Genomic DNA, 144,179 nt, shown 5'->3' on the forward strand with positions numbered 1-144,179 from the left:
AAGGATGACAACTTCCAAAAGTAACTTAGCCAAATTCAATTAAAAAGCTATAATTTGAACTAAAAATACTCAATAATTATGACTAAAACATCCTTTTGAAATATAATTCCCTTTTTTAGTGTAATAAGACAAAATATGACAAGGATGACAACATCCAAAAGCCACATATCAGTGTTGTTACTCTTTTTTTTATAAAATGAGTTTCTTTGACTTTTAGTTTTGGTTTCTAAGTGTCACACCCGCCCTCTCCCTTTTTAAAACTCCTTTATAATACTAATCCACTATTTTCATTGAACTTATGATTAAATTTAAGACCAGATAAACCTTCAAAACTTGACCTAATTTGACCAATGTAGACCTAAATGTAGAGTAACTATGCTCCTTTATAGGGGAAATTTCCCAGGGATATAAAGGGATAAGACAATGTCCAAAGTAATATACATCCTCAAATATTATAAACAAAATTACCCTTTCTGTAGATTTAATTATTTTACACTGCTAGTTCACATATCTTTTGAGCTAAAAAACTAGAGAACAGTTTCTATAACTTTGGGGACTAGTATAATTTATTTTCCTATGTCCCCTACCTCCCTGGGACTCCCCCCCCCCCCACCCCATCCCAGCACTTCCTGTTCTGATTACATGTTTTCAATAATTTTGAGGTGAAAAATTATACACAAATTAGATTTATTATGTAAAGGGATAAGACAATGGATGATAAATTGATATAAATCCCCAATAATGATACACAAAATTATTTCTTTTATGGGTTACAAATTAGTGGTTGAAACGTTTGGACATTCAACTAACCAATCAAATTTCAATAAATGTCCCCAAAGTTGTTAAGCCAACGAGTATGAAAATGTTATCATAAAAACTTTGGGGACTAGTGTAATAAACAGCCTAATGTCCAACAGCTTCCTGAGGTGAAAAATTATACACAAATTAGATATATTATGTAAAGGGACGCGAGCACGCTAAACTCATGGAGGAAGAGAGGGGACATCGGACTGGAAATTATACTGGCCCCAAAGTTGAGCTTATATACTTTAGTAACGTCTAATGATTTTAATCTACAGAAGAGGTAATTTTGTTAATCATTATTGGATGCTCACATCCATTTTGTCTTATCCCTTAAGATCCCTGGCTATACTAGCATACACTATCCTTATACTAAAGTAACAGGATGTTTGTGTGCTTATCTGTGTGTTTGTATGTTTGTACCGAACCGAAGGTCTCGCTAACCGCTGAACCGATCGGGTTCTCCTTAACAGAGTAGCTTCTCATAGGTCCCAGGAAGGTTTATAACTATTTTTGGGGAGGGTACCACCACCCTCCCAAGAGAAATCATAATAAATCGAAATTTTTTCTTCTCGAATAGAGACTTCTAGCGTATTATTTTTTTTTAAACACCAAACATTTTAAGTGTCACTAGAGGCCTCTAGGGGCGTGGCCACTAGTGGTATATAAAGACGTACTAAGTAAGTCGTTTCAGGAATCACCTAAAACACTAAAGGGATCCTAAACATTGAATTTGTTTATTTAATAGAAAATAAGATTTTAACGAAACATTAAAAGGTAGATATACAACATTCACTTTTATATTCATTAAAGATTTAAAGCTACATAGAAACATTGTCTAAACTTTTCCTCCAATAGTTTTAATTTACATAAAGAGTACTTTCCTCTTAATTTTGTAACTAAAGGGTGAGCAAAAAAAATGCGTAGATTTTTAAAATTCAAATTGCGCGGCTTGTGTTAATAGTAGAAAAATGTTACGCATACCACTAGAACCGCTATGAAGTCTATTTTTTGGAAATATAAGAACGATTCCTCTGCTACGTATAGTTAGGGAGCTACGTGTTAAAATGTCCCAACAGACTTAAAACTTGACTTGCGAGTATATTAGTAAATATTAGACAATAATTCTTGCAAAAAGACGTGCGTACATTTTTAAAATTCAAATTGCGCGGCTTGTGTTAATGGTAGAAAAATGTTACGCATACCGTAAGAACCGCTATGAACTGTATTTATTGGAAATATAAGAACGGTTCCTGTGCTACAAATAATCTAGGAGCTAGGTGGTAAAATGTCCCAAAATTTACTCGCAAGTCAATTTTTAAGTCAGTTGGGACATTTTAACATGTAGCTCCCTAACTATACGTAGCAGAGGAATTGTTCTTATATTTCCAAAAAATAGACCTCTAATCGGTTCTAATGGTATGCGTAACATTTTTCTGCTATTTTAGATCAATTTTCACTGAGGGAGGCCTGTAAATTTCACTGGTACCCAAAGTTTTATAATCCCGTATTGTAAATTGAATCCTCAAAAAACTTTTAATAAATTTTGATTGGTTGATTCCCAAGCACAATTCAATCTATAGAAGGGGTAATTTTGATTATAATCAATTGGGATGTACATTAATTTATCGTCCATTGTCTTATCCCTTAAGATCCCTGTTAATTTTACTAAATTTGTCCCCATTTCAACCCACTGTATTAATAAAGAGTAACAAGTGTAAAACAGGTAGCTTTAGCTTTTAGTCAAAAGGAGCAAACCAAAATTTATCACAGACGTTCCCACATCAATGTTACTATATAAATTTTAGCAATTTGATATTACAGGGATATGATAATTCAAGAGAAATTGCCCCCCCACCCCCCTTCTTCATTTTTTTTATGGGTTATCAAAAATGTTTATTTTTATTCCCATGGAATTGTATGAATACTTCTTATCTTTTTTTCTGTTGGGTTTGAACCCCCCCCCCCCCCCCTCGGCTAAAAATATTAGGGTGGGGTTACTTCGAACGACATATATTATGATCAGGACCTTAAGGGATAAGATAATGGATTATAAATTGATGTACATCCCAATTGATTATAAATAAAGTTACCCTTTAAAAGTATTATTCAAAAGTTTAGATTAAAGTACCCAAATTTTTAAGAAAGTTTTTTTGGGTACTAGTATAAATTACAGTCCAATGTCCCCTCCCTCCCTGTTAATTATGAATCTTCCAGATGGTTGTAAAGTTTGGGGTGGGGGGTGTATATGTTTGGGGGACATTTGACAATTATGGGAAAAAATAGGAAAAATTCGTTGGCTGATTACCGGAAACGATATGAACAATTATTCTTAACTAATATGTCAGGAGATAACATGTTTAAAAACTTTGGGTACCTGTATAATTTAGGGTCCAATGTCACCTCCCTCCCTGGGAAAAAGAGAAATTAGTAATAATAATTTTTTTTTTTGGGGGGGGGGATAATAAATAATATTCCTATAGATTTCTTGATTTAAAACAGAAACACACTCATTGTATGTAATCTGTGCAATAACAGGGAGGGGGAGGACAATGAAGATAAGAAATAATTAACAATCTTTCTATTCTCCTCTGATATATACATGCTGACAAAGGCAGGATTTTAAACAAACGTTTTTTTGGGCGTAATATTTATTTATTTTTCCTTGCCCTATCCCTTCATCCCTGTTATAATAGTCATGTTATTATATATATAGGTGTTCTGTTGAATCAGTGGTTTTGAAGATCTTAACATACAATTAAACAAATATAAATCTTAATAGGATATGGTGTAAAGTTTCAGATCTCTAGATTATATAGAAGCCGAGGAAATCTTATACTCTATTCCTAATATTATTGATATTACGGACGGAAAAAAAGTATTCATTTGTCAAGGAAATCTACATCAAAAATTTCAGTCGTTTAGCTCAATTAGCAGCCGAGAAATCAGGCAAATTTTTTACTATTTAAAAAAAAAAAATTTAGCGGTATGAATTGAACTATCATTAAACCAGATGTAGAATTTGAGAATGAATTAATATTTTCCCATAGATTTAAATCACCACTCATAATACGTATAATATGGGGTATAGCTCACAGGATGGCCTAAAACCTGCCTGTAAAGCATAGAAAATACACACATATAAACATACCAGGGATGGAGAGGACATTGGACTGTAAATTACAATGGCACCCAAAGCTTAAAAACTTTGGGTACATTTGTTATATTATGATTTGTTTATTCAACAAATCATATTAATCTACAGAAAGGGTAATTTGTTTATTATCATTATTGGGGATGTATATCAATTTATCGTCCATTATCTTATCCCTGAGGGGGAGGCAGGAAGTGAGATTTTTAATTTGTCTTGTGTAAATGACCAAGCAGGTATTTCAACAATTTTTAAGAAGTGCCTCCTCTTAAACTTCAAAGAGTCAGCGTGATATCAAAATTAAAATATATTTATATCAATTACAACATTTAAATAATTTGGCTTTACTATTTCATAGTTAAGACTAGCGACCACGCCCCTAGAAGCCTCTAGGGGAAGGTAAAATGTTTTCTTTAAAATCTATGTCAAAATCAGCTTTTTACAAAAAATATCCTCTGGGCGGCGCTTTATATTTTTATTTTATTTTATGGGATTCCTTTTAAAAGGGTGGTGTTAACCCTCGTCCCTAAATAGCTAAAACCTTCCTGGGACCTAAGATGAGAAGCTTCACTGTAAAGGAGAACCATATCGGTTTAGCGGTTAGAGAGATTCTTCGGTAAAGACAGACATAGATTCTTTTACTTTATTATAAAGATTAGCAAAGTTGTTTTTATAAGAATAGGAAACCTTAAATAATTCAACTACTATATGTGCTACAATTTTTTTTGTAAAAAGCATTCTTAAGGCAATTTTAAAGATAGCTGTCCCTTTAAAAGTCATTACAAGACGCTTAGCATCTTAAAGACAAAGAGACTTGTATATCAGGGAGGGAGGGGACATTGGACTGTAATTGATTATTATACTGGTACCCAAAGTTTTATTCTCTCATTTGTGGTTTTAAACTTTTGGCAGTAGTGTCCAAACTTTTCAACAGTATTTTTAATCTACAGAAGGGTAAATTTTGCCTCTTATCATTGGGTATATTCATCAATTCATCATCCATTGTCTTATCCCTTAATATCCCTGCGTATATACAGGAGACATTAGTATCAGTTTTAATTTTAAATATCACTTTGGGGATTTAAATTGACTTCCAAGATGCTTAATATAATTATGTACGCCTGTTTGTTGCGAAGCTACTCTATAATATATTTGTGTTTGTCTGTATATTACAATATACATCCTAAAATGATGAAACCAAATTATAAAGGAGTAAGGTTTTTTTTGTCTGAAGCTTAAGACGGCAATAATTTCTTATCTCCGTTTTAGGACGTTTTTAGGCTATTTTTCTGCCTTTTTCTTTGAATACAGAGCCCCCAGATGCTTGGGGCGTAGTCGCTAGTACACATATATCTTCTCTCTAATTAAGTTTTCCTTTGTTAAGATGCTTTAAATGTTGTCATCCTTGTTTTAAAATTTTTACCTAACTTAAGAAATTCTCACGCTTACATGCATGGGATAGAGCAGGGATCTTAAGGGATAAGACAATGGTGACGATAAATTGATGTATTGGTGGAATTATTTATACACGTGAAAATATTCCTTTGGTAACTGAGTTTTATTGAATTTTTATTGGTTGATTCATTTAGTTAAGTGTCTGAACGTTTTAACCACAAATTTTAATCTACAGGAGTAATTTTGTGCATCATCATTTGGGAATGTACATCAATTTATCGTCCATTTTCTTATTCCTCTAGATCTCTGGATACAAGATAAATTTAACTGCGAGTATCTTTTCCCTCACTGTAGTATGTTTTAATAGAATTGGGGTAAGGTAATTAAAAAGTAGTATAAGTGACTTTCAAAGATGTGCTTTAACAAGTATTAGATTATCGAAAGCGGAGCTTGATTATTCATTTAAATGGCAAAATATATAAGGTTTATTCCCTGTCCCCTTAACGTTCGTCATAATAGACTAAAACCATCCCGGGATATATCGCTAAGCTTCTTTAAAATGAAGAACCCAATCGGTCAAGGGGTTAGCGAGATCTTAACTCACAAACATAAAAACCCTACTACTTTAGATAATACTCTAGATATAAGTAAAACACAAAAATTAAAATATTTTGTTGGAACTTCTAAAGTCAAAAAGACTTATAATTGACTATTTTTTCTCTATTACAATTACACAAACCCTAGTTATAGAGAATATTTGCTTTAAAATCCCAATAACACATGTTTAAAAGTACCCAAGGTCGCCAAAAGCGTCAACCCATAGAGAATGGGGGACAATGATTTTAATAAAAAAGGGCATCTTAAGGAATAAGACAATGAACGATAAATTGATCTACATTCCCAATGATAATAAACAAAATTATCTCTTCTATAGATTAGAATTGTTGGTTGGAAAGTCTAGACACTTCATGATTGTTTCAAACAATAGATATCTGGGTACCCAAAGTTTTAAACTTTGGGTACCAGTATAATTTACTGAATAAAAACTAAGAATACAAGTCCTTTTCATGAAAATTTAAAATTGATTGAAATGTTTGACATTTTTAAGCCAATGAGTTTAAATACTAAAGAAAAGATAAGTATTAGATTGACAGATTGAAAGAAACTTTTGGCTAGTTACACCAAGTCCAATTTATATAGAATTATGGAGGACATTGGAATGTAATATATAGTAGTGGTACCCAAAGTTTTATTAAAGATGAAATTATCGTACAATCCCAGAATAGAAGATCCCAGAATAGTTCATCTATATTCGAAGGTATTTAATTATTTGAAATAATTTCATTTTTATACCATTTTAAAATAAAATATAAATACTATCATTGGTGTATGCGTCTTTCCATTTATTATATTATTCATTTATTTTTGCAGGTAAGAATTGCCAAGAATATTCGTAGAAAGCTTTCTAAAAAATGAGTTAGATTGTAGAAAGAGGACAAAGGGCTGTTTATTACACTAGTCCCCCAAAGTTTTATAATAACGTTTTCTTATTAATTTAATAACTTTGGGGACTTTTATTGAATTTTGATTGGTTGATTCATTAAGTTGAGTGTCCAAACGTTTCAACTCATAACTGTATTCTACAGAAGGGACAATTTCGTGTATCATCACTGGGGATGTACATTAATTTATTGGCCATTGTCTTATCCCTTTAGAACCCTGCCTCTCCTGTATGCAATTGAATAAGATATAAAGGCCAATAGTCTAAATAAAGTCGTTAATTTTTTGAGGTCTATTACACAAAATTAAAATAAGAGTTTCAACAAAACAGCAAAAAATTACGTATCCTAGTACATTAAGTAGTAATGTTTTTTGTATGTCTTCAAGATCTCGCAAACCACTGAACACATTGAGTTCTCTGCTTTATGGAAGCTTTACATGGGTCTTTGAAGTGTTTTGGGGATTACTCTGGTTCCCAAAGCTTTATAACCACGGTTTCTTATTCCTTGGATAAAAAATGGGGTGCTTTTATTGAATTTTGGTTGGTTTCAAACAAGTAGGTGTCAAACTTTTCAACCAATAAATTTAATCTACAGATGGGGTAATTTTGTTTATCCTTATTGGGGATGTACATCAATTTATCGTTCATTGTCTTATCCCCTAAGATTCTCAAATATTTTATAGAAACGTATTAACGTATTTTTTTTTTACAAAAGACACCCTTTCGTGATATAGTTTGAATAGGAGGAATTGAGAAAATGATATTAATAACGGAGCAATCTTCTACCCTTATCATAGGTCACCAAAAATAATCAGGGATCTAAAGGGATAAGACAATAGATGATAATTTGATGTACTTCCCAAATAACTTTAAACAAAATTAATCCTTCTGTACTTTTGTTTAAAAGTTAGGACACTACTAGTTTGAAATCAACCAATTAAAATTCAATAAGCCAACGAATAAGATAACGTGGTTATAAAACATTGTGTGTACCAGTGTATTACAGTCCAATGTACCCTCCCTGAAACCTGAAAAATAATACCATGATAAAATCAAACAGTAGGACAAACGAACTTGTATTGTGCCTAATCGTCATACAATTCACAACTCAAGAAAATGGGACTAATATATTTTTCATGGTGTCTAAATAGACAAACAATTATCATGAATTTGTTGTACCCGAAGCTTTATAATCATGATCTCTCCTTTGTTATGTGAAAAACTTTGGGTACTGTTACTTTATTGGTTGGTTCAAACTATCAGCGTCTATATTTTTTAACCAATAATCTGAAATCTATGGAATTGAATAGTTTTATTATCTTTGAAGATGTATAGTGAATTTTCCGTCCATTGTCTTATCCCTGTAAAGGTAGAAATCAAATCAAATCAAATATTAGAAAATTGAACATATTTTCCAAAATGAATGAAATTTTTAATGGATGTTTTTAAATTTGATGAGGGAAGGGGGGGGGGATTATTTTATTGAAATCAAACAGAAAAACATCAAAACACAGAGATTTATATTCTATAAAGTATTTTTGTCTTTCATTAAACTAGCTCTCTTGCTTAAAGGGATTAGACTCCTTCTGTAGATAAAAAATATTTCTTGAAAAGTTTAGACTCTAGTAATTTGATACTACTATACAATTCATTTAAATAAGAAAACATGGTTATAAAACTTTGGGTACCAGTGTAATTTACAGTCCAATGATCCACCTTCCCTGAGTTGATTCCAATACACTAAAATTCCAACTATTGAATACAACCAACTCTTTAATTGCACGACATTTGTCTTGAAGTCTTAACTGTACATGATGCTTTTTCCCTAGTCTATCTATTAATGTCATACAACTGACATAGCAGCAGAAGATAAAATTTTCTAATGAAAACTACTTCCCATCCTGGTTCAATATAATTTTCTAATATTAGATTAGAATATAAATTTGTGTTGCCCCAAGGGGTAGACACAAGACTGGTAATTTTGGTAAAATTATCCATCATATCTCACACACACACACACACACATACACACACACACACACACAAATACACATACACACACACACAAATACAGTAGCAATTTTAAAAGTGAAGATTTTCTTTAATCATGATCCATCCTTAAGAATGCTTAAGTAAGTTAATTTAAGTGTATTAGAATTGTCATATCGACTTCAAACTTAGCATGTATAATACAACAAGGTACAATATTAGAAGCAAAGCTTTATTTGGAGAGTTTAAACGATCCAACTTAAAAACAATAAATAAACTTAAGTTTAAACATTTTAGCAGGGATCTTAAGGGATAAGACAATGGTCAATTAATTGATGTACATCCCAAATGATGATAAATAAGTTTCGACCAACTAATCAAAACAGTCATAGAAAAACCCCATCTTATTTTCATAAATTATAAAGGGCGATGGGGTTCAGCGCTCGACAGGAACTTTATGGGAAAGCACCTTTTTATTGTATGACAGTTGCCTTGAAAATGCAATCACATAATAATGATACATTTATTGATGTGCATTCTCCATGATGAAAAACAAATTCACCCCTCCTGTACATTACATTATTAGTTTGGAAATTGTTAGTTTTAGCCAACTAATGAAAATAGGTATAGAAAAACCTTACCTTATTTTCAATTCATTTTACTAATGAAGAGGGGGTTTTGATGCTCCATAGGCATTTTGTGGGAAAGCATCTTTTTATTGTATGACAGTTGTCTGAAAGATGCAATCACATAATAATTATACCTTTCAAACCAAAAAAATTTCAAATTAAAAAATCACAAGAAAACTATCTTTTTTTAAATACATTTTGTACTGTCTTTATTATATTTTTGCAGAAATCATTAGTATTTTTAAGGTATTCATCTGATGAAAAAATAAATTATCTTGATTAACTAGAAATGTCCAAAGTTTTCTTTCCATGTATAAATTAAATGATTTCCATGAATCTTAAGGGGCGATAATTGACGATAAATTGATATACATTAATGATAAATCGTGTTTATTAAAACTTTGGGTACCAGAATAATTTACATTCTAATGTCTCCTTCCTCCCTGATAAGTTCCCATTGCAACTAAAAATAAAATAAAGATTACTAGAATTACAAATAGATAAAATAAAAATAAATAATTTTAGATAACAATTGGCGTTTACACATAAAGTACCTTGTTGATCAAGGAATCCCCCCCCCCTTTATTATTTTAAAAATTAATTGTAGATAAGGGATTGTTAGTTTTTGTTTGTCAGGTTAGGTTATGTTATATTTGATAATGGGTAGCCCCGCAAGTATAGGACTAAGGGGATAGACTATTTTCCATTTTTCCAAAATAGGGGGGGGGGGTTACATGCTCAACCTACACTTTGTGTAAAAGCATCTAGGTAATAATTTAGTTTGGGAAAGCTAGCTGTATCAAAATCATTTTTAAACATACACCAAATTTAAGATAATCGAAGAAAAATTATGAATTTTCAGTAACGTGTAGCTAAATAAATAATTTTAATAAAAATATTATAATAAGGATGATAACATCCACAAGTAGCGAAAGAAAATAATGGATGCTTAAATGAACAAATAGATGCTTATTCATAATTTAGATATTTCAGTTATAAATATTTAAATATTTAATAACATCTCATATGAAAGGAGGACGGGGGGGGGGTACAATTTTAGAAAAATTTCAAGAAAATTGCTATAGATTTTGTTCTTGTTTTTCGTACTCTTATATTTGAAACCTATGAAAAAAAACTTGAAAATAATATTGTTCATATGCATTCTTTTTATGCAAAAGTTTTAAAAGAGCCGAGAACAATATTGCACTTAACAAGCGAAACAACATTGTAAATAAATAGAGTCGTAGTGAGTTAGTACCTGGGATCTTACGGGATAAGACAATGGACGATAAATTAATATATATATACCCCCAATCATGATAAACAAAAATACTCCTTTTGTAGTTTGGACACTACTATAATCTACCTATCAAGATTTGATCAAGAGTACTCAAAGTCATAGAAAGAAGGAGATGATGTGCTTTTAAAAACTTTGGGTACCATTATCATTTACAGTCCTATGTCCACTTCCTCCCCACTACGGACCGACGGACTTACATATTCACACAAAACATAGAGTAGCTTCGCTTCCAAAAATATGCACTGCATGGGCAAAAAATAAATATACATATCTGAACAAACAAAAGTGCTTTTGGTATTTTACTTTAAAATAAAAAAATGCTAGTTTAGCAACTTATCCTCTAAAATTGCTTAAAATTCTCAATTTATAAATCTATTTGTGTATTCTTTATAGAAATCTTAATTGGCCCTACCATATAGGGTCTTTGATTTTAAAGGAGTGCATAAAAATAGCCTAAAACTGTCCAGAGATATATGTTAAAGCTACTATAAAGTGAAAAACCTAATCAGCTCAGTAGTTATTGATATCTTAACGAAGAAACATAAAAACCTAACTCTTATCAAAAGTTTTATTTTAATCTTTAATAAATTGTTTGTCTTTTCTGCTTACTATTTAGAATACCGGTTCCTTTTTTTCTATGCCTAACCCCTAACCTTGTGGGGCGTATACTTGCGGTGTCATTTCCCCTACGGGGCTACTCAGTACCCCATATGACCTGACCTAACTAACAAAATAACGAAACACTACAACCCTTTAAAAAAATAAGGGGGGTGGTGTCAATGCTCAACAGGGTACGTTAAGTAAAAGCTCCTATTATTTAGAATACTTGTCCTGCGTTTTTTTTTTAATTTTGCGAATAAAATCGTAGTGCATGAAAAAGGCCTTTTATTTGCCCCTTGGTTCCCACCAGGAAGGAAGGTAGGGGACATTGGGTACCCAAAGTTTTATAATCACGTTCTTTCATTTGTTTACTTATATTTTGATTTATTTGTCCTATTGGAACAATGGTCTTAATCTACAGTAGGTGTAATTTTGTTTATCATTAATGAGGATGTACATAAATTTATTGTCCATTGTCCTATCACTTAAAATCCCTGATTTCTACTCACTGCCTTTTAAAAGGTTCAATTTAGTAGAACAGCTACTATACAAGTTTTGTCTTTTGTCTTAAAGCATTTCTAGGGATCTTAAGGGATAAGACAATGGTCGATAGATTGATGTATTTGAAGTCCCCAAAGTTTTAAAGCCTACAAATTGGATGTTGTGTTTATATAACTTGGGGTACCAGAACAGTTTACATTTCTATGTCCCCACCCTTTCTGGGTAATTTAGTCAAGCCATTTCTAAGATCTTTAGCGACAAACTAATGTTTTAATAATTTTATTTGCTGTGATTGTTTCGATTTTATTGATGTTGTCATTCTTGTTTTTAATGCATTTATTTGACTTTAAGTTAAAATTAAGTAAATACAAAATAAATATTCAAAATAAAAAGGTTGTTTGCCTTTTGGTAAAATTAGGTTTATAATATTTTACATATGTAAGCGAATTTACTTTATAAATAGCCTAAAACCAGCCTAACACAGTCAGACAGATCTTTACACAGAGTCAAACTCATTAACACACACAAATACCAGAGATAGAGGGGGGGGGGGACAATGGGCTGCTTATTACACCAAAGTCCCCAAAGTTTTGTAATAACGATTTCTTATTCATTGGCTTTACAATTTTGGGATCATTTTACTGAATTTTGATTGGTTGGTTTATTTAGTTGTTGATACGTTTAATTTTAATCTACAGAAAGGGTAATTTAGTTTGTCATCATTGGGTATTTACATCAATTTATCGGCCATTGTCTTATCACTTTAGATCCCTGCACGCACACACACAAAAAATTTGATGAGATTCAAATAAATTTTGGGTGTGAATAATCGTAAACTCATACATACCATGTAAATATTCAGGGATTTTAAGGGATAAGACATTCCAGGATAAATTGACAACATCTCCCAATGATTATAATTAAGATTACCCCTTCTTTAGATTAAAACTATTGGTTGAAAAGTTTGGATCTCACCACAATAAAAGTTCCCAAAGTTTTGAGAACTTTGAGTACCAATATAATTTACAGTCCAATGTCCCCTCCCTTACTCCTTGAAAAAGTTTAAAAGTATTTTTAGAGTTCAAAAGGTCTAACACACTATTTTGCTAGGGCCCTCATTTTAAATGACCTCTAAAAATTTTAGAGGAAGTTTAAACTGACTTGAAGTACATTTAAAGGGATGTTTTTAATATACTAGGAATTTTTAGAACTTTTAATAAGCGAGCATTACCTTTTTCATCAATTAAAAAAATTTAATTAATGCTCGTTATTTATATATTTCCAAGAATGTTTTTTTTTCTTCTTTTAGTCCTACTTTTAAAAATTTGCATGTTTTAGACAATTTTCAGGGTAGTTGTTGAATGCAGGGATCTAAAAGGATAAAACAATGACCGAAAAATTGATGTGCATCCCCAATGATGATACACAAAACTACCCCTTCTGTTGGTTAAAATTAGCGGTGAAAACGTTTTAACACTCAACAAAATGAAGCAACAAATCAAAACTCATACAAAGTTGTTAAGCCAACAAATAAGAAAACGTTATTATAATAAACAGCCCATTGTCCCCTCTCTCTTTGTCTAACTGGGAATTTTTAGAATTTTATTTTGTTGGTATGTTTCAAATTTTGTGTATCTTTATTTAATAAATTATTAAATGAATGCATCTTTTCTATCATTTTAATCCTATTTCTAAATAAATAATCTGTATTTCTATTTTGTAGGTATGTAGTTCAAATATTCGCCTCTAGATCGTGCAAAAGCAAAGTTCAAGTACTAAAATACTTTATGCTCTGCTTAAATTTTTGTATATAATCAAAATAATTTGAATATATCTTATTTTTAAGCAGGACTTTTTCAGAAATTCTTAGGTTTTACTATTAAAAAGTCCGAAATTAAAAATGTTGAATCTTTAAGAAGTATATTTTATGTACTGTAAAACCAGTGTGTTATTTACAAAGCGTCTTTCTGTAGTGAAACATTTTTCTGATTTAAATTGATGTACATTTCTAATGATGAAAAATAAAATTACCTTATGTAGTTTACAATTGGTGGTTGAAGAAACGTTAGGACACTCAACTAAATGAACCAACTAATCAAAATTCAATAAAAGTCCACAAGGTTGTAAAACCAAGGAATTAGAAAACGTCATTATAAAACGTTGGGTACAAGTGTAATTTACAGTCTAATGCCCCCTCCCTCCCTTGGTATAATATCATCTAAAGAAAGTTTATAAAAGTAATTTTACTGTCAAACGACAATGAATAAAAATGACAAATTAATGGTGTAAGATAAAGCTGTTTAAATGGATATATGATACGTGGATATATTGACAGGTGAAATTTGTTGTCAATTTATGTTGTTAATATGGACCTCATTTATTGATCAGTTCGTTCATCCAGTAGGAGAGGAGAGAATGGGGTGAATTGTTATTTAGTCAGCTTCTAGTATCACTTATTTAGAGTTTATGAAAATGTGTTTGCAACATCCATGTAATAATACATCCATTGCTGTTTAATTATACATATTAAATATCCTTACATCACGATTAACATGATCAATTTTTAGAAAGTGGACATGAGCAAAGCTTCTCTTTAAGTCTCAATGTTTGACAATCTCTGGGATCTTAAGGGATAAGACAATGGTTGATAATTTGATATATATCCAAAATGATGAAATAATTGGTTAAAGAGTTTAGACACTACTAACCAATTACATTTCAATAAAAGTAACCAAAGTTATTTAGCCTACGAATAAGATAACGAGATAATAAAACTTTAATTGGGTACCAGTGTAATTTACAATTTCTACCAATAATTTTAATCTAAGAATGGTAATTTATAAATTTAAGAATTAAAAAATAACACATCAACAATTCTTTGCTAATATTGGATGTTATTATTCTTGATTGCTAAGATAATTCTTATTTTTGTCCTTCTACTTCATACTTTTAATTATAATGAATAGTCATAGAATAGCCATGGATCTTAAGGGATAAGACAATTTAAAATGAATACTGAATAGTCAAGAAATAGTCAGGGATCTTAAGGGATAAGACAATGGACGATATATTATGAAAGTTTCGCTGTCGAGAAACCAAATAACATCTTTTGTAGTTTAAATTATTGGTTGAAAAGTTTGAACATTGCTAGTTTGAAACCAACCAATCAAAATTGTATAAAAGTTTTTAAATCAACGAATAGAAGAAGGTGTTTATGAATCTATTTGGAACAACCTAAATATTTTTTGCTTGTTTTGGAAACGGCTTGAACGGAAGTTACGTCTTGGTTAGGCCATAAGGAATCTTAAGAGATAAGACAATGGAAGATAAGTTGATGTAAATCCCCAATGATGATAAATAAATTTACCCCTATTGTATTATAAAATTATTGGAACCAACCAATCAAAAGTCAATAATAGTTTCCAAAGTTTTAAATAAACAAATGAGTTCTTGTTTATTAAACTTTGGGAATCAGTTTCTTCCTTGTCTAAGATACTTTCCTTGTCTATTAAGATTTTGGAAACGGCTTTAACGGAAGTTCCGTTTTGGTCCAACCATGAGAATTCTAGTTTTATAATAAATAGAACACTAACAATTAAGTCCAAAGCATTGTTGCTGCAGTGTGGCCTGCAAAACCTCAAATTAGTTCAGAGAACCTCATAGTATTAGGAAGTGGCGTAATAGACGTAATAATTTAGATAACTAAGATTATTTCCTAGATTTTTAACAGTCTATTGCCCCATAAATGGGATCTAAAGGGATAAGATAATGGCTGATAAATTGATGTATATCCCAAATGATGATACACAAAATGACCCCTTAATTGGATTACAATTTGTGGGTGAAATGTTTGGATACACAACTTAATGAACCAACCAATCAAAGTTCCATAAAAGTCCTCAAAGGTTGTTAAGCCAACAAATAAGTAAACGTTATAATAAGACTTTGGGGACTATTGTAAAAAACAGCTCAATGTCCCCTCCCTAACTAATATTAACTACCATGGATGACATTTTTCATAAAACCAAAGCTCCTCAAAACACTTTTACATTAGACATTCGGACTTTCTTATGATTTAGTAGGGTTGCTACGCCTATAAAATTATACCTCATTGCTAAAGGAATCTCTAATCGATACCGATCACATGGGTTTAAGTGCCTTCCTAGGAAGCTAGTCATCTATTTTATTAAGTCAATTGTGTTGCGAAATAAAAAAAAGGGGGGCGACTAATTAATAAGGAAGGAAGAGGTAAAAATTTTAAGAAATTCAGGGGATTAATGGATAGGGCAATAGACAATAAAAAAGATACACTTAATGTCTTTGGGAACTTGAAAATATATGAGATAATAAAAGATTGTTAGTCTTGGAAGGAGGGTATGTTGGACTATAAATTATACTGGTACCCAAAGTTTTATACACAAGTTCTCTCATTAGTTAGCTTAAAAGCTATGGTGTAAGCTAGAATTTGTTCAATCTTTTTAACCAATGATTTTAATCTACATAAGGGGTAATTATGTTTATCTAATGGCAACGTACATCAAATTATCGTCCATTGTCTTATACATTTTATTTTTTTAAAACTTTCCCTTTCTCCCTGAATATATAAACCGTGAGAGAAACTTTAAACGACAAATAATTAAGAATTACTCTTAACATTAACAGCAAATACTGCAATTTTATGTTCCACCTGTTTGAAATTGTACTTACATCTGCTATATCAGATGTGTGTAGCTCAAAAGGGGAATGTCTTGGCTTGCATATATAGCACTTTAAGAAAGACTATTTATGTATTAACTTATCCGTCAGTCAATTATAGACTAGTGAGGAAGGGGACTGTAAATTGTAATGTTTTAAACACATTTTCTCGTATTCATTCGAATCCGGTGGATAGGAACCGGTTCTTATCCATACGAATCCTTAGCATCGTATTATATCCAGCTTCCTACGAATATAAAAATGTACAATCCTAAGATTAAAACCAGTTTTTTTTAGCCGGTGCCTTCGGCACCTCGGGGCTAAAAAACTAGTTTTAATCTCATAATTGTACATTCTATATCCATGGAAAGCCGTTTATAATACGGTGCGAGAAATAACTATTCTCGTTCGTTGGCTTAAGAAACTTCTGGACTTATTTTTATCTACATAAGAGGTAATTTAGTTTATCATCATTGGGGATATACATCAGTTGATTGTCAATTGTCTTATCCCTTAATATCCCTGCTGTCATACAGGACGAAAAACTTGTATATGTCTCGAATGATAACAAACAAAATTACCCTTCTTTGAATTCTTGAATAAAAAAGTTTGGACTCTACTAGTTTGTAATTAACCAATCACATTAATCAATAAAAGTACCCAATGTTTTGATCCAACAAATAAGATAGCCTGGTTATAAAAACTTTGGGTACTAATATCCCCTCACTCCCTGGCCGTCATCAGATTTGTAGACCGGATAAGGACGACTGAGTTCCGTGTGCCTGGGAAAAATAAATCACTGCATTTGTCGCAGGGATGTGGGGGTTGGTATTTTAGTTGAATTTACCACTCAAAAGTAAATTTTTAACTTATACAAGTGGCTGAGACACCATCGTCCAGGGGGATACATAAATTTGAAAGTGTAATAACCTAAATCATTCCAAAGAAAATAGACTAAAACTTTCCCGGGACTTATGTAAAGCTTACCTAAAATGAAGAACTCAATAATCGGTTCATTAATTAGTGAGGGACAAACTAAAAAACCTTACTACTTTATATAGTCGAAATTGTTTGGTTTGTAGGTATACGGGAAACTTCACATAGATCCCGAGTTGGTTTTAGCCATTTTATATTCAGAAGAAAAGTCTTTAGGTGGTTTTAGGCTATTTCTTGCCTTTCTCTACCTCTTTTATTACAAAGAAAATGTCAATTTTAACAATTACTAAACGGCCAAAAAATATTTTTTTGATGAAAACAAAACGGTTCAGTGGTTACCGAGATCACATACGGAGAGACATCAAGCTACTTTGTATTATAGATATATGGAGTAGCACTTCTACTTATCCCTAATGTCCCTGATTGATAAAGCTTGCTCATGCTCATGTAATGTTAATCCTGTTAAAAACCGTAAAATTTGTTTGGTGGTGTCATCACAAACCAGCTAATAGTTCTATATCCTACGATATATAGTAGTAAGGTTTTTTCATTTGTCCGTTAACCACTGAACCGAAATAGTTCTCCATTTTGGGGAAGCTTCACATAGGCTTTGGGATTGTTTTATGATATTTTAGTTTTAATTCTAGTCTTAGGGTGGTTTTAGGCTATTTTCTGCCCTCTCCTTATGAATACAGAGCCCATTAATACTAGAGTTGCTTGCGCAACAAATATGTTAGCTTGAAAACTTGAGGCACTTTGTAAATTTCGATTGGTTTGTACCAACTAATAATTGTAACCCACAAAGGGGGTAGTTTTGTTTATTATTTTTGGGGGTGCACTGTTCATTTATTTATTTTCCATTGTCTTATCCCTTAAGATCCCTGATCATTAAGCTAATAAGACTTAGACTACTTTAGCTAATATTCAAATTTTTACGTTATTATATGAAATAAAAAATGACTTGAATGTTGATTGATTTCTTATTTTGATAGATTTCTCCTAAAGGGACATTATTAGACATTCATTTTGTCAGATATAGGAAGAAACTCAACCAGTAGAGTTCTTCATTTTAGGGAAGCTTTAAATAGGTCCTGGGATTGTTTTATGAATTGAAATAGAAATTTAATAGATTACAAATTTAGAATAGATGTTTGACTTTGATAGGACCATTCTAACATGTTCGTTAACGATATTAATAAGAAAATGTCACAAATGAAGAAAAGCTTAGGGATCTAAAGGGATAAGACAAGGGAAGGTAAATTGATTTACTTCCCCAATGGTAAAAAACTAAATTACCCCCTCTATAGAGTGAAAATTTGAATCAACCAATCACAATTCAATAACAAACGCATTTTTTTTACCTAACGAATAAGATAGCGTGCATGGTAATAAAACTTTGGGTACCAGTGTAATTTTTTTCTTAAAAAAGGTGCATAGTATCCCTTTAATTAAGATTTTCAACGGATATGTTGTTCCTAGTCGAGGCAAACGGAAATAGTTATTTATCTCATCGAGTTATAGACAGCTTTCCGCGGAAAAATATAAGATTAAAACCAGTTTTTTAGTCCCGATGAGCCTAGGACCTTGCTAACAAAATTCTAAAAATTTTATGATTTTTATGTTAATATTTGTGGAAAATTGTCTGTAATACGATGCTCTACAGGTTTTTTTGCTATGGCTAAGAACCGGTTCTAATCCAGCGGATATTAATTGGTTTCCGGATATGATATTCGTAGTCGAGGGAAACGACTGGAAAGACATGTTTAGCTATTTGTCTAATATGTGCAAGGAGGGAGGGGACATTGGACTGTATATTATATATAAATATACTTTCCTGTTCATTGGCTAAAAAACTTTGGGTTTCTATTATTAAATCTTGATTGATTGGTTAAACTTTCCTTTAATTGTAATCCACAGAATGGGTAATTTTGTGTATCATCATTGGGGATGTACTTTAAAATCATCGTCCATTGTCTTATCCCTTATCATCCCTGAATATTTCTTAACAAAATCAATCTTATCATGTCATTAAGGATCTCGTAAACGGCTATCATAAGAGTTTTGCTCCTCATTGAAGATTAACATTGATAATGGTTGATTTAGAATCTGAAAAAGATGTTATATATTTTAGAGACAAATATAGCCTAAAACCAGCTATATGGACCTATATAAAGCTTCCCTGAAAATGGAGAACTTAATCGATCCAGATACCTTACCGGACTAACAAACAAAAACCTTTTCGTAGCGTGACAAGGTGTCTAAAAATTCAGCCATGTGACGTCATAAATAATGAGGGATTATCCATCTCTTTTTAGGGGTTTTCTTACCCACTTCTCCTTTAATCACCTTTATATTTTTTTATGACGTCATATGGCTAATTTTTAAGACACTCTGTCCCGCTATCCCTTAAAGAATAACTGCACTCTAATTCATGAGAGGGGTTGGGTATAAGACAGGAAACAACACCCCCCTTGGTGTTTTACAAACTTTTTTGTTGGGGGGGGGGGTGGATAATAATAATGATAATATAAAAGATTTTAGGTGGGGGGAGGGGTGGATAATGAGATAGTTTATTATGTTTTCAAGCCTTGTATTATCAAATTATTCATAACAAGTTGCTTCGCCCCTATCCTATAGGAGCTTTGATCATTTAGGGGGAGTTTCTAAAAAAAAATTTTAATTTCCAGAAGTTACGTCTATCTTATGTAAGAATCTAAAATATTTATCAATTAAGCTACTGATTAGGGGAAATATTTTTTAACATGCTATTGTCCTAGCAAACCAACAAATATTATCTTAGATACCTAAAATAAAAAGGGGTGAAAAGTTCAAACAGGAAGCTGTTTTGATTAAATGAGACTTTAAGCGGTTTCCTTTAATTACTTAACATCCTTTTGTTAACAGTACAGTTAATACCCTGAAGTAGCCTGTTAATTTATTGTCATACTATTGTCAAAGAATAACCGTAGATAAATATCAAGATTCTTCTCTTTTATACACTTCTTTAAGAGGCCAATACATAAAAAACTTAAAATTTTGGTTTGTTAACAAGACGAACAACCCCAATTATTAAGAACAAAATTAATCCTACTGTAGATTAAAAGGCCAATACCTGAAAAGCTTTATATCTATGGTTTGTTGAAAAGATGTACAGTACACCCCCAATTATAAATGACAAAATAACCTCTTCTGTAGATATTTGAGGCTGCTAATTTGTCTTAAACAGCCAAGATTTTATTAAAAAAAAACCTTATTTTTTAACCCAACGAATGATAGAAAGTGTTATTAAACTTTGGGTACCATAATTATTTACAGTCCAACTTTGTATGCCATTTAATTTTAAGGTCCAGACTGTTATTTGTTGTAAGTAACACAGAAGTATAAATTAAGGGTATTTATAATAGGCTACTACTATACTACCCTACAGCACTCGGAGATAGGGGGTGTTTCCTCCCAAACGCTTAGACGGGTGTTATAGAATATGGGATCCAAATTTAAGTTAATTTTTGCTTGGGGGAGAGGGGGGGTGTTGGTTAATATCTTTGCCTCTCTACAATCATTTTAACAAGAGGCTGAAGACATTGAACTATAAATTATAATGGTCCCTAAAGTTCTAGCATCCTTTAGCTAAAAATTATTAAGGACTTTGAATAAATCTTAATTGGTTTGTACAAACTTATATGCCAGTAATTTCATCTACAGATATGCATATTTTGTTTTTCATAATTGGGGTATACATTAATTTTTATTTCATTGTCTTATTTTATAAGATTCCTGGTGTTAAAGTTAAATTTGAATATCTGTTGATGGGACAAGGCATTCCCATTAGATCCTATACAAACAAAACACTAGTAGCTTTCAACATGGTATTTTTTTTTCTTGCAAAAATGTAAAAACTCAATCTAACAACAAACTTTTTTGAAGAAGGGTGGTAATAAAAAGGAGGGGTTTGTTAGTTTATTTTTATACCTACCCATTTGTCTTATCTACAATCCACACAGGGTTATAGGAATGGGCCAATGGAGAATAAATTAGTAGGGATCAAAAGGGATAAGATAATGGCCTAAAAATTGATTTTCATCCCCAATGGTGATACACAAAATTTCTCCTTCTGTAGATAACAATAAGTGGTTGAAACGTTTGGACTTTCGTCTTAATGAACGACCCAATAAAAATTTAAGTCCTCAAAGTTATTAAGACAACGAATAAGAAACTGTTTTTATAAAACTTGCGAGGGGTATCAAGGATTGTAGATTAATCTAATTTTTATTGTCCTCTCCCTCTCTGAGATATTATGAGAAGAAAAAAAAACGTTCAGTGATAAATCAATGGCATAGATAGATCAATAGTTATTTAAACTAGTTATCGGTTCTGGCCTTTTTTAATGAATGGCAGTTAGATATTCAGATGAAAGAATAATGATAGATAGATTGATATTTAGATATAGAGATAGACAGACAGATAGATAGACAGACGGATATATAGAAATATAGATAGACAGATAGAAATACAGACAGATTATATCTCTTACATAATTTCTTACAACTTTTCCTCTCTCTCTCTCTCTCTCTCTCTCTCTCTCTCTCTCTCTCTCTCTCTCTCTCTCTCTCTCTCTCTCTCTCTCTCTCTCTCCCTCTCTCTCCCTCTCTCTCTCTCTCTCTCTCTCTTTAATATAAACAAATGTAAAGACCTCATGGGGGCTATCCCCTCCCCCCAGAGGGGGGTATGGGGAATTAACTCCCCCAAATAAATACTCATCCTAAAAGGACACTTTTGCTAGGAAAAAAATGTAATGTATTTTCCAGAATGGTTTTGATACCGGCTCTCAGCCATAATTAAAAATCATGTACAGCATTATATTACAGACAATTTTCCACGAATATTGAAATAAAAATCGTAAAATTAATACCAGTTTAGTTAGCCCTGCCTTCGGCCCCTTCGAGCTAACGAAACTGAGGTGGATTCTTTAAAAAAAATTACCCCACTAATCGCTTAGTGGGGCAAAATTGTTTTCGTGAAAAATCCATCAAAATCTACAAAAAAAAAAAAAAAATCATATGTTAATAACACTTCTATGATTTTGTTTAATTTTTGTAGATTTTTAATGTGATTTTGGTGGATTTTTCACGCAAACAATTTTGCCCCACTAAGCGATTAGAAGGGCAATTTTTTTTTAAGAATCCACCTTTGGTCTTAATCTTAAAAATTGTATTTTAATATCCGAAGAAAGCTGTCTTTCCAGGGTGGGAGTGGACACTGGGCTGATTATTAAACTAGGCAACAATTTTTTATTATAACGTTGGCTTAACAACTTTGAGGACTTACATTGATTTTTGATTGATCGGTTCATAAAGTAGAGTGTCTAATCGTTTCAACCACCAATTTTAATCTACAAAAGGTGTAATTTTGTGTATCATTATTTTTCCTAAACTTATTATCAATTTCATAGATTTTTATAAACAGATAAGCAAAATTATTGAATAATCAAATAATATTAAAAAATTAACAAAATTTGAAATGTATGAAAGTATCTTCAGAAGATAAAAATGGGAAGTGGGTTATTAGATGTATGAAAAGGGGAAGGTAAACAGGGATGTAAAGGGATAAGACAATGACCGATAAATTGATAAACATCCCAAATTATGATACACAAATTTACCCCCTCTGTTGCGTAAGATTAGGGGTTGAAACGTTTGAACAGTCAACTTAATAAACCAACCAATCAAAATTCAATAAAAGTTCCAAAGGTTGTCAAACCAACAAATAGGAAAACGTTATTATAAAACTTTGGGGACTAGTGTAATAAACAGCACAATGTCCCCTCCCTCCCTGGGAGAGAGTTCTATTGAGGGAGGGAGAAACAGAGAGGGGGGGTGGGGAAGTCTCCGCGAGGCAAATAAAATGAACATCGGAGCTGTGTGGAATGAGACTCTTAGAGCGTGGGAAAATGCACCAAAAATTCAGGTGTTATCTCCCTTTCTCTCCCTAACCTCCCCCATAAAATAGTTTTTACTATCGTAGCTTCTCTGTAATTTACTTAATAACAGTAGAGTCAAGTAAAAATGTAGAATTTTATTTAATAGATAATAAATTGACGTATAACTTCCCAATGAAGATTACACTTATTGGTTGAAAAGTTTAGATACTGCTAGATTGAACCAACCAATCAAGATTTTATTTTGGAACCCAAAGTTTAAGGGTTAAAATTTGGGTACCAGTATGATTTACAGTCCAATGTCCTCTTCCTTTTTACTATTAATCTGAAATGATAAAACTAAACAAAGACAGGCACAGATTTGGAAAACTTTCGGAATATAAAAGTATTTCCTACCTGCGCTACATATCAGAAGGCAGGAGACAATAAGCTTTAAATTACACTAGTCCCCAAAGTTTTATAATAACTTTTTTTTATTCGTTGTCTTAACAACTTTGAGGACTTGAATTGAATTTTGATTGTTTGATTCATTAAGTTGAGTGTCCAAATTTTTCAACCACCAATTGTAATTTATATGTAGAAGTAGTAGTTTTGTGAATGTTCATCAATTTATCAGTCATTGTCTATTCTCATTAGATCACTGGCTATTTTTGGACTATTTCATCCTTGTTTATTGTTGGCTTCCTTCCCTAAATCTAATTCTAACAATTTTTGCCTTATTTTTAAAAATGTTTATTATGGTATTAAGATATTTTTTGTAGATTAAAAACATAAGACTTTGGTTACTTTTATTAAATCTTTATGAGCTTGTACAATCCTTTAAACCAATAGTTTTAATCTACAAAAAGGTTTAAACATTCTTACCTAAATCTAATTCTAACAATTTTCTTGTCTTATATTTAAAATTGTTTATTATTAGCATTAGATGATACACAAAATTACACCTTCTGTAGATTAAAATTAGTGGTTAAAACATATGGACACTCAACTTTATGATCTAACAAATCAAAATTGATGAAAGGTAAAGTCCCCAAAGTTGTTTAGTAAACCAATAAGAAACGTCATTATATAACTTCGGAGACTAACAGAAGTAGATTTTAAATTTTGACCAGGGAGGGAGGAGTTAAAGGACTGTAAATTTATACTGGTACCCAAAGTTTTGAACACATTATTGGACTGAAAAAAACATTGGTGTCTTTATTGGGTGGTACTAACTAGCAGTATCCAAACTTTTCACCAATAGTTTATTTTATAATTGTAGAGGAGCTTTATTTTTAAATAATTCCCATATTATGATATATAAAGAAATTCAGCTCTTATCAAAAATATTTTCTTATCCAAATTTTAGATATTCGGAAAACAAGGATGATAGCTGCCATAAGTAGGATTAAAAGAGAGAAAGGGACATTTGACTGTACATTATACTGGTCCCCAAAGTTTTATCAGTACGTTTTCTAATTCTTTGTCTTCGAAAGTTTGGGGACTTTTTACAAACCTTTAGTGTCCAAACTTTTCAACCACTTATTTAAATCTCCTATCAAAATTGGGTGTGTACATCAATTTATTGATCATTGTAATATCCCTAGATGACGATTTTTTCTTGTGCATTATGTCCCTTAAGATCTCGTAAACAGCTGTACCGATTGATCCACATATTTCAGGGAAATTTGGTATTGGTTTGGGTTCGTTTTCAGTGGCTATTTTATTTGGTACCAAAAATAGTAATAAACCTTCCCGTTTCAGCAGTTTGCGATATCCTTCGGTACAGACAGATAGACTCAAATACACCCTGTTGCTTTTATATAAGAATTATAGAGTAGCTTTATTTTTTTCTCTAAAGGGGAATTAAATTTCCTACTTTAATATGGAAGTAGTTAAGAAATTTAGAAGCCAATAAAATTGATAAAATTTTGCCCAATTTTAACTTTTAAATGTAAAAGTGTTATCAAAATTATATAAATTCTCACATGATGAAAGCGTTGGGGTGTTTGTCTGTCTGTATGTTGGCCAAAGAAAGGATTTGCGTTTGTATCATCCTTCCAATTTTAAACCTTACGCTTTGATTCCTGTAATACTTTCAATTAGGTATAATATGGAAAGCGTGTCATCTCTATGACAGCTACAAAATATTCATTACGTCCATTTCTAACATATCGGAGGATGCGGGGGAGGGGGATAAAATAGCCTAAAAGCATCCTGGGACCTGTGTGAAGCGTTTCTAGAATGGAGAATCGGTTAAATGGTAAGGAAGAACTTTACCGAAAAAATAATAGTTATTTATCGCATCGTGTTATATAGACAGCTTTCCAAAAATATTAAAATTAAAAATTAAAAGATTAAACTGTAAACATATTGTGTGAAATACAATTCTATACATGATATTTCATTATGGCTGAGAACTGATTCTAATCCAGCAGTTTCGAAGCCATACTGGATAAACCTTTTTACTTTATATATTACTAGCGGCTACTTCTATAGCGGCAAAGAGAAAGTAGCTAAAATCCATTCCAAGACTTAAATCTTAAAATATAATAGCCATAAACCATCACAGGACCTTATCTGAAATAGAGAACCCAATTGGTTTAGTAGTTAATGAGATCTTAAGCTTCAGACAAAAAACCTTATAAGATAAAATTTTTAAAACTTCACAACTGTATTATTTTAGGCACAGTTTGGTGGTGGACTGACGTACGGAACTGAAGATATATGGAATAGCGTTGCTTCGCCTATTTATACTTCAGCCTCTCCACATCTAGGTATGTAAATATATATTATTTTATCTATTTATTTTAATTTATATTATTTATCTATCTAATTTATTACAAATTAATCAATCGTTGAAACGTCCGTGTCTACTTTATTATTTACTATAGGGAATAAAAATAGCATAAAACCATCCCGGGACAAATGTGAAGCTTCCCTAAAAAGGAAAACTCCATCGGTTGATTATTGATTGAAATCTTAATAAAAACCTTAAAAAATCATAATTCTTAAATATAATTGGATATATCCCTATACAAAAGAAACAGGATGTGTGTCCATTGCTCTATCACTGTAACCTAAGCCTTAACAATTACTAATTGCATTCGTTGCAGGATCAGAAAGTGGTGACCACCTACGCGCTGTACAGTGTTCCACACCCCAGGGGACAACCAGCCATACGTCACATTCACAGGAATAAACAACATTTATAAATTGTATATGAGCTTCGCTACTCTTAAAAACTATTTTGTGTGTCGTGTAATTAAAACTTTTAATCGATAAGACAATGGACGATAAATTGATGTTCATCCCAAATATGATAAACAAAAATACCTTTTTTTGTAGAAATTAATTTTATTGCTTTAAAAGGTTAAACACAGCTTGAACCAAAAATGAAAATTTAGTTAAAGTTACAATGTTAAAAAATGTGTTTACAAAACTGTACAATTATAATTAAGTCCCCTCGTTCCCATTAAAAATTGAAATTGCATATCTAAACAAATCAATAATTTTTCACTTTAAAGTTGTTTGCATCAATATTCCTATTTTTTTAGCATTACTGACAGACTGACGGACAAAGTAAATTATGCACTGAAATCTCCACACAAAAAATCAATTGTCCATCTTCAATAATAGCTGAGGAAATCTGATTTCCCCCATAGCGTTACTGACGGACAGGCCGACAAGTGAATTTAACATAAACGTTGTTTTGTTATTTAGTCACAGGCCCTAGCGCACGGCTCAACCGCTGGAAGCAGTAACGCAGCCGCCGCCAGCCATAACAATAATTCATATTATCAACAGGTAAGCCGTTTTATTCGGGGAGGGATGGAAGGGACATTGGGCTGATAATTAAACTAGTCCCCAAAGTTCCTTTTTCTAAAACTTAGAGGGCCTTTGTTTAATTTTGGCTCATTCTATTGAGTGTCAAAACGTTACAACTATTAATTGTAATCTGCAGAAGGGGTAATTTTGTGTATCATCATTAGGGATGTACCTTACATCAATTAATCGGCCATTGTCTTATCCCTTTAGATCCCTGGGTTTTATTCGAGAATGAAGTGTAAAATGTAGCGTTAATGGGTTCGAATCTAAGCCTTAACTTTGTGACTAAGCTTAAAAGACGTTGAAAATTGAAACTGCAGATGCTATGTCAGATGCGGGACATTCATATTATTAAAGTCTAGGGAAATGCCTTGATCAAAAAAGTGCAACTATTTAGATAGTACTTACAGACAAAGAACGTCCCATTAAATGTTTGAGCACACTTCCTACTTAATCTTGGGGCGAAGCCACTTCATTTAAGATTCTATAGAATTACGAGGTCATCTCTTTAATAAAGGGTTGTTAAGTTTTTTCTCTAAAACAAAGAAATATGTATGTAAATACATATACATATATAAGGATTTGCTTACTTTTATTTTTATATTAGTGGTGTTTTTAAAACTGTTTTCAAAAAATTTTCTTGATATAAAAAGACAATTTAAATCTGTTTTTTTTTGTGTGCTTGTAGTACGCCGAAAAGACCTTTTTTTAAGCTTATTTGTCCAGAGATCTTAAGGGATAAGACAATGGACGATAAATCAATTTTCATCCCCATTGATATTAATACAAATTACCAGTGTAATTTACAGTCCAATTAACATTGACCAGCTAAGCATTTTTAGAATTAATCTTTAAATCACCCTTAACATGAGTTTGCAAAAATGCTCCTATTATTTTTGCTCAAAAAAAGGGGTGTAAATTGGGATTATTTACTATAACTGTAAGAAAATTAAGGGTTTCGATAACAAAGGACTTGGCAAATGTTATTTAACGCCTCGTATAATAGACATCTTCCCGAAGATATTAAAATGAAAAATTATAAGATTAAAACTGGAATTAGGTATATGATTTTAATTTTACTATTCGTGGAAAATTGTCTGTAAAACGATGCTATACATGATTTTTCAGTATTTCTGAGAACTGGTTCTAATCCAGCGGATATTAATCAGAATCATATTACTACATGCAGCGGTTTGCGAGATCCTTCGTTACACATATCTGCAAACATCCAGTTACTTATATATATGAGGATTAGTTGTTGTATTTCAAAAATATTATTTTGTATATCGGTTAAGTTTTGTTTGTTTCTCGACTTTTAGTATAGCCATTTTATTACATGTTTATTTCTTTATTTTAACAAAGCAGTATCATTCGGACAATCATGATATGTTAGGAATAATAGATGGGGGGGGGGGCACTATGTGCCCAGCCAATGCAAAAACTCCAAGATCCCCAAAAATGCATTTTTGAATATTGACCAATTTTAAAGTTTTAGGTTATTCTTTGTCATATTTGAGAAGGATTCCCAAAGCTAGAGGTGAAAATATCAATTACTTATAATTTTACAGCTTCGAGAAGTAGCCTACCTAGATATTTAGGATTTTGTAAAAAAGACTGACTATTGAAATTACATTTTATATGCAAACTTTAAATTATCGTCAAACTACCAAAAATTGAGCTACAGTAATATGTTATACCTTTTTTGAAAGCTTATTGAATATACTATACGATTTTAAATTAGTTTTTATACGTTTACTTATAAAACTTATGAAAAAATTGATGTCAAAGCATTCCCCCTTAAAGAATCAGGAATCATAATATTTTGTAATGATACTCTCAACTTCAAATAGTTTGATCTTTTTTCAGCTAACGATGCCGCATATCAGACCTTTACACATGTTTAACCAAGGCACTCAGTGAATGAATCCCGTTGGTTTCAATGGCGGCATCGTTAGCTGAAATTTTTTTCGCAGTTTTGTAGGAGCGGTCGGACCCATTTTATAGCAATTTTTACACAAAAAAGACAAATTAAAATATTTGTTTTTACAAATCTTTTTATCGTGATATTTATAGTTCTCGATGCAATTTTTTGATACAATCCCTTATTCTTATTGCATAAAGTCTTTAAAGGATATTCTCGCCCCCCCCCCACCCCCGGAGTATGGGGGGAGGACCCCCATGCACACGCCTAGGAATATTCATTTAAGTTATGTAATCGAACCTGTTGCTTCTAATCAATTACCATTCTTTTAAAATCAAATTAATAATATCTTAAATGTTTTAATTTGATAAAACTAAAACCTATTCCACTCCATATGCACGCCCTGAGAATTAAAAGAGTTCAGCAAACTTGTAAAGAAACTAAAAGATTTAAGCAAATTTATAATAAATGTATGAAGGCCTAGGGATCTAAAGGGATGAGAGAATGGCAGATAAATTGATGTACATTACCAATAATGATACACAAACTTACCCATCTGTAGATTACAATTATTGGTTGAAAAGTTATGACACTTAACTTAATAAACAAACAAGAAAATGTTATTATAAAACTTTGGGGACTAGAGTGATAAACAGCCCAATGTCCCCTTCCTTCCTGATAAAGGCCCTATTGCAGACAACAAATCCTTTGATTGCAAGGCCTTTGGATTGAAGTTTTTAGTGCTTTTGGGGTGATTTGTGATATATTTGCTTTTATTTTTATAACAAGGATTGTTTTGTCTACAAGTAGCGCAGCAATAATAACAGGTCAATTTTTTAATGAAAAAGTACAGTAAAATGGGTTATAGGAAAATAGAAAATTATTTTACAAAATGTTATTAACATGTTTCCTTGTTTATAGTTATTAATGTCAACAAATCCAGGAATCTAAAGGGATAAGTTAATGGCCGATAAATTGATGAACTTATCCAACAATGATACACAAAATTACCCCTTCAGTAGATTACAATTAGTGGTTTAAACGTTTGGACACTCGTGACTCAACATTTGAAAAAAAAACAATTAAAATTCAGTAAAAGCCCCTAAAGTTGCTAAACCAATGGATAATAAAACGTTATTATAAAGCTTTGGGGACTAGTGTAATAAACAGCCCAATGTCCCCTCCCTCCCTGAAACAAATCAATTGATATACCCACCTATAAGTATTTCATTGATAATTTATTTAAGGGGGGGAGGGTAACATTTGGTGACTTAAAACACGACATACCAGCAATTTTATTTTAGGCGCTACTCTCTTAGTTTTAAAGATAATTGGGTAAAATCTTTTGGGTTGTGTCACAAATCACCCCAAGTTTTAGTATCTTTAAAAAAAACTGCGGCGGAACCGCTGTTCACGGCCGTTTTCCGCCATTACCAAAATATTTTTTTTCCGCCACCACCTAAATTTTTTTTTATTGCATTTGTCGCCGAATTAGGCAATTTGGAATCATTTGAGACCGTGTTATTTTTTTCAAAAATTTTTCCCCTCATAACCAATCCTGTGGGTGACTTCATTTATCTCATTTATCAAGGTATATCTTAAATTCAGTGCTTCTTCTGTGCTTTTAAGATATTGGATCCAAATCGTTTTAGGGTTTCACTAATCACCCCAATTTTTTGTATCTTTAGAAAAAACGGCGGGGGGCACGCCGCTCCCGCCGTTTTAGCCGCCGCCGCCAATTTTTTTTTGCATTTCTCGCAAAATTAGGCAATTTGGAATCATTTAAGATAATGTTGTTTTTTTGGCGGCGGAAAATGGCGATTAACGGCGGGAGCGGCGATCCCGCCGCCGTTTTTATTAAAGATACCAAAAATTGGGGTAATTAGTGACCCAACCCAAAAGATTTTACCCAATTTGAAGCAAAATTAACAAAACTATGAGTTTTTGTTTTATATTGGAATTCTGGGCACATAGTGGGGGGGGAATACGTCTGAGAAATAGCCTAAAACCTTACATACTCGATTGGAACCATTTTAGGGCTTACATTTCAGCCATTATAGAGCCTTTGAATAGCCGGAAGGGAGAGGACATTGGACTGTAAATTATACTGGTGCTCAAAGTTTTATAACTATGTTATCTTATTCGTTAGCTCGAAAATTTGGGTAATTTTATTCAATTTTGTTTGGTTGGTTCCAAACAATTTAAACAATAATTTTAAGATGTTATGTTATTTATTATCATTGGGGATTTAAATAAATGTATCGACTATTGTCTTATCCCTTTAAATCCCTGTAAAAATAACCTGAACAATCCGAAACTATTTGCATTCATAATCGCAAACTTGCAAAATTAGGATAAAAAGTTTAGTCTTGATCCAATTTAAGATTTGAAAAGTTGAAATCAGTGATTTCTTTGATTTAATGTTAAATTTTCTGTAATCAAAATTATGAATCGATATATTGTTACTTGTTTTTGTTCTTGTAAAGTGATGCTAGCAGCTGGCTAAATATAACAATAAACCCCACCTACCACCTTTACATCATCCCCTCCCCTTCTTCTGGATGCACGAACTAACCAATATATAAATGAGGTCCATAGTAGGAAGCTAAATTAATGACAATTTTTAAATTGATTAAATTATAACATTCATTTAAGTTCAGAGTTGTATTATATATAAATTTGGATTCGACTTATTGAAATTGTATAAAATAAGGGTAGGGAACATTTAAGACACTTATAAGTAATATTTTAAATAAGTGATATTTTTAGTAAATAAAGCCCCATCTAATTGTGTTGGGTCCTTTTAAGGTCACTTTAATGTCAGGGATCTAAATGGATAAGACAATAAATTATATATTGATACACTACACATCTCCAATGATGATAAACAAAATTACCCCATCGGAAGATTAAGATTATTGATTGAAAAGTAAGGACACTAATAGTTTGGAATCAACCAATAAAATTTCAACAAAAGTATCCAAGGTTTTTTAGCAAAAGAACCTGACGAAGTGTTCATTAAACTTTAGGTACCAATGCCCTCCATCCCTGCTTCTAAGTTATAAGTTAGCTTTCCTTAGATAAAAAAAAAGTTGATGCAAAAAAAATTTCTAAAATGGAGACTGGACTTAGAAGAAACTGTTTGATTCTTAACTTACTCAAGTTTTGGAAAGTAAGTCAAGTCAACTTAAAAACTTTATACACGGTTAGAGATCGATTTTCTGGAACCTATTTGAACACATGAAGCATTTATTACACAGTTTGGTTGGCTATAATTTTCTTATTATTGAAGCTAGAAGAACATTTTTTGAATATGTTTATCTTTATGTAAATTTTATATATGAAATCTCTAAATTTTATTAAAAATTTTTTTTTGCTACTTTAATATCTGGTAATTTAGCCGGTTATCCGGCCGGATATCCGGTAATTTGGCCGGATAACCGGATATCCGGCCGGATACCGGCTATCCGGCATTTGAAACCAGCCGGATATCCGGTATCCGGCCAAAAAAGTATCCGGCCCAACCCTAATTTACAGCAATACAAATCTTCCTCCATGTAGCTGAACTAAAAAAGTTTGCTAAGCTGTTGAAAAGGGATTTTAAAGATTTAGGTTTTAGAATTCAATTCAAATTGCAATCACTTTAGTAAAGTTTCTTTGGTTTTTAGGATATATTCTAGATTTTCATTTAGATTTTTCTATTAATATGAAAATATGATTGTTCTCTATATGTATAGTAAAGTTTCTAATAGGTTCATATTTAATTTGACAGTGGTTACCTTGAACATCCCAAAAGAAATTGCCCCTGGTAAAAGTAAACCTATCACCTTACATTAATCGATATATTTTTTCTTTTATCTAAAAAGGTGTTGTTTTAAAGTTTCCTTGTTTTACTGCATTATAGTTTACCGTTCTGTTTTTTAAGAAGCTGTTCTACTCTGTGGTTTAGGCTACAAAGAGACAAGCAGCGCGCTGGTTGTCATGTCAGCACCCGCTTCATTTAGGCCCCAAAACCTTTTTCTATTTTGTGGAAGTGTACCTCAACCCTTCAAATATGAATCACCCTGGAAAAAAAACCTTAATTCCGCAAAGTGTATTTACAAAAAATATATAACAGTATGTTGTTCTTTTTTTTAGGAAGCTGGTCTCCTTGGTGGTTTAGGCTACACAGAGACAAGTAGTGCGCCGGTCGACTTATCAGCTCCCCGCCCTAGTCTACACACAGAGAGATACAATCTTGAAGGTAGGAGTTCAATTCATTTAATAGATTTATTACACTAGATATTCCATCAGACACAACTGTATGTACAACTTTAAAAGGAATTTCAGCATTAAATTATACCCAGGGATCTAAAGGGATAAGACAATTGCCAATAAATTGAGGTAAATCCCCAATGATGATAAACAAAATTACATCTTCTGTAAATTGATATTATATGGTTGAAACTTTTGAACAACAACTTAATTACCTAACCAATCAAAATTAAACTTTAGTCTCCAAATTTGTTAAGCAAACGAATAAGAAGATGTTATTATATAATATAACTTTTGGGACTATTGTAATAAACATCCCATTGTCTCCTTCATCCCATCATACGTGGAATAAAATTCTAGAAAATATAATTTTCATAATGAAAGCTTTACTCTAAGAAATTATAGTTGTTATGTGTAAAATATCTTTCTTTTCTTACCAGAATGTGTACATTGTCTAACCAATAAATTAATTGGACTGTCCCAATTGGGGGAAGGGAAGATCTTCTAGACTTTCAAATCTATTGCAGTACTTAAATATTACCCCTCTTTATCATATAACTCTATGGCAATATTTTAATTCCCATCTCTTAACTTTATTTCTCCATGATTGGTATTTACAATGTAAACAAAGTACCATCTGGTTTATACAAATACACCTCTTCTCAACTTACTCTATGTTATTGCAATACAACACAAATAGATTTAATTGTACTGGTACCCAAAGTTTAATATACACTTTCATTTATTCGTTGACTTTAAAACATTGGGTACTTTTATCAACCTTGCTAAGTTCATTCAAAATAGCAGACAATCTATTCAATCTACAGAAGAGGTAATTTTGTTTCTCATCATTGGAAGTGTAACTTTTTCTATTGTCCATTGTCTTATTCCATTAGATCCCTGGCTTTTAATCGGTTTTGATCATGTAATGTGAAAAATATGTTTTATATAAAAAGTTTAAAATCACTTAATTTGACCTAGAAGTTCTATTATAGAAACATACTATGTACATCTTATTTTACTCTTCTCTTAAAGTAATCAGGGATCTAAAGGGATAAGACAATGAATGATAAATTGATGCACATGCCCAATGATGATGATGAAAGAATTAAAATCATTGGTTAAAAAGTTTGGAGACTACTAGAGATAACAATCAAAATTCAATAAAATTTCAAGTCATTAAACAACTTGTTTATAATTAGGTTTAAATATAATTTACAGTCCAATATTCCCTTCCTCTCTGATAATATGGTTCTTGTAATATTAGACTTAAAATTAGACCTCTCATAAAAAAGCGTAATACCTATGAGAACACGACATACAAAGATTTAATAATAAAGTTTTTTTTCATAACATTTACTTTGAATTAAATTTTTTGTTTAAGTGTCAGAAATTTTGTATGTCTGTATACGAAAGGACAGTAGTTTTTTCATTTCAAAAGATCATAAATTTTCATGAAATCAAATAAATTTTTTTTAACCATAAAATAATACGGCGATGGTATTTCTAAAATAATTCTATTAACACAACAATGTTAAATAGCAATTTAACCTAACTTTACAGCGATTTTATAATTTGTTTGTATAACTAATATATTTAGATGTTGTAATTAGGGTTTTTTTAATTTTATAGAGATCCCGTAATCAAAATATCTAGCACATTTAGAAACACCCTAGAAATAAAAATGCATAAAATATGAAATAAAATAAAAAAATCCTTTTCTAAATGGGTTTAATACTTATATAGGCTTTTCTAAATAGAAGAAACTAATCGTTTTTTGAGATTTTAACAGATGCGAGAAAAAAGACAGACATACAGACATTCTACCTCAATATATATATACTAGCGACTACGCCCCTAGAGGCTTCTAGATACACTTGAGTAGGGGGGAGTTGAATTTGATATTTCAATTTTTTATTTTAGATTTAAAAAGATTTTTCTAGAAGTGGTTTCTCTCGGGAGGGTGGTGGTACCCTCCCTTAAAATAGTTACAAACCTTCCCAGGACCAATGAGAAGCTACCCTGTAAAGGAGAATCATTTGGGTTCAGCGGTTAGCCAGATCGGTACAGACAGACAGACATATATACGGACAGCCTACCTATTTACATGAGGATGAAATTAAAGCATGAACCTCAATGAATGATGGCTAATTATTCCCTGTTAAATTCATTATCTTATACATATGAATAAATGTATATGTTACAGCAAAAATATTAAAATAGCTATAAAAAAACTTGTTTCATTCGTTGGTTAAAAACTTTGGGCACTTTTTTTAAAATCTTCATTAGCTGGTTGAAACTATTAAGAGTTTAAACTTTTGAACCAATAATTTAAATCTTTAAAAGAGTAATATTTTTGTAATAATTTGTGGTGTACATCAGTTTATCGTCCATTGTCTTATCCCTTAAGATCTCTTCAGGGAAAAATCAAATAAAGGTGGCCGACAATTTAGTAAGCCGTTGTCGGAACACCCACCTACACAAACACATACACACTTACACATACACACACCCACCCACATACACACACACATACACTCACACACACACACACCTAAATTCATTAACGTGGTTTTCATTGTTCCAATTGAGTGGAAAAAATCAATGGTCATCAACCAGGGAAAAGTATTTTCAAAAATCGAATATCTATAAAACTTTGGGGACTTTTAATTTCTGGGGTGGGAGGGGGAGAGTGTTATCATGGCCCCCAGCTAAAACTTGTCAAAATCTAGGGGTGGATGGGTAGATTACACTGGTCCCCAAAGTTTTATAACCTCGTTTTTTTATTAATTTACTACAAATTTTTGGTACCTTCATTCTATCTTAATTGATTGGTTCAAATTCGCAGTGTGCAATATTTTCAATTATTGATTGTAATCTAAGGATGGGGTAAATTTGTAAACCATAATTGGGTATTAATGTATTAAAATATTTTTCAGAATAATTTTCTGTATTAGTGGTCCCGTTGGCTGCAGGTTCGATTATTCGCATTAGTTCCGAGTCATCAATGGGCATATTTTAACAAACAATGTGTTAATTTTTAGATAAACAGTAGTTTCCCCCCCCCCCCCCTCCCCTATAGTTTTTTAGAGGTTAGGGGTGATTTTAATTTTTTCCATCTTATGGGATTGATTTTGTCCCCCCCCCCCCCCTCCATCACCTTAAAGGGACTGTGAACGTAAATTTTTCTCATCTTAATATCAAATCTTAACATTATCTCATTCATAATATCCCACAGATAGAGCAAAACGCGCTTTTGTTTGCTTAAAAAACGGCTTTTTCCGACGATTTTTATAAGGTACGGGGAAAGGAAGAAATTTTCCGTATTATATAAAATGTGCATTAAATTGCTTTTTTCTCCCATTATAGCTAAAATTAAACTTTTTCACATAGTTCTAGATTTTTCCTAACAGTTAAGCTGACTTTTTACGTAATCCTTGCTTTAATCCAATGTATAGTTACTTAGAAATTGATAAAATAAGCAATATTTTTTTATTGAAAACCAAATACAATAACAAAGCCAGAAACAGGTTTTTTATTAGTATCCAGTTAACTTTAAATGGCCCATCTCTCGCCCACCTTTAATTACAAATTTGTAAATAATAAAGACGCAATATTTCTTTATTAACAGTCTGATAAAAGTGTAAGCTAATTCTCCAAAGTGGGTTATTTATTGTTCAACACAACAAAAAAGGATATCATTATTTTATATAACCTATGAGATTCAACCCTTTGTAGACAGTGAGGTATTTTTTTGTCAATAATACGAATTTAAAATATGTCTTTATTACCTAATTACTACGTTATAAAAAAAACGAATTGGCAATTTTATAGCATAAAATAAATCCTTAACAGTAAGTAAATTGTTTCAACTATATATGACAAGTTAAATATCCCTACAAACATTATAAGAAACAAAAACGTTCAGATTTTTCCTGTTTTTTCCTTTTTCCCTCTCAAAATACCATAAAATCAAGGCATTATTTCTGGATATTTTTGTGAATAGGACATTTTTGGTTGATCAGTGTAGTGAAATGTGCTTAGTAAATGTTAAGATTTGATAATCAGATGAGAAATTTTTACGTTCACACTCCCTTTAAAAATAGTCTAAAACATGTCCTAGACACTACAAACCTGCCCTAATAATGTGGAACTCAACAACCAGCCATTTATTATATGTTAATGGAAATATTCTCCAGTTAAATAGCCTAAAACCATAGGTACAAAGATTAAGTTAGAAAAGGAAAAAGACTAAAACTATACAAAGACATATGTGAACCTTTTCTAAGATGGAAATTTAATCAGTTCAGTGGTAAGCGAGATCTTAGAAGACAAACAAACTAAAACCCTTTATTCTTTATACAACTGTTTGATGATAAGCCAAAAATAAGATTTTTGAGGTATAATTTATTTTACAAAAAAAACATCATTTTTATGAACCATTGAACACAGACAAATTTACATAAAAACAAATTGTAGGAAATAAAAAATAACAGCCTAAAACCATCAACCTTTAATTTTAGCTTTTAATAGTATTTTTTTTTTTGGGGGGGGGGGGAATCTTTTTTTCCAGGGGCGATCCCTTGGGTAGGTGGTGGTTTAATTATAAACCTTCCCTGAACATATAAGAAGCTTCACTTTAAAGGCGAACCTTATTGATTCAGCAGTTAGTGAGATCTTAAGCTAAACACACACAAACAGACAACTAGACATCCTGTTACTTTTATATAAGGATATTTAATTTTTACGAACAATTTTGCCTGTCTTATAGTTGTTCATTTAAAGAAATCGATACAAATTGTAAAATCAATACTACATCATGTTCTCTGTTATTATTCCAGTATGGCTTTAAAACCGATTAATAACCGCTGGATTGCAACAGATTCTTAGCCATACCTAAAACTCATGTATAGCATTGTATTACTAACAATTTTCCACGAATATCAAAGTAAAAATCCTAAGAATTGATACCAGTTTTGTTAGAACGGGCCCACGGCCCCTCAATGGTTTTAATCCTACAACTTTTGAATTTAATATCCGCGGAAAGCTGTCTATAATACGATATTATAAATCAATATTACATCATGTAGTGTTGTTATTTAGTCACGTATGCATGGATAGCATAATGGAAGATGAATTAATCTTTTCCCAAATATTTTTTATTATATCTGTTATATAAACAGGGTTTTAAGGTATAAGACAAAGGATGATAAATTTATGTACATCCCCAGTAACGATACACAAAATTACACCTTCTGTAGATTAAAATATTTGTTGGGAAGCAAGTTTAGTTTGTACAAACCAATCAAAATTTTAATGAAGTCTCCAAAGATTTTAGACTAACCATTGAACCAATGAGAGAAAGTATTTATTTCATTAAACATTTCTTTGTTTAATAGCGGGTTCTATGATGTTTAATACCTTAGTAATGACAGTATAATTTAAGTCAGTGCTTATTATATATTAATGTGATTAAAAAAACTACCAGAGGTGTTAATTTTTGCTCTCGGAGAGATACAAAGGGGAAAAGGTTTGTTAAATTAAAGGACCTTCATTAGTTGAAAGTGTTCTTTATTGAAGTGTTTTTTTTAATGGATTTAAAAATCCTATTGAATATTTTTTGTTTTTTCGTTTAGATCGCTATAACCACTGAACCAATTGAGTTCTCCATTTAAGGGAGGATTTTTATTCTTCTTGGGATGAGTTATGGCTATTTTTATGCCCCCCCCCCCCCCCCACACTGCGCCCCTAGCATCTATATTTGAAAGGGTACAGATGGGATGAAAAAAAGATTAAAACCTTCGCAAGACTTCAATAAAATAGTCTAAAACCATTCTGGGACCTATATAAAACCTTTCTAAAATGGAGAACTCAATCGGTTCAGTAGTTATCGAAATCTTAAGCTTCAGATAAAAAACAAAACAAATAAAAACACACAATTTAAATAATCTTTATGTAAATAAAAATAAATATAAGACTTGCCCTTTTAAATGTCCAAAAATGATTGTATACTAAAGGGTGAGTTGTGTTTAATTTTGTTAACCATTGTTTAATTCAGTTCATTCAAAATAGCAAATATTTATATACCATGGATCCTAAGGGATAAGACAATGGATGATAAATTAATATACATCCCCAATGATGATAAACAAATATCCCTTCTGTGTGTATTAAAAGGGGGGAGGCGGATGTGCCACTTTTTGAAACCAAAAACTAAAAGTCAAAGGAACTCAACTAAAAAAAGAGTTACAGGTCTGAGATTTTGCATGGCAGTTGCTTTATAGTGTTACAATATGGAACAGTGAAGAAACGGCGGCGCAACCGCCGAAAACCGCCGAGAAATTGCAAAAAAAAAATCGGCGGGAAACGGCGTTTTTCGGCGGTTGCGCCGCCGTTTTTTCACAGTTCCATATTGTACCCCTATAAAGCAACTGCCATGCAAAATCTCAGACCTGTAACTCTTTTTTTAGTTGAGTTCCTTTGTTGACTTTTAGTTTTGGTTTCAAAAAGTGGCACATCCGCCTCCCCCCTTATGTGTTGAACAATTTGAATAAACTAATCAAAACTAAATTGAAGTATCCTCAGTTTCAGAGCAAACGAATATAAAGCTTTGGGTACCTGTGTAATTTTTAGTCCATTGGCTCCTCCTTTCCTGTTCCTAAAATTTTTGCTGTTTTGTACCTAATCGTCTCTGTACTGTTTTATATGCACTTTATTAGATAATAATCGCACCTGACTTTATTCAGGGTCTAAGGGACAAGTCAATGCTAGATAATTGACTTTTCCTTGTCTTAAATATATTCAAAGATTCCAGGGATTAAATCCAATATTTTTGTATTTTACAGTGAATGGGAGGGGAGTACCCAAAGTTTTATAACCACATATTCATATTAGTTGGCTCAAAAACTTTGGGTACTTTTATCAAATTTTGATTGGTTGCTTCCAAACAAGTAATGTCCAATCTTTTGAACCAATATTATTAATGTACAGAAGGTATGATTATTGGGGTTGTTGTGTATCAATTTATCGTTCATTGTCTTATCCCTTAAGATTCCTTAGTATTTTAAAAATTAAAATATTTTTCTTCCATTAACCTATACCTTAATCTCTGAGTAATATTTAACCAAATAGTCAAGTGGGTGTGAAGCTTTGTTTAGCTAAATCATGTTTAGCTAAAATAATCAATATATACTCAGGCATCTAAAGGGATAAGACAATAGACAATAAATTGATGTAACTTTACAAAAATATCCCATCTGTTGTTGGGATTATTGGTTGAAAAGTTTGGACACTAGTAGTTTAAACCAACCAATCAATATTTAACCAAACAGTCAAGGAGGTGTGAAGCATTGTTTAGCTAAATCATGTTTAGTTAAAATAATCTCAGGCATCTAAAAGGATAAGACAATGGACAAAAGTTGATGTAACTTCACAAAAATAGCCCTTATATAGTTAAGACAAGTTTGGACACTACTAGTTAGAACCAACCAATCATAATATAACCAACCAGTCAAGGGGGGGTGTGAAGCATTGTTTAGCTAAATCATGTTTAGTTAAAATAATCAATATATGCTCAGGGTTATAAAGGGATAAGACAATGAAGGATAAATTGATGTACATCCACAAAAATTTTACTATTATTGGTTAAAAAGTTTGGACACTACTAGTTAGAACCAACCAATCAATATTTAACCAACAGTCAAGAGCTGTTGTTAAGCATTGTTTAGCTAAATCATGTTTAGCTAAAATAATCAATATATACTCAGGCATCGAAAGGGATAAGACAAAGAACAATAAATTAATGTACATCCACAAAAATATCACTTCTGTTGTTAAGATTATTGGTTAAAAAGTTTGGACACTAAGAATTTGAACCAACGAATCAATATTTAACCAAAAGTCAAGGAGGTGTGAAGCATTGTTTAGCTAAATCATGTTTAGCTAAAATAATCAATATATACCCAGGCATCTAAAGGGATAAGACAATAGACAATAAATTATTGTAACTTTACAAAAATATCCCATCTGTTGTTAGGATTATTGGTTAAAAAGTTTGGACACTACTAGTTAGAACCAACCAATCAATATTCAACCAAACAGTGAAGGGGGGTGTGAAGCATTGTTTAGCTAAATCATGTTTAGTTAAAATAATCAATATATACTCAGGCATCTTAAGGGATAAGACAATGGACAATAAATTGATGTACATTCATATAAATACCCTTCTGTAGTGAGGATTATTGGTTGAAATGTTTGAACACTACTAGATATAACCAACCAATTAAGATTGAATAAAATTAAAGTACCCAAAGTTGTTTTTGAACATTCAACACTCCAATGTCCCCTCCCTCCCTGAAAATACTTGAAAATTGATCTTTTAACAAACAATGATGACAACAATCATTAATGCGAAGCCTAACAAAACAAAAATATTATAATTTACAGTGATCTGTCATTTGTCATTTATGAACATTAATTTATTGTTCATTGCCTTATCCCTTAAGATACCTAATACAAATTGGACACCTTACCCAGGGAGGGAGGGTAAGTTGTACTGAGGGTTACTTTAGTACCCAAAGTTTAAAAAAAACTTTGGGTACTTTTATTCAATTTGGATCAATCAGGTAAAATTCTATATTATGATTTTGTTTATCATCATTGGGGATATATATCAATTCATCATCCATTGTCTTATCCCTTAAGATCCCTGACCCAACCAAAGGTATGATTAATAGACTTGCTCTCACATGAGTCACACTTAAATAGATATAATTTGTCCACGGATATACAAGGATAAAACAATGGACTATAAATTGATATACATTCCCAATTGATGAAAATTATTGGTTTTGACACTTCTAGTTTGGAACCAACCAATAAAAACTCAATAAAAGTTTTTGTTCCAACTAGTAAGATAATGTGTTTATATAACTTTGGGTACCAGTCTAATTTACACAAGATTTAGAAAATTAACACTACGCCAAAATGGATTGTTCCTTAAAAAGACAGAATTATCGGGTATAGTCCCTTTCGTGGCAACGCCCCTTAAGGGGCGATTCGTCGTATTCGACGTAAAATGACTTTTAATAGGTTATTTTAGATTAGGTTATGTGATTGCCCCGCAGGGGCTAGAAATAGGAGAAAAGCTACTGTGAAAAGAATCGCCCCTTCAGGAGCGTTGCCACGAAAGGGACTATACCCGAATCATCTACTAACGGACCGACTAAAATATTTTTTCGCCACAAAAGCTATTTAATTGAATATAATTATCCTACATATAATAAAACACAAATCACAAATCTATGTAACATATTTTTTAGCAGCGAAGCTTTTCTATAATTAGGATTTGTCCGTCTGTCTGCCCAATTGAGTTAAGATTAGTAAACGAATAGACATTACTTTTCTTCGATATTTCTAAAGAAGTCTTTTAATTTTATTTTCCAAAGAAAGTTTATTAAAATATTTTGGGGTTTGTTTTTTCATAAGGGATTGTTTTCTTTTTTGGAAGATGGAGGTATCCTTCCCAAAAATAGCTTTAAACCTTTCCTTGACCTATAAGAAGCTTTACATTAAAGAATTAATTGTATTTAATGTTATTGCTGCGCTGCTTATAAACATAATTGCCCTTGTTTTTTATTATTATGTAGATTTGTAAATTATTTATGTATTATCGCACTTGATTCGACGCCCATCTGCCAGCAAAGTTTAACCCTCTACTGCCGATAAGACTCTTAAAATTTTTATTGTTGCACATGCGGGAATAGATTTCCAAATTTTTGTGTCAATTTAGTGACAATTTCTACCTTTTTCGTTTACGAAGGTAAGAGTTAAATCTCAAGTTTTCTCATTTGTTCGCACATTTCTAGAAAATTTGAAATATTCATTCTACCAATTTTACAAAAATTACGATAAATAACTTTTTAAAAGCGAAGCCTTTCTATAATTAGGGTCGGTCGGTCCGTACGTCCGTCACAGAGAGTTAGCTCTTTTCGTTGATTTAAAAAGGTTGGAATTGTCCTATCGATTCCAAACTTTGCATGATGATTCCTGTAGTAGTTAGGTACAATTTAGAAAGCGTAGCAACTCTATAATCAATACCAGAATGTCCGTACGACCATTTAAAACATGTCGATTTTTAACTTTTTTGACAACAAATTTTTGTATGTTAAAATTATCCGATTCTTCTGATTTTTTGAAAACTGATCCCTATTACAACAAGGTACAATGTTATAAGCAAAGCATCTCTTTAAACAAGTCCAAAAATTGTAAGTATGTCCTTAAACAGTATCATCTATTTATGAAGTTTTGCAACAAATTTTCTTAAAATATTGTTTGTACTGATGCATAAATATTCTGCTAATTCAGTTTTGACAATCTACAAGTGTCAATGTTCGTTTGTCCTTCCATTTCAGAGCTTCGCTTTTATGGATGTTGTCATCCTTGTTTTGTTATACTCTATACCTAGTAATAATATGTTTTTGTGTTCAGTAAGATCTTATGAACGACTGAGCTGATTGGCTCATAGTTTTAAGGGACGTTTTGTTAAAGTTTTAGAGGTTATGTTATTTTGAGTGGCAGAAAAGTCGGGAGCAAAGGGGTAAAATAATAATGTTGTGTTTTGATTATTTATGGTTATAATAGAATAATTGTAGAGTTAATAGTATCATATACAAATAATAGAAACATTATTACTCCCGTGAAGGAAAACCATGTCTTGTCATACATAGAAATATGTTTTTGAGTGGTAGAAAAGTCGGTAGCAAAGGGGTAAAATAATAATAATGTTGTGTTTTGATTATTTATGGTTACAATAATTGTAGAGTTAATAGTATCATATACAAATAATAGAAACATTATTACTTCCGTAAAGAAAAACCATGTTTTGGCAAACATAGAAATCTGTTTTTGAGTGGCAGATAAGTCGGGTGCAAAGGGGTAAAATAATAATGTTGTGTTTTGATTATTTATGGTTTTAATAGAATAATTTTAGAGTTAATAGTATTATATAAAAATAATAGAAACATTATTACTTCCGTAAAGAAAAACCATGTCTTGGCAAATATAGAAATATGTTTTTAAGTGGCAGAAAAGTCGGAGGCAAAGGGGTAAAATAATAATGTTGTGTTTTGATTATTTATGTTTATAATACAATAATTGTATAGTTAATAGTATCATATTCAAATAATAGAAACATTACTACTTCAGTGAAGGAAAACCATGTCTTGTCGTACATAGAAATACCTATGTTTTTGAGGGGCAGAAAAGTCGGGGGTAAAATAATAATAATGTTGTATTTTGATTATTTATGTTTATAATAGAATAATTGTAGAGTTAATAGTATCATATTCAAATAATAGAAACATTATCACTTCCGTTAAGGAAAACCATGTCTTGGCAAATATAGAAATCTGTTTTTGAGTGGCAGAAAAGTCGGGTGCAAAGGGGTAAAATAATAATGTTGTGTTTTGATTATTTATGGTTTTAATAGAATAATTGTAGAGTTAATGGTATCATATACAAATAATAGAAACATTACTACTCCCGTAAAGGAAAACCATGTCTAGTCGTACATAGAAATATGTTTTTGAGTGGCAGAAAAGTCGGATGCAAAGGGGTAAAATAATAATGTTGTGTTTTGATTATTTATGGTTATAATAGAATAATTGTAGAGTTAATAGTATAATATACAAATAATAGAAACATTATCACTTCCATTAAGGAAAACCATGTCTTGTCGCACATAGAAATAGGTTTTTGAGAGGCAGATAAGTTGGGTGCAAAGGAATAAAATAATAATATTGTGTTTTGATTATTTATGGTTATAATAGAATAATTGTAGAGTTAATAGTATCATATACAAATAATAGAATAGTTATTCCAGTATGGCTTCGAAACCGTTTAAAATCCTCTGAATTAGAACCAGTTCTCAGCCATACTATAAAGTTATACATATATATATATCTTTGTATTACAGGCAATTTTCCACAAATATTAAAATAAAAATTATAAAATTCATTTGTTAGTCAATCGCTTGGTTTTAATTTTGTAATATTTTATTTTAATATACACGGAAAGCTGTCCATAATGCGATGCTAAAATTAACTATTATGAACAAGTGCCAAAAAGATTGCAAAAAAAGTTACAAAACCTCCCAGATGGCGACTTAAACTTACTACTAATTTAATCTTTTTAACGCTAGTGTACTTTCATTGTAGCTTAAATATAATTTTTTGCACAGTTTTTATAAGATCTGTGCGAGAGGGGACATTGGGGACTGTAAAATATATTAGTACCCAAAGTTTTAATAACACGTTCTCTCATTTATTGATTTAAAAACTTTGGGGACAATTATTAATGGGACTGTAATCTATATTGGTACCCAAATTTTTTATAAACATGTTTTCTCATTCTTTGACTAGCAGTGTCCAAACTTTTTCGCTAATAATTTTAATCTACTTTCGTGCTAATAAAATTTTCAAATTTTTTTTATCAAATTCAGAAACAACAATAAACTAAAATGGAGATTTAAATTTTCAAAAAAAAGATTTTAAGCTCAATCAACTTTAATACATTTCATTTGTTGGCAATAGATTTCAAGGAAAAAGAATAGATATTATTAAAACAAGAGTGCATTGAGAGGGGACATTGGATAATAAAAAATACTGGTACCCAAAGTTTTATTAGCACAGATTTTTATTTGAATTTAAAATTTATGGTACTTTTATTAAATCTTGATTGCTTCTAAACTTTTTCACCAATAAAAAAGGGCCATTATTTTACTTAATTCAAAATTAAGGTACCCAAAGTTTTGCAAATACTATATCAAAGATACTGGGTACTTTTAGTAAATATTAATTGTTGGGTAAAAAAATCAGATAATGCTAACTTTTCTACCAATGATTTTAATCTACAATCTTCAATTTTTTCACAAAACTTATTCAAATTCCTAGAATGATTTCAAGATAAAGGCTTAAGATGGATTAACTTTAATATGAAAGGATATTAACAAATGGCAATTTAAAATTATCTCAGACTAAATAAAAATACTATTTGTTGGTCCGTTAAGATCTCATAACTACTTAGTCTATTTTAATTCTAAAGTATGTAAAGTTCCTGTTAACCACTGGACCTATATGGATTTAGGAATGTACTATCTTTTTTTGAGGGGTGGGTTAGTCAACCAACCCTCTGTTAAAAAAATAGCCCTAAATATAAATTTAACCCTGCGAGGCAGGGGAAATTATAATGGAACTCAAAGTTTTATTAATACTGGCTTTCATCCTTTAGCTTAATTATATTGGGTATTTTTATCAAATCTTTTAATCTAGAGGTGTCCATATTTTTACATCAATAACTTTAATACATAGAAGTTTTATCCCTTCAGATCCCTTCAGGCATCTAAACTCAACTTTGTGCTTCATAACTAGAAGCAAGGAGTGAATCCACTAGTATGCAATAATAAATCTATTTGTGCCTTTGTTAAAAGTTACTTTAGAATATATCTTGGTGCATCTATTAGCAAGTAAAACCAAATTTTTCTGTTATCTAAATGATTTTTCCAATTTGGTGTGGGAGAGGGGATATTTTTCTGAACAAGAAACAGATTTTCTGGTAAAATTGATATTTAAATTCATATTATGGTACTCTGTAATTAATGAATCATACAGTATCTATGGAGTTTAGCCTTTTATATGCACATTAGACATTGGTCAGTTTCTCTCATTCCCTCACAATCATAAGCATATAAAAGCGGGTATCAACACCCTAAAGCAAGATATAAGAAAGAACTGCCTTCCCCTCTTGGTAGCTCATAAAGTTTTTAAGCCCCCGTGGTAAAGCCTTGCGTAGGTAAAGCTCACAATGCAAAATGCACTAAACATTTGCATAGTCTGCTAAAAGAATAATTAATTCACGGCATTTTGCGCTTTTACCCAAAATACCAAAAATAAGCCAAAATAAGAAAGGTTGCATCGTCTCTAGTACCCGAGACAACAACAAAAAATTAGTTTTATACTATATCAGTTTAGGTTAGGTTATATTAGATAACGAATAATCCAAATGGGTTAGGTCACTGTAGACGTAGGCCCCGCAGGGTAAGAGCTGCCCAATTCTTTTCATAGTACATATTCGTATCACTGTTTCCGATTTTCAATTTTCTAAACATTTACTTGTCGGGATAATCCTAGTTTAGGAGTGGACATACCCGGTATCATGAAAATTAAACCCCCCCCCGGGGGTATGCATCTATTTTGACACCCGGTGAGTATCAAAATGGATACCCCCCGTATGCGTCATTTTTGACCCCCCGGTAAATGTTAAAATGGACACCCCCCTATATCAATATGTAGGGGGGTGTCCGTTTAGACATATACCGGGTGTCAAAACCGACACATGCAGGGGGGGGGGTCAAGTCTATTGAGGTCATTACTCGCGCGTATTTCCTCTAGACTAATAAACATCTTTGACCCCAATTCTATTTCAAAGAGGGGAAAGGGTTGGTTAGGATTGGTTAATACCTTGTTAAGGACTAGATAGAAGTAGCAGGAGGCTCTGATCACATATAAAAGATGATTAAAATGATAAAAGTATAGGATAAAATAGTTTGGCCTTTGTTTATAAGTGTTTGTTATGTGTTTTTAATGCCTGTATGGTCATATTGTAATTTGGCAAGTCTAAGTTTCCTTAAAACTTGGAGACATCTATGTGTGAATTTTTAAACTAAACAAATATTTTAACTTTTTCTTGATTTTACTCCCAATAGATGTAAGTCCCTAGATAGAGAATTAATACAGACCAATAGGTGAATAAAAAAACGTGATTTTTAACATTTTTTTGACTATACTTTTAAAGTAATGTAATGGCTATAGAATAACGGCCTTTTTTGCTGTTTTCAACGTTGTTTTAACGTTAAAATTGTCAAATTTAATGCTATTTTTAAGCTAATTTAATAGGTACAGATAAAAACCAGTTTTGAGAGAGTTTATAATGCTGTTTTCTTATCGTTTTTAGTGCCTTTTTTACGAAAGCGATAACTTTTTTCGTATTGCTTTGATGTTAATAAAATTTTTTGTGTGTACTAGAAACTACTTAAACTAACTATGTTTAAAATTTCATTGATTTACGATGAAAAACTACCGAGTTAGGGCCATTCAAAGGGGGATCGTGATTTGAGGAGATATTTTTAGTGTCATTTAGTACCTACGGACAAACATCGCATAATTAAAGGATTTTAAAGTTAAAAATCGAGCACAAAGCATAACATAGCGGCGATTCTCATTTGTTTGAGGAATCTACACAAAAATTTTCAGACTCCTATCTTTATTTTAAGTGGGTTTTTTTGCAAAAAAAAGTTAACGTTAATTTTGTTGAAATTCAATTGATACGAAATTTAAACGTAAATAACCTAAGGACAAACATCGCATAATTAAAGGGTTTTAAAGTTAAAAATCGAGCACGAAGCATAAAAGAGCGGCGATTCTAATTTGTTTAAGGAATTTACACAAAAATTTTCAGACTCCTATCTTTATTTTAATTGGTTTTTTTTTGCAAGAAAAGTTAACGTTAAAAATGACTTCGCAACCAATAATATCCGCTAGATTAGAATCGGTTCTCAGCCATACTGAAATGCATCATATTACAGACAATTTTCTCTTAATTAATAAACCTGTAATGAATAAGGCTAATTATATTAACAGGACTAATTGGTACCCAAACTTTTATAACCATTAGTAACCATTGGACTGTAAGTTATATTTGGTACCCAAAGTTTTATAACCATTAGTAAACATTGAACTTTAAATTACATTGGGTACCCAAAGTATTATAACAATTTGTAAACATTGGACTGTATATTACACTTGGTACCCAAAGTTTTATAACCATTAGTAAACATTTCACTGTAAACTACACCTGGTACCCAAAGTTTTATAACTGATATCTTTACACCTAGTCTCATACAGGACTTACTCTAAATACTGGATTTTAAAGAAATATATAAAAGTTTCCTATAAAAAAGTTAAAAGAATTGTATTTAAACTTGTAAAAAAAAGAAAGGGATAATCCTAGTTTAGAAGTGGACATACCTGGTATCCCCCCCTCCCTATCCTGATTTTTTACATCACCACCCGTCAAAAAAAAAGATTTTTGTGCTTCGCTACTTATGGATGTTGTCATCCTTGTTTTTAATTTTGTTTATCCAATAAAGATATTTGATAAAGATTGTTTGTGTGTGTGTGTGTTTGTGTGTGTAAGTGTGCGTGTGTGTGTGTGTCTATGTATGTGTGTATATGATATAGATTTACTAATGGATCAAAAGGGATAAGACAATGGCCGTTAAATTGATGTTCGTACCCATTGATGAAAGACAAAATTACCCCTTGTGTAGATGAAAATTATTGGGTGAAAAATTTGGATAACCATTAATAATTTAAGAGTACTCAAAGTTTTTTGTTGTTATATAATTTTGGGTACCAGTATAATTTAGAGTCCAAAGTCCGGGATTTAAAACTTTGGACAGTAAATTGATGTACGTACCCATTGATGATAGACAAAAATAATATCTTCTGTAGATGTAAATTATTGGTTGGTTAGTTTAGACACTAATATCAGATACTTAAAAGAATCAACCAATGAAAATTTAACAAGAGTACCCAAAGTTTTTTACTAACCTTGTTATATAATTTTGGGTACCAAAGTCCCGATATTTGATGATTGAATAGTCCTATTGAAATAAAATTATTTTACTTTTATTTAAAGGGATTAGATAAACCTTATCATAAAGAGGATGTCTGTTTGTTTGTTTGTCTGTCTGTACCAAAGGATCTCGCTGAACCGATCGGGTTCTCCTTAACAGGGCCGCTACTCATAGGTCCCGGGAAGGTTTTTAACTATTTTGGGGGAGAGGCCTCTAGGGGCGTGGCCGCTAGTATAAGATAAATTGATGTACATCCCTTATAATAATAAACAAAATGATCCCTTTTGGTTGAAATATGTGTTTCATTACTGCTAACCAACCAATTAGAATGTAATAAAAGGACAAAGCCCAATCTGTCCTACTTTTGATTCCTGTGACGTCATAAAAATGAGAGATTATCCACCTCTTTTTAAGGGTTTTCTTTCCCACTTCTCCTCTCATCTCCCTCATTTTTATGACGTCATAGGAATCGAAAGTAGGAAAGATTGGGCTTCGTCTAATAAAAGTTTTTTGAGCACATAAATAAAGGAGTATGTATCTAAAACTTTGGGCACCAGTTTAATTTACAGTCCAATGTCCCCTCCCTCCCTGTTTATGATACGGATATACAAAATCATGATAACCGGTGGACCAATTTGTTTTTTTAAATTAAAAAATTTAGATAATCATTTCTTATTTATATAAAAGTAAGGATTTGTGTATGTCTAGGTGTACCGAAGGATCTCGCTAACCACTGAACCGTTATAGTTCTCATTTACAGTGTAGCTTCTCATAGGTCCTGGGAAGGTTTACAACTATTTTGTGTAAGGGTACCACGCACCACTCTTAAAAAAAAACATTTTATTTTCCAAATTCATCTTTTTAAAACTAAAATTCAAATAGGGGGGAGGGTCAATTTCCCCATCCATCTCAAGTGCCCTTAGAGGCAAAGTCGCTAGTTTATTATAAATTAAAAAGATAAAGTAAAATCTTTTTTTGGAGGGGGGGAGGATATGTGTATTTTTTTATTATGTTATTATGTTATGTTTTGTTATGAACCTTCCCAGGACCTATGAGAAGCTACACTGTAAAGGAGAAGGATATCGGTTCAGCGGTTATCAAGATCCTTTGGTACACAAAGACAGATATACACTGATTTTGTTACTTTTATATAAAGATTTGTTAATTAAGAAAATACTGTTCATAGTTATTTCTCGTATCGTATTATTAACGGCTTTCCGCGGTTATAGAATGTACAATTATAAGATTAAAACTAGTTTTAATCTTATGATTGTACATTTCTATATTCGTAGAAAACTGGATATAATACGATGCTAGACATAGTTTTTTCGTATTGATGAGAACCGGTTCATATCCACCGGATTCGAATGAATACAAGAAAAATCTTTATTGAATAAAAAACCCAATAGGTCCACTGGTTATTGCAGTATTATAAACAGGGAGGGAGGGGATATTGGACTGTTAATTATACTAGTGCCCAAAGTTTTAAATACATACTCCCTTATTTTTGTATTCAAAAACTTTTGGTACTTTTATAGAAATTGTTTTTAAACAAGGATGATAACATCCATAAAAGCAAAGCTCTGAAACGGTAGGACAAACGGACATTAACACTTGTATAATGTCAGAACTGAATAATCAGAATGCGAATGTATAAGAGTCAAAGCAAAATTGTTAGTAAAGAAGGTGTATCAACTATTTTTTTTATAGCTAGCCGGTTCTTTTAGTAAGTAGTAGATGTAAAATTTTTCATAGAATTCAGATATGCAATCGGTTTTTTTGTAGACCTCTTATTTTTTAAGTAATTTAAGTTTAAAAAAAAAAAAATTAAGTCGATTTTAAGGTACTAAAATGCAACAAAAAAAAAGAAAGAAAATGGTCATTATGAACAAAAATAGTAAGATCTTTAATTTGACACCTTACTTTTTCAATTCTGTCAGGTAATTATTGAAAAAATCGATTTTTTTAAACCCACGAGAATAAAAACTTTGAACTTAATTTTATTATTTCACAAATAAAAAAATATGGGTTCATATATACCATTAGAATCAGAAAAATATTACGAATCCATTGTAAGCAAAATTGAAAAAAAAAGTTTACAATATAGTATATAAACTACAATAAAAGGAATTATATGAAAATATCATATTATGTTGTACAGGCAACGTCTTAATTCTTCAATTGAGTATAAAAATGGGAAGGGGGTAAAGAGGGGGTAAAGAGGGGGTAAAAAAGAGAAGACAATAGTGTTGTCTGAACAAAAAAAATAATTGGCCATTTCTGTAATTTTTTAATTTTTAATTTTTTTTCAATTTTGCTTACAATGGATTCATAATATTTTTCTGATTCTAATGGTATATATGAACCCATGTTTTTTATGTCTGTTTGAGAAAATATTTAGGTCTAAAGTTTTTATTATACCGAGGTTAAAAAAATAGATTTTTTCAATAATTACTCAACAGAATTTTAAAAGTAAGGTGTCAAATTAAAGATCTTACTATTTTTGTTCTTACTGACCATTTTCTTCTTTTATTTTGTTGCGTTTTAGTACCTTAAAACCGACTTAATTATTTTTTTTAAAAACTTAAATTACTTAAAAAATAAGAGGTCTACAAAAAAACCGATTGCATATTTGAATTCTATGAAAAATTTTACATCTACTACTTACTAAAAGAACCGGCTAGCTATAAAAAAAAAAGTTGATACAACTTCTTTGTTGAAAAACTGCTTGATACAGGATAATGATTATGGACATACTTACATTTTTAGGACTTGATTATAGAGTTGCTTCGCTTATAATATTGTACTTTGTTGTTCCAGGAATCAGTATACCAAAAATCAGACCAATCGGATAATTAGGACACATACAAATTTGTTGTTAAAAATGTAAAAAAAATTAACATGTTTAAAATGGACGTACGGACATTCTGGTAATGATTATAGAGTTGCTACGCTTTCTAACTAGTACCTAACTATTACAGGAATCACCATGCAAAATTTGAAATCGATAGGACAATTCTAACATGCCTAAATTAACGGAAAAAGATATTTAAAAAATTTAAAAAAAATCAACACGTTTAAAATGGACGTACGGACATTTTGGTAATGATTATAGAGTTGCTACGCTTTCTAAATCATACCTAACTACTCAAGGAATCACCATGCAAAATTTGAAATCGATAGGACAATTCTAACATGTCTAAATTAACAAAAAAAGCTATCCGTGACGGACGGACGGACCGACCCTAATTATAGAAAAGCTTCGCTTTTAAAAATACTCAAAACCAACCCAAAGCTTCAATGAAAGAAACCAAATTGGTCCGCTGATCCTTGCATAGAAAAAAAGTAGGTATATATAGGGATAAGACAATGTAAAATAAATTAATGTACATGATTCACAAAATTAACCCTTCTTTAGATTACGATTAGTGGTTTAAACTTTGAAAACTCAACTTAATATAAACCAACCAAACAAAATTCTCTCAGGTCCCCAAAATTCTTATAAACATTATTAAAAAAAACTTTGGGGACAAGTGTAATAAACAATCCGTTGTCTCATCTCTCTCTGAGAAAAAGAAAGACAGTTAGACATCCTGTTACTTTAATATAAGAATTAATTGCACCAGTAGAAATAGAGAGAGAGGGACAATTGGCTGTTTATTACACTAGTCCCCAAAGTTTTATAATAACATTTTCCTATGACATTAACAAAATTAAGATAGATGGTCAAACATTTACCCCCCCCCGGTATGCATCTATTATGACACCCTGTATGCATCAATTTGGACACCCCGTATGCATCAATTTGGACCCAGTATGTATCAATTTGGTCACCCCAATTTTTTTGCTTTATTGCAAATAGCTTGCCTCTTTTGTGTCCATCACATGACAAGGGAAGGAGATGGTCCATTTTATTGAGCAGTCTAATCATCTCATAACTCCATTGAGGATGAAGCCTCAGCTATTCCAGGCCAAATTTCAGGCCCTATATATTAGTAACAAAATCTCCCACTAGGAGTCTCAATTTTTAAATAAAACAAGGCACAAACCTACAAACTTTCATCAATGTTAGGTAAAAAAATGACATTTTCTACACCACACACATATTAGAAAACAATTTTATTATACAATAAAGTCAGTTTAATACAAAACAACATATGGATAGTAGCAGTTGTCTAACTATATACCTCCTTATGAATAGAATATCACCTTATCATTCAACCCTTTCCCCTCTTTGAAATAGAATTGGGGTTAAAGATGAATCTCAGTCTAGAGGAAATTCGCGCGAGGAACGACCCCAATGGACACCGGGATTATATGGGGGGGGGGGGGTATCCATTTTGTCACTTACCGGGTGTCCAAATTGTTGCATACCGGGGGGGGGGGGGGCTATATGTTTGACCCTTTATCTTTTTACCCCGTATCTTTCATTATATACCCTGTATGCTATATTTTTGACCCACTATGTATTGTTCATTACCCATTTGTCTGTTTTAAGCAAAAAAAAATTGGGGTGACCAAATTAATATATACCGGGTCAAAATTGATGCATACGGGGTGTCAAAATAGATGCATACGGGGGGGGGGGGGGGGGGTATTTGTTTGACCATCTATCTTAATTTTGTTGGTGTCCAAATTGATGCATACGGGGTGTCAAAATTGTTGCATACCGGGGGGGGGGGGGGGGGGTATATGTTTGACCCTTTATCTTTTTACCCCCTATCTTTAATTTTGTACCCTGTATGCTTTATTTTTGACCCACTATGTATTGTTCATTACCCATTTGTCTGTTTTAAGCAAAAAAAATTGGGGTGACCAAATTAATATATACCGGGTCAAAATTGATGCATACCGGGTGTCAAAATAGATGCATACCCCCGGGGGGGGGTTTAATTTTCATGATACCGGGTATCTCCACTCCTAAACTAGGATGCTGCCTTACTTGTCTTACTTAATGACTTGTAGCCCGAGATTAAAAAAAGGGTATGCCCACAAAACAGAGTAAATCTCATAGATAGCAAGTTTGAATAATAGGTGTATTAGCGAAGGTGTAAAATGATATTTCATATTTGCTTGGACATATTGATATTTTACAAACTTTTCCTTCGATAATTTTATTCTACTATCAATGATTATTGTTGAAGAAGCAAGCGAACAATTTGTTGTCCATTGTCTTATCCCTAATTCCTCCCTATTAGCAACGTTATAACTGTCCCATCAGACTATTAATTTTACTAGCAGTGTAGCACCCAAAGTTTTTAATTCATTGGCTTCAAAACTTTGGTTACTTGTAATGAATTGTGATAAGTTATTTTCCATTTATTAGTGTTCGAACTTTTTTACCAATAATTTTAATCAATTTATCGTTCTTTGTCTTATCCCTTAAAATCCCTGAATTTTAGAGTTTCATAAGCACACCCCCCCCCCCCAAGATAAAAAGTGCTTCACACGGGTTGTGGGGAGGATAATAAGTTATATGTTTCCTTTGATTGGTAATATTGCAGGGATCTAAAGGGATAAGACAATGGCCGATAAATTGATGTACAACCCCAATGTTGATAAACAAAATTACCCTTTCTGTAGATTACAATTAGTTGTTGAAACGTTAGGACACTGAACTAAATGAACCAACCAATCAAAACCAATCAACAAAAGACCTCAATGCTGTTAAGCCAACAAATAAGAAAATGTTACTATTATAAGACTTTGGGGACTAGTTGAATTTAGAGCCCAATGTCCCCTCCATCCCTCAGAGACATAATAAGTTATATGTTTTCATTGATTGGTAATATTGAGCTTTCGGCAGAGATTCACTACTGAAAAAGGCTAATGGATAAATAACATGAAAATTGTGCTTTTAGCTGGGGATCTTAAGGGATAAGACAATGGAGGACAAATTAAACTTCATCCCCAATCAAAATGAAATATAAGTATCCAAAGTTTTAAACCAATAAATAAGATAAAGGGCGTTTGAAACTTTGGGTACCAGTGTAATTTATAGCCTTATGTCCCCTCCCTCCCTGAATTGTATCTAATTGTGCTATGTCAAGTGCGTTAACTAGGGGAATACCTTGGCCCTTTAACGTGGGCCTTGTATATAAAAGACTTATATAGACAAAAATTATGCAATGAGTTGGTCATCTGTAAAAATTAGGGTATAGTTACTACTTTAGACTACTCAATGGGACCTATGGAGAATTTAATCGGTTCAGAAGTTATCGAAATCTTAACGGACAAACAAATTAACCTTACTACTTTTAAAAAAACGAATTTACCTTATTTAGATATAATTATATTGCATAAAACTGCTTGGTGACAAAATGCATCAGTTTTAAAAATCAAAATCTTATCAAAAATTTAAAAATCCTATTTATAGAAATTTAAGTTATATAAGTTCTTATGTGTACATTTTTAAATTCAAAGGAATGTATTCATTAAAAAGAAGAATCTATGGGTATAGTCCTTTCGTGACGACGCCTCTTAAGGGGCACTTCGTCGTATTTTCATAGTAGCTTTTGAAAGGTTATTTTAGGTTATGTTAAGTTAGGTGATTGCTCCGCAGTGTTAAAGCCCCCCGCAGGGGATAGAAATAGGAGAAAATCTAATGTGAAAATACGACGAAACGCCCCTTTAAAGCCGTTGTCACGAAAGAAGCACAAAATCCTGAATGGACAAACGGACAAAGTGAGTTATAGAGCAGATGTTAATGTATCATAAAAAGAAAAAATGGTATTGATGTTCAAAATCATAAAACCTAAATTAAAATCTACCAGTATATTTTTACATTAATTGCTTTGAAAAGTAAAGAAAAATATTTTTTATAGAAAAAACTGAAAATACTGTTTCACATTGTAGATCGAATTGACTTCTTTTCATTGATATTCAATCTTATATAAGAATTTTGATTCAATTATTCTCTTAGTTACAGTATAGTTTTCATTTTCAAGTCACATTGAATGACATAAGACTTCTAAATATTATGGTAACTAAAGTTTTATAAACCCGTTCTCTTATTCGTTAGCTAAAAAAATTTTAAGTGCTTTTATTAATTCTTGATTGGTTGGTTCAAACAAGTTTTTGAGCCAAAAGAATAAGAATGTAGGGTTATAAAACTTTGGATATCAGTTTAATTTACAATACATTGTTCCTTCCCTTTCTGAGTTTTACTGCACTACTTGAAAGGGGGGGGGGGGAAGGGGACATTTGACTATAAATTACAACGGTACCCAAAGTTTTGTAACCTTTTTATCTTATTCTTTGGTTAAAAAGTTTGGGTACTTTTGTTAAATTCTTATTGTTTGGTACCAAAAAGGCAGTGTAAATTTTAAACAATATTTTATTCTAAATAAGGGTTAATTTTGTTTATTATCAATGGGGATGTATATCAAATGATCGTCCAATGTCCCCTCCCTCCCTTACTTTAACTCATCGTGTATATTCCTATTAGATGGTGTCATGCAATTTGTCTATAAATTTAGCAAAATTACACCCTCTATACTAACTAAGTATTTTTATTTATAAATTAATTTATTTCAATATAATTACAAAGAACATGAAATAAACTATAATATTTTTGGATTTTTTTTATAATAAAAATACAGTAAAATATTTCGCATTAATGAAACAATATGTTTAATATTTTGTTTGTATTAATAGTTAAAATTTTACTTCATTGGAAAAAAAAACATTTTTAGGTTTGAAAGTAAGTAATATTATCTTTATATTGTAAAAGAAAATTCAAAAATTCAGATGCAATGTCAATATATGAAGAAGTTTTTTCTAAAATTTTTATGGCAAATTGGGCAACAAAAAGAGTTTGAGAGTAGCAATTATTAACAGTCCATTTTTTTATAGCTTCGTCCTTGCTAGATTTCAATGCTCTGTCTTTGGCTACTAAAATGATTGTTGAAATTTGAAGAAAATCTTTATCATTGAATTGAGGATAAATGATGTTAAAAAGGAAAAAGTTTTCTTTTAAAAAAATGAATTCTGGATTCCCATCATTATATTTTTGGTCTAGAAATAGTGCCAATGCATGAATAAAATACTTAGCAAAATAGCAATAAAAAATCCCATGTTCGGTTGTTGATTCTGCATTGCATTTTGGACAAATAGCATTGTCAAGTAAGCCAAAATGCATTAACTTTTTTCTGCTTACAAGGGTTCTATTAAGCTGTTCTACTAAGAAAGATTTATAATGCAAAATTAAAGGTAATGACATTACTTTTTTAAAACTGTTTTCAAAACTTTCAATATCTGGAAAATAAAGACCATCTCTTTTCCTTGTTTTAATACTTGGGGCATGTTGATCGTATTTTTCTCTCTGCAACCATTTAAAATGCAATGATAAAATGGAAGGCTTAAAATCATTAACATTTATAAGAGGTAATCTTATCTTTCTTAATTTCTTTTGGTCAATTGTATCTAGGCATAATATATTTTGTTTACTACTTATTACTTCTACATAAGATTGAAGTTTTTTAACTAGTCTACTATCTTGTATTAAAGTATGAATGTCAGAACGAATAGTCGGTAAAAGCATAATTCTATCTCCTATTATTCTGTGTTCAAGTAAATCGAACAAAGTTACAAGTGAGTTATCTGCTAAAATTTGTATCTGATTTTTTGTAAACCTCTTTGCCCAAAAAGAAGAAGCAATCAATGTTTTAAGCATTGTGTTTTTGTTTAATTCTAGATTTTTCAAAAATTGTACTGTTTTGTCAAAGTATATTTTGGTTGATCCTGGGTAGAGGAGTTTTAAAAATTTGCGATTTTTTTGTAGTGACTTTACACCAAAATTGTTAAGTAGAAAATTGATGTCAACTTTGTAAAATTTTAGTAGTATACCCAGGGAAGAAGAGGGATATAGACGGGCATGGTTTAGGAGATGTAGTAGGCTTGGCATAAAAATTGAGATGCTTTGACTCTCGGGTTTTAAGATCTTTAAACCACCCTGCCAAAGATTAAGCTCAATTTGTTTAGATGCAACCTTGTATCTGTAGCTTATACCTTCATTCGATTTAGATGACCACAAGAATTTAGACATAACTTTCCATAGTTTTTTAGTTTGAGTACTATTAGGTGAATATACACGAAAAATATGAAAACACATGGAATTTAAAAGTGACATGCAAAGGTTTCTACGTTTTATTATACTATAGTTACTAAATAGTGGATACTGTTTTGCCTTCCTATCTAGTTTTTGGATTAGTTCATCATAAGTTAGTTTTGCTCCTTGTGTCATATCAAAAGAAATAATTATACCAAGGTGTTTAAAATAAGGTTGAACTTTTCCAATTATATCTAGGTTAGCAGGTTCAATACCATTAGTTAATATCTTAGTTTTGGTGAAGTTTACTTTTAATCCAGTTGTTTCTTCTAATTTTGAAAGCAAGGTAAAAACTTTTTCAACATCTGTGTTATTTTTGAAGCAATAAAATTTCCAAGAATCATCTGCAAAAGCCGCTGCAGGTATAATTTTTGAATTTACATGCAAAGAAATGGCTTTAAATAATTTACTGTCAAGGCATGACAAAAAATATGATGAACAATATCATACAAAGTTGCAGCTGAAGGACCACCTTGAGGCGTCCCTAAAATGATATCTATAAACTCAGACACACAGTTGTTAGCAATTGCTCTAAATCTACCCTTAGAAATTAAATTAATCCATGAATCAGCAAAGTTTCCACTAGGAAAGATATGCTTAAGTATTCTATGAAGCACTTCCGGTAAAACACGGTCAAAAGCACGTTGAATGTCAAATGAAACTAATTGTGCATTTATTTCGTGTTTTTTGATGTAGTTCATAGTAGCAGTCATTGAAACGCTTGCTGTGTGCATATGTCTTCCTGGTATAAAACCATGTTGATCAGGATGTACTATTTGGTCTAAATAAGGTTTAACTTTACAATTTAATGATTTAGAAGAAATCTTATACATAGTTTCCATCATGCAAATACCTCTCAGATTTTTTGCCAGTTTTGGATCAGATCCTTTTTTGTTGATAAAAACTATGTTGCGATCTTTTATACTTGAGAAAGGTGATTTATCAATGTCAATACAATGAATGTGGTTAAAGGCTCTAGTTGAAAAGTTAGGGACAAAATTAAAAAGAAATTCATAAAGAATTTTTGGTTCAGTGGAGATTCCTGGACAGCTATTGTTTGACATTGATTTTATCACATCTCTATACTCTTTAGTTGTACATAGAGGAGAAGAAAGTGTTGTTATTTTGGGGTACATTTCATCTAAGCTAATGTCAAATTCTGTTAATAATGTATCTAAAGAAGAGATAGGAACATTAGAAGGTGCAACTATGTCTGCATGCATTTTACTTAAATGTTTTACAATGGTTAATGGATCATTTGTTAGTACATTATCAATAATTAAGTTATGCTCATTTTTAGTTTTTCTACGACAATGACTGAAGGTGTAAGAGTTATTATTGCCATCTAATATCAAACCTCTTAAGAAAGCAGTTTCTGCTCTTATAAAGGATAAGTTTCTAAAAAATTCTTGCTGTTGGCTAATCAAAATTTTGATTTCATCAATTTTTTTAAGGTTTTTATATTTATCTAGATCTGCATAGAGCTTTGAAATTTCTTTGTCAAAATCTTGTGTTTTGTTAAAAGAATTAAACTTCAGTTTTGAGAAAAATTTATCATGATGAATTTTTAGGTGTTTAAGTAAAGCAAAAAGTACTGATAAATCTTTATATTCTGGTTTGTTAAATGAGAAATCTATGTCTACATTTTCCTTATTTTCAGAGTAAAATTCGAATTCTTTTCTTGTACTTTCGTCTGCATTGTCAAATAGAAAAGTAGCTGTTTCTTTTTTCATAAGCTCTATGAAATCAGGGATTTTAAAAAGATGTTTTTGCCAGCTGGGGGGGTTATAGACATACTTTTTTTGTACACCAACAGTAAGGGTTTTATGATCAGAGAAGGAGTTATATTTAAAGCTTAAATGATTGAGGTTAGTATTGTTAGAAAAGCAGTAATCAATAACAGACATGCTTGTAGATCTTTCCCCCCTCCCCCTCCACGTGCAATCAGTTTGCATGTTCAGTTTTTTAGCAACATCAAATAAATTGTATTTATCTACAAAGTTTAGTAAGGCACGTGCTTTAGTTCTATGCTCTGGTCTAGTAAAACTAATATTCATATCACCCATAAGTGTAAAATTGGTAATATTTCTTTTTAAAAGAAAATTGTCTATTTTTCTTAGGATTTGAATTGTAGATTCTGTATCACAAGGCAAATAAACAGTAATAATTTCGAATTCAGATCCTTTAGAAATAACTTTAGCATACATAGCATGAGCAGAGGAGATGACATGAATATTTGTTTTATCAAAAGATATACTTTTGTCACAAAACATGAAAATTCCTGCCTTTGGTTTAGGTGAACATGTTTCACCCACATAATCCATATTTGGAGGAAGTTTTAATTGTTTGTGATCAGCATCTAATTTAGTCTCTAAACATATGTATAAAGATGGAATATATTTAGCACTAGATACTAATTCTCTAATTTTGGGAGGAACGCCTTTCATTTTATTTTTGCTCCTTGAATGAATGCCTAACCCCATAACATTAGCACATACAATGTTAAATTTTGCCATAATTTCTTATTGAGAGATATGGCGCCCTCAAAATCTATCGTATATAGACCCTTAGTTCAATTTACTATAAAGAATAGAGATGCCTTGAACTGTGGCAAGTAGTGTGAATATGATAATACCAAAGCCCGAATATCGGACTATAATACACAAGTTTAGTATAATGTAAATAAAAGAAACAATATTGTGTTCATACAAAACAGGGACAGTGCGATATTAAACATTACAATATTAATTTGAGATTTTTATGTTAATATTTACTTCTTAGTAGATAATACATTCTTTGCCTTTTGTGTTTTGTATGAACACTTTCATGACGCATTTATAGGATTAAATAATCAAATAAAACAAGGATGACAACATCCATAAAAGCGAAGCTCTGAAATGAAAGAACAAACAAACATTAACACTTGTAGAAAGTCAGAACTGAAGAAATATTAAGTCTATACAAATTGTAATTACATTTGTTGCATAGCTGATTAAATACTAATTACTGTTTAAGGACATACTGACGTTTTTAGAACTTGATTATTGAGATGCTTCGCTTATAAAATTGTACCTTGTTGTAATAGGAATCAGTATTAAAAAATAGATGAATGGGTTAATTTTAGCATACAAAAATTTGTTGTCAAAAAGTAAAAAAAGAATAAGAAAAAAAACAGCATGTTTTAAATGAATGTATGGACTTTCTTGTAACGATTATAGAGTTGCTACGATTTCTAAGTTGTACCTAACTGTTAAAGGAGTTAGCATGCAATGTTTGAAATAGATATGACAATTCTAACCTGTTTAAATTTTTGAAAGAGCTAACTGTTATGAACGTACGGACGGACGGACAGACCCTAATTATAGAAAAGCTTTGTCTTTAGAAACTAATGGCAGGAAAATAATATGGTGCATAGCAAAGCTTTATCAAGAAATACGTTTAATAGATTTATCTAACATTTTCATCAGAAATTAAAGGTTTTGTTGTGAGAAAAAAGAGAGAAAAACAGGACAGATTAATTTCCATTAGTTGTAATGTTTAATATTATTTTAATTGAACTAATTAAGTAAATTTTAGAGTAGCTTTACTTTTTAAGAGTATATTCTTGTTGGAGGCAATAATTCTGTAAGCTGGGCTGGAGCAGGGGGTGTGCCGATCTGGGATGGAGAGACTGCAAAGGGTATGACAGGACATAGCATAGGTGGCACAATAAGGGTTATTTGGTTGTGCATAATTGAGGTCAGATTTGTGGTTGGTGTTACAGGGAGGTTGTCTAGTGCATGATTTGGTGGTATTGAGGTTGGATAATCATGCATATCTGTACCCTCCGACCTGTAACTCTGTTCTGGTGTGCAGGAACCTGAAAAGGAAGGCCTAGTGCCCTTAGATAAGGGTGTATTAGGCCTAGAATCTTGAAGTGTGTGTGTTGGCGGTGAGGGTTGTCTGTCTGTGTCCGGCTGTTCAGTCTCGTTCTTATCTGATATACATAATTGCTACTCTGATCTAAACATCTATTTACGTACATAAGTAGAATCTCCTTTTTTATACAAGAGATGATAATTTTTAAATTTTTTACTATGCTAACTTAAAAAAAAGATCTTATTTGAAAATCTCTAAATATTCTATGTGTAATATTAATTATAGGAAAGGACAGACAAAGTCTTCGAATCCAATTTTTTTCCGCTGGATTAGAACCGGTTCTGAGACATACTGAATAATCATGTAAAGCATTGTATTGCAGACAATTTTCCAAGATAAAATAATATGAATAATCCCTGTTATTTGGCCCTAACCTTAAAAAATCCAATGCTCTTATGGTCTTAATATTCTATGTTACATTGTAACAGCATAGAATAATATTTAACCAGCTGCCTTTTATACTTTTGACCAACCTATTTATTGTATGTACTGGGGATAAGACAATGGAGGATAAATTGGTACACTACCCTGATTATGATAAACACAATTATCCCTTATGTAGATAAAGATTAAGGGTTGGAAATATAATCAAGATTTAAGAATCCTAAGGAGCCATCGTATAAGAGGGCGTTTTTATAAAACTTTGGGTACAGGTATGATTTACAGTCTCATGGTACCCTCCTTTCTTGCATTCGACCAAGCCAAATACTTTGTATTTATCATTAAAATTAGAATTTACTGTTTTGTTCATTGGTGGAAAAGTTAAAGACGAAATAATCTGTTTTTATGTTCATTGGCACTGATAGGGAAAAAATGTTCCAACCCATTTTGACTATTCCATCAAATTGATCTAATTTCTTTAGAACAGCCCCTCTGGTAGAATCTATTACACAAGTACCCAAAGTTTTATAATAAAGCTTTTTATTCGTTGGCTTAACAACTTTGGGGACTTACATTGAATTTTATAGGTTGGCTCATTAAGTTGAGTGTCCAAACGTTTCAATTACCTATTTTAATTTACAGAAAGGGTAATTATGTGTATCATCATTGGGGATGTACATCAATTTATCAGCCATTGTCTTATCCCTTTAGATCCCTTCAAATCCTTTATCCATCAAAGTTTTTCTCAATAAAGAAAAATAAAAGACTAGGTTTCGTTGTTTTATCATAAAAAAATCATAACTTGGAAATTTATGCAAAACTAAAAGAGGTGGTTATAAACATTTCAAATGAGTTTGAGTTTAGTTCCTTACAATGTTTATCTTTGAATAAGAATAAAAATGCAGAAAAACCTCTTTTTTATCTTACATACGAGACACCATCAATTTTTTCGCTTTTTTTCAAACAAATGCATAAGAAAAAAATTGCCAGTATTCATCCTTCAATAGAAACTAGAAAGGTAGATAAAAAATGGTTTCCAGATATTGAAAATTTTCAAAATAGTTTTAAGATTGTTCTTGATCTACCTATAACTTTATATTATAAAGGATTCCTTTTTGAACAATACATACGCACACTGGTAAGTTGTACAAAATTATTCAAATGGAATCTAATTGATAGTGATATTTGTACTAAATGTTATGTAAAAAATGATTCAGATCATGCAATTTTTTTCTGCAAATTCCCGAAATACTTCGCCCATTGTCTTGCTATTTTTCTAGATGAAATTTACTTTCAGGGTCGCCCTGAGTTCATTTTCCTTAAAGAAAATTTCTTTCTTTTTAACATCTATTATGAATGCTTTAAAGGTGACGATTTTGCTCAAATTTCGATGCTCATTTTAGCAGCTAAAGACAAGGCGCTAAAAATTAGTAAAGAACCTTGTCTATCAAGATGGAATGAAAACAATTATTTTTCTCAAACATTGCTTTTAGCTCAATTCTGTTCAAAATTATTAGATAAAGGTGGTATATCAACATATCTTATTGAAAAATTTATTAATTTTGTTTTGAAATATAAAGACAACACAAAATACTTTAGTATTTGATTTTCAAACTGTCTCCAAATATAACTAGTTAATTTTTTACAATATATTATAATATTGCTTGTTATTAACAATTTATGTGCTATTTTATAAACTGTATATATTAATAATTCAAGACTATGTGATTTAATTATGTATAGTTTGTTCTTAAAGGAATAAATTATTAAATAAGAATCTATCTATCTATCTTCTGGCTATCCACAATAAAAGCGCTGGCTTTTATCTAGCTTTACTTGCTATCTATCTATCTATCTTTGAAGATTCATGATCTAACTAAAAACACCCCCGTCCCTTTTTTGTGTAGATTTTCCACCTTTTCCCCCAATTCTCCGTTGTGACGGGCGAGGGGGTGGAGGGATCTTTTAGAAATACCATGAGTCAAATATTCCCCCAAGTTGGGGGCGAAAATACCCCCCCCCCCCCCTCCCACCACTTTCCCCATATACCTACGACAAATTGTTAAATTCCCCTACTTCCCCCTCCTCCTCCCTTTATCTCTGATTTCAGCGCTTAGAGGATTGTTGGACATTGCGGTGTGTGTGTGTGTGTGTGTGTCGGTCCGTCCATCCGTCTGTCCGTCGGTGTGCGACTGTTGTTTGATGAAAAAATATTTAATACCAGTTGAGTTACAATAATACAACAAAGCACATCCTCTAAATGTTTAAAGCAATATAAAGATATACAAAAAAGTAAAACATTATCTAGAAAAATCAATTATGATTTCAAAAACTTAATAATCAGTGTTTTGTATTAAAAAAAAAGTGTTTTATTATATATGAAAAAAAGTGTGTTAAGTTTTGAGATAAATTTTGGCATGACTAAAGTGTGAGAAAAAGACATCTGTGCACAAATTTGGAGAGAAACTTAAAGAGACTTTTTTCTCTTTCTTTCTTCCCTTTTTTTTGTTGAAAAAACGGGTGTTTAAAAAACATCTAAAGGGTGCCATACAAAAGCTTAAAAAGCACCTTTATAAGGTGCTTTTTTGATAAAATTTGTGATATATAAAAAGACTTATGACAATGACCAAATTAGAGGATAGAATTGATATGGGGGAGGACCCGCGGTCACCGGTCATGGCCCACGGCGGGCATAGTGGTCACAGCGGTCATCCTGCTGATACATACGGGCAGTATGATGCCTATAATAGTCATATGTCATACATGGACCATACAAATTTACATTTAAACACATATGCTCCACATCAAATTCATTCAGGTGCGATTTTATTTTAAGTTTTTTTTATAATTTTTAAACAATATTATGCAGTTATTATGAATACTAAGTTCTTTAAACTTTGTCAGTTATGTGTTAAAATATTACCAATAGTAAAAACTTTAAAATAAAACTGTTTTGTTACTTACAAAAAAAAAATTATTTCTACATTTTTTTCTGCTTTTGAAAGTTTTAGATTTTTGAGTTTTTTTTCATATAATATTTCATTCTTCTTTTTTATAATTTTTATTCAGAAGGAATTGATATTAGGTAACATCTTTGGAAAAATATTTTTTTATATTAATAAGTTAAATTTTCTTTTTTATATTATTTTTGACTATTTAGAAATTTAATTTTGGTCTTAGAATCGAAGAAGTATTCCTATTATAATTAAGATTGCCTTTTGGATATTAATATGTTATGCATTTAATCACTTTAAAAAGACTTAAACATTAACTTAATCATACAAAATATAACTTTAGCCAATTCATAAAACAATCAGAAATTTTCTATGTTAAGAGGTTTCGTGAATTTTTCCCAAAAATATTTTTAAAAAGTTCCCACGGTTTGTTCTCATAGTAAATAAACATTAAATTTATTAATAAAATTGTTTGAAAACAAAGTTTCATTATTATTTAAAAACATTAATATTCATTGAAAATTTTAATATCATATTATTTACCTAATTATTTTTAACTGGCTGAATTGATATTTTGCTAGATGTAAAATTATAAAACTTAGTTATTATTTAAGTGGTTTAATTCATATATATCAATATAAGATTTTAAAATTTTTGTAGATTCGTTTCAACTATTTTAATCAAAATAGACTAGAAATGATTATGGCTTGTTTTACTTTTTTTATTTTTATAATATCTAGTAAGTTTTACATTCTATTTTTATTATTAAAATAATATTTTATTTAATAAGAAGCTTTAAATGTTAAAAGTTTTTGACTATTAAACTCAAGGCATAACAACTCCTCTGCTGATGCAATTTTCCTATTTTTTTAAATTTTGAGTGGCGTAAAAAAATAATTCTTCCTGTGTCATATCCCTCCCTGTATCTTCACAAAGGAAGGGGGGGGACATTTGAGTGGTACCCAAAGTTTTATAAACACGTTATCTTATTCGTTTCCTTAAAAACTTTGGATTAGTAATTAGTAATTTAGTAGTGTCAAAACTTTTCAACCCATAATTAATCTACGTTGAGGTATTGCAATTTTGTTTATTATCATTGGGGATGTATATCAATGTATCCCCTATTGTCTTATCGCCTAAACACCCTGGTGTGGCCTGCTTACTGACCGAACCAAAAATCTCATGACTTTAAAGCTCCCACGAAGCTCTCTCGACCAGAAAATTAATATTTATCCAGAAATCTGAAAAAAAAGTAAATTCATTTTTGATTTACACATACACACACACAATATATAATAAGGAATAAGCCAATGGACAATATATTGATCAATACATCCCCAATGATGATAAATAAAATCACCCATTCTATTGCTGAAAATTACATGTTAAAATGTTTGAAGCTATTTGATAAAAGTACCTACCAAATTTTATAAGCCAACTAATAAGAAACGGGATTATAAAACTTTGGTTACTAGTGCTTAATTTATAAAATAAAATGGATTCCTAGAATAAGACAATGGATGATAAATTGTTTTTCCTTTCCTATAATGATAAACAAAATTATATTATTTTGAAATTATAGGTTTAAAATTTTATACAATCTAATTAAGATTCAATATTTAGCTGACGAATGTCAAAAATAGTTTATATGTTTTTATAAGGGGGGTGGGTGTTGTTGTGTGATCATATATTTATTATTAAACCAATCATGTTATGATATCATACCCCCCCCCCTCCAAATTTTCACAAGAAATTTAATTATCAAAAAATGCAATGTTTTTTTACTGTAAGGATATTTTAAGAACTTTTTTCACAGGGATCTACAGGGATAAGACAATGACCAATAAATTTATATACATCCCCAATGATGATACACAAAATTACACCTTTTGTAGATTGGAATTAGAAGTTGATAGTTTAGAGACTTAACTTAGTGAACCAATAGCCAACGAACAAGGGAACGTTTTTATAAAACTTTGGGGAATAGTTTAATTAACATCCCAATGTCCCCTCCCTCCCTGTTTTTTTATGATTAAAAAAAATTAAACAAAAATCCTTGAAGTTCAAGATAAAAATTACATGAATAATTAATGATATTTTAATGTTTATAATCAAATATAATCATTTGTTTAAGTCAGGAAGGGAGGGGACAATGGACTGTTTATTACACTAGTCCTCAAAGTTTTTAATAACTTTTCTTATTCATTGGCTTAACAACTTTGGGGACTTTTTTTTGAATATTGATTGGTTGATTCAATAAGTTGAGTGTCCAAATGTTTCAACCAATAACTGTTAAGAGGGATTTTTGTGTATCATCATTGGGGATATACATCAATTTACCGGTCATTGTCTTATCCCTTTAGATCCCTTGTATGTTTAAGTAATATGATAAATTATGAATATATTATGTTATATAATTTTGCTTTAAGAGTAATTACATTTTTTTTCTCATGTACATTATGTCAAGTAATGTTTATGTCACTTAAATTTTCAGCCATTTAAAAAAGTAACATTTTTAATTCAACCATTTTATTATATCATATTAATGTTAAACTATTGTATAAAGTTGAAAGTTTCTTTGTTTTATCTATAAGATCTCGCTAACCACTGAACCGATAGAGTTCTCCATTTTAGAGAAGATTGTCTTAGGTTTTAGTATGGTTTTAGGCTAGATTTATATGTAAGTCTTGGTATTTTTTTGCTAGTCATGGGATGGTTTTAGGCTATTTTCGCCCTACTTCTTCTCCTTCAAATAAGATGTTAGGGTGCTAGTTTTAAAAGTTAGATTACATACGTTTATTACAAAATTCTTAAATTAATGTTTTTTTTGTTTGTAAGTCTTGGGAATTCTAAGGCTAATTCTCTAATAGTTTTTGGATGGTTTTAGGCTATTTTTTGACATATAATTTGACGTTTTTTTCTGTTTTAGATTGGTCGGGCGATAAGTACGGGTATGGTCGGTATCCTGGTATGATACCTGGCTCCCTCACTCCTCCAGATAAATTAAACGGTGATCATTGTAGGTAAGGTACCCAAAGTTTTATCATTGTAGGTAAGGTACCCAAAGTTTCATAACTCACTTTGTCCGTCTGTCCGCAATGCTATGGGGAAACGTGATTTTCTTGGTTGCTATTCAAGATGGACGGCTGAATTTTTTGTGTAGATTCCTAATACCTAAGAGAATCCAGTATGTTTTTACTTGGTCTGTAGGTCTATCAGTCATGCTACAAAAGAGCATTATAAATTTTATGGGAAAAGGTTTAGTGATTTTATCCCCATGTACTGAATAGGTATCTTCTTATAAATTACGTTTGTCCGTTTGTCACTCCACAATTTTTTTTGTTATTCTCCACTAAAAAAGAATGCATTTAGTTTGTCTGTCTGTCTGTTTGTCATACATTTAAGTGGTATTATCCTCTTAGAAATTTTTTTTTCTATATTGAAAATTTGAGTACCCCCCCCCCCCCCCCCCTCGACAGCGAACTATGAACTCCGGCCGCAGCGCTCGGCTCCCTAGCCTGCCTAGCCGCAGCGCTCGGCCCCCTTGCCTGCCTAGCCGCAGCGCTCGGCCCCCTAGCCTGCCTAGCCGCAGCGCTCGGCTCCCTAGCCTAAAACCTAACCTAACCTAAAATAGTTGTTCGTCGGTAGTCGGGGGGGGGGGGGGGGGGGGTACAAAATTGAAAAAAATTAAAAAAAAATTTCTAAGAGGATAACGCCATTTAAGTTTGTATGACTTTGAAACCGATAAATACTCGCTGGATTATAACTGGTTCTCTGCCATACTGAAAAATCATGTATGGCATTTTAATATCCGCGGAAAGCTGTCTATGATACGATATTCCATTTCATGAAAACTAAACTTGTTCGAAATTAACCAGAATTTTATTTTCAGTCCTGGTTTAGGCCCCATCCCGCCTGGTAGTCATTGGGGCGGTAATCCCCTAGCAATTTCCACCATGGCCGGGCCCATGCAGACACCACCCTCTTCACCCCCCATGTCTATAGAGAGATTTGGGTAAGTCATGGTTTTATGCCACTTGCGCATTTTTGTTATGAAAATATTCCAAAAAACAGTGAAATTGTTAAATCATTTTTTTTCATACTTTGTTTAATTTATCTTCCATTAACTTTTCCACCTTTGCAATTGTCCAAGAGGGCATTGGGCAAGGGGTGATTTTGTTTATCATAGGCAATGTATTGTCTATTTTCTTATCCCTTAAGATCCCCGGTAATAATCTAATTTCAATTACAAAAAAAGAAGTAGAACAATAAATCAATTAAAAATTAGCAGAACAATAAAATCTCCAAGAAATAAAGAAATCTTTCAATTCTCTGAATTTTAAAATTTTTGCGTTCAACAACAAAAATTTGAAAATTAGGCAAATTTGAAAACAACAAGAAAATAAAATATTTTCAGGGAGGGAGGAGGGGACATTGGGCTGTTTATTACACTAGTCCCCAAAGTTTTCTTATTCGTTTAATTAACAACCTCGGGGACTTTTTATTAAATTTTGATTGGTGGGTTTATTAAGTTGAGTATCCAAACTTTCAACCATTAATTGTAATATAAAAGAGGGTTAATTTTGTGTATCATCATTGGGTATGTACATCAATTTATCGTCAATTGTCTTATCCCTTTAGATCCCTGAAAATTTGTAACAACAAGAAAATAAAAAATTATTGCAAGAATATAAAGAAAAGATTCATCATTAAATTTCTTTTTTTTTGTATAGCATTTCTCTTGAAGGAGGAGAATTAAGATTACACTGGTACCCAAACTTTTTATAACCACATTAACTTATTTGTTTGCTCCATATTTTTGGGTACTTTTACTGACTTGTGATTTGCCAGTTCCTAACTATTAGTGTTAAACCTATTTAATTTAGTTTATCATCATTAGGGAAATACATTAAATTATCGTCCATTGTCTTATCCCTTAAGATCATTGCTACTTAATAATTTTTAGCTTTTCACACTTTGCATAATTTTATTCCTTAATTTTTTAAAACCAGATTCTTTGTTAAGTTTATGATTTTCATAAAATTGTGTTCTTTTTCTTTTAAAAAAATATTCAAATTCATGCTCTTGTAAATTATTTAGCATTTTGTTTTAATATAAAATATTACTTTTGGCCAGTGATCTAAAGAGATAAGACAATGAATGTGAAATTGGTATACATCCCCAAAAATGTCTAACAAAATTACCCCTTCTGTAGATTGAATGTTGGGTTGAAAATTTTTGACCAACCAATGTAAAGGCAGTGAGAAATTAAGTATAAAACTTTGGGTACTGGTATAATTTACAGTCCAATGTTCCCTCCCTCCCTAAAGATTTTAGTGCAAAAATAACAAAGAAGTATTTACTGTAAATTGTAATATGAAAATTATGGTATCAAATTAAAAGCCATTTTTCTTAATCATGTCAAATTATAGAGAAGAGAATAAACAATGTAGTGAACGAAGCTACTCTATAATTTACTCATGCCTGTACGTCCATAATAATATTAGTTTTAATATTGTTTAAAATAAAGATAATGCACCCATGGATCTAAAGGGATAAGACATTGGCCGATAGATTGATATACATCCCCAATGATTATACACAAAATTACTTCTTCTGTAGATTTCAATAAGTGGTTGAAACGTTTGGACACTCAACTTAACGACACAACCAATTAATTTCATCAAAGTCCCTGAAGTTTTTAAGCCAACGAATAAGTTAACATTATAAAACTTTGGGGACTAGTGTAATAAACAGCCCAATGTCCCCTCCCTTTCTGGCAATATTCTTAAAATTTTGTTTATGCTACGCTATTTAGAACACAAAAAAACTATTGTGTTTAATGTTTTAAACCACTTTTAAGAATTATTCCGCCGCCAACATTTAAACAAAACCATCCCCCCGTCATTACCCCCCTCCTCTTTTCTAATGTCCAGTGAACCAATGGTATATCTTGACTTCTCTGGCTCTCAACCAATGAGAGACGAGTATTGGGATTGACTTTTTGACTCTCGCGGATTTTTCAACCAATCAGAGGCCGTTGGTCACTAGAGCGATCTTTTTGTGTGCGTTTTTTTTGTAATTTGATAGCCTTAAGACAATTTTGCCTTTTTAAAGCAATTTATTTTTAAAATGGTCCTTTTAAAAATGAAATTAATTAACTTTTATAATAAAAATACTTTTTCTAAGAAATATTATGTAAATAAATTCAAAAAGTATTGAATTATAATAAAAATTCAATAAAAATAAATATTTAAGTCTTTAAACGTTGTGTAAAATGTATAATACCCTAGGGAGGGAGAGGACATTGGATTCTAAATTATTATTGTTCCCAAAGTTTAATAAAAGACGCCGACTTAAAACTTTGGGTACCTTTTATTAAAGTTTAACAGTTTGATATTCAGAATGCGTAATTTTGTTTATCATCATTAGAGATGTACATCAATTTAGCATCTATTGTCTTATCCCTTAAGATCCCTGATAATACCTATATGTATACCTCATTGTTTTAGTAATCATCTTGGTCGATTTATTATTATTTTTTCTTCTGTTGTTATTTCCCTGTCACTGGTATCAAATGTTGAAGAAATTTGAGAGGTGGGGGGGAAAGAAGGCTTTTACATATTTTTCTACAGGGAGGGAGGGGACATTGGACTTAAAATAATACAGATCCACAAAGTTTTATATATATGATATCTTATATGTTGGATTGAAAACTTTGGGGACTCTTGCTTGGGTGTCAGTGTCCAAACTTTTCCACCAATATTTTAAACTACAAGTTATTTTGTTATTAAGCATTGGGGGTGTGCATTAATTTAATGTCCATTGTCTTATCCCTTAAGATCTCTGAGAAAGAGAAAGGAGATATAGAGAGGGAGGGAGGGATAGAGAAATGGAGGGGGAAAAGCACATCTGGACTTTTCCCATGCTCTTAAGATACAAAAATAGGGATAATTGTACTCAAAACAAAGTAAATAGCATAGAACCTGTTATGAAGCCTTCTTAAAATTGAGACTTCAATAAAATAAGCTGTTTGAGTGATCTTATGAAACAATTAAAAATCTTATTATTACATACTTTTGTAGAACTCTTGTCTCTTATATTTAAGATGTTAAAGAAATTCAAAGGAAAATATTTATTTTTATACAGTAGGTATTTAAGATGGTTTTAAATCATATTTATATGTGCAATTTATTTACTTATAATATCATAAAGAAATGGGTGGAATAAATGGTTGTAGATCAATTGGCCTATCACTGTATCTTACTATTCAGTGATAGTCCAATGGAAGATAGATATATTCTTCATTTATTTTATAATCCATTGTCTTTCCCCTCCATCTATCTTTCTTTTAATGTGTTTAGTAAGTTTTGTAACCCAAATAAGATTAGTAAAACGAGGTGCCTATTGCTTTTGGTTTGTATTGAAACTAAAGACCGGATATAATTAACTCTTAAATTCCATATAATATGTAAAACTAAGATTTATAATTAAACAGGGTACCCACGGCTTTTGGTCGGTATTCAAACAAACAAACGGATATAATTGCTCTAATACCCAAAATAGTAAAGCTTAGGTATTAGTCTATTAAAAGATCCCATGGATTTTGGTTTGTATTTATACAAAAAAAAAAAACAGGAAATAATGGCTCTTAACCCCAATATGACATATATTTTTTAGAGGGTGCCCATAGCTTTTGGTTACTACTCAAACTAAAAACCGGATTAATGGCTCTTAAACCCAAATAAGATTAGTAAAACTATGTTGAAGGGAGGGGGCGGTTGTGACACTTTTTGAAACCCCCCCCTTTGTAAACAGGGTGCCCATGGCTTGTGGTTAGAATTCAAACTAAAGACCGGACGTAAATGGCTCTTAAACCCCAAATAAAAATAGTAAAAGAATGGCTCTTATAAACAAAATTTTCACTCTGTAAATACTTTTCTCGTATTCATTCGAATACGGTGGATAGGAACCGGTTCTCATCCATACGAAAAAACTATGTCTAGCATCGTATTATATCCAGCTTTCTACGAATATAGAAATGTACATTTACAATCATAAGATTAAAACCAGTTTTTGTAGCCGGTGCCTTCGGCACCTCGGGGCTAAAAAAACTAGTTTTATGTACTTTCTATATCCGCGGAAAGCGGTTTATAATACGATGAAAGAAATAACTATTATCTTTATCCTAATTCTTGTCTTTTACAGGTTGGGAGGGATAGAACATTACAACATTAAATTAATATAACAACCTAGAATTCAGAAATTTCATACATGAAGAATTTTCCATTGTCTTATCCATTAATCCCTGGGGTTTGCATTTACTTTAACAGTTTAAAAACCAATTTTGGTTTTAGGGAAGAATGGAGAAGGGGGTGGAAATTGCATTTAAAAAAAAAAATTTCAGGCCAAAAGGCTCTTTAAAAGATTTTAATAGTTGAAAAAAAACTTTTTTAGTAGCTATGGTTTAGGGATAGAAAAATAGGTCAAATTGCAATTGTTGCATTGGATCTTCAGGGATAAGACAATGGACGATAAAATGATGTACATTCCCGATTATGATAAACAAAATGAAATTTTATTCAGTTGGACACCACTGGTTTGTTCAACAAAGTCAATAATTGAAAAAACTTGTTTTTAAAAACTTTGGATACCAGTATAATCTTTTTAACATTATCCCATGTAATTTTTTTTCTATTGTAGGTCATCATATCGGTTAAAAGAGCAGCGATTAACCCGTGATGCGATGAAGAAATATTTGAGGGAACGTGGAGATATGGTCGTAGTTATTTTACATGCTAAGGTAGGCACTTTTATTTGTAGAACCTTTGTCTGTATGTGAATAGTAGTTTGTTTGTTGTGTCTGTCTGTCTGTAAAGCACTTTTCTTACATAAAAAAGCTACAGAGATAGGTGAGTGGAAGATAAAATAATCCAGTACCCAATCATTTAAACTATACAAAAAAAGAATCATATACTTTCTAAATTAGAAAATTTGTTTGTTTCTCTTAACCAATGAATATAATCAAAATCACCCCATTTGTAGATAAAATTGTTAGTTTAAATGTTTGGGCACTACTAGTTTGGAACTAATTAAAATATAATGATAGTACCCAAAGTTTTGAGTTATAAAACTTTGGGTACCAGTATAATTCACAGTCTAAAGTCCCCTCCTTCTTTATATTTTGATTACCTAAACAATATGATTCATTTTAAAAATTCTCTATTTTTTTCATAGGTTGCTCAAAAGTCGTACGGTAACGAGAAGCGTTTTTTCTGTCCGCCGCCGTGCATCTACCTGTACGGCGACGGCTGGCGGCGGAAGCGTGAGGAGATGCAGCGGGCCGGCGAGTCGGAGCAGGGCAGCCAGCTGTGCGCATTCATTGGCATCGGCAACAGCGAACAGGACATGCAGCAGTTGGATCTAAATGGAAAGGTAAATAACAAGAAAGTCATAATATATAAATAAAATCGGCCAATAAATAAAAACATTGTTTTTGAAAGCAAAGGCACTCTATAATCTAATACACGGCTGGTTTTTTATTAAATGAATAAGTTAGGGTACAATGTTTGGCACTTTCGATATAAGTAAATGATAATAAAAAACCCATAGAATGCGATAATAACTTCAGAAAAATCGAAGAAAATAGTTTTCATACTTAATTAACGTTTTTAAGTTTTTCTTCAAAAAGTTTAGATAAGATGCCTTTAAAAGTCGTCTATGATTTTGTCAGGGATAAAAATGTAACTTTAAAATAAGAATTACAACATATTTTGTCAATTAGTACAAAGTAAAATTTTGAACATTTTATTGATCAGTATATTTTTTAAAATGTGAAGTAGAAACCTGAATATTTTATCATGAAAATTGTGTTATGATTTGATTGTCTGCTAGATTACAAGAAAAAAGATACTGACAGTACTTGTTGGTTCTTTAAAAAAAATTAGGTAGATTACTTTCAGAACCCCTCTTTTTGCAACGTTATTTTAATAGAACAGAGACGTAATCTTAGTGTACTCAATATCTAGACAGCCAACCATTGTTTTAGAATTGTTCAATTTTTTTAACTTCTGATAAAAACAGAATTAATGGTATTTTTGTAAATATTATACCTCCAAGAAATGGCTATACTTCCCAATCATATGTTGTGTGATATTTAAGAGGAATTATTTTGATATAATGTCATTAAAATATTCGTTGAAAAAAGTGCTATTCTAGCTTATACTTTACATTTTAATGTGTATGATAATTCAAATAAAAGATAATGAAGATTTATATTATATTTAATTGTTATAATTATAAAGAAAAACCTGGAAACAGTAAAAAACTGACTTTATTTTATTGACGTAGGGAAAATTTTGTCAAATATTTGAATAAAAAAGCAATATAAAACAAAATAAATTATTTTTAATATAGTCACAAAAAGGCTTAATGAGTTTAGGAAATATTTCATTCACTAATCATGTCATTTAAACTCTATTACATAGAATACAGTGTAAAAAGATGTTCTCGTTTTAATTTTAAGTAATTTCAAATGCATTTTAATACCTTTTAATGATTTATTTTTTGAAACATCTTTTTATAAAATGTTAATGATTTTTGAAGTTATATGTTAAAATGTTTTTAAATTATGTTAACATTTTGTTTTAAATGTAGAAAATTGGTAATTCTAAACATTCTAAAAATGATTTTATTAAATTTTCATCACTTAAATTGCATGTTTGATGAAATTTTCAACTGATAATTCAAGAAAAATCGTTTAAGTTTTATTATATTTTACTTTGAAATGTTAAAAAAATATATTATTGTCAAAAATGTGGAAGTTATACTTTCCTCAAAAAAAGACCTAAAACATGCAAATTAACACGTGTAATGAGATTTTTTTTCTTTCAGGTTTAATTTTAAGTAATTATTGATATTTTTTGTAAAAAGGATTTTATATAAAAAGTTTTAAAACTCGAGTTATGTAGTGGTTCTAAAAAAGGTTGCGAATTTATGCAATTTTCTTGCAAAAAAAATTTTCTAGGATTTTAAAAATAGCAAAGGATGTTATTAGACGTACTTACAGATACAATTGCTAAGTCATTTTGGCCAAACACTAAAATAAAGTTTTGACATCTGAGGGCCCATACGTGAATAGTAAACATTGTCTGTTAGTCTGTAAATACATTAGCCTTTTTCATCAATATTTTTCTAAAGCGATCTGAAGGGATAAGACAATGGCCAATTAATCAATGTACATCCCCATTGATGGTAAATAAAATTACCCGTTATGTAGGTAACAATAAGTGGTTAAAACTAAAATTTTAACTAACCAATTAAAATTCAATAAAAGTGTCCCAAGTTGTTAAGCTATTATTATACACACTTTAGGGACTAGTGTAATAAACAGCCCAATGTCCCCTCCCCCCCCCCCCCCCATGTATTCTAATTATTATTATTTTTTCAGCATTACTGTGCAGCCAAGACCCTGTTTATTTCTGATTCTGACAAGCGGAAACATTTCCTGCTGTCCCTCAAGATGTTCTATGGAAATGGTAAGAACTACAAACAACAATTTTATGATGGTAGAGTTTTCACAGATTTTTTTGTTGTTTAAAAAAAGGTTGTAAAGGGTTAAGACAATGGATGATAAATTGATGTACATTCCCAATTATGTTGTTCAAAATTACCCCTTCTGTAGATTAATTCAAAATTGATTAAAAGTACCCAAAGTTTTTGATCCAGTGGGTACCTGTGTAATTCATAGTTCAATGTCCACTCCCTCCCAGAAAGAAAACAAAACATTTTTATTGAAAAATTTTGGATATAAAATCAGCTGGATGTATGTTTTTTTCTGTTTAGATCTAATAAACAACTGGATTGATCGTTTTCTATTGGGATAGGGCAGGTTCTTAACCATTGGGTAAGGGGATGCTACAACTCCTAGAATGGATTACTCCTAGAAGGGATTAACGCCCCCCCCTTGAAAAAAAAATATTTCTACTCATAAGGTTGCGTGATAAAATTTCAACATTAATTTCCATTTTTTTCAGGAACCGATATTGGCGTCTTTCACTCGAAGCGTATCAAAGTAATCTCAAAACCATCCAAAAAGAAGCAGAGTTTGAAGAACGCTGACCGTAAGTACTTTTCCTAATTGGTTGAAAAGTTTAGACACTTATTGTAGAGTTGCTTTGCTACTTTGCTTTTGGTTCTTTCTAATCCAAAAATAGTCAGGGATCTTAAGGGATAAGACAATGGACGATAAATTAATGTACACTCCAATTATAGGTAATAAAAGTCCCCACAGTTTTCAAGCCAACATTCAAATAAACTTTCTTTTGGGAATTTTTTTTATGTTTAGTTTTTTTAATACTTTGGGTACTAATAAACTTTTTTCTAAAACTTTGGGTACCACTAAATTTTTTCAAATACTTTGGATACCAAAAGTTTTTCTATATTTAGTATGTATCGCGAGCGGGACTAAGGTAGCCCTGTTCAACCGCCTGAGGTCCCAGACAGTGTCCACCCGGTACCTGCATGTAGAGAATGGGAACTTTCACGCGTCCAGCGTCCAGTGGGGTGCCTTCACCATCCATTTGTGTAAGTATTTTATTCATTTTAGCCCCCCCCCAAAAAAAAAAAAAATTATAATCTTACCTACCTACCATGTTTTATAAAAAAAAATTGGACTTACATTTTGTAACATTTTTACACATTTTTACACATTTTTTCTAGAAGTATATTGATTTTTTTATGAAATATGTTCAAAAAGAAAAAATAATGGAAACGGTTTAATTATTACAAGGGGCGATTTTTCTTAGGAGTTTGTCTAGGATCTTTGAGAAGCTTTATTGTAAAGGAGAACCATATCGGTTCAGCATTTAGCGAGATCCTTCGCTATACACACACACATAAACATTTACTTACTATAGCGGATGCGCCACTAGCCTCTAGGGGCTCTGTATATGAAATGGTTGAAAAAAGCAGGAAAATTTGCCTAAATCTGTCCCATCCGAAGACTTAAATCTGGAAATAAAATAGCCTAATACTTTCTAAAGGCACAAGTAAAAATTCCCTAAAAAAAGTTTATTAGTCATTGAGATCTTAAGCTTCAGACTTTATATAATAAAATATTTTTATAGTGGATGATAACGAGAGCGAGAGCGAAGAGTTTACCGTCCGCGACGGCTACATACACTACGGTTCGTCTGTCAAACTGGTCTGTAGCATCACCGGCATGGCACTGCCTAGGCTTATAATTAGAAAGGTAAGTTTATTTTTATTGGTTGAAAAGTTATTACACTGCTAATTTGATCCAAACAATCAAGATTTAGTTAAAGTACCCAAAGTTTTTTAGCCAATAAGTAAAAAAAAATTTATTTATAAAACTTTGGGTACTAGCTGGTTTGTAGCAGTATCGGCATGGCACTGCCAAGGCTTATCATCAGAAAGGTAAGGTTACCCTTAAGAATCTTAAGGAATAAGACAATGGACGATAAATTGATGTTAATATCCAATGATGATAAGCATAATCACCCTGTTGGTTTTAATACTGCTAATTTCATCCAAACAAGATTTGGTAAAAGTACTTAAAGATTTAAGTCGACTAATGAGAGAACTTGAATATAAAACTTTGGGTACCAGTGTAAATTACAGTCCAATTTTCATTCCTGGTAAAATCTATATTTATTAATCTAATAAGTATGTGTTATTTAAATACTCCACCATTAACAGGATTATTTCTATCCAGGTTGACAAACAGATGGCCATCCTTGACGCTGACGATCCTGTCAGCCAGCTACACAAGTGTGCCTTCTACATGAAGGATACTGACAGGATGTACCTCTGTCTGTCTCAGGAGAGGATTATTCAGTTCCAGGTATTAATAAATAGATAGATGATAGATAGATAGATAGATATATACAAGTGTACCTTCTACATGAAGGATACTGACAGGATGTACCTCTGTCTGTCTCAGGAGAGGATTATTCAGTTCCAGGTATTAATAAATAGATAGATGATAGATAGATAGATAGATATATACAAGTGTACCTTCTACATGAAGGATACTGACAGGATGTACCTCTGTCTGTCTCAGGAGAGGATTATTCAGTTCCAGGTATTAATAAATAGATAGATGATAGATAGATAGATAGATATATACAAGTGTACCTTCTACATGAAGGATACTGACAGGATGTACCTCTGTCTGTCTCAGGAGAGGATTATTCAGTTCCAGGTATTAATAAATAGATAGATGATAGATAGATAGATAGATATATACAAGTGTGCCTTCTACATGAAGGATACTGACAGGATGTACCTCTGTCTGTCTCAGGAGAGGATTATTCAGTTCCAGGTATTAATAGATAGATAGATAGATATATACAAGTGTACCTTCTACATGAAGGATACTGACAGGATGTACCTCTGTCTGTCTCAGGAGAGGATTATTCAGTTCCAGGTATTAATAAATAGATAGATGATAGATAGATAGATAGATATATACAAGTGTACCTTCTACATGAAGGATACTGACAGGATGTACCTCTGTCTGTCTCAGGAGAGGATTATTCAGTTCCAGGTATTAATAGATAGATAGATAGATATATACAAGTGTACCTTCTACATGAAGGATACTGACAGGATGTACCTCTGTCTGTCTCAGGAGAGGATCATTCAGTTCCAGGTATTAATAGATAGATAGATGATAGATAAATAGATAGATATATACAAGTGTACCTTCTACATGAAGGATACTGACAGGATGTACCTCTGTCTGTCTCAGGAGAGGATCATTCAGTTCCAGGTATTAATAGATAGATAGATGATAGATAAATAGATAGATATATACAAGTGTACCTTCTACATGAAGGATTTTAAGTTATTCAATAGATTTAACGACGAAGTATAAATGGATACAAATTGAATGTAAATTAAATGTAAATTGATACTCGCAGCTGGCTAAAATAATGATACCCCCTTTACCCCATCCCCTCCCCTCCTACAGGATGAACGAATTGACCAATAAATGAGCTGAATTGACTACAATTTTTCTCACTGTCATAAAAATATATAACTATGGTTGTATCACATTAAAATACTTGAATTTTGATGATTAATAAATTTATTTATTTTAGGCTACCCCATGTCCTAAAGAGCCCAACAAGGAGATGTTGAATGACGGCGCTAACTGGACAATTATCTCCACCGACAAGGTAATAGAATCGTTCTTGTTTTCCCAGTATGGCTTCGAAACCGGTTAATATCCGCTGGATTAGAACCGGTTATCAGGCATACTAAAAAATCTGGTATAGGATATTTTTACAGACAATTTCCCATTAAAATGAAAAATTATAATACAAAAACCAGTTTTGTTAACCCAAAATATATATCTAAAGGCGACTTTTATCCTATTGTTTTCAATTAGATATTTATCCAGGGAGGGATGGGACATTGGGCTGTAAATTACACTAGCCCCCAAAGTTTTAAAATAACACTTTCTTTTTCTTTGGCCTAACAACCTTGGGGACTTTTATTGAATTTTGATTGGTTGGTTCATTTAGTTGAGTGTCCTAACATTTCACTTATTGTAATCTACAGAAGGGGTAACGTTGTGTATCATCATTAGAGATTAACATCAATTTATCAGCCATTGTCTTATCCCTTTACATCCCTGTAATTATCATAACTAATAAGCAATTTTATTCCAGGTTGAATATCAGTTCTACGAGGGAATGGGGCCGGTGCGCGCCCCCGTCACCCCCGTGCCCGTGGTCCACTCCCTGCACCTGAATGGGGGCGGGGACGTGGCCATGCTCGAGCTGACCGGGGAGTGTTTCACCCCCAACCTCAAGGTGTGGTTCGGCGATGTGGAGAGCGAGACAATGTATAGGTATGTGATTTTTTTTGGTTGGGTATGGGGGAGGCATAAAAATAGCCTAAAACTATACAAAGACTTTAATTTTAAAACACGTATATAGAACCAATAGAAATAGAAGAATAGAAGCATATTCTGAACCCTTTTTTCGTCAGATCTAAGAAGGAACATTCCTAGCAGACAAAAGTATTGTTTACTTTCGACTCAAGTTTATGTGGATTCTTAAGAAATTATAGACTCGCTACTCGATAGTGAGGCAAAATTATTTTTGTGAAAAATCATCCAAAAGCACATTAAAAATCTACAAAAAATTAAACAAAATCATATGTTGATAACCCTTTAAGATTTTATTTAATTTTTGTAAATTTTTTTAATCGATTTTGGAGGATTTTTCACAAAAATAATTTTGCCTCACCAGCGAGTAGCCAGCCTACTTTTTTTTTAAGAATCCACCTCGTTACTAAGCTTTCAAATTTAAACGAAATTTTTGGGCAATTAATTCTGATTCCGCAAAGCTTTCTACTAAGAAAATATACTGTTTACAGCTGACTTTTATGTATGTATGAAATGAAAAAAAACATGCCTTCGTAGGAAAATGTGTACACAATTTCAACCAATGAGATCCAATGTAAATTCCGATGCGATTCTCCTATTGGCTCAATCAGACATTCCCTCTCTTTCTTAGTACCTTTATTATAGAACCTATGTGAAGCTCCCATTAACTAGTGGATAGCGAGATCTAAATGAACAGACAAAAACCTTACTACTTTATATAATAGATTAAATGACAATTCTACCATGTTTAGACATAAACTCTAGCTAACTATGCATATGTTTTTGCTATTTCCCTTTTTGTACCCATAAGCTATAACCCAATCCTTGCGGGGGTATCTTACATCTTACTTAACCTAACCTAACTTTATTTTTATTATAGATGCCAAGGAATAGGATAAATGGCAATTCTAGCTTTTTTTTATAACTTATTCAACAAAATTTTACTGTTCTGTTCTTTCCCTTTTTTTACTATAACCCAATCCCTGCGGGGATATCTTACCTAACCTAACCTTACTTTATTTATAGATGTCAAGAGAGTATGTTGTGTGTGGTGCCTGACATATCAGCATTTAGAAATGGATGGCAGTGGGTCAGACAACCAACCCAGGTATGTGTACATTCACAATTATGATAAACAAAATTATACCCCTTCAGTAGATTAGAATTATTGGACACTGACAAGTTTGAACACTGCTAGATTATAAGTTCCCAAAGTTTTAAAGGTGTATATTAAACCTTGGGTACCAGTAAAATAAACAGTCAAATGTCCCCTCCCTTTATTCAACACGTATGATCTTAGTTGGGTGGGGAGGTATCAAGCTCGAATTGTTGGTTGAAAAGTTTAAACACTATTAGTTAAATCCACCTAATTAAAGTACCCAAAGATTTGAGCTATTAATGGGATTTCTTGATTATAAAACTTTGAGTACCAGTGTAATTTACAGTCCAATATTCCTTACCTCCCCCAGCTCTCTTTCTAATGATTTGGAAAGGAGGTGTCTCCAAAACTTTGGGTACCAGCATAATTTACAGTCCAATATCCCCTCCCTCTCCCAGTTTTTTTTCTAATAATTTGACTAATTTTTACAAAATTTTCAGGTGCCTGTCAGTTTGGTCCGCAACGACGGAATAATCTACGCAACAGGGCTGACCTTCACGTACACACCAGAGCCAGGGCCACGGAACCACTGCACAACCGCCGATGACATTATGCGCCACCAGATCGACTACACCGGCGGCGGCGGTGGCCAACTGCCGGCCATGTAAACCGCCATTATTTTGTGCCTCAAAAAAAGGACAAAAAATGACGTTTTTTTCGGCGATTTTCATCAAATATTATAAATATGACCGTTTCTATTAATTTTATTATACAAAAAGTGTAATAAAACCTAATCATATCAAGACAATCCTACAAAAAAAAAAGCCTACACAAGTTACAGGAGAGGCAGACAAAGTGATATAATTGTCCTATCTCTTTGAAACTTGAATAAAAATTGTATAAATTGTACCTACTGAAGAAGTCACTCATGTAAATATCAACACCAAATTCATTAAAAAATAATAATAAGTTATCCAGTATATTAAGGGGGTTAAAAATCCTTAAAACCCTCTTTATATAAAAAAAACGCTTACCTATATAAAAAAGCTGTGAAAATATAAAGAAGGACCAAAATTTATTATAAAATTATAATTAATTTCTTACACATACTTATAGTGATAATTATTTAATAAAAGCTTAAAAATTGTTTTATAGCCAAAAATATGTAAAAAAAAATCTACCATTTTTTGAAAGGCTGTCCAAAAAATCATGTAAAAATCACCAAAGTGAGCTTTTTTAGAGGCCTAAAAGTTATGTAAAAAAGGCTGATTTTTCTTTTTTTTCTCATATAAAATGTCACTTAATATGAAAGACATAGCAATGGCATTTAAATTAAACTTATTTTTATATTTCTATTATAATTATAATTAAAGCATTTACTTAAAAATGTACTTATATCATTATCTAGTTACTTAATTCATATTTAATAAAATTCATATTCTTTACCTAGTAATTATTTTTGTATTTTTTTTGTTTTTTTTCTTGAATGAATTATTTGTTATATTAATTAAATATATTGTGTTAATTATGAAAAAATTGGTATTATGAAAAAAGATGTACAAATAAAATATTTCTCATCCAATTTTTTACGTTTTTTTTTTGTAGCGAATTGTCCTATTAAGAACAGGGAGTGAGATACACCCCCTTAGGCAAAATTAAGGGGATAAGTTGGTGTCCACCCCATTGTCAAGGGTGTAGGGGTGATCGGCTAAAAATATTACACCCCCCTTAAACTTTAAATTTTTTTTCTTCATAAAATTGCGTTTTCATAGACGCTTTTTTGGGGGGTTTTGGGACAACAAGAGGCGTGGATCAACGGGGTTGCCAAAAATCGTAATGGGGGTGTCAAAATTTCGAAGTGCACTGGCAAAACCCTCTACACGCCACTGATTTGGAACAAGGGCATGGAAACTGAACCTGGAGGCTAATTCAAAAATATCAGCTTTAGGAAGATTATCATCTTTAATACAATGTAGAATGATGCCTATCTGTCCGTCCTTGAAGATCTCGGTAACCACTTAACGTATTGGATTCTACTCTTCAGGAATATACCTAATGGTCCTGTGGTGATTTAAGGATATTTTCTTGGAGCTTGGGACACCCCCAAAAATAAAAATCCCCCCCCCCACACCAATTTAAAATCAGTGGTTGCAGCACCAGAGGTACTTAATTTTTTTTAAATTACCTTTTGCGACGAAGTCCCTAGAGGCTAGAGGCGAAGCCGCTAGTAATAATATAAGGAGGGAGATTTGTAGAAAATTAAGCAAAATTATAAAGCAACCTATCACACCCGACCCCACGGCTTATTAGGGTAGAAAATAAACGTGGAAACATTGTACTGGGACCTTATGATGAGTTCTGAAAATGCTTTCCCAAAAATTGAAAGCTAAAGAAGCTCACTATTGTTGAAAATTTCAAATAACGTTAATTCCCCTTCCATCCCCTCACCACCTTTTGAATAATACTGAACTGACCAAAAAATACAGGAAAAATAGCAACCCAAATTGACGATAATTTACCTATACTGTTTATAATTAAGTTTTAAAAGGTTAGATGAGTAAGACGACCTTTGGTCACTTCTACATTAAATTGATAAAATGGATAAATTGATATCGTCTATACATGGATATTATGCCAGAGAAAACATTTGTAGTCAATTTAGGTTGGTTGCGTCATTTATTGGTTAGTTCATTCATCCAGTTGGAGGGAAAGGGATGTATCAATGGGAGGTTTTATCCAGCTATTCTTATTAAGTTTAATGAGTAAGACGACCTTTGACCTCTTCTTCTACATTAAATTGATAAAATAGTAATTTATATCAATAGAATTAGTACCTTAATTTTTATATCGAATATACGTGGATATTATGACAGGGAAAACATTTGTAGTCAATTTAGGTTGGTAATATGGACATCTTTTATATTGGTCAGTTCATTTATCCAGTTGGAGGGGAAGCGATGTATAAATGGGAGGTTTTATCCAGCTATTCTTAATAAGTTTGATGAGTAAAACGACCTTTGTTCACTTCTTCTACATTAAATTAATAAAATAGTAATTGATATCGAATATACGTGGATATTATGACAGGGAAGAAATGTTGTCAATTTAGGTTGGTAACATGAACATCATTTATTAGTCAGTTCATTCATCCAGTTGGAGGGGAAGGGATGTAGAAATAGGGGTGATCGTCATTTTAACCAGCTATTCTTTAAAAATTTGATGAGTAAGACGACTTTTTGCCACTTTTCATTTACTTTAGAGAATAGGAAACACAGATACAAAGGGCTAAGACAATGGCCGATAAATGGATGTACAGTGTATTATCCCCAATTTAAAGCACAAATTACTCCTTCTGTAGATTACAATTAGTGGTTGATACATTTGGACACTCGACTTAATAAAGCAACTAATCAAAATTCATTAAAAATCGGAAAACGTTATTGCAAAACTTTGGAGACTGGTGTTATAAACAACCCATTGCCCCCCCCCCCCCTCTCTCTCTCTGATACGAAATCAATATTTTCTGCTGTGATTCTATCAACATAATACAAGAGTAATTTTCCTCACAATAGTAGTAAAGCCTCATATTACCATAGGAAAACACTACCCCCCCCCCCCTCCCCCCCAGAAATAATATCATGATTTATCGTATCGTATTGTAAGCTAGCTTTCTATGAATATTAAAATGAAAAAGTGAAAAGATTAAAACCAGTTTTGTTAGCCCTGAGGGGGTTTAAATAGACATTCTGGTTATGAATATAGATTTGCTACACTTCCTAAACTGTACAGTTAAGTTGTTGGATAAATAAATTAACTATAAAATTTATCCATTGTTTACAAACAGACCTGACCTAATTGTAGAAAACCTTTTAAAAATAACACTTCATGGAACTGCTAAATTTGGTTTGAATACCTACATAACTTTTAAAGGTGACATTAGCTTAAAACTCTGTTAGTTTTCTCATGAAATAATTTTGTGCTTCTATCCGTCCTGAAAGTTATCCCTACCTAATAAGACATGTTAGTTAAATTATATAAACCAGCCATGTAAATTCCAATTCACTAATGATAGTACTGAGCTGTATCTTTAAATCATTTTAGTGGTGAGCCAGATCGCGGTTAGCCAACTTTCCACCAATGAGAGCACAACATTTTATGAAATGCCGCGCTGTGATTGGCTGAAATTCGGCTCACCCCGATCTGGCTCACCACTAAAATGATTTAAAGATCCAGCTCTGATAAACTCTAGTTATATAGTAACTGTGCGCTTCTTATAATAAATATATAATACAATTCAATAAAAAAGCATATTCAGTACATTAATGAAAAAGTTCAAATATTTAAAAAAAAAAGGTTAAAATCTTTTGATCTAATTTTATCCCATGAAAAATGATTAGATTAAACTTTTAGAATGATACATTCCAAGTAATTTAATAAATATATGTAGTGGGACAGCTATGATCCTATTGGCATTTGTGTTGTTAATTGGTAGCATAACAACTCTATAAGTCACTACTTCAAAGTAAAGATTATTTTTAAATTACTTTATCCTACTGAACGTTTACACAGGATTCATAGCCAACCGTCACTACATATTAAGCTATAAAAGTAATTCAAACATTTAAACAATTTGATATTATGCATTTAAAAAAGATGAAATATAGGAACAGGTGCTGTGATTCAGACAATTAATTCCATTTGAAATTGCGGAAAATTAAATATTTTCTTGGTTTACAGTTGGCGTAACTTTTTTTGTGTAGCTGGAAGGGAAGTGGGTAAGATGGGGGGGGGGGGGAATTAGGGAAGATGGTTATGTGGAAATTTTCACTTTAATTGTTTGTCAGAATCACATTCCCTTGTCCCTGCATAGGAACAGTCCTTATTACGCTTTTATTTACTTGGGAAATTACAGAACATTGAAATATTTAGGTAACAAGTCTAATTATCAAAATTATGTAACTTTTTACTGAAAACCTTAAAAGTAAAAAAATGTTAGACATGAAAATGAAATAATTTACTAGGCTGGGTTTGTTATGACGCTTGTGGAAGATAATTGTGTAAAATTCTGATTCTTTTGAAATTAAATAATCATAATATTTGATGACGTTCTAATAGCCATTCAGGGCTTTGACCAATTAAAGCCATCAAATTTGCGGAAGGAGTCTTTTACTTTAACTCCCTTTTCATATTTGCGATACACTATTTCTTGTCGCTCCACATCAAACTCTATTACACCACCTTCCCACTTTGCTTGTTTATTCAGTGTGCCCCATTGAATTTTTTCATCAGATTCCACTCGAGCTGGCCCTTGTTTTAGTGAAGTACCCATAAGCCGACTTGTTATAACTTTCCCTGTGATTGATATAGAAGCCAAACTCCCAATCTGAAGGCAACTGTTTTTCCACCAAGAAAACTTTAGAAACTGATTTACGATCTTACTTTTATCAACAACGCCAATAAAAGTTTTTCCTTTTTCATCAGTAAGTAGGTCAGCTGTAACTGATATGAGCGGTGATATGTAATGACCAATACCATATGGTGTCTCAGGCAAAGCCACATGACCATTGATTGGCACTTCCGGGATATAAGCTAAAGTTAAAAATAATAATTAAATTGAATTTATTCTGAGGACAAAATAGTTATAAAATTCTTTCATGGAACCAAGAAAAGACGGTCAAAATTTTTACCTGGAGAAAATGGACAATCATCTGGAAGTGAGGCTACTGCTAGAAAGTAAGGGCATACTTCGTTAACACTCTCCTTGATTTGCTTTACATCACTGATACAATGCTCAACCTGTTCCATTATGTAACTTTCTCTTTTGTCTTTGTTGACTCTTCCATTCAATTGATAGAATGTAACCATTAACTGAGTGTACATAATCCTGGTTGTTAGCACAAACTCATAAATCTCTTTCAAAGCATCAAAACTTTCCTCACACTAGAAAGAACAGCTTGATTTATGTCAAATCCAAGTCTGTAAAAATTTTATAATATAATTTTTTTATTATAGACTTTTTTTGGGGTAGGGGGAGGGGGGTTCAATAATATTCTCATGAATGTATTTAAAAATGTACAATAAAATAAAAACAAGCATTCCTTATTTGTGTAACAGTGCTCAAAAATATTTTTCAAATTCTCTTTTTCGAAATCTGCTTTGTATTCAGTTAAAATTGTGACAGTGAAATGTTCAGCCCAATCTTTGAGGTCCTCTCGCATTCGCATTTCTCTATGGTGTGTTCGAATATTCTTCATTCCAGTTTTAGCCTTCATCTCACGGAGAATTTCAAGAATCTCATCAATTTTACCCTATGAAAATTCATAATACAAATATTTAAGTAAATTTCTCCTGATGTTTTAAATTGTGTAGTATAATTAAGTTTAAGTTTTTTTGGCTTAAAAGGAGAAACATAATCATTTACTCTCAATTACTCTGGAAAAAGTTAAGAGAACATTTATTAGATTTAGTTGTAATTGAGAGTCCATATACAGAACATTCTGGTTTGGAGTCGAGCCTTCTTTAGGCCAATTCAGCTACAGAAAGACATCCTACTACTTCAACGAGTTTTGTATAGACAAATATTCCACCTCTTCAACGCCTTCAAAGTTATACAGCTAATTAATACTTCTGTATTAATTAGACAGACAGTCATCCTGCTGCTTTGGTGTTTCTACACACAAACAGACATCCTATTACTTCAGAAGCATTTCTACATAATTAATCAACAGTTTGAATTATTTAAATCTAATTATATTTGCTAATAAAGTATTTGTATTTAATCATAAATATATTTACCTATTTAATCAAAACTGCTATTTAATCTTAGTTAAATAAATACTTAAAAAGATATATTTTATATTTGAATTAAGTACCCGAATCTACTCTATCATTTAATTCGTGTCTGTTGGTTTACATTTCAATTGGTATCTGCCTTTGATAAAACATATGTATTGAATCAGTACATTTATAAGTATGGTTGCCCCTTATTAACAGCAAAAACAAGTATGACGACATCCATAAAAGCTAAGCTCTGAAACGGTAGGACAAACGAACATTAACATTTGTAGAGTGTCAGAATTGAAAAATCAGAACATAAGTGTATAAATGTCGAATCAAAATTGTAAGTAAATTTGTTGAAAAACTGCTTCAATATAGGATAATGTTTAAGGACATACTAACATTTAAGGGACTTGATTATAGAGATGATTCGCTTATGATATTGTACATTGTTTTCCTAGGAATCAGTATTCCAACAAGGATGACAACATCCATAAGTAGCGAAGCACAAAAAATTGTGGATGGGAATACAAAGAAGTAGATTTAAAGTGTATTTATTAAAATCAAGAATAGATTTATTGGAGAAAATAAACACGAAACCTTGTTTTATTTTGTATGATGAAGACGGTTAAAGTAAATTATATACTAGATGCACATAACAAAATTTATGTTTATGCAACAAAGTTTTAAAATTGGACCAAAAATACCAAGGATATGGGGAAATATGTCAAACATATAAAAATAGCCAAAAACCTGCTAAAAGGCAGTTTGGCCGTTATTGTTTCTTTTCCTAAAACGCCAGAAATTTTATTTTAATATCTTTAACTGAAATTTTTTTTGAAATTGGACCATAAACACCATAGATATGGGTAAAAATGTGAAAAAAAAATAAAAATAGCCAAAAACCTGCAAAAAGGCAGTCTGACTGTCATTGTTGTTTTCTTCAAACGACAGGAAATTTAATTTTGATATCTTTAACTCAAAAAATTTCGAAAATCGGACCATAAACACCATATGGGGAAAAATGTGAAAAATATAAAAATAGCCAAACACCTGTAAAAAGGCAGTCTGACCGTCATTGTTGTTTTCTTTAAATGACGGGAAATTTAATTGTAATATCTTCAACTGAAAAAATATTGAAAATCGGACCATAAACACCAAAGATATTGGGAAAATTTGGAAAAAATAAAAAATAGCCTAAAACCTGCTAAAAAGCAGTCCGACCGCCATTGATGTTTTATAGTTAATTATGCTTCTTAATGATGGAAATGTTGTCAAAAAATTATAGTCGGAATCTTCACTAAAAATTTCAGCTCTCTATCTTTTATAGGAGCCGAGAAAATCACGTTTCCCCCAATTCATTAATTACGGACAGACGGACGGACGGACAGACGGACGGACGGACATTGTGAATTATAGAGTAGCTTCGCTACTAAAAATCTGATAAATCGGATAAATTTATCACATTAAAATTCGTTGTTAAAAAAGTTAAAAATCAACATGATTAAAATGGGCGTACGGACCGACCTTTATTATAGAAAAGCTTCGCTTTTAAAAATACAGAATAGATGCTTTATGATTAAAGAAAACCTTATTAAAAAAATATTTTCCTTAGTAATCCCAATATTGTATGAAATTGCAGACAGAAATACAAAATGAGGAATTGAATATTTACTCAATAGTGTGTAGAATGTTTAAAAAATTTTCAAAGATATCTAGCAGATTAAATTATAATACTCCCATATAGGCAATTCCAGTGTTTATTTTCGGATTAGTTAGGGTGAATTAGTTATAAATCTTGACACAAAATTTGGACATCTATTTGCAATTATTAATAGAATTTCTTTACCTCTATGACAGATAACCTTTCATCAATGGCCCTCAGTTGACTGTTCAAAGCACTGTTTATAATAATGACATATTAATCCTTAGTTTTGGAAATGAAGCTATTATTTAAGTATTTGTATTGGTGGCACAAAACATAAATTTCAAATTCCTGTTTTTTTGGCACACATCTCTAAAAAATCTTCTAATATTCTTTACAAAATACTATAGATAAACATTAATTATTAATTCACTTCTTGAAAAGTTTTTACAGGACATTTTATTTGATTAATTTAATTAAATCTTATCTTCAATGCATATTTTTTATACATTGTATATATATATTATTTCGCAGCCGGCTGTAAAAAACACTTTCAAAGCCGAAAAAAGATAAAAATATATGTTGACAGCTCTAGACCCCTTTTTACTAAAAATAAACTCCTAAAACCCTTTTTTCTTCTAAAATTAACCCCAACCTAAAAAAACTCAGAATATATGTAATTTGGCTTCAATTTATATTTATCAATTTAATACTTTTAATAGGGAAAAAATTCACTAAACTTTCCAAATTGAAAATCAACTTAGAAAGATAGATAGATAGATAGATAGATAGATAGATAGATAGATAGATAGATAGATAGATAGATAGATAGATAGATAGATAGATAGATAGATAGATAGATAGATAGATAGATAGATAGATAGATAGATAGATAGATAGATAGATAGATAGATAGATAGATAGATAGATAGATAGATAGATAGATAGATAGATAGATAGATAGATAGATAGATAGATAGATAGATAGATAGATAGATAGATAGATAGATAGATAGATAGATAGATAGATAGATAGATAGATAGATAGATAGATAGATAGATAGATAGATAGATAGATAGATAGATAGATAGATAGATAGATAGATAGATAGATAGATAGATAGATAGATAGATAGATAGATAGATAGATAGATAGATAGATAGATAGATAGATAGATAGATAGATAGATAGATAGATAGATAGATAGATAGATAGATAGATAGATAGATAGATAGATAGATAGATAGATAGATAGATAGATAGATAGATAGATAGATAGATAGATAGATAGATAGATAGATAGATAGATAGATAGATAGATAGATAGATAGATAGATAGATAGATAGATAGATAGATAGATAGATAGATAGATAGATAGATAGATAGATAGATAGATAGATAGATAGATAGATAGATAGATAGATAGATAGATAGATAGATAGATAGATAGATAGATAGATAGATAGATAGATAGATAGATAGATAGATAGATAGATAGATAGATAGATAGATAGATAGATAGATAGATAGATATATAGATATATAGATAGATATAGATTTAGATAACACAAAGTTTGCTAGATTAATGCAATTGAATAACGTATATAGATTTAGTTTGTATGGCTACTATTTAAATAAAACCCAACACAGTAGAGTTGGTGTGCTACATTTCCTAAAAAATGGGTTTTTGAATTTTTTTAATGATGGGTAGATATTTCAGGGATGGAAAGGACATTGGAATGTAAACTTCACTGGTAATTAAAGCTTTCAAACTACTTTATCTTATTTGTTGACTAAAAAACTTTGGGTACTTTTATTGAATTTTTATTTGTTGGTTTCAAACTTTTCAACAAATGATGTAGAGATGGGGTAATTTAATTTACCGTTATTGAGCATGATGTTTATCAATTCATCCTCCAATATCTTATCCCTTAAGGTCCAAGAAATGTTAAAAACTTATTTATAACCCTCCGTCCCCTTTCAACTTTTAAGTACTCCCTTTTTAAAAGCGAAGCTTTTCTATAGTTAGGGGTTTTCCGTCCATACGTCCGACCGTTAATTTAGGCATGTTAGAATTGTCCTATCGATTTCAAACTTTCATGGTGATTACTGTAGTAGTTCGGTACGATTTAGAAAGCGTAGCAACTTTATAATTGTTACCAGAATGTCAGTACGTTCCTTTTAGACATGTTGATTTTTAACTTTTTTAAGAACAAATTTTTATCAGATAATATTATCCGATTTATCTGATTTTTTGGAATATTGATTACTAGGACAACAAAAAACAATGTTATAAGCGAAGCATCTCTATAATAAAGTCCTAAAAACGTAAGTATGTCCTTAAACATTATCCTATTTTTAAGCAGTTTTCAACAAATTTACTTACAATTTTGATTCGACACTTATGTTCGTTTGCCTTACCGTTTCAGAGCTTTGCTTTTATGGATATTGTCATCCTTGATACAATTGATTTTTAACATAAAAGCGAAGCCTTACTATAATTAGGGCCAGTCCGTCCGTCCGTCCGAACTCCGTCTGGAACGGATAGCTTTTTTTGTGTTAATTTAGGCATTGTCTTATCGATTTATAAGATTTATAAAGCATAGCTTCTCTATAATCGTTACCAGAATATCTGATTTTTAACTTTTTGAACAATTAATTTTATGTGATATAATTGTCCGACATGTATGTATGTCCTTAAACATTATTCTGTATTTCAGCAGTATTTTACTTACTAATTTACTTACAATTTTGATTCGTCTTTTATACATCTATAATCTGATTATTCAGTTTGACACTCTACAAATTTCAATGTTTGTTTGTCCAACCGTTTCAGAGCTTTGCTTTTATGGATATTGTCATCCTTGTTTTTACAGAAAAAGAACTTTCAATTTTAGCCAAGTAGTGGGAGATATCTGACACCTTTTTTCCAACAAATGTTCCCTTGTTAGATTAAGTAATTAATTATATTATTTTTACCACATATTTTCATTTTTTCTGGAAATATAAATAATTTTAAAATCTGAAATAGCTAGATTTGAAAAAAAAGTGTTAAAAGATAAACAGACAGACAGATAGAAAGATGGATAGACTTTTGTGATGGGAGGGGGGAATGTCTTGACCTTATAAACCTCTGAATAAGTTTCTGTGACCTATATAAAGTCACTCTGAAAAATAAAGGAATATTATTCATAAAAAGATATATTGGGTTGGAGATAGGAAGGGAGTGGATTGGGTCATGGGGGTGGAAAGGGGGTAATTGTTATTTTAGCTTGCTGCAAGTTTTATTTTATTAGAGAACATGAAAATCTGATGTAAAAGCCAAGTAATAATATGTCCATAGTAAGGTCGTTACTGGGCAGTTTCAATTTCAAATGTTTATAGTTAAGAGTCTCTTTAAACAACAAAATTTTAAAGCAGTATGTTCATATGAAGTATATACAAAAAAATGTTTTTTTTTATTGAACTTTAAAGAATCATATACGGCCATTACTGCATGCACAAGAATTAGTTTTATAAGTAGTTTTACTTAATCTAATACCAAATCATATGGGTCCTAACCATTATCAAAAAAAATTTTTAAGGGATTCTTGAGTGAAATGACAATACGTTAAATTAAATTTTAGCAAGCCCATATATATCTTTAATAACTTTATCTTCTATCGATTGCGTCCCCAGCACCTATATGCTCTGCATTGAAAAGGGTAGAAAAATGGCCAAAAGATATCCAAATACTTAAAATAAAGTTCTGGGACCAATGTGAAGCTTCCCTGAAATAAAGAACTCACTCGGTTCAGTAGTTACCATAATTTTGAGCTACACAACCAAAAACCTGCTACTAATAGGATGTAAACATTACTTTTTAAAAGCGAAGCTTTTCTATAGTTAGGGTTGGTCCGTCCGTACGTCCGTAACAGAGAGTTAGCTCTTTTCGTTAATTTAAACAGATTAGAATTGTCCTATTGATTCCAAACTTTGCATGATGATTTCTGTAGTAGTTAGGTACAATTTAGAAAGCGTAGCAACTCTATAATCAATACCAGAAAGTCCGTACGTCCATTTGAAACATGTCATTTTTTAACTTTTTGACAACAAATTTTTGTATGTTAAAATTATCCGATTCTTCTGATTTTTTAAAAACTGATTCCTATTACAACAAGGTACAATGTTATAAGCAAAACATCTCTATAAACAAGTCCCAAAAATGTAAGTATGTCCTTAAACAGTATCATCTATTTATGCAGTTTTGCAACAAATTTACTAACAATATTGTTTGTACTGATGCATTAATATTTTGCTAATTCAGTTCTGACAATCTACAAGTGTTAATGTTCGTTTGTCCTTCCATTTCAGAGCTTCGCTTTTATGGATGTTATCATCCTTGTTTTATTCAATAATATTAAAATTATTGTTTGTTCCTCTCTTTGATAATTTAATTGGGGAAAAACAAAATGAAATTAATGATTTATCATAGCTATTATTAGTATTCTATTATTTTTATTAGATGAAAATGTTGTTTATATATAATTTATTTCGAGTTAAACATGAAACAAACTATGAATTTATGCATTTTTAAATGTTTATAATAGATAAATTACGAATTAAGGAATATAAATCATGTACATTTAAAGTATGAGATATTATATTTTTGTTTTCATAGAAACTCAAGAAAATCATTTAGGAAATCGGAATTTAGACCCATATTATTTAAAATTGTTAGTGCAGATTTTACAACAAACAATGAAACAATGATTGAGAGAAACAGTTTAAAATGGTCCATCTTGATAAACATTCATCTTTACTAATTTTAATGAGCGATCTTTGGCAATTAGAATTAGCAATGAGTTATTTAAGCAAACAAAATTTAGCATACATGGATATTTAAATCCCAAGGTATTAAATGATCGAGCGTTAGCTCATCATTTAATACCGAGGGATTTAAATATCCATTTATGCTAAATTTTGTTTGCTTAAATAACATTCTATTGCAACAAAAAGGTGATGTTAGCAAATAATTTCTTGAATAAAATCATAAAACGTTTTTTCATTTAATTTACATTTTTTTCACTGTTGTGTTTTTATTTGACATTAAAAATAAAAATCATAAAAAATCTTCCAAATCAAAGAGAAAAAATCTTTGAATTATTGGTCAATTTAAGTTCAAAGATTTTTTTTTATTGTAAAAAGTTAATTTTTGTAAAATATTTTAGAAAAAAAATCTTCTAACAAAAAAAATTATCATAATCCAAGATGGCGTCAATACATGTAAAATAATATTTTCAAAACAAAAAATTAAAACTTGAATATCTTTTTTCACAGATTGAATTTCAAAAATCGGTCTGACAGTTTTTCCAAAGTCAGTATGATCTATCGAATGAAAAAGGTTTGAAACTAATAGAACATTTCTTTATACTAAAACATATTTTTTCTCCCGTTTTTTCCCACACTTGCAAAAAATGAAATTCAATGAAAATTAAATGGTTCTCACGTTAAAAAAATTTTCTCACGGGTCCAAAAAATGAATTTAAATGAAAATCATATGTACCATTTAAATCAAAATAAATGGTTCCCACATTCTAAAAATTTTCCCACGCTTGACATTCTTGAAAAATGCTAAATAAATGGACATTTAAACAAACCAAAGATCGCGTTTTTTGCAATGGAATGATAGTTGAAGAAACATTTCATTTTTAGCAAATATAAGGTATCAAACATTAAAAAGATAAAAATTTTCTTTGAGATGAATGAATTCTGGGGTGTCATTATTAAAATAATAGTCTAAATATAAGGCAAGTGCATGTATAAAGAATTTTGGGTAAAGGCAGAAGAATAACAAGTGTTCTATACTACTTTCTACATTACATAGATTACATTTAGTAGAATCACTATGACCAAAAAGACCAAGTTTTCGTTTTGATACAAGAGTGCGGGATATTTGTTCAAAAAAGAAACTTTAAAATACAGGGGTAGAGGAAGAGAGAATAATTTATTGAAGCTCAATTCAAAAGTCACTGTAGATAGAATTATTAGATGGAATTATATGAACTACTTAAACAAGAAAAAACAACAAGAATACATGAATAAAGTTTCCACAGGGCTAGGAAGACAACTCAGCAGCTTGAAAGTGTTGCTGCCGACCCCTAAATTTTCATATCTGCTGAAAAAATCTTGTTCATCGAAATTTCGACACTTAATCTTTAAATATTCTACCTTTAATTTAATTAATATAATGAATAAGACAATACTTAATAATATCTATGTCATGTAAAATCAGATTTTTAACTAATTAAAAAAATATATTTATTAAAAGAAGGATGAAAGCATCCATAAAAGCGAAAATCCAAAATATGATAGCAAAACAAACATTAACCCTTGTAGATTGTTAGAACTTAACCCTTAACGGTCGGGGGGGGGGGGGGCGTTGAAGGCCCCCCACTCCGGTTTTTTCCATCTCATTTTCTGTGTGTGAAAGATAAAGAGCCCAAACTGCATGACTTTTTAAGTTTGGGTATGACACATAACTGAGAGTTAGAATTTTTTTAATACCTCCATCCTGGCGGGCACAGGATACCAGCAAACCTGGCAAGGCCATCCAGGTAAGGAGCAAAAATATTTTTTTTACTTAAACTTACCAACTTACTAAAAAATCCTCTGAATGTTCATCTTAATATTAAATACATGTGTTTAAATCAATTTCAGGTTCTAGGTATGATCCTGCAGGTCCTGATCCTCCAGGTCAGAAATCTTGAAAAGGCTACTGTGGCCTCAATTTTTGACTTAGATACTTCAAATTTAAAACTTAAGCTTTACTTACATGTCTGCATAACGTATTGAAATTTCATAAAGATCCACCGCCGTTTTTCCGCCGACCGCCGACTGCGGCAGCTGGCATCTGCCAAGTACAGTTGCGGCCGCTGAAATTTATATTTTGATATTTCTAATATAAAATTTACATAAAGATAAACATTTTCTGCAAAAATATTTTTCTTCTAGCTTCGAAAATAAGAAAATTACAGCCGTTTTAAATTTTTAAGTAAAAAAGGACCTAAAAACAAAAGTTGTTAAATAAAAGGTTGAAGGAAGCGAAAATTGACTTTGACTTACTTAAGGTCGGAAATTCATTATCAAACAGGGGACTTCTGCTGAAATTTTTTAGCCCTCTAGCTCTAATAGGAACTGAGATAATAGGGAACTGAGAACGCCTCCCTCCCCCATGCCCGATTAAGGTGCGGCAAGGGGCCCGACTGTTAAGGGTTAATAAACAGAATATAACATTTTAAGCATAAACATAATTGTGTTTAAATTCGTTGTAAGATTGTCTAAATACACGATATACTTATATTACTAGGACTTGATGCTTTGCTTCTAAAATTATTGCTTATTTGTTACAGATTTAAATCATCATGCCAAGCTTTAAATAGACAGAAAAATCCCAATTATAAATTAATGATAAGAGCCATCCCTTATTGATATTCATATGTTAGGACGAATGGACGAACAGTCTCTAAATATAGAAAAGATTTACTTTTAACCATCCTAAAACTTTTTTTATCGGTATACAGGAGGGGGGGGCCGGGGGGGGGGGTTGCTAATTAGTTTTGACAAATTTAAAAATTTCCAACATAAAATTGAATTTTATTTTTGTGTCATAGAAAGAAAACTAGGTTGCGGGTTTCATCGTATTTTCACAGTATCTTTTGAAAGGTTATTTTAGGTTAGGTTAGGTTAAGTAAATGTTAATGATTGCCCTGCAGGGTTAGAAAATATACCCCACAGGGCTAAAAATAGGAGAAAAGCTACTGTGAAAATACTACGGAGCCTGCAACTTCGTTTTCTTTCCATGATCAAAATCTTTTTATTGCACTGACTTTTTACTTTTTAGCATGTATACGATAAAAAAAAACAATATAAATTATTCAATATATAGGAAATTTATAACTTGAAAAGTAAGAAAAAATAGGTAATTTCACATACATTTCCAATTAGAACTTAAAATCTATTAAATTTTGAACTCTGAAAATGTGGTAAAACATGTCTTCCTGTCTGTACATTCATAAGGGCGAGTTCATATCGGAATTAGACAAAGAGTCAGTGCTATACAAAAATTTTGATCATGAAAAGCCATGAAAACTCTTTTTATTATACATATTTTTTGTGAATTTTTATGAAAACAAAGCACAATTGTATATAAATTTGTTGTAAGATTGCTCAGGTAACATAAAATACTTTGTTTAAGTCCAAAATATATTTATGCTCTTTACCAGAAAGGAGGCAACAAAAATTGCATTTATCCTAACCTATAATATAGGATAAGATAGGGGTATAAGTTTATGGTACAAGGATAGTAGAGCTTAGTACACCTCTTTCAGTACATGTCAGAACTTGTAGCGGTTTTACTATATATTTTAATGGGTTTATATGAAAACAAATGATATTTTATCATTGGCAGCAAATATTACCTTTAATTTTTTTTATTCAACAAGGATGACAACATTCATAAAAGCAAAAATCTGATACGAAAGAGTGGGTCAAACGAACATTAACACATGTCAGAACACGTGTCAGAACTAATTAATCAGAATATAAAAGTACAAAAGTTGAGAAAAAAATTAAGTAAATTTGTTAAAAACTGTTTAAATACATAGAAATGTTTAATGGCTTACTTACATTTTTAGGACTTAATTATAGATATGCATCGCTTATAACATTGTACGTTGTTGTCCTAGGAATCAGTATTCCAAAAATCAGATCAATTGGATAATAATATCACATACAAACTTGTTGTTAAAAAAGTTAAAAATCAACATGTTAAAAATGGACGTACAGACATTCTGGTATTGATTATAGAGTTGATGCGCTTTCTACATTTTACCTAACTACAACAGGAATCACCATGCAAAGTGTGAAATCTTTAAATGCAGCTGTTTAACAGCTGAAAACATCTAAAATTACAAAATATCTAATTATGGAAACTGAATAGAAATTACCCTAATAAATAGCCGTTATATTGCTGTACAGTTTCTATAACATAATATTCTATAAAAATTTAAACATCAATGTCCCATTACAGGTTTTCAAATATATAAATCATTATATATAATTATTTTTTTCTATGCATATTTAAGTTTTTGGATCATGGAAAGAAAACAAAGTCATTCCTTAATTAGGACAGAAGTAACCTTCCTAAAAAGGACATAAGTAGCCTTCCTAGAGTGAGAATTTGTTAGATTAAGGGTATAACTTGCCTACCTTAACAAAGATATTTTAAGATGTAGGACATAAGTAGCCTCCCTTCTATTCACAAAACCTTGCTTTTCTGTCCTTTACTTTGCAAAATCTAACAAATTTATCTTTTCTGTCTTTAACATTGCAAAATCTTGCAAACATTAGCATTTCTGTCCTTCACATAGCAAAATCTCACAAATCATAGCTTGTTGGTCCGACACATAGCAAAATCTCACAAAACATAGCTTTTCTGTCCTTTACATAGCAAATTCTTCCAAAACTTAGCTTTTCTGTCCTTCACAAAGCAAAATCTTATAAAATATAGCTTTTTGGTCCTTCACATAGCAAATTCTTGCATATTTAAGTTTTTGGATCATGAAAACAAAGTCATTCCTTAATTAGGACAGAAGTAACCTTCCTATGAAGGACATAAGTAGCCTTCCTAGAGTGAGAATTTGTTAGATGAAGGGCATAATTTGCCTACCTTAACAAATATATTTTAAGATGGAGGACATAAGTAGCCGCCCTTCAACTCACAAAACCTAGCTTTTCTGTCCTTTACTTTGCAAAATCTAACAAAATATAGCTTTTCTGTCTTTCACATTGCAAAATCTCACAAAACATAGCTTTTCTGTCCTTCAAATAGCAAATTCCTCCAAAACCTAGCTATTCTGTCCGTAATATGGATCTTGGACAAAGTAGTTTCAGGACAAAGTAGCTTCAGGAAAAAGTAGCTTTAGGACAAAGTAGATTCAGGACAAAGCAGCCTCCTAAGGAAAGTAGCCTCCACTGTTTATTAAGGTCATGGCCGCAGCACTTGGCCCCCTGGCCTGCCTAGCCACGGGCGTTTGGCACCCTAGCCTATAACCTCACCTAACCTAACCAAAAAATTGTAAAAACATTATCAAAACTTGTAAAAACAATATTAAAAATTGTAAAAATCGCACTGCGGCCATATTGGAGACTATTTTTCTTAGGAAGCTACTTTTCTTAAGTAAATGTCCTGAAGCTACTTTGTCCTGAAGCTACTTTTTCTGAAGCTACTTTGTCTGAAGCTACTCTGTCCAAGATCCCGTAATATAGCAAATTCTTGCAAAAGATAGCTTTTTTGTCCTTAAAACCTTGAAAAACATGGCTTTTTGGTCCTAAACATAGCAAATTCTTGCAAATCATTGCCTTTCTGTCCTTCACATAGCAAATTCTTGCAAAACTAAGCTTTTCTGTCCTTAATATTGCAAATTTCTTGCAAAACTTAGCTTTTCTGTCCTTGATATAGCAAAAACTCACAAAACATTGCTTTTTGGTCCTTCACATTGCAAATACTTGCAAAACAAAGCTTTTCTGTCCACATAGCAAAATATCACAAAATGTAGCTTTTCTGTCTTTCACAGAGCAAATTCTTGCAAAACTTAGCTTTTCTGTCCTTAATACAGCAAAATCTTGCAAAACTCAGCTTTTTTGTCCCTAAAATAGCAAAATCTCACAAAACATAGCTTTTTGGTCCTTCACATAGCAAATTCTTACAAAACATAGCTTTTCTGTCATTCACAAAAGCTTTGCTTTGCAAGAATTTGCTATGTGAAGGGCCAAAAAGCTATGTTTTGTGAGGTTTTGTTATGTGAAGGACAGAAAAGCTAAGTTTTGCAAGAATTTGCTATATTAAGGACAGAAAAGCTAAGTTATGCAAGAATTTCCTATATTAGGTTTTGCAATAATTTGCTATATTAAGGATAGAAAAGCTAAGTTTAGTAAGATTTTGCTAGATTAAGGACAGAAAAGCTATTTTTTTGAGAGATTTTATTATATTAAGGACAGAATAGCTTTGGTTAACAAAAATTTGCTATGTGAAGGACAAAAAAGCTATGTTTTGAAAAAATTTGCTATGTGAATGACCAAAAAGCTATGTTTTGTGAGATTTTGCTATTTTAGGACAGAGAAGCTATGTTTTGCACGAATTTGCAAGGAATAAATGTTTTAACTGCTTAAAGACTGCCACAAGCAGACCCAATATCCCAAATTCTAAGCCTTCAGCTTCAATAACAAAAAAGTTCTAGGCATTTCAAAATTACATTTTATGTACAATGAAATTTTTGAAAGATTTCAATTGCTTACAATAGAAATTACAGTATTAAAACATATCGCCTAGACACAAAATTATAATCTTATCTTTATCAACAACTTAGAATGCCAGTAACTGATTATTTTTTTACAATAAAAACATAGCGGAAACAAATAAAACTAAATACAAGCTCACCTGTGATTGGTTGTTGAGCTGATTCAGCCTTCTGATTGGCTGGAAATACTACAGTACTTTTGGTACAATGTAAGTTAAACTTGATTTATTTTAATGATTTTTACTATAAATATGGGTATTTTTATTGTAAAAATATAATTAGTTACTGGCAACCTAAATTTATGACAAAAATAAGCTTATAATTTTGTTTCTTGGCTTTGTAGTTTAATTTTAAATTTCTTAACAAAAGCAATGAAAATATTTTAAAATTTTCATTGTACATAAAATGTTATTTTAAAATGCCTAAAACTTTTTGTTATTAAAGCTAAAGGCTTTGGGGTATTGGATCTACTTGTGACAGTCTTTCAGCAGTTAGATCGGTGTATTTCTCGCAGGGTTCCTTTAAGTTAGATTTTGTTAGATGAAGGACATAAGTAGTCTTTCTTAGACCAATTTCCAGTGAATTCTGTCCTAATTAGGAATGACTTTGTTTTCTTTTCATGATTCAAGTTTTTTTTTAAATCATTTCTTTTGAATGACCCTGTAAAACTGTGAAGAAACGGTGACAAAGCCGCTATGTCGGCGAAAACCTATATATCCCGGAAATTTTTTTTGCTTTATCTTGCTAAATTACACAAATTTGAGACAAGCTTATTATTTTCTAATAAAGTTGCTCTAGACACTGCACTTATGATTTTTTGGATTTTGATATCAAGAACATGTCCCAAGTGCCAGGAGAAAATATTGAAAGTTTTTATAATTTGATGAGGAATCGCGAATAAATGTTCGGCAGTTCGACTGCGTTTTTTTCCTCATATATCCGTGTAATACTCAATTAAAGCAACTGGCATGCCAAATATTATATTTCTACTCCTATTCAAAAGCCCTAATACACACACCTTTATGGAATTCTGCGAAAGCAACCGCTACCATAAAATGTTTATGATTTTAAGAATTTAAAATAAGATTTTGTGAATCAATTAAAATATTTAAATGATAGTTTATCATTTTGATCATATTATACTTCATTGAAAATATAATATTAGATTAAATGATAAAAGGACAAGGATGACAACATACATTAAAGCAAAGCTCTGAAATGGTAGGACTAACAAATATGAACACTTGCAGAGAATCAAACTAAAAAAGCAGAATTTAGATGTACATATAATGTCTAGAACAAATTGTAAGAAAATAGATAAGCTTTGCTTATGACATAGTAAATTGTTGTCATATGAATCAGATGAATAAGATAATTTTATATCATATGAAATGTTATTGTCCAAAAAAGCTAAAGATACGGACGGACTTTCTGGTAACTATTATAGAGTAGCTACGCTTACGAAATCGTACCCTTCATCCTAATAAGGATGACAACATCCATAAGTAGCGAAGTACAAAAATATAAAACTATTTAGCAAAAAGTCAAAGAGTCAAATAAACTGACTGAAAAAGTAAGTAGTAAAATTAGACGCACAGACAAAAACAATGTATAGAGTGAATCTTCACTAAAAATCACAGCTTTTTAATTTAATAGAAGATAATTATGCTTTCCTTAATAAAATTAAATGAGTAGTGAGGTTTTTATTCTCAATCTTGAAAATTTTCAAGAAGCTTTGTAAATGTCTTTGGATGGTTGTCTGTTTGTCCTCAAAGTTTTCTGATAATTTTTTCTTAATCGTTGCCTCAACAAACATTTTAATCTACAGAAAGGGTAATTTTGTAAATCATCATTGGGGACACAAATCAAAATAACAAACAATTAGACATAACTAAATTAGTCGTCATGCTGTTTTTTATGAATGTATGTATAGCCAGTTATATAAATTACATATATCACAATAATACTATTTTAAGTCCTAATATTTTTAAACTACATGGTAGAATATTGAAATTCTTTCAAATGTATGCCCTATAAATGTAAATTTAAACCATTGATTAGGAAAAATTATGCAGTTGACTAAATTCAAATTTAAATGCATTTCGTGCAACTACCCCTTTAAAAAAAACAAACAATTATGTTTAACTCCATGCAAAAGCAGAGATTTCGTTAGACCAAAATATAGATATATAGATAGTAGATAGTTAGACATGTAGCTAAATAAATAAATTTAGAGAAACAAAGCATATTCTATAGGTTTTCATTATAACAAGGATGACAACATTCATTAAAGTGAAGCACTGAAATGGTAGGACAAAATGCTTGTATAGTGTCTGAACCGAATAATCAGAGTATAAATAAATAAGAGTCGAACCAAAATTTTAAATAAATTTGTTGAAAAACGGCTTGATACAGGATAATGTTTATGGACATACTTACATTTTTATAGAGTTGCTTCGCTTATGATTTTGTACTTTGTTGTCTCAGGAATCAGTATACCAAAAATCAGATCAATCGGATACTTAGATCACATAAAAGTTTGTTGTTAAAAAAGTAAAAAATCAACATGTTTAAAATGGACGTACGGACATTCTGGTAGTGATTATAGAGTTGCTACGCTTTCTAAATCGTACCTAACTACTACAGGAATAAATAGGATAATTCTAACATGCCTAAATTAACGAAAACAGCTATCTGTTACGGACGGACGGACGTACGGACGGACCGACCCTAATTATAGAAAAGCTTCACTTCTAACAATTTTACTTTGTTGGTAACTATTCTTAATTAGATTAGAGTAACATTGTGACTGTGTGTGTTTGTCTTTCTGCCTGTGTGTACCAAGAATCTCCCTAACCACTGGACCATTAGTTCTCTTTTACATTGTTGCTTTTATAGGTCTTTTCTGAATGGAATCACAACCCTCCAAAGAGATGGGGGGGGGGGGGTAAAGGAGTGATTACGCTCAAAATTATCCATAATTTCAAAACTTATTCTTATAGTTTATTTAATTGTAGCAAATCTAGGCTATAACTCACTTGAAGTTAGATCTTAATCTTTTAACAATATATTTAGTCTTAGATAATTAGATAGTAAACAAAGGTATGTGGAAATAGTTGTATCTGCAGCAAAAGTTTTTAGTAGCTGCGCTTCTTTAATAAAAAATTAAATCTCTAGATGTACGGAAGACTGTACTGAGTATGTATGGCCACTGTGTTTGAATAAAGCTGAAATAAAGTAGAGTTGCTGCGCTACTTTTCCTCAAAAAAAGTATCCTATAATTGGATGATAAGAAAAATGTATAAGTTAAGCTCAAATAGAAATAAAAATTTACCAAATATGGAACAATTTTAGCTGGAAAATAAAGATAAATAAATGATTTTAAAATTAGATGTTTTATAAATACAAATTATACAGTAATACAACTTTATATTATAATAATTAAATGTGATTTTTTTTGTATGTATACTATAACAATGGTTTAATGCTTTTTTAAAACACAATCTCTCAAAAGTACAGATTCTATTGGCTATGACCCATTAGATAAGAAATTAAAGTTTTTTTGTTTGAAGCAAAATATCTTGGAAATGGGATATCGAACTTTATAATCCATTTTTCTAACGTAACAAAAATTTCATAGCTAAAACATACAGATACTATATTACTTTTTACTTTATTTTTAGAATAAAGTTTTTGGAAATGTCCTTTGGCCCCATGTATTGATATTTCAGGGATGATGTGGACGATAGGCTACATTTTCACTGGTACCCAAAGCTTTCTAACTACGTTATTTGTTTATTGATTCAAAACTTTGGGTATTTTTATTGATTTTTATATGATTGTATCAAACTTTTTAACAATTTATTTTAATGTGCAGAAGGGGTAATTTAGTTTATCATTATTGGAAATGTTGTTTGTCAATGTTGAGTATTATTTTATTCTCCCTATCCCTTTTTTCACACGTTTCATTTTGGGTTTTAGTATCAAATAATTCAGGAAAAAAGGAAAAAAATACAAGAGAAAGATTTTGGTATTTTTATGAAGAAAGGTATAAACTATATTTTATTTCATAAATCTTTAATTTAGACCAGAAGAGGTTTAAGGCTATTTTCCCAGAAATATAGATACATACTTCTTCTTTTCAAATGATAATTTCAAAAAATTAACTAATTGTAATAAAAATGTTGTTACTAAGTATTGGATATTTATTTCTGGTCCTTTTACTGTTAACTTCATCCATGAATATCTTTTAGGAAAAGTTTTTACATTTTAGCCCCCCGGGGAGTGTGTGAAATGTTTGTATGACCTTATATCCCACGTAAATTAATTAAAGCATAATACTCATTTTTTTGTATTTATTTAAATTTTTATTTTTTATTTATTTTTAACAGATCTTGAAAAGTTTTTCATATATGAAAAATAGTTAAAGATATGTTTTTAAAAGGGATAGGGAAACATTTACTTTAGGATAATACATTTACTTTCTCAAGCATATATGTAATTGTTGAATTAAAAATACATTTGTATCATTGCCATGCATAGTTAAGACTTTCAGACAAAGGTCTAAGGGAGTTGGAAGTCAGTAATCAAAATCACCTAATGACATCATTAAGATTCCTTGAAAATAATATTTGATAGAAATATTTATAGATATTTCTATTATTATAAGAAACACTTTTGTGTAAGAATATTTTTTATTGGGTAACAGGAAACATTGGACAATTAAACTTGACATTTGTTGTGTGTATTTAAAAATTTAAAACAGTGTGGTTGACAAAACAGCACAAACGTACACTACCTTTTGCTTCACTCATATTATTTCACATACCCACTTTGGCAATTATTTTTTTATGCGTTAGCCTTTCCATGTTTTGTCTATAACACAAGAAACCAAATATTTTTTGTCAACGTACCCTTTTTATTACTTTACAGCTAGAAGTTTTGTAGTTATGAAGGGACACTTGACAATAAATATTTGAGTTTAAAACAACAATTTGTTAAATATCTTACTTTCAATTTCTTATTAACTTATTAAACTTATATTGGTTCAGCAGTTATCAAGATCTTATGCTACACACTAACAGACATATGTTACTTTCTTAAAAAGATTTTGCATTTTACAATTATCCTGGGGGCTGTAAAAGATAGAAAAATCGAAATATAGATACATAGAAAGATAGATAGATAGTCCGTTTGATGGATAAATAGATAGTTAGTAAGCTAGCTAGATAGATAGATAGTCCGTTAGATAGATAGATAGATAGTCCGTTAGATAGATAGATAGATAGTCCGTTAGATAGATATATAGATAGATAGTCCGTTAGATAGATAGATAGATAGTCCGTTGGATAGATAGATAGATAGTCCGTTAGATAGATAGATAGTCCGTTAGATTGATAGATAGTTCGTTAGATAGATAGATAAATAGTCCGTTAAATAGATAGATAGATAGATAGATAGATAGATGGATAGATATATAGATAGTCCGTTAGATAGATAGATAGATAGTCCGTTAGATAGATAGATAGATAGTTTGTTAGATAGATAGATAGATAGATAGATAGATAGATAGATAGATAGATAGATAGATAGATAGATAGATAGATAGATAGATAGATAGATAGATAGATAGATAGATAGATAGATAGATAGATAGATAGATAGATAGATAGATAGATAGATAGATAGATAGATAGATAGATAGATAGATAGATAGATATATAGATAGATAGATAGATAGATAGATAGATAGATAGATAGATAGATAGATAGATAGATAGATAGATAGATAGATAGATAGATAGATAGATAGATAGATAGATAGTTCAGAGAGTCATTCTAGGTAAACTACGTTATCAGATTTGTAATCTCCAATTAATATGATAATATCCAGGTGAAAGGAAAAAAATTGGTTGAAATTGGTAAATAAACAAGAAAGTTGGATTTAATGGTTCAAATAGTCATTTTAGGTAAAGTACGATATAAAATTTGGAATCTCCAATGAATATCCAGATGAAAGAAAAAAAATTGGTTGAAATTGGTCAATAAACAAGAAAGTTAGGTTTAATGGTTCAAAGATTCATTTTAGGTAAACTCCAACCAAACTAGAAGCGATCATGACAAGTTTAGTGATTTTTTAACTTAATAATTTGAAAAATTTATTTCTATTGATTTTCCCTTATTTAAAAAAAAATTTCATTTTCCTCGAAATCTGAGAATGGTAATTAATCAAAGGAATTTATTGAAAAAATATATGTGAAAAAATCACTAAAATTTCAAAAAATCTTGAAGCCGGCTGCAATTTTATATATGGAGTTTTACTATATAAATACTAAGAAATTTTACTTAATAGCATATATTCTCTCTTTTTCGAAGCCACTTTTTTTCACAGCCGGCTTCAAAGTAATATATGTGGTCATTAATAATGTTTTTTTTTCATCATAGAGTAAGCTTATTTCTAATTTCTGCAAATGACTAAGATCATTTCCTAAACTGATCTTCAGGATCCAATATACTTGCTGAGCTGGCAAATACGACACCAAGGAGGGTGAGAGGGAGGATACCTTGGTTTCCACCAACAGCACTAAAACAATATGTTTTTATGAGACAAGAGGCAGAAAGAGGCTAGAACTTATAAAAATCCCAAAGACTATAATCTAAAAATGAAATAGTCTAAAACCATCATAGAACCTATGTGAAGCTTACCAAATTAGTTCAATAGTTATTGAGATCTTAAGCATCAGACAAAAAAAACTTTATATAGTAAGATGAATATGCTTATTTATTATTTTTCTTTTTGAATTGCAACCTTACTCCTTGTTTAGTGACGACTGCAGCTTAACACATCTGCTTGTTATCTGGAAGGTGAAAGGTTCAACTGTGGGCCCAACAATGTATAATTACTAAAGACGTAAAAGATTGTTCATACTACTTCTACAGATGTGCTACATTAATATACAGAGTAGAGGGGAATGCCTTGGCCTAGAACAGGCAAAACTCATTAGCATGCACAGTTAGAACTTCCAGACAAATGTTGGTTGTCTGTTACTAAACCTAATACCCCAGGTGTTTAAACAGAAAAGGAGAGATATGGCTTCCCTTTGTTGGACCAGATGATTAAGTGTCATGGACAGCAACCTTGCCCAGGGAGGAATGGAGGGGACAATGGATCGATTATTCAATATTTTAGGGTTTCAAACCTTGGGTACCAGCTTAAAGTGTTAACGAAGGATTTAGACTGAATTTGAGGACTTTGGGTACTAGCGCACAGTTGCCGCAGAATTTGTTATGAATGAAACAATTAACATAATTTCTAGCAAACAAACAATTTATACTGTATAAAATTATTTCGGCTGGTTCTAACAAATATTTTTCCCCCAAGAAAATTTCATTTCATGTCTAGAAATTCTACTGTGATATTTGTGTAATAAACAATCAAAAACCCTCTTGAATTTTGGTAGTAGTTAATAATATCTAGGATAGGGGATGAAAATGTTCTAAAGGCAATTTTTTAAGTGATAAATTACAGAATATGATGTGCTGGTAACCTATTTTATAAGTAGATGCTTTTCTACTCTTTCTCATTTGAGTTATCTAATTTAAATAACACTATACACTATAAAATTTACTTCAAATTTTCTGGATAAATCATGTTTTCATGGCTTTTCAGCAAAAGCTCAAAATTGAATTAATTGCCCATTGTCCCCTCCCTTCCTCCCTGAACCTTGTCCGTATCGGTAATAACTCCTAGTTTACCTTTAAATAAACAAGGATGACAATATCCATAAGTAGCAAAGCTAAATATTATTAATGAATATCGGGAAAAATTTACGTTAGAGCAGAATCATACAATAATCATTAAACTTGATAAAATAGTGAAATCACAAAGCCTTCATAATCACGCAACCTTTTAAGCACGAAAACCTAAACATCTAGGAATCGATCTAGCACCGCAATTAATGTACAAATCTTAATGAAACTTGATGGAAATATGTAGAATATGAGCATATTCAATTCCTGATAATTTCAGCCGTCAATCATGAATAGGAATGGAGAAAATTACAAAAACATAAAAATCTAGGAATCGCTCCAGCATCCCAAATAAAAAACAGATGGACAAAACAATGTATAGAATATATGAGCATATGTCATAAGAATCTTCAATAAAATTTCAGCTTTTATCTTTAATAGGAGCCAAACAAAATCCCCCATAGACTGACTTACTGATCGACTGACTGACTGACGGACAGAAAAAGTGAATTATAGAGTAGCTTCGCTACTAAAAATTACCCGCATATTAAGGCTGCAATTTTCAAGCCTTTTGCTAAGTATGGTCTAGAATCATTAGCTCTATCAAGGAACGTTCTAATCTGAGGGGTAAATTCAACTAAACTTTCTACATGTCCAAAGACCTCCTTGGTTAAATCTACAATAGCATCTTCTTCCATCTTTTCTATAATTTAAGATCAAAATATACCTAACTTAAAAATCATATATACAGGGATGGGACAATGGATATAAAATTCTTTTTTATCTGACTGTCTTCGACTTTGGAGATCAGAACCTATGCAACTTTTCTTATTTCAAAGACTTTGGGGACCAGCGCAAAGAATGCCGCTAAAACAATTATTCCCAAAACAGACATATTCTACTGAACTAACCAATGTAAATACTAGACAACTATTTTTTAAAAAAATTGTTTGTAAACAAGATTTTTTTTGTATTTTTTATGATATATCTGGTTTTGAAGATATTGAGTTATAACTCTAAATTTGAATGAAGTGCCTATTTTCCCATCCCTATATCACTGTTAATAATCAATAGCTTTAAAAAAATTATAGCACTTTTTTCTGCCTTATTTAATTAGATAAAAGTTTAGCAATATTTAATTCTAAACTGTAATGAAATACGATAAATATACAAGCAAAATAACAGAATATTATTGAAAGTGAGAAAAATGAATTTGAAATTTTCAAAAATTGATTACAAAATCTTTATCTAGAAGTTATTCTGATCGTCACATTAGTAATAGGATATTTAAATTTTAAACATAAAACTCATAAAAGAATAAATAAAATAACTACTGATAAACTAAATAAAATTTTAAAAAATACTTAGTTACTAGAAAAGGGAGATAAGAAAAATATAAATTTTGTCAAAGGACACTCTGTATTTTTTTACTATAAAGTATTATTTTCTATTTCTTCAGCTAATGATATTTACCTTAAGATATTGGGTCTTATTAGATTATGGGGGGGGGGGTTGGACGTAGCCAACCCCCCTACTTCTTCAACAATCTAGACTCATATCCTTATAATAAAGTAACAGGATGTGTGTGTTTGTATGCATGTCTGTCTCTAACAATGGATATCTCTAACCCATGAACCGACATGGTTCTCCTTTAAAATGTAGCTTCTCATGGGTTGTGTGACGTTTTATAACCTTTTGGGAGAGAGTACCACCACTTTACCAAGAAAAATCGCCCATTGAAACGAAAGGCCCAAAAAGTGCCGTTAGAGACTTACTGGGCTTCCCTTCGTACTAGGGTGCCAAACCTTTTTTATTTAAAACTCCCATCTCAAGGGCACATAGAGGCCTCTTAGGACGTAGCTACAATACATTCGACATTACATTCCGTAACGGTTAGCTTTTTTCATTAATTTGAACATGTTAAAATTGTCCTATCCATTTCAAACTTTGCAAATGATTCCTGGAGTAGTTAGGTACGATTTAGAAAGCGTAGCAAATCTATAATCGTTACCACAATGTCCATATGTCCATTTTAAACATTTTAATTCTTAACCCTTACAGCTCGGGCCCCAATTCCCACCTTAATAGATCGGGGGGGGGGGGGCTCCAAGAGCCCCCCCCTCTATCTCGGCTCCTGTTACAGATAAAGACGTAAAATTTTTTTCTGGTGGTTCATGTGTATTTTTAGAGAAAATTACTTTTTCTAGTCATAGCAGCCAGGCCGCTCCTTAGCCGCTTTTTAGCGGCCAGCCGCTAAATTTCAAAACAGCTGTAGAGCGGCCAATTTTGCAGCTAAGATGACCAAATTTTAGGACGAACTTTTATTTTTCATAACAAAAAAATTACTTTTTATGATCATCGCCAAAAAACGGCAAATAACGGAAACCGCAATTTTCGGCGGTTACGGCGGTAAAACGGCGGTTGGCGGCGCCGATCATTATTTCTATCTGTTTGATGTTGCTCAAGGATTTACCAAAAAAATTTATAGGACTCTAGCTGTAATAGAAGCCACGATATTCATGATATATGTCTGTAGTAAAAGCCGGACAAAAATCGGTCATAAAGTCGGTCAGGGAGCGGTCAAACGGTCATAACACAACTTTTCTCAGAAGGTCATTGATAAATAAGTATTCACCAAAAAAATTTTAGGTTTCTCTTTATACACAAAAGTCATAATGTAGAAATTAAGATTTTTTTAGAATTTTTTTCTAATTTTGGTGCTACCCAACCGACTTTGACCGGACACCACGATCGACACAGACCAGATATCCTAATAAAATCAACTCTTGCCGACGTATAATTACTAAACTTAAAAAGTCATGAAGTCACAGCACTCCATCTTACCTACAAAAAAAATGAGATTGAAAAAACTGGAGGGGGGAGCTCTTGGAGCCCCCCCCCCCCCCGATCTGTAAGGGTTAACTTTTTAAAAACAAATTTTTATAAGATAAAATGTGATTGATCTGATTTTTGGAGTACTGATTCCCATAACAATAAGGTACAATATTAAAAGCAAAGCATCTCTATAATCATGTTATAAAAATGTCAGTCTTTAAACAGTATTTCGTATTTATGAAGTTTTGCAACAAATTTACTTACAATTTTGTCTAAACTTATATTTTGCATTTTCAGTTCTGACCCTCTACAAGAGTTAATATTTGTTTGTCATACTGTTTCAGAGCTTAATTTTTATGGATGTTGTTATTCTTGATGAAATGAAATGAAATATTTATTTTATGACACATAGTAAAATAGGCAAACATATATACATGACATAAATAATCATAAACAAGCAGTAAAATTGATCATGATTAATTAATTACAGTATAATAACAAGGTTAATAATATCCACATAAGACAAAAAAGTTAATATACGTGTCAAAGGACTAAAAAATCTCTCTCGAGGTGATATTAGATAGCCTTTGCAAATATCATAGAAAAATAAGCTAAAAGGTAGTGTGAATCTTTTTATTAAAACGAGAAAGTAAACATTTTATAAGGGTATATTACAGGGATATGAATAGAGAAAGGATTTGCAGACGGAAATGGTAGGATGATTGTGTGAGTGTGTGTGAGTTCATATTAATGATTAAAATACTTATAATTAAGTAAAGAATGGAGAATTGATTAATCTAAGGCTTGTAAAACAGACAACATAGAGGTTTTACATTCTTAGGTGGCAAGAACGACAAAGTAGTCTATTACATGTTATATCTATTCTTGAGAGAATACCTTTTTTAAGCTGCTTCTTAAATTGATTTAGGTTTAAGGCATTTTTTATATTGTCACGGTCATTAAAACTATTCCATGTATTAGGTAGAGAACAAAGAGGAAGCCTCTCTACTAAGTTGATTCTGGAAAAAGGAACAGTGAGATTATTATTGTTCCTCAAATTATAGTTACCATTTAATTCCCCCCTTCTTGGCCACATATTATTAAAAGACCTGGGCAACAAGTTATTTATGTACTCATAAATAAATTTTAATTTAAAATAAAGTGATAAAGATTCAAAGGGTAAAATATTGAGCTCTTTAAATAAAGGTCGAGAATGACTATAATAAGTTGCTTGCTTAATACATCTTACAGCCATTTTTTGTTTTGTTATGATACCAGTAAGATTTGAATGTGATGCACACGAATAAATAAGGATTCCATAAACCAAATGACAATGAAAAATAGAGAAATACAGAGCCTTGAGGGCTTTTTCAGTAAGTAGACTTTGGCATTTTCGTAGACAAAATAATGATTTAGAGAGTTTTTTGTTCAACTCATTTATATGAACTTTGAAATTCAAGGCTGGGTCCAGAAAAATACCTAAAAATTTTATAGCTGGAATATCACTTTCATGGTTGACAAAGTCTATTCTATGTCTAAGTAAAGGGTTAGGGTAAAGGGTATTTGGTTCATTATCATCAAAATAGAGATTGATTTCATTCCAAGGAATAAGAGAGGGGGTAGGATAAAATATAGTGAATTTTGTTTTGTTGGGATGTAATGACATTTGATTAGCCCTAAACCACTGGGAAATATTTTTGAGTTCTGCATTAACAAATTCAACAAGCTCATTCAGGTTTTTACCAGATGCTAATATAGTGGTGTCATCACAGAAGAGAAGGACTTTTAAAAGTGTTGTTTTAGGCAAGTCATTAAAAAATATAAGAAACAAAATAGGACCTAATATGCTACCTTGGGGCACTCCACTATCTATCTCTAATGGATCAGAATCAAAAAGGCCAAATTTAACAAATTGATTTCTACCTGTTAAATATGATTCAAACCAATTGAGCATATTGCCATGGATGCCAAATTTACGTAACTTCATCAGAAGAGTATTTTTGGGAACACAGTCAAAGGCTTTACGAATGTCACAAAAGATTCCAATTGTATACTCCTTGTTATTCATAGCTTTACTAACGTGATTAAGTAGGTGAATCATGGGATGAAATGTTGAGTTATTTGGCTGGAATCCAAATTGTAGTTCATCAATAAGATTATTTTCAGAAAGATATGCTTGCAAGTTAATAGCAATAAACTTTTCTAGAATTTTTGAAAATATAAGAAGTAGAGAAATTGGCCTGTAATCATTAAGATTAAAAGGGTCTCCGCCCTTTTTGAAGACAGCAGTTACTTTTGCAATTTTAAATTGGTCAGGTACCGAACCAAGTTCAATTGATTTATTGAAAATATGGCATAAAGGATCTAAAATATAATGGACAACTTTTTTTAATAAGAATGATGAGATTCCAAGGTTGTCACAAGATTTTTTTATCTCAAAGTTATTAACAATTTCGGTTATATTTGCAGGTGTGATTGGGGGAATATTAAAAAGATTGCCAGATTCTTCAAGATAAGAATCAGGTGGTCTGTCAGTAGGTGGTATAGTCTGTCGAATATTAAGAGCAATACTAGAGAAATGCCTATTAAATGCCTGTCCTATGTTCTTTTCACCAAGAATGTCATTACCTTCATTGATGTTATTGATGTTTTAAGATTATGTCAATCTATTTCAAGAATGAAGGTGTCTGGGTCATTACAATGTGAGGGAGAGCATTTAAAAAAATATATATTAGAGTGTCCCTTATACTATTTTATTGTTTTATTTTAAAGGGGACAATCTATGTCAATATGAAAGTTACTTAAACTGTAGGTGCCCAGTACCTCAGAATCAGAATAAAAACTCTTAATTCTATATAAAAGAATGACAACATTCATAAAAGCAAAACTCTAAAATCAAATGAACATTAACACGTGTGGTGTGTCAGAACTTAGAAAGAAGAATATAAATTTATTTGTCTAAACAAAATTATATATAAATATGTTAGAAAATTGTTTACTTACATGAAACTGTGGTATCCGCCTTGGTTAAATGGCAGACACCCGAGTTCAAATGACTACGGCAGTGCGAACAGACGTGGACACATATATTATAGAGAAGCTACGCTTCTCTAGCAATCACTAAATAATAAACAGAGTCTATTCAGGTGTTACTTTATTCAGGGTCTAAGGTTTACTAAAGTTATATACAACAAACAATAAATACACAGATTGGAATAAATAATCCTAAAGCAGAATCAATATAAATACATATACAATAATCAGATTGGGCAATAATGATCCCCCATCCCTGGAAAGGGTGGGGGAACCAAACAATACAGCTTTACCATAATAAGGCTGTCAAAATCTATCATTAATTTTAAAGCATAGGGAGGGGTCAGGCTGACCCCTTCCCCAGTACTCGGGGGAGGGCCCTCGGCCCTTCTCCGAACCAAGGTCAGGGTTGCCATAGAACATGGCTCACGGCTGCTGAATACCACAACTCTCCCCTCGGAAGGCTGGGAGGGGGTTTCCCTGCCAGACTTCCGACAGTGGTTGAGGCCTTCGGCCCGCTCATTAGGGGCTATTATGTACAAGAGATAATGATTCAATGGAATCCTAGTGGTGATTTTCAGGGCTGATGGGCCCCCAACGTGGGGTAGAAGGTAGTGGCTGGCTTTTGTTGGGCACGTAGCTTGGCGCCTGCGGGTGTCAGGTTGGCATGGGGCGCAGCCGCTGCTGGACCGGCCAGCAACGGAGCATTCTGGTTGGTGTTGGCAGCGGCTGGGGCACTGGCTACCAGGTTGACTGTCTGGGCGACAGCCTGGCCTCCCGAGGGGCCGCGGGGCTTTCCAGAGTTCGGCCCAGGCCTGCCTGGGCGGTCATTCCCACTATCGGCTGATTTCATGGATACCATCTCCTCGGCTGCTTCCCGGCCAATAGGAATGGCATCCCAGTCCACTGAAAAGTCCCGGGACTTGGCATGGGTGAGCCTGGCCCTGGCCAAGGCCTTACGATACAAGGTTGGGTGATACAGGAATACTTGTGACATCGCGTTCAGGGCGGCTCGTACACCTCCTTGTGCAGCTGCCAGGGAGATGATGGTTAAGTCTCCCAGCAGCTTGAGGATCAACAGCAACAGACACAGTATGGCTGCGCCATCTCCCCACTCGTGAATAGCCTGTCTGAACCCAGCCCAGACATCCAGGGTTTCCTCCCCTTCCTCCGCCAGTCGGTCGATATTGTAGGACACGATCCCATGGTCTCCGGTGGCTGAACAGCTGCCTTGCTGGACGCATGAGCCATACGACAGGCCGGTCAGCATGGCGGCCTTATATGCCGGGAACGCTAGTAGCTGCTGCCAGTCATTCAGCTCGGCCTGAGAATACAATCCTCCCGAGCTAAAGTCATCCAAGGGCTCGGTCAGCAGCTGCTTGGGTGTATCCAGCGGGGGCGGCCTCTTCTTAGGTGCAGGAGTTAGCTCTATCCACCCTTCCTTGGCGTGTACAGTTAGGGGATAGGTGGAGGAGCAGGGAATCTTGGTGGCGTGACCGCTATACACCTTTGTCACGGCATCTACAAATCCTGTGGGCTCCACCGGCACCTTGTCCCAACATTCATTGCTCTCCCTTACCACGTACTTATTACGTTGGCAGGTAAGCTGGAGCAATACATCTCCCCTCAAAATAGAGAACGTGCTCCCCTGGACACGCACCGGATGGGCCGGGTCTAGCTGCTGGAGCTTCCAGCAATTGGCCGCTACTTCTTCTGCTGCTGCGCTTCTCATTCGAGTTTCCAGGGTAAATCCGATGTAACCCGCGTGTATCTGGGCCTGGAGGGGGACATCCACGTCCCTGGCCGATACTCTAGGCAACGCTGCCGCGGCCGGGTCGGCTGCCACGAACAATGCTGGGTGGTTGGTGGCATGGGCCTCAAAGTCGCAGTTCACTATCGAGGTGGGGGTAGTCATGTTGATGAAGAATTGGGCCTGATGGTCAACCAGGAACGCATCCATCACCAGGCTGGGCTGGAGGCTGCGGATCAGCCTCAAGGGGCAATCTCTCCCCAGATAGTCCCACACATATGTGGCCTCTCCAGTGACACAGGACAGCTCGGACTGGGGACACTCTAGGGTCAGGTGGTCGGACTGGGACTCCACCCGTCCGTTCTCAACTACGTAGGTATCTTCCTTGACCAGCAGCCGTCGCTCCTGGAGCACTAACTCATTTCGGTACAGCTGGCCTTCAAAATGGACGTCCTCCCCTTCACAACCCACCCCCTCGGGGCTGTTGACCAATGCGCCTACCATATCGAGGGTAAAGAACAGGGGGTGGTTCAGCTGGAACGTCAATGGCTTGGTCTTGCCTGGCAGGGTGTAGACTCGGCTCCGGGCCAGGTCCAGGCACGTTTCTGGGTCAATCTTGGTTGGCTGCATGAGGGTGGGGACCGAGGTCACCTTCAGGTGGCCCCAGACTCCACACCTAAATGTCCACTGGGACACTGTGAGTTGACAGCTATATCCCGTGGTCTCCCAAATCTTAACTTGCTGCAGGACATGTACCTCATGGCCCAAGGGCACCTCCTGGTGTAGCGGCTCCTTGCTACACATCTGCTCTTTGTTGAAGGCGGTGACATGGGTGGGGTTGGCACAGTCCCACCCTACTAAGACATAGCTAGTTGTAGGCCACACAGCTGCTAGCAATAGGCCCCACAGAACCATCCACCAGTGGGAGAATCTGCCAGACAGCCACCGTCCTCGCGCGTGCATCTGGGGATTCTCGGCTCTGGCCACAACTGCTTCCTGGGGCTGGACACTGCTGGACTGCTCCTGGCTAGATATAAATTTCCATTGAGTGTTATCTTTAGCTGCCCGGGGCGTCCCGATACCCTCCCCAATTACGGACTGACAGGCGACGGGCGCCTGTCTGGGCGTCGGCTCCCCTAGCCCCAAGGTGGCCCTTCCCTCGTCCATAGCATGCCCAGTGGCATGGGGCTGTAGTGCGTGTGGCACAGGCTCGCCCTGTATTACATCCCTCCCCTGCCCTAGGAACTCAGGTGCATGTGGCACAGGCAAGTCCTGATAACCCCAAATCTCAATCTCCCCAGCCTCTGGTGCGGGAGGCACAGGCAAGGCTGGAGGGTTACAATATTTTGGATACAATGCATTTGTCAATTTTAACTTATCCTGGCTCAGTTGAGGGTGGTAGACAGCTGGACTCTCTCTGCTGGCAGGGGGCTCTAGATGAGGGACAGCTGGACTCTCCCTGCTGGCTGGGGGCTCTGGATGATGGATAGCTGGACTCTCCCTGCTGGCTGGGGGCGCTGGCTGACTGGGGGTGACGGATGTCACCCCTCCATCTGGGGCTGCAGGCTTGTTCCAGGGTCCAGGTATCTCGGTGGCGGCGACGGTTGTCGCCCCAGGCACCAGTGTGGGGGCGCTGGATAGCACCCCCCAGTCTTCACAGGTGGCGGCGGCAGACATCAGCTTGGGGGTGCGGGATCGCACCTCTCGTCCTTCCCAGGTGGCGACGCCGGATGGCGCCCCATACATCGACTCAGACGCGCTGGCTAGCGCCTCTCGCCTCTCCCGCTCGGCAGCCGCCAGGGCCTCCCCGTACATCGTCTCGGTGGCGCTGGGTAGCGCCCCTCCGCTCTTGCTGGGGGGACTCGGTCTGGCAGGCCCCAGCATGTTGAGGCTGAATGGTAGAGGCCGCAGGACTTCTGGCTCCGCAATGTTGGTTGGCTGCCCTTGCCAGCTACACGTCTCCGGCCGGCTACCTGGTCCCAGTCAGCCTTGCACTCGGCTGCAGTATGGCCTGCGTAATGGCAACGTTCACATTTGGCAGGACGGTCACGGCGTGGCTGGGTGCATCGCTCTTCTAGGCTGACCTCCATAGGCGTAGGACAATCTCTGATTCGGTGGCCCTTCCCATGGCAGCGGTAGCAGCGGCCTGGAATCTTGGAGGCGTCGTCTGGTGCAACCTTCCCCATCTGGTGGAGACCCGGAGCCAAGGCACCAATCTCCATTGGCTCCGACTCATCGTACTGGGGCAACTGGACGCTGGCCGATCCCGTGAGCCCGTCGGTGGCGTCCACTAGGCACACACCCTCCTTCAGCTGCTTGGTGATCATGGTCACGGTGAACATGGCTCACCTCGTGTACTCAGGTACCGAGGCGATCTCATGTCCCATCATCATGCGTTTCACATTGGCATTGCGGATGCCGCGGTTAAGTTCATCGATGAGTAACTCCAAATCTTCGTGGCTGTAGGCCTCCCTGTACAGCGCACACTTGTATGGGCTCCGTCGAGTGTTGCCTGTAGTCTCTGAAGGCTTGCTTCAGGGTCTGAGACTCATAGGCTGGACGAAATAACATTTCACACTCGGCCTTGACTTGTTCGTAGGTCTAGGCTTGGCCTGCCTCTCCAAACAGATGAGAGGCCATCTCCGCCGCTTGCCCTGCCAGGGATAGTAAAAGGGCGTTGCGGCGGTTCAGTGTGTCATGGGGGGGTACACGGTAACCCGCCCATGACATTTCCAGCCTCCGGATGTGGGAGTTCCAGGACTGCTTGGGCGGTCCTCGGTACTCCGGCAGGTTGCTCAACATCAGCTTGCGGTACTCGGCTGGAGCCGGCTGGGGATCGTCCTGGAGCCATCCTTGGAGCTGGTTGCCTCCTTGCGCTTGTGGCTGCTCCATCGGGTCAAAGGTTCAGCGGCGGGACACTAAGTTTTAAGTCAATACTATAGGCGGTTTACACTTATGGTTCTATCCTAGCAGCCAATACCGTTTATCACTTGGTTGGTAGTTTGAACTACAAAGATCTAAAATAGGTGTACACTAGGATACTTGTCACTAGCTTCTAAGCTTTAAGGTAGGCTGGTAGGTGTAGAGAGTTGTTGAGGGTCTGAACTGCTGTCAGGAACTGATTTGGTTTTCCTTATCACACTGTAGATAGGAGGGAGGAGCTTGCAAATCTTTTTTTTCTAAAAATATCTCTGTTGTATGCTATAGAGTAGCTCCTCTCCTGTGTGTGTGTGTGTGCGTGAAATCTCCTTTCCTTGCAACGCGCCTACGCGCCGTCAGATTGCGCACACAGGTAAAACGCGCATCTATCCCTCAATCTGCTCTCTCATTGGTCCGCTTTGTCCGTTGAATTTTCGTTGCGTCCCGAGCTCCGCTGCGCAACCCGTGAAGTGCGCTCTGTTCTCCCGGTCGCTATCTCCGCACGGTGGACGGACTTATCCAAGTGTGGGGAGAAGGGGGAGTGCGTGAGGGGATGGGGTAAAGCCGTCCTTCCCCAAATGGGGAGGGGGGTGCCGCAGGTTTGAGGTGACTGGGTGGTGAGGTAATTGTGCTTCTTCCTTAATCCTTGGCTTATTCTTATGTCACCTCAATTGTATTTGCTGCAATTTATGGTGGGCCCCTCCCCTTCCGTTGGGATAAGGGGGTGTATTTGTCGTGCTGCAGGTTTTGGGTCAGATTGTTTACCAATGCATTGTTATCTTACATCTAGGTTCTATTTTTGGCTTTATCACAATACACAACAAATTTGTTTACCAAGCCCTGCCCATAAATCTATTGTTCAGCTTTCACACCAGGGTGGTAATCCATAAAATCTGATATAATATCTGTTTTTCTCAATGGGTGGCTGCGCTGTAGCCTCTCAGGATACTTGGAGTTGACGTAGTTTTTCTTCTGCTTGGTACACTACACTCGTATTTTCGCTCACAGCTCGCAGCTATTTTGCTTGTTTCAGCCAGTCGGCGGCAGGGAATGTCCCGTCCTGCAGCGCCGTGGGTCCGAATCCGGTTGGTGGCGGCAGGGAATGTCCCGTCCTGCAGCGCCGTGGGTTCGGATCCTGCTATCTTTTGCAGTAAATGTTGGCCTATTTTCAGCCGTTTGCAATCATTTGGCCTGTTTCAGCCCGTCCGCAGGCCTGTTTCAGCCCTTGAGCGCTCAATCCTCCGTTAGATGTCGGCGCTTCTCGCGGTTCTCCGTCAAGTTTCGCTGCTCTCCGCAGTCTCTCGTCCGATTTCGCTACTCTCCGCAGCTCGGGTTCTGCCACACTTAGTGGTCTTTCGCTAGGTTTCGCTTCCACAACTGCCGGATACAGAGTTAGACCTTGCTATCCAGGGTGGGTAATTCAGGTTGCTTGTGTCAGTTTTGCCAGTTTCACTGCTGGGAGTACCTTAGCCTCAGCTGCGCGTCTGCTCTACACTTGTGGTTTGCCGTAATCTCACACAGCTGTCACCAAAAGTTGTGGTATCCGCCTTGGTTAAATGGCAGACACCCGAGTTCAAATGACTACGGCAGTGCGAACAGACGTGGACACATATATTATAGAGAAGCTACGCTTCTCTAGCAATCACTAAATAATAAACAGAGTCTATTCAGGTGTTACTTTATTCAGGGTCTAAGGTTTACTAAAGTTATATACAACAAACAATAAATACACAGATTGGAATAAATAATCCTAAAGCAGAATCAATATAAATACATATACAATAATCAGATTGGGCAATAATGATCCCCCATCCCTGGAAAGGGTGGGGGAACCAAACAATACAGCTTTACCATAATAAGGCTGTCAAAATCTATCATTAATTTTAAAGCATAGGGAGGGGTCAGGCTGACCCCTTCCCCAGTACTCGGGGGAGGGCCCTCGGCCCTTCTCCGAACCAAGGTCAGGGTTGCCATAGAACATGGCTCACGGCTGCCGAATACCACAAAACCGTTAATTAAGAACATACATTTATTTTAGATGCTTCACTAATAATATTGTACCTTGTTGTCCTAGAAATATCAGATGCATTGGTCATTATATACTAAATATTTAATCTAAAAATGTTTTTTAAAAACAAGATTTAAATTGACCTATGTACTTTCTGGTAATAATTATAGAGTTGCTATGCATTATGAATAGTCCAAACTGTTATCATCATGCAAAGTTATCATTAATCTTAACATGCCTAAAGGGGTTGCACGAAAGCATTTGAACTTGAATTTAGAAAACTGCATATTTTTTACTGTTCAATGGTTTAAACTACATTTATAGGGCATATATTTGAAAGAATTACAATTTTCTACCAGGTAGTTTTCAAAATATTAAGACTTGAAAATTGCATTCTTGTGATACATGCAACTTATATAGATGGATTATTTTCACAAAACAGCAAAGCGACTAATTTAGAGATTTCTAATTGTTATTTATTGTAATGCAAAATTATATATGGTATATTGGTATATAATGGTATACTTTAACTTATGCTTGAAATAATTTTTCCCAAATGCACTTCATGCAACTATCCCTTTACAATAAGAGTCATCACAGTCATACAAACTGACAAAAATCTAACTGTTGTATACTACCTGATACACTTTTTTTCTGTTTATTTTTCAGATTTTTAACATTCTTCCATAAAGCAGTAAATAATTTAATTGAATTAACATTATAAATCAAATGATATACATGTATGTATTGCCATAAGTTCCCCCCTTTAAAACTTAACTTTCAATATTGGCTTATCTCTCAAATTATTCATTAACGTTACTTGTTGTTAAGACATGTTATAAATCCTAAGCTGGATCTTTAAATCATTTTAGTGGTAAGCCAGATCGGGGTGAGCCAACTTTCCAACAATGAGAGCACAGCATTTTATGAAATGCCGCGCTGTGATTGGCTGAAATTCGGCGCACCCCGATCTGGCTCACCACTAAAATGATTTAAAGATCCAGCTCTGGTGTCAGGCCAAACATGTGACATTAATCATGGAGGGAGGGGGCATAGGGCTGTTTAGTTTATTACACTATTCCCAAAAGTTTTTAAAAGCGAAGCTTTTCTATAATTAGGGTCGGTCCGTCCGTACGTCCGTCCGTAACGGATAGCTTTTTTCGTTGATTTATGCATGTTAATATTGTCCTATCAATTTCAAATTTTGCACGGTGATTCCTTTAGTAGTTAGGTACGATTTAGAAAGCGTAGCAATCATTACCAAAATGTCCGTACGTCCATTTTAAACATGTTGATTTTTTTTACTTTTTCAACAACAAATTTTTATGTGATCTAATCATCCGATTGATCTGATTTTTGGTATATTGATTCCTGGGACAACAAAGTATAATGTAATTATCGAAGCAACTCTATAATCAAGTCCTAAAAATGTAAGTATGTCCATAAACATTATCCTGTATCAAGCAGTTTTTCAACAATCTAACTTACAATTTTGCTTTGACTCTTATACATTTATATTCTGATTATTCAGTTCTGACACTATACAAGTGTTAATGTCCGTTTGTCCTACCGTTTCAGTGTTTCGCTTTTATGGATGTTGTCATCCTTGTTTAATTACGTTTTCTTAAACAACTTCGGGGCCTTATATGTATAGGTTTTTGATTCATTGAGTTGAGTGTCCAAACGTTTTAACCACTAATTAAAACGTTTTAAACACTAATTAAAAAAGCTTCATTTAAAATATTGTTAGCAAAATTAATAGAAGTAATTTTAATCTATATTTATTTATCTTACATATTCCTATCTTTGAAGCTGTTAATAACAAAAAAAATTAGAGAGATTAAAGAGTTATAAAGTTTTACTGTAGAATTTATAAAAATCGACCACAGTGCGTTTGAAGGTGCTTTGACTTTTGTGTCAGAACCAAAATTGGGACAGAGTGCATTTCATTACCCTAGGTTAGGTAACTTCATTTCTTTTTTCAATAAAATCTAAAATGCAGCCGTTTTTAAGAAAATTATATTTGAAAATTTCAAGTTCAAAATTCATCCACTTGGAGTTACCGCATAATCATGACAAGAAAAGCAAAGATTATTTATTTAAAATTTTGAACAAGTTTGCTTTTATGAAGTTCTTCATAAAACCACTCCTTCAGTAAGTTGATTCATGGCCATTTTTATCAGTTGCTTTGCTAAGGTCACGGAAATTCAGCCTTAAATAAATCAAAGCAAAAAGCAAAATTGTTCAAAATTTTGAATAAATATTATTTGGTTTTATTTGTCATGATTATGCGGTAACTCCTAGTGGATGAAAATTGAACTTGAAATTTTCAAATCTAATTTTCTTAAAAACCGCTGCATTTTAGATTTTATTGAAAAGTGAAATGAAGTTACCTAAACTAGGGTAATGAAATGCACTAGGTCCCAATTTAGGTTCTGACACAAAAGTCAAAGCACCTTGATACGCACTGTGCGACAAAATAAACACATAAAACAAGATTAAAATAAGCAATAAAAGAAATAAACAAAACATTTAGTATCCATTTTTAAAGATTAAATGGGGGATATGTAGGACAAAATAAACCAAATTATTTATTTAAGTATAGTTTTCTTTCAAACCATATATCTTGTTTTATGTTGTCAGCTATAGGTTTTTAGATGTAAATTACTAGAAAAAAATTCTTTTGGTTAATGGAATATACACAAAAATTGAAAAAATCATAAACTTATTATATCCTGACCATCATATGATATACTTACATGTAGTGCATGATTTAATAATACAGACATTCAGTTTAAAGAAAAGATAAATATCAAAGCTGTTTGAAAGGGAATTGTGAATTTTTCTTAAAATAACTTTTAGTTTAATTATTTGATGTTTACAAATGTTTGTATAGAAATAACAACAAAATATACTATCCTATCATATAAAGTAGTAAGCGTTTTTTGTCTGTCCCGAAGAATTTCGCTAACCGCTGATCCGATATTGTTCTCCTTTACAGTGAAGCTTCTCATAGGTCCTGGGAAGGTTTTAAACAATTTTTGGGAGGGTGTCTTGACCCCCTCCCACCAAAAAAATATTTTTTACTCTTTTGAAACTCAAATTTAAAATGGGAAGTGGTCGAGTTTTCCCCCTCCTACCTTAAGTGCCCCTAGAGGCTTCTAGGGGGCGTAGCCGCTAGTGTATGATACAAAGTAGATCAATGTCTGTCTGTATAAAGCTTATAATCTTGGTAACCGCTGAACCGATTGGACTCTACTCTTTGAAGAATATACCTACTGGTTCCGTGGTGGTTTCTGGAGTTAGGGGAGGGGGGGGGGGGAGGTTAATTGGCCCGAATGCCTCCTTTTTTTCACCTGCAACTGCTTAGTCTGACTAATAAGAAAACTCATTTAACCAAGTTATTTTACGAATGTCTAAAAACTTTGTGGTATAGTTCCTTTCGTGGCAACGCCTCTAAAGGGGCGTTTCTTTTTATTATCACAGTATCTTTTCTTCGCATTCTAGCACTTTCGGAGGGATCTACCCATGCGTGGCCAATTGCCTAACCCTGCGTAGCAATCACCTAACCCCATATAACCTAACATAACCTATAAAAAGCCATTGTGAAAATACGACGAAACGCCCCTTAAGAGGTGTTATCACAAAAGGGACTATACCCAAACTTTGGGTAATTCCTAATTGAATTTTGATTGGTTGTTTCCAAACCACTAATTTTCAAACATTTCACTTGATATGAAATCTGGAGAAGGGGTGATTTTGTTTATTTTTATTGGTGTTGTGGCACGCTAGGTTGTAAAATGCCACCTCCATATATTATTATAACCTTTATCATCGCAGAGATAGTATTATCTAATATCCAGTATGGCTTCAAAACCATTATAAAATCCGCTGGATTAGAACCGGTTCTGGGCCATACTGAAAAATCATGTATCGTATTGTATTATAGACAATTTTCTACGAATAGTAAAATGAATATTGATACCAGTTTTTTTAACCCTGGCCTTCGGCCACTCGGGATTAACAAAACTTTTTTGTCTTATAATTTTGCAGTTTTTAACCTATTTTTAAATCATATATCAAAAATATACTATGACACCAGTAGAATGAGACTGCAGAGCCCAAATTTGAATTAAGTCCCCAATAAACTTTTTTGGGAGGAATTAAAAATTAATTTTTACTGATGCTTCGGTCATTTTGACCAGAGTAAAAGGTCTTTTTTACTCGGGGTTATATTGTGGCTTTTAGACCAATTTATATAATTCCTTTTATATTGATACAATAAAAAAAACCTTACTATGTTCATTGGAAATGTTTTTTTTTAAAAACAATTAATTTTATTGAAAAATCTAACATTAAAATAAAACATATAATTCTGAAGTCTGAACCAATTCCCAGCTGTTTAAAAATCCGCATGAAAACTAAAGGAACGACGCATGCATACGACGCAATACCATTATTTTCCTCGATGTAAAAAAACGGCGCATGTACACGCATTTGAGCTTATACGATGCTTTTTTATTATTTTTCTCGATATGCTCATACGACGTACGTGTTTTTAAATGCATCGCAATTTGGACCAGTTTTGCGATGGAAAAATGAAAAATGCGTTGGGTTTTATTTAATATTTATTCGGGGAAAAAAAATAAGATTACGCCGTACGCATCGTATGAGTAAGTCATTTTTTTTATAAAATTGGTTGGTGTTATATTATAAAACGCCAGGTTTAATTATTTGAGACAAAAAAATAAAATTAGCCGTTTGCATCGTGTTGGTTTGGGCTAGACGCTACAAAATATTAAATAATATTTAACGACCAAACGATACAAATTATTAGGAGGGGAAACTTTATTCCCTTCCATTGCATTGGCATAAAATAAGAATTAGAAAGAGGGGGGTAGGTTTCTGGTAAAATCCGTAAAGGGTGTATTTTTTAAGCTTTAAAAATAGTAGTAGGACGATCGATAATATTCACTAAATATGTGTATTTCTTATTGAAAAGAACTATCACAAAAATTTTTTTTAAAGTTAACATAAATTTTTATCATTCAACTAGGTACTGTTTTTAACTTATAGCACATAACCTTTACGGATTTTACCAGAAACCTACCCCCCTCTTGAAATTGTCATATTATTAAAATTCTTACCTTTAAAAATGATAAAACTTTTATTAAGATATGACGATTAGAATTCTCCTTTCAAAATATAGCAACAAAAGAAAGATAAATGTTTTTAAATCCATTTACCTTTCCCCCATCGCGATTTTGAACGAAGCTCTGTAATTAATTTAATCTTCACACAAATTACATTTGACATCTAAGGTTGTATTGCCTGTTTCTTAATTTTCATTTTTATATCACAAACTACTTTTGTTGTTGTTATTTTGCTGGTTGAGTCACGACTACCTGTGTGTAGTGTACTTGTAGCTAGTACCTAGCCACAGAGGTACCAGATTTTTAATTAGAAATATATATAATTATACTTTTAAAAACACTAGTTTACAAATTATTCGGTGTTTTTAAATAAAATGTTTTAGAATTTGAATGAAAATAAAACTATTCAATTATTTTTAATGACATTTTATTTTATTTTTATGTGGTTACCCTGTTATAATAGCCCTCCTTAACCAGAACCACCCCCATCCCATCCCATCCAATTGGTGTCCCCCCCCACACATGTTTTCCATCCTCTCTTTTATTTTTTTTAAGGCTATTTTCCCCCCTTTTTTGCGTCCCCTTTTTATCAACGCAAATTACCAGTTGAGTATAAATTACACATTTTTTTGTAAGTAAAATCCCTATTTAAATAATATTGCTTGCATCATTTCATAAAGTCACGTCACATTTATTTCAATTTAACGACGTCATATACGACATAGAAGTTGTTATTTTTTAAAATTAAACTACACTATCAAATTAGCTACATTTTTAAAATTTGTCAACGTTTCTATGCGTCGTGTGTGTTGTAATGTTTATGGAAGAAAATGGAAAGATGTAACAAGTAACAATTTTATTAAATTCTCAACGTGTTAATAAGGCAATAGCGTTACATTTTCTTATAAACCGACGCATTTCTCATAATGTAACGTATGAATGTGTCGTTCAGTCATCCTCAATGCGGCTTTTTGAAAAGCTGGGTTAGAAGTCTAGTTTCATTTTAGTTCCTTACAATTAAAAAAAGAGTGTTTTCACAAAGTGACTTATTTCCAATGTAGTTAAATAAATTTGATTTAATTAAAATGAAAAGAACGAAAACCATACATTTAAAAGATACATACTTTTAAAAAATATTTTAAAAAATAAGTTTGAATAATCTTATATTTTATCATATTTGTATATGTGACAAAAATAAATTTGTTGTATTGCATAAACGTTTGTTGTCATCTTACACTATTTAACCCTTTACAACTAATTTTTATGTGTTTTAAATAAGTGATAGAAAACAAGCACGATAATGTTAATTCATTGATATATTGTAAAGAATTAAGTTTTTAATGAATTAATTTAGATGAAATCAAAAGGCCTAATTTTACTCTATACCAGAATACTATATTTATGAAGCAAAACACAAGTAAAAGCTACGAATTTTACCCAAATAAAAAAAGACCTTTTGCTCTGATCAAAAAGGACCACAGCAACAGTAAAAATTAATTTTTAAATCCCCTCAACAAAGTTTATTGGGGACTTAATTTAAATTTAGGCTCTGCAGTTTGATTCTACTAGTGTCATAGTATATTTTTGATATATGTTTTAAAAATATGTTAAGAACAGTTTAATATCCGCGGAAATCTGTCTATAATACGATGAGAGAGGGGGAGGGGGGAATGTCTCACATGTTATAATTTAAATTTACTTCGGGTACTTTTCCAGTTTCTCAAGGGAGGGAGGGGACATTGGATTTTAAATTTCGCTCTTTCTTTAGCTAAAAAGCTTTGGGTACTTTTATTAAATCTGTAATGGGTTGATTCAAACTAGCGAAGTCCAAACATTTCAACTAGTGATTTTATCCACTAAAGGAATCTTAATTAAGAATCCACCCCCCCCCCCCCCCTCCCCCCCATTGTCCTCTTGAAATCTTGTTATTCTTAAGGAGTTTAACTTGTTATAAAATAAATATTTTAGAATTATTAATGATAATTATATAAAAATAATATTATATAAACATGCTTTTTTCATCTATTTACCTCCATATAAAATATGTAAAAAAATATGTTATACATATAATATACTTTTAATAAGAGGTAGGGAGGGGACATTGGGCTGTTTATTACACTAGTCCCAGAAGTTTTATTATTTTCTTATTCGTTTGCTTAAAAATTTTGGGAACTTGTATAGAATTTTGGTTGTTTGGTTCATTAAATTGAGTGTCCATATGTTTTAACTACTAATTGTAATCTACTAGGGGTAATTTTGTGTATTATCATTGGGAATGTATAATACCTAACTATTGGCATATCTATAAATAAATTGTGATATTCTACTGCATGTCATGCGCCTGGCTTAATACGGTGGGGCAATTTTCCTCAAAGTGGCAAGTTGAGCACAAAAAATTCAAAATAAGAGTTGGGGGGGGGGGGGGGGGGGTTAGTTCTGTTTAGTTATTCAGAAATATTACAAGCAGGGGGTTGGGGGGGTTAAATGTTTTTTTTTTGGTTTGTTTATCACTTTAGGTTAGGTTATATTGGGTAATGGATAGCTCTGTAGTGTTAGATCTCCCCTATTTTTTTTAAAATAGTTGTTTGGGGGGGGGGGTTATATTAAGGTTTGTATAATGAGGGGTTTCAAAGTTTGAGGGGGGTAATCACCATTTTACCCCCACCCTAAAACGTCTATTGGAGGGGGGGGTATTAATGCTAAACAGGCACTTTGAGTGAAACTCTGGTAAGCCGAGCGTACTCGGCCCACGGGGTAACGAGTTCGGATTCAACGGGCCCTAGCCTTTAAGTATTCTACCAAACAAACAAGCAGGATTCAATCATACAGAATTATATATTTAAACTGAATAATAATTACAAGTTATGTTTACTATATATATACAACAAAAATATGACAATAGTTAGGTTTGAAGGGGGTGTGGGGCGCTAGGGCTTAGCGCCCGACGGTAGACAGGCTGTGGGGGCAGCGGTGGTAAAAGGGGAGGCAGTGCCTCCCGATTATATAAGTGCATGATGGACTCGTGATAGTTGCATGTTCAAGTCCCCTCCCCACATTTAGGCAGGCTTAGTTTGACCGCCGGGTGCGGGGTTAACAGCGGTCATGAGATGGATAGTGATATAATAGGATTAGTGCGGTGGGTTTGTTATCATAAGTCACAGCGAAGCAACTCTGTATTCGGCCTGTCCGTATGGGTGTCGTATTACCACAACCTCCCCTTCAAGGGTTGCGTGGCTCCTGAGCCACCAGGCCTTGAACCTGGGGATACGACAGCCGGCTCCTGCGCCGGACAGGCAGTTCCTGGGGCACAGCTCGATGGAGGACAGCTCGGGCTACACAGGCTCCTCGGGACACTCGTTGCTCGGTCTGACTGTGGTTGGTGATCAGCATTGTCAGCTCCTGGTTGGCTTCTAGGCGTGGGTTGGCCACGGCCAGGCCTCGCCGCTGGAAGTTTTGCCTCGTCTGCAGGATCAGTTCTGTCTCGGCTGGTAACTGGACACGGAGGCCTAGGCAGATTCTGGTGGTTCCTGAGGGTGGAATGGTGATGGCAAAGGGCGCATAGAATTCCATGGGGGCGCCTGCTTGATTCAGGTTGCTTGGCCTCCTAGCTCCTACCCGGATGGGGATGGCTGTCATCAGCAGGGGGCACATGGCTTCTTCTTCTTCTTCTGGGGCGGCTTCTTCCATCGCAGTGGCTGGCTCTTCTCCTACAGGTCCGCTGCTGGCTGGCAGGTTCTCCATGTCTGCGTCAGGGTTCCAGATGGCATCTCTGAGTGGCTCTGGAGCGGGCGGCGGCGGCGGTGGTTCGTTGGGTTGCTCCTGCAGGTTTTCCTCCACTGGGTCACGATCTTGGCCGCTAGGCTGTGGGGCGGCTGCGGCTGGCTGGTGCACTGGGAACTCTCCTGGGTTGCTAGCTGCGGGCGCCGCCGCTCCAACTGGCAGCTCGGTGGCATCCTCGTCGCCGTCCACGTCAACTTGGATGTCTTCTGGGATCTGGTGGGCAGTCACATCTCCAGTGTATTTGCGCAGTCGGCCTACATGCGCGGTAACTTCTGAGATCCTGGCTACTGGAGAGGCAGGTTTGATGACATAATGGACTTCTGTAGCTTTCCTCACTACTTTCCAGGGGCCAGTCCATCTCTTGGTAATCTTGGCTGCCTTTCCTGGCACCAGGCGAGGGGCCAGGTACCAGACCAAGTCTCCAACCTCATACTTGGCCGTGCCTTCGTAAGCTGCCGCGCTCCTCCTGATGGCTCCCTCCTCCTTCTGCTGGATGGCATCATAAACTGCATAGTAGCGCTGCAACAGAGCTTGGACGTTGGCTGGAACTGAAGCATATTCGGTCTCTGGCAGCCGTAGCACCATGTCCACCGGAAGTTTGGCCTCTCTCCCAAAGAAGGCCAGGAACGGGGTCACACCAGTGGATCTACAGGCCTTGGTGTTGTAGGCAAAGGCGATGGCAGGCAGGTGGGGCTCCCAGTTGTTATCGTCTCTGTCTAGGAACAGGCGCATGCCTGTGTTGAGCGTCCTATGAAACCTCTCCACTCGGTTGGACTGCGGATTGTAGGGTGGTGGATGTGTCAGGCCAATCTCGAGCCGGGAGGCCAGTTCCTGGAATACCTGGCCGGTAAATTCCATTCCATTGTCGGAATGGATCTTCAGGGGGCATCCGAACGTGGCCAGGTGGCGGTGCAACAGGGCTTCAGCCACCGTGAGGGTGCGCTTGTTGGGGATGGCGTAGAGGCTGACAAACCGGCTAAATCCATCTTGGCAGGTGAGGATGTAGCGGTTCCCAGCTGGGGTCTCTGGCAGTGGCCCCACCAGGTCGATGAATAGGACTTGCTGTGGATACCCCTGGCGGGAGGGCACGTGGATCCCCTGCTTCAGCCTCTCCTTGGTAACTTTCTGGACACACTCAGGGCAGGTTTGTACCATCAGGCGGACGTCACGGGCCAGGTTGGGCCACCAGAAGTGCATGGCAACGCGGGCGATGGTTGCGTCCATCCCAAAGTGCCCAGCCATGGGGGTCCCATGGGCTAGAAAGAACGCATCCTGCTGGAGGGCCGAAGGCAGCAGGTATCTTGTCCTCTCTCCTGTCAGAGTCTGGTCAGTGGTGGTGAGGCAGCCATGCTCGTCGAGCCCCAGGGCTGAGAAGCGGCTGGCGTACTGCTGCTCGTCTCGTTCCTTGCCTCGCAGCTCAGCCTTGGTTGGGGCCTTGCCATCAGCCACCCATTGGCGGACACGGAGCAGGAGGGGGTCCTGTGTCTGGGCTTCCAATACTCTAGCTGAATCCAGTCGGGCGGCAGGAGGCCGGCTAGCTGCGGGCTCCCCTAGCTGGGCCAGGTTGTGGATATACTCAGCCTGCTCTGCTAATTCTTCGGCGCTAGCCGTTGGCATGTTGGCATCTTCCCGGCGGCTGAGGGCGTCGGCGTTGGTATTCTGGGTGCCAGGCCTGTGGCAGACGGTAAAGTCTAAGGCCGCTAGCTCCTCCTGCCAGCGGGCCACCATCCCTGTGGATGTGTTCAGTGATTTCATCTGGAGCAGGGCAGAGGAATCAGTGTTGATCTGGAAGCTGCGGTAGGACAAGATGCCGTGGAATTTTCGGATCCCATAGATAATGGCGGCCATCTCTCCCTTCCAGGACGGGTAGCGCGTCTCAGGGTCGGTTGTCTTGCGCCCCACGGCGGCAATCAGCCTCTCCTTGCCCTCCTGGCACTGACTCAGTATGGCAGAGATGGCGCGGCTGCTGAAATCTGTGGTGAGCTGGAACACTGCTGGTAAATCAAACCTGGGCGGCGCTCGGATGGGGGCCTGTCGGAACTTGTCCTTGAGTTGCAGCAGCTGGGCTTCCATCTCAGGCGTCCAGGTTAGGGCCTTGGCCGTCTTCTGCCGATTCATCTCGTAGGTGAGGTCTGCATACTCTGGGATGAACAGGCGGTAGTATCCAAAGAAGCCCAGCAACGCCAGCAAATCCTTGGGGGTGCTAGGGGCTGGCCAGTCCAAGATGCGGTCAATATAGTCCTCTTGCATGGCTATCCCCTCTCGGCTGAGGGTGTGACCCAGATAATCCACCTTGGACCGGAACAACTTGGTCTTGGCTGGCTTGAGGCGGATCCCTCCCCTGCGGTGGGCTTCCAGGACCTCTCGGAGCCTGGCCAGGTGGGCCCAGGTATCCTGGTGGAAGGTCAGGACGTCGTCAAGGTATGACTGGAGGTTGGCTGTGCCTAGTGGGTTTAGGACCCCTGCAATAAACCTGGAATAGACAGACGGTGCCGTAGCCAGGCCAAAGGGCATCCTTTTCCATTGATACAAGCCCCTGGGGGTGGTGAAGGCGGTGCAGGGCCGGCTATCCTCAGACACACGGATGGTGTAGTATGCGGCCACCGCGTCTAGAGCACTGTAGACACGGTGCCCGCCAGCTCGTTCCACCAATTGCTGGATCCTAGGCAGGGGGTAGCTGTCCAGCTCCAGACACTTGTTGAGGGCCCTGTAGTCGACGGCCCAGCGGGTGCTCCCGTCCTTCTTCTTGATGGGCACCAGGGGGCTGCTCCAGGCGGAGTCCGACGGCTCTATGACTCCTTCCTGCAGCCAAGTGTCCAGTTGTTTCTCCAGTTCAGCCTCTTGCCGCGGGTTCAGATCCCTAAATCTCTGGCGGATCGGCTGGGTCCCTGGCTTGAGGCGCAGCTGCAATTCAACCACATCTGTGCAGCCGGGGGTAGAATTGGAGAAGACGTCCCTGTACTCTGACAACGTAGTCCAGACCTCCTTCTTGAGCAAGGGGTCCTTGCGTAGGAACTCATTGTCTTCCATCTCCAAGGCCTCCCACAACTCTTGCATGTCTATAGGCTCAGCAGGTTCTTGGACCGAGTGGAGACGCGGGGGAGGCGTATCAGAGACCTCCAGAATGTCAGGTTTGACCAGCTCCCCTGCCACTGGGAGGCCAGCATCCAGCAAGAGGGGCACCTCCCCCTCATTGACCACCAGTACTCTAAACACAGTGGCAGAGCCAGGCCTGTGGGCATACAGGCCCTCTGGAATAACAAGGTCCTCCCCAAACCTCTGTTCTGGGGCAGCTAGTTGAATGGCATCCTTGGTGCGATGGCCTACTAGCTCAACAGGGACTGCCATAACCCCGCGGCCAGGCAGGACCACCCGCTTGGCTGTGCGGAGCTGGGGTGGTTGACCGTCAGTTGGAGTGACAGCGCTCAGCCTATACGTGGCTGGTGAGGGGTCAGCCTTGGCTCTGGGACCCACCGGCCGCGACTTGACGGGCTCGGCTTCTGGAGAGGCTGACGGGTCGGAGCCAGGCTTGGCTCCGGGGGCGTCCGGCCACGATTTGACGGGCTCGGCGCTGGGAGAGGCCAAAATGCTGGGTCCAGCTTTGGCTCCGTGGGCGTCCGGCCGCGACTTGACGGGCACGGCGCCGGGAGAGGCTGGGGCCTGAGAGTTGAGTGTGGCTCCGGGTACATCAGACCGCGACTTGACGGGTCTGGACTCGGGCTTGGCTGGTGGACTGGCTGGAGGTCCCAGGTAGAGGGGGCCAGGTGGACACGGCTGGCCGTTGATAAAAATGTCGGAGGAGAAGATTGGTTCTGGAGGGCTGGCAATCTCAGGAAACGTTGTTGGCAGGCTCTCCCTTGGCACCTTGGGCACTGGGGGCAACCCCATGGCTAGTAGGTTGGCGCCCTTGTGTGCGTTGAGCTCAGCGTCCACCCAGTGTGTGCCTTTCTCAACCACACGCGGCTGCTCAGGCAGGGGGCCTGGCAGAGGCCCCTCATAGCTTAGCTCTCTCTCGGCTGTCTCCCGGTCAATGGGGACGCCACGGAGTGGGATAAACTCCCCACGCGCCCACAAGCAAGGTGGTTGCATGTCGAAACAGAGCCTAGTTCCGAACTCCTTGAGAAAATACCCTCCTAAGTTCAGAGGGTGGGAGAGATTTCGGACCACAGTCACGTGGTATAGATGGAGTATAAGAGTGTGTGAAACTGCCATATATAACTCTTTTAATTTTCCAATTACCTGGAGGGGCTGGCCTTCCTCATTAGCAGTCAGGATCTGGGTGTTGTCCGGAATCAACATGCGTTGCACGCCCATCGCGTGCATGAGGTGCTCAGAAATTACAGCAGACCCTGGTACACGGTTGCCAGAATCAACCATGGCATCAACCTGTACATGCTGGGCAGGGTCAGGAGTAGGAAACCTCACCCTGATATGGCAGGGGAAGTGGAGGTCCTGCCCTTGAGACAAGGGGGCCTCTCGTTCGGCTGGGGTTGGCAGAAACTTTGGTGGTGGCCGCACCGCAGCTATGGTGGTATCGCTTACCATGGTGGCTTAGACTATAGCTTCGAATCACTAGAGCTTATTAATTATCACTTGGTCAACAATTTTATATTTATTTTTATCACTTGGTTGACTTTTTATACACAATGATGTGTTGTTATCACTAGGAGCTCTAGGTGTGATTCTGGAAGCACTGGCAGCAGGGAATGTCCGTCCTGCAAGGTTCAGAGGGGTGACGGCGGTAGGGAATGACCCGTCCTACAGCGCCGCTGGTTTGAATCCCGACAAATGGCGGCAGGGAATGGCCCGTCCTACAGCGCCTCGGGTTCGAATCCTGGGAGGCAGCGGCAGGGAATGTCCCGTCCTGCCGTGCCTGTGGCTCAAAATCTGCTATCCGTCGCAGTGGTAGGGCTTACTTGTGTGCTGAAGCTTCGCAGCCACACATTGCCTTCTTAGGGAGACCAGCACACAGCTGTCTGTCTCGTAGGTTTGGCCTGGGTGTCCTGGGGCTTGTCCCAGCTACACTTGCCAATTTAGACTCAGTTTTGTAGCCGTCTGAGCTAAATTATCCGGTTGCCGTGGCTGCGCACCTAGCGCTACTCCTACACGACACGGAAAAAGCGTCTTAACTGGCGCTTTTAGCAGGCTAAATCTGCTTGCCGTAGGCCAGAGGCCCACATATTGCGTTCAAAATGATGGAAATTCGACCTAAAAAGGCCGTCTCACAGGTCAGTTGGCGGCTGATTGTCCCCTTACTTGCCAAAGGGTCCAATCAGAGGTAGAATAGGCTAGTTTCTGTAAGGCTCGATTGAAACACGCTGACACCAAGTTCTGGTAAGCCGAGCGTACTCGGCCCACGGGGTAACGAGTTCGGATTCAACGGGCCCTAGCCTTTAAGTATTCTACCAAACAAACAAGCAGGATTCAATCATACAGAATTATATATTTAAACTGAATAATAATTACAAGTTATGTTTACTATATATATACAACAAAAATATGACAATAGTTAGGTTTGAAGGGGGTGTGGGGCGCTAGGGCTTAGCGCCCGACGGTAGACAGGCTGTGGGGGCAGCGGTGGTAAAAGGGGAGGCAGTGCCTCCCGATTATATAAGTGCATGATGGACTCGTGATAGTTGCATGTTCAAGTCCCCTCCCCACATTTAGGCAGGCTTAGTTTGACCGCCGGGTGCGGGGTTAACAGCGGTCATGAGATGGATAGTGATATAATAGGATTAGTGCGGTGGGTTTGTTATCATAAGTCACAGCGAAGCAACTCTGTATTCGGCCTGTCCGTATGGGTGTCGTATTACCACAAAACAACCAAAATTATATTATTCTGCAAGTTGTACTTTTTAAAGTATATTATATTTACATTCTAAAATTGTTGTTAAGAAATACATATTTTTGATACACTAAGTAATACACTTGTTTTTATATTATATCAAAGCTTTTCTATAATAAGGGTCTTTACGTCCGTAGGTAACGGTTAGCTTTCATAACTAATTTAAGGCAAATTGTATGTATGTATTTAGCCCTGATTCTCTGAAGTTAGGCTTCAGATGCACACGGAGATTGGAGGTGAGAATCCTTAGACCAATCTTTGCTTTGCAAGATTCGCGCACAGCTGATTGTATTACAAGCTGACCCGCAATTATCGTGGAAGCTACTCAATTATTACATCACCCTGGCCTAGAGTTTTGACAGGTGTACCATATTAAGCCACCCTAATTAATGGCACTCTCATATGAATGAGGAGCATGGACAAGGGAAAGCCTAGTTAAAGTTGTAGAATCCTAACTTCCTACAAATTTCCCTTCTTACTACCTACGGGTATCCCAGGGAAGGTTGTGTGATTATTTTTTGACAAACTGCATCAGCATTTTATTACATAAAGATAGAAAATAATTTGTTCCCCCAGAAGGGATCCCCAAATGCATCTTTGTGGCCACCCCTTATATAAACCCTATAAATTACAATTAGACACTCAACTTGATGAACCAACCAATCAAATCTTATAAAAGTATGCAATGTTTTTATAGTCAACGAATAAGATAACGTGATTATAAATCTATGGATACTTGTGTAATTTAAAGTCCAATGTCTCCTCCCTCCATCAACCAACCCTATTATTAGTAGCGAAGCTACTCTATAATTTCGAATGTCCGTCCGTCTGTCCGTAATTAATGAATTTGGGAAAACGTGATTTTCTCGGCTCCTATTCAAGATAGACAGCTGAAATTTTTAGGGAGGATTCCTATGACATATGCCCATCTAATCTATACATTGTTTTGTCCATCTGTTGGTTATTTGGGGTGCTCAATCGATTCCTAGATTGTTAAGCTTTCGTGATTTTCTCAATTCCTTTTCATGATAGAGAGCTGAAATTTTCAGGGAGTAATTGATTTTACATTCTACATATGTTCACCAAGTTTTATTAAGATTTGTTTATTAATTGCGGTGCTAGATCAATTCCTAGATTTTTTGGTTTTCAAGATTTTCTCTATTCCTATTCAGGATTGATGAATGAAATTATCAAGAAATAGATATACCCATATTTTAAATATTTCCATCATGTTTCATTAAGATTTGTCCATTAATTGCGGTGCTATATCGATTCCTAGATTTTTAATTTTTCGTGATTTTAAAGGTTGCATGATTTTAAAGGTTTCGTTATTTCCCTATTTTATCAAGTTTAATGTTTATTGTATGACACTGCTCTATAGTAAATTTTTTCCCGATATTCATTAATAATTTTTGAACTTCACTACTTGTGGATGTTGTCATCCTTGTTTCTTAGTTTATGTTTGATTTTTTCCTATGAATAAAGAAATATACGTAAATGACCCAATATATAAGTCTGAAGTCTTTTACTAGCATGTACACTACAGGGGTAACTATTCTAACCAACAATTCTACAAAAAATCACGAAACCTTAAATAAAGTATGTGGAAGTATATTTTGAAGAGGGGTGGGTAAGAAGTGGAGGAAAAGGGGAAAGGGGTTGAAGGGAAATTTTCCTTTAGAATTGTTTGTCAGAATATCATTATCTGACTACCATAACACAATAGCTATTACAATAAAAATATTAAAAATATACGTAAATGACCTAAAAACAGGAATCTAAAGGGATAAGCCAATGGCCTATAAATTGATACATACTACATATAATAAACAAAATAACCCCTTCTGTATATTTTGATTGAAAATTTTTTGCAAAACTGCTTGATACAGGATAATGTTTATGGACATACTTACATTTTTAGGACTTGATTATAGAGTTGCTATGCTTATAAAATTGTTCTTTGTTGTCCCAGGAATCAATATACCAAAAATCAGATCAAACGGATAATTAGATCACATAAAAATTTGTTGTTAAAAAAGTAGAAAAATAAACATGTTTAAAATGGACGTACGGACATTCTGGTAATGATTATAGAGTTGCTACGCTTTCTAAATCGTACCTAACTACTACAGGAATCACCATGCAAAATTTGAAATCGACAGGACAATTCTAACATGCCTTAAATAACGAATAAAAGCTATCTATCTCGGACGGACGGACCGACCCTAATTATAGAAAAGTTTCGCTTTTAATAAGTAAATGCGCATTAATCTGGGGTGGGAGTGGACATTGGACTGTTATTTATGTTGGTACCCAAAGTTTTAGAAACATTTGGTCACTCAATAACTATGGCTTCATTTATATTGTATTAAAAGTGCCAAAACTTTTCCACCAATATTATAATCTACAGAAATGATAATTTTGTTTATCATCATTGGAGATGTGCATTGATGTATAGTCAATTGTCTTATCCCTTATGATCCCTGGTAGAAATAAATTAGATAAATAAAACAAGGATGACAACATCCATAAGTAACGAAGCACAAAAAATCGTGGATTGGAATGTGTACAAGTAGATTTAAATTGTATTTTTGAAAATCAAGAATAAATTTATCGGAGAAATTAAACACAAAACCTTGTTTTATTTTGTATGATGACGACATAAACAATGCTCATAACAATGGAAAAAATTATTTTGATACTGATATCCAAAAAAAGTTTAAAAATTGGACCAAAAACACCAAAGATATGGGGAAATATGTAAAGAATATAAAAATAGCCCAAAACCTGCTAAAAGGCAGTCTAACTGCCCTGTTTGTTTTCTCAAAACAACAGGAAATTTACTTTTGATATCTATAACTGAATAAATTTTGAAAATCGGACCTTAAACACCAAAGATATGGAGAAAAATGTGAAAAATATAAAAATAGCCTAAAACCTGCAAAAAGGCAGTCGGACCGTCATGGTTGTTTTTTAAAATCGACGGGAAATTCAATTTTGATATCTATAACTGAAAAAATTTTGAAAATCGGACCTTAAACACCAAAGATATGGAGAAAAATGTGAAAAATATAAAAATAGCCTAAAACCTGCAAAAAGGCAGTCGGACCGTCATGGTTGTTTTTTAAAATAGACGGGAAATTCAATTTTGATATCTATAACTGAAAAAAATTTGAAAATCGGACCATAAGCATCAAAGATATGGAGAAAAATTATAAAAATATAAAACCTGCTAAAAAGGCATCCATGTAATATACTTAATTATGATTCATATTGATGGGAATGTTGACAAGAAATTTCAGCCTACTTAAACAGGAGCCGAGAAAATCACGTTCCCCCTATTCTGTCTCAGACGGACGGACAGACGGACGGACGGACATTTCGAATTATAGAGTAGCTTCGCTACTAATAACGTATGTACTGTTACTCAAAGAGTGAGAGAGGGGACAATGGGATGTTAATTACATTAGTCCCCAAAGTTTTATAATAGCGTTTCTTATTAGTTGCCTTAACAACTTTGGGGACCACTAATCATTAAGTTATTTCTCCAAACGTTTCTACAGAAGGGGTTATTTTATGTATCATCATTGGGTATGTACATTTATTTATAGTCCATTGTCTTATCCCTTAGGATCCCTGGCAACAATAGATTAAATAAATATATATGTAAATATATATTATTTCGCAGCCGGCTGTGAAAAACACTTTCAAAGCCGAAAAAAGATGAAAATATATGTTGACACTTTTGAACCCCTTTTTACTAAAAATAAACTCCTATAAAAAAAATTGAGGATACTAAAACCCTTTTTTCCTTCCAAAATTAACCCCTTGAAAAAAACTGAAAATATATGTAATTCGGCTGCAGGATATCTATCTACTAACACTTATTTTTTTTTATGAAAGAAATATTTTTTAAGGCATAAAATCACCAAACTTTCCAAATTGAAAATCAACTTTTCTACAATTAGGTTCGGTCCGTCTGTCCTTATATTCTTTTTGCTAATATAGACTCAACAGTCGGGCACCTTGCCGCTCCTTAACAGATTTGGGGGAGAGGAGGGGGCGTTCAACGCCCATCCCCCCTATTTTCTCATATCCTGTTAGAGCAAGAGGACTAAAATTTTTATAATAAGTTAGATAGATAGATAGATAGATAGATAGATAGATAGATAGATAGATAGATAGATAGATAGATAGATAGATAGATAGATAGATAGATAGATAGATAGATAGATAGATAGATAGATAGATAGATAGATAGATAGATAGATAGATAGATAGATAGATAGATAGATAGATAGATAGATAGATAGATAGATAGATAGATAGATAGATAGATAGATAGATAGATAGATAGATAGATAGATAGATAGATAGATAGATAGATAGATAGATAGATAGATAGATAGATAGATAGATAGATAGATAGATAGATATATAGATAGATAGATAGATAGATAGATAGATAGATAGATAGATAGATAGATAGATAGATTTAGATTTAGATAACACAAAGTTTGCTAGATTAATGCAATTGAATAACGTATATAGATTTAGTTTGTATGGCTACTATTTAAATAAAACCCAACACAGTAGAGTTGGTGTGCTACATTTCCTAAAAAATGGGTTTTTGAATATTTTTAATGATGGGTAGATATTTCAGGGATGGAAAGGACATTGGAATGTAAACTTCACTGGTACTTAAAGCTTTCAAACTACTTTATCTTATTTGTTGACTAAAAAACTTTGGGTACTTTTATTGAATTTTTATTTGTTGGTTTCAAACTTTTCAACAAATGATGTAGAGATGGGGTAATTTAATTTACCGTTATTGAGCATGATGTTTATCAATTCATCCTCCAATATCTTATCCCTTAAGGTCCAAGAAATGTTAAATACTTATTTATAACCCTCCGTCCCCTTTCAACTTTTAAGTACTCACTTTTTAAAAGCGAAGCTTTTCTATAGTTAGGGGTTTTCCGTCCATACGTCCGACCGTTAATTTAGGCATGTTAGAATTGTCCTATCGATTTCAAACTTTCATGGTGATTGCTGTAGTAGTTCGGTACGATTTAGAAAGCGTAGCAACTCTATAATTGTTACCAGAATGTCAGTACGTTCATTTTAAACATGTTGATTTTTAACTTTTTTAAGAACAAATTTTTATCAGATAATATTATCCGATTTATCTGATTTTTTGGAATATTGATTACTAGGACAACAAAAAACAATGTTATAAGCGAAGCATCTCTATAATAAAGTCCTAAAAACGTAAGTATGTCCTTAAACATTATCATATTTTTAAGCAGTTTTCAACAAATTTACTTACAATTTTGATTCGACACTTATGTTCGTTTGCCTTACCGTTTCAGAGCTTCGCTTTTATGGATATTGTCATCCTTGTTACAATTGATTTTTAACATAAAAGCGAAGCCTTACTATAATTAGGGTCAGTCCGTCCGTCCGTCCGAACTCCGTCTGGAACGGATAGCTTTTTTGTGTTAATTTAGGCATTGTCTTATCGATTTATACGATTTATAAAGCATAGCCTCTCTATAATCGTTACCAGAATATCTGATTTTTAACTTTTTGAACAATTAATTTTATGTGATATAATTGTCCGACATGTATGTATGTCCTTAAACATTATTCTGTATTTCAGCAGTATTTTACTTACTAATTTACTTACAATTTTGATTCGTCTTTTATACATCTATAATCTGATTATTCAGTTTGACACTCTACAAATTTCAATGTTCGTTTGTCCAACCGTTTCAGAGCTTCGCTTTTATGGATATTGTCATCCTTGTTTTTACAGAAAAAGAACTTTCAATTTTAGCCAAGTAGGTGGGAGAT

At 33.6% G+C, this 144,179-nt stretch overlaps 2 protein-coding genes across 4 annotated transcripts; one reads left to right on the forward strand and one right to left on the reverse strand.

Moving 5' to 3' along the window:
* Nucleotides 1-27,141: 27,141 nt before the first annotated feature.
* On the forward strand, nt 27,142-85,070 carry Su(H) (recombining binding protein suppressor of hairless). Of its 3 annotated transcripts, XM_080147213.1 has the most exons (15): nt 27,142-27,219; nt 33,299-33,404; nt 69,400-69,493; nt 70,363-70,485; nt 75,174-75,273; nt 75,708-75,905; nt 77,920-78,007; nt 78,506-78,592; nt 78,918-79,055; nt 79,598-79,722; nt 80,206-80,334; nt 81,596-81,673; nt 82,169-82,350; nt 83,416-83,497; nt 83,989-85,070. In XM_080147213.1, exons 3-15 carry the CDS (start codon nt 69,441-69,443, stop codon nt 84,154-84,156), a joined length of 1,551 nt encoding a protein of 516 aa, XP_080003339.1. In that variant the 5' UTR covers nt 27,142-27,219; nt 33,299-33,404; nt 69,400-69,440; the 3' UTR covers nt 84,157-85,070. The 3 variants fall into 3 exon arrangements, with proteins under 3 accessions (XP_080003339.1, XP_080003337.1, XP_080003338.1); XM_080147211.1 differs by lacking the exons at nt 27,142-27,219; nt 33,299-33,404 and adding an exon at nt 65,717-66,334 and having other exon boundaries at nt 77,920-78,037; XM_080147212.1 differs by lacking the exons at nt 27,142-27,219; nt 33,299-33,404 and adding an exon at nt 65,717-66,334.
* A 2,778-nt stretch (nt 85,071-87,848) lies between these two features.
* LOC145305554 (uncharacterized) lies at nt 87,849-111,723 on the reverse strand. The gene is made up of 6 exons (XM_080147218.1): nt 111,541-111,723; nt 109,739-109,834; nt 92,115-92,166; nt 89,587-89,796; nt 89,176-89,428; nt 87,849-89,077 (listed from the first exon to the last, which is right to left on the reverse strand). Exons 1-6 carry the CDS (start codon nt 111,696-111,698, stop codon nt 88,608-88,610), a joined length of 1,239 nt encoding a protein of 412 aa, XP_080003344.1. The 5' UTR covers nt 111,699-111,723; the 3' UTR covers nt 87,849-88,607.
* Nucleotides 111,724-144,179: the final 32,456 nt, after the last annotated feature.

This window comes from Acartia tonsa, chromosome 14 (genome assembly GCF_053477335.1).
Source record: "Acartia tonsa isolate MP-2025a chromosome 14, ASM5347733v1, whole genome shotgun sequence".
Lineage (NCBI taxonomy): Eukaryota > Metazoa > Arthropoda > Copepoda > Calanoida > Acartiidae > Acartia > Acartia tonsa.

Excerpts from the sequence above, each read along its gene's own strand:
- LOC145305554 (XM_080147218.1), bottom strand. The coding sequence starts at position 111,698 with ATGGAAGAAGATGCTATTGTAGATTTAACCAAGGAGGTCTTTGGACAT. Across the intron at positions 109,835-111,540 it reads ATTGCAGCCTTAATATGCGG|TGCTGTTGGTGGAAACCAAG; the intron begins GTAATTTTTAGT and ends ATATTGTTTTAG. Across the intron at positions 89,797-92,114 it reads AAAGGTTATCTGTCATAGAG|GGTAAAATTGATGAGATTCT; the intron begins GTAAAGAAATTC and ends GAATTTTCATAG.